The sequence below is a fragment of the Porites lutea genome, chromosome 3 (genome assembly GCF_958299795.1).
Source record: "Porites lutea chromosome 3, jaPorLute2.1, whole genome shotgun sequence".
Classification (NCBI taxonomy): Eukaryota; Metazoa; Cnidaria; class Anthozoa; order Scleractinia; family Poritidae; genus Porites; species Porites lutea.
In genome coordinates, this window is record NC_133203.1 from 10,193,582 (window position 1) to 10,319,690 (window position 126,109).

The 126,109-nt window shown below is 38.3% G+C and overlaps 12 protein-coding genes across 16 annotated transcripts in view; 7 read left to right on the forward strand and 5 right to left on the reverse strand.

Annotated features, from left to right (window-relative positions):
* The window catches only part of LOC140930428 (coiled-coil domain-containing protein 148-like), a 14,622-nt gene extending 10,328 nt beyond the window's left edge, over window positions 1–4,294 (forward strand). The window contains exons 9-12 of the mRNA XM_073380116.1: window positions 1–37; window positions 781–870; window positions 1,715–1,854; window positions 2,448–4,294. The exon at window positions 1–37 is cut by the window's left edge and continues 14 nt beyond it. Of these exons, the coding sequence (XP_073236217.1) occupies window positions 1–37; window positions 781–870; window positions 1,715–1,854; window positions 2,448–2,457 (277 nt within the window). The 3' untranslated portion in view covers window positions 2,458–4,294. The remainder of the gene's footprint in view (window positions 38–780; window positions 871–1,714; window positions 1,855–2,447) is intronic.
* A 37-nt stretch (window positions 4,295–4,331) lies between these two features.
* LOC140930429 (protein downstream neighbor of son homolog) lies at window positions 4,332–8,089 on the reverse strand. The gene is made up of 3 exons (XM_073380117.1): window positions 7,144–8,089; window positions 6,023–6,477; window positions 4,332–4,996 (listed from the first exon to the last, which is right to left on the reverse strand). Exons 1-3 carry the CDS (start codon window positions 8,087–8,089, stop codon window positions 4,685–4,687), a joined length of 1,713 nt encoding a protein of 570 aa, XP_073236218.1. The 3' UTR covers window positions 4,332–4,684.
* A 1,801-nt stretch (window positions 8,090–9,890) lies between these two features.
* Window positions 9,891–17,935, reverse strand: LOC140929364 (schlafen-like protein 1). Of its 2 annotated transcripts, none has more exons than XM_073379162.1 (8): window positions 17,850–17,935; window positions 16,384–16,664; window positions 14,752–14,857; window positions 13,180–13,252; window positions 12,405–12,513; window positions 11,715–11,859; window positions 10,835–10,918; window positions 9,891–10,451 (listed from the first exon to the last, which is right to left on the reverse strand). In XM_073379162.1, exons 2-8 carry the CDS (start codon window positions 16,662–16,664, stop codon window positions 10,305–10,307), a joined length of 945 nt encoding a protein of 314 aa, XP_073235263.1. In that variant the 5' UTR covers window positions 17,850–17,935; the 3' UTR covers window positions 9,891–10,304. The 2 variants fall into 2 exon arrangements, with proteins under 2 accessions (XP_073235263.1, XP_073235264.1); XM_073379163.1 differs by having other exon boundaries at window positions 17,855–17,897.
* Window positions 17,936–18,031: 96 nt separating this feature from the next.
* Window positions 18,032–34,774, forward strand: LOC140930431 (uncharacterized). The gene is made up of 5 exons (XM_073380119.1): window positions 18,032–18,162; window positions 18,395–18,514; window positions 25,599–26,524; window positions 27,392–27,822; window positions 29,150–34,774. Exons 3-5 carry the CDS (start codon window positions 25,617–25,619, stop codon window positions 32,773–32,775), a joined length of 4,965 nt encoding a protein of 1,654 aa, XP_073236220.1. The 5' UTR covers window positions 18,032–18,162; window positions 18,395–18,514; window positions 25,599–25,616; the 3' UTR covers window positions 32,776–34,774.
* A 16,476-nt stretch (window positions 34,775–51,250) lies between these two features.
* Window positions 51,251–60,917, forward strand: LOC140930432 (uncharacterized). Of its 2 annotated transcripts, none has more exons than XM_073380121.1 (4): window positions 51,251–51,547; window positions 51,644–52,837; window positions 53,742–54,172; window positions 56,068–60,917. In XM_073380121.1, the coding sequence occupies exons 2-4, from the start codon at window positions 51,681–51,683 to the stop codon at window positions 59,685–59,687; spliced, it is 5,208 nt and encodes a 1,735-aa protein (XP_073236222.1). In that variant the 5' UTR covers window positions 51,251–51,547; window positions 51,644–51,680; the 3' UTR covers window positions 59,688–60,917. The 2 variants fall into 2 exon arrangements, with proteins under 2 accessions (XP_073236222.1, XP_073236221.1); XM_073380120.1 differs by having other exon boundaries at window positions 51,660–52,837; window positions 56,068–60,916.
* Window positions 60,918–61,126: 209 nt separating this feature from the next.
* Window positions 61,127–66,481, forward strand: LOC140930435 (ribulose-phosphate 3-epimerase-like). The gene is made up of 7 exons (XM_073380126.1): window positions 61,127–61,358; window positions 61,495–61,571; window positions 61,809–61,840; window positions 62,113–62,173; window positions 63,224–63,405; window positions 64,115–64,201; window positions 64,782–66,481. Exons 1-7 carry the CDS (start codon window positions 61,225–61,227, stop codon window positions 64,905–64,907), a joined length of 699 nt encoding a protein of 232 aa, XP_073236227.1. The 5' UTR covers window positions 61,127–61,224; the 3' UTR covers window positions 64,908–66,481.
* Window positions 66,482–66,636: 155 nt separating this feature from the next.
* Window positions 66,637–96,338, reverse strand: LOC140930433 (extended synaptotagmin-2-like). Of its 3 annotated transcripts, none has more exons than XM_073380124.1 (24): window positions 96,190–96,338; window positions 86,659–86,700; window positions 85,911–86,048; window positions 85,240–85,316; window positions 84,011–84,077; window positions 83,526–83,615; window positions 83,339–83,394; window positions 82,602–82,719; window positions 82,412–82,511; window positions 81,887–81,957; window positions 81,487–81,572; window positions 80,925–80,973; window positions 74,666–74,755; window positions 74,221–74,301; window positions 73,889–73,963; window positions 73,415–73,501; window positions 72,764–72,913; window positions 72,109–72,209; window positions 70,899–70,946; window positions 69,748–69,828; window positions 69,479–69,613; window positions 69,024–69,129; window positions 68,726–68,775; window positions 66,637–68,173 (listed from the first exon to the last, which is right to left on the reverse strand). In XM_073380124.1, the coding sequence occupies exons 1-24, from the start codon at window positions 96,226–96,228 to the stop codon at window positions 68,137–68,139; spliced, it is 1,974 nt and encodes a 657-aa protein (XP_073236225.1). In that variant the 5' UTR covers window positions 96,229–96,338; the 3' UTR covers window positions 66,637–68,136. The 3 variants fall into 3 exon arrangements, with proteins under 3 accessions (XP_073236225.1, XP_073236223.1, XP_073236224.1); XM_073380122.1 differs by lacking the exon at window positions 96,190–96,338 and adding an exon at window positions 90,659–91,067; XM_073380123.1 differs by lacking the exons at window positions 70,899–70,946; window positions 96,190–96,338 and adding an exon at window positions 90,659–91,068.
* Window positions 75,459–76,157, forward strand: LOC140929914 (uncharacterized). Its single transcript, XM_073379604.1, has one exon. The coding sequence runs from the start codon at window positions 75,459–75,461 to the stop codon at window positions 76,155–76,157; it is 699 nt and encodes a 232-aa protein (XP_073235705.1).
* A 1,225-nt stretch (window positions 96,339–97,563) lies between the features above and the next one.
* On the reverse strand, window positions 97,564–107,766 carry LOC140930434 (protein disulfide-isomerase A4-like). The gene is made up of 8 exons (XM_073380125.1): window positions 107,307–107,766; window positions 106,402–106,607; window positions 104,778–104,916; window positions 103,141–103,346; window positions 102,191–102,495; window positions 100,992–101,151; window positions 99,079–99,315; window positions 97,564–98,352 (listed from the first exon to the last, which is right to left on the reverse strand). Exons 1-8 carry the CDS (start codon window positions 107,600–107,602, stop codon window positions 97,940–97,942), a joined length of 1,962 nt encoding a protein of 653 aa, XP_073236226.1. The 5' UTR covers window positions 107,603–107,766; the 3' UTR covers window positions 97,564–97,939.
* A 402-nt stretch (window positions 107,767–108,168) lies between these two features.
* LOC140930436 (hypoxanthine-guanine phosphoribosyltransferase-like) lies at window positions 108,169–117,277 on the forward strand. Its single transcript, XM_073380127.1, has 11 exons — window positions 108,169–108,233; window positions 109,820–109,926; window positions 110,399–110,532; window positions 110,704–110,753; window positions 111,624–111,689; window positions 112,612–112,629; window positions 113,115–113,197; window positions 114,132–114,178; window positions 114,774–114,820; window positions 115,449–115,478; window positions 116,131–117,277. The coding sequence occupies exons 1-11, from the start codon at window positions 108,210–108,212 to the stop codon at window positions 116,176–116,178; spliced, it is 654 nt and encodes a 217-aa protein (XP_073236228.1). The 5' UTR covers window positions 108,169–108,209; the 3' UTR covers window positions 116,179–117,277.
* A 1,715-nt stretch (window positions 117,278–118,992) lies between these two features.
* Window positions 118,993–120,802, forward strand: LOC140930438 (large ribosomal subunit protein mL43-like). The gene is made up of 3 exons (XM_073380128.1): window positions 118,993–119,112; window positions 119,189–119,295; window positions 119,374–120,802. The coding sequence occupies exons 1-3, from the start codon at window positions 119,006–119,008 to the stop codon at window positions 119,604–119,606; spliced, it is 447 nt and encodes a 148-aa protein (XP_073236229.1). The 5' UTR covers window positions 118,993–119,005; the 3' UTR covers window positions 119,607–120,802.
* A 4,143-nt stretch (window positions 120,803–124,945) lies between these two features.
* LOC140931537 (uncharacterized) overlaps window positions 124,946–126,109 on the reverse strand; it is a 48,365-nt gene continuing 47,201 nt past the window's right edge. Inside the window, exon 18 of the mRNA XM_073381344.1 lies at window positions 124,946–125,824. Within this exon, the coding sequence (XP_073237445.1) occupies window positions 125,805–125,824 (20 nt within the window). The 3' untranslated portion in view covers window positions 124,946–125,804. The remainder of the gene's footprint in view (window positions 125,825–126,109) is intronic.

A 126,109-nucleotide genomic window follows, 5' to 3' on the forward strand; every position in this document is an offset into this window, starting at 1 on the left:
TGAAGATGATCCTGCAAGAATTTTTAAAGCAACTGAGGTTGGTACCAATATAACATTTGTCAGTAATGTTATCTTTGTTTAAGAGTTAACGATTTTAGTGAGATATATATATACACACATCTTATTTGTATTTTAAGATTGAAGTACCACAATATTGTAACATGCCCACAGGTAGCTATGCTAATCTGGGTGGGTCATGTTTTCAGGAAATAATACAACTAAAAGTGATAAGAGACCTAAAAAACTAAATGAAAGATTTCTTAAAGTTACATGCAGGCATTTCATTCCATATTTCTGTTCCAATTCACTTGAATTGAGAGTCTGGAACTTTGTGTGTAAAAGTTATTAGTGTCAGAGGATGAGTATTACAAGAATGAATATCAGAAATATCTTGAAAGAGATCGTGAATGTTACTAGGAGCATTTGTGTGTCTTATTTCAAACATTAGGTTAGCTAAAAGCTCATAATATGAAAATTTTAATGGTAAAACACCGTCATCAATATTAAAGTAAAGGAATTGCATGCTGATTTTGCTCAGAAAAATACATAAAGCGAAAAATTTGCTTTTGAAGCCTGAGAAGCTTTTCAAGGTAAGATTTACATGCATGGCTCCAGGCCAAAAAAGGAGTCACAAGGGATTGATAAAATAATTTATTAATAGTCAAAAGAGTGACGGTCTTGGCACCAAATTCCGCAGTTTACAGATCAATCCTACAGTTCGGTTCATTTTAATAGCTACAGGCTGAGAGCAGAATCTCACCTGAGTATGATTTCCCACAGGCATCCCAAGCACGTGTGGCCAGCATGTATGAGGAAGAACTTGATCTTCAGCATCCTCTTTTCTCTGTGCATGGATATGATGAAAAGAAGGTTAGTATAGAGAGTAATTTCTACAGCACTGTGCAATTTTTATTCGACAGGATAAGGATTATGATTCAGTTTTGATATCATGAATATTATCAGTTTAAAAAATAAATAAAAGTTTTGAATCACATGTCCATCTTGCTGCTCAGAATGCAAAATTGAAATGTTTCAAGAGATAAATTATTTTACTGTGTGTATGAAGTTTCATAATCTTGTTCATCTTCACCATCTTAGTCATTTATATTTATACATCGTAAGTGCCAATTGAAAATAATGATCTTTGAGAATATCAAATGGAATGTTTTTGTCATCATCATCTACCCCAAAACCATAATCAATAAAATACTTACCTGTGGTATTGTCATTATCATTATCAACATTATCAAGCTGGCATCAACAACGTTTTCATCCTCAACAACCTTACTGTAATCAGATCTTCTCGTCATCGTCATCATCATTATTAAATGATGACGATTACATGGTACACGAGGTACAAGATCTGATGATGGCAAGGTTGTTGAGAATGACCTGCCTGGCTAAATTACATGTTTGTAGCAGTGCCCTTTTCCCTTCTTCATAATTTTAGCTGCTGACCTACCCTCCTTTGCTATATCTAAGTAATGGTTTGGATGTTTATTAGTGTTGTGGAAACTTTATAATGATGGCTAGATTTTGTGTTGTAGTTTGGCCGGTATTGTTCAGCATCTTTTCAAACGTTTGTAGCACATCATTAACTAAAAGGTGATCACACCTATATCCACAACACCAAAATACTACCACTTTTTAAAAATGTATCAGTGGGTCAATAAAAAGCTTTAATAGCTTTCTGAGACATGTTCATTTCTTTCAGATGGCAGGAGACACCAGGATAAAAGTTGAAAGAGCCCTGAGAGAAGCAGGAATCCATAACACTGATTATGCAAGAAAAGTCATGGCCTCTATAAAGCCACCTCAAGAACCTAGGAAAGACCAACATTCAACTCTCTTTAAGTATGATTATCAACAATAATAATTTTCCTACTAGAAATCTCTGTCTCCAAGGACCTCATAAAGCTTGATGGGAAAGGGACAACAGAAGTAGAAAAAGGGAAAATAGGCCAAAAAAAGGAGCAGAGAGGGGAAAAAATTATATTTAACTGGTACTTTGCAGAACTCAGATTAGGGTAAAAAAACACTAAGCGCAAAAGCTATACTACTAGGCCACAAAAAACCTATTTACTTTTAATTACAGGTTGAAATTCGTTTAAGCACATTTACCCTTAAAAATTTTGCTGAACAACACTATTTGAAGCTATTCCAGCCATTTTTTGGTCACTGTCCAGCTGGGCTAAAATACAGGTCACTTTTCCACAGGTCACCATTATACAGATAAGCAAACAGCATTAAGTGTCTTCTAGCCCTAATCTCTTAACAAAATGCTCTATTAGATTAAGGGGAATCTGAATTCAAGTGTGAAGCAAACAATGCTGTTCATGTTTTCAACATTACTACTCATTAAAATCATTGCCCACAATATTTTTTCTCAGGGCATTTTGAAAGTAAAGTGCAAGGATTTTTATGGTGTCTCTGAATTTTTATTTCAGGTATGATTGACAAGGGATTGGCAACTGTTGGATAGCATCTGCTCACAGAAGAATTTCATTTTATTGTATAAATTATTTATTAAAACTCACAAAGTGTACAGTGTAGATTTAATATATTACTATCATCATCATTTCACAAAAATAATTAATATCCAATAGTTTTTTGACTCAACTTAATTAGCGTCCGTAGGAGACGGTTCTTTTTGTTGGGCCAAACCGAGGTCAAATGAGAAAACTCTGGGGGAGGGGGGCAAGAGAAAGAAGGCAGAGAGAGCACTGGTTATTGTCTGTCTTCTTTAGGCTAGAATCAACTGGGTCTTAGAGAAACCTCCTCCTCAGGCACTTCAGTTTTCGCACAGAGGCGAATGCAAATTGGAGTGACATGCAAGTGACTGGTGAAAAAAAGCAAGGGACCATGGGAAAGAGAAAAATGAGAGGCGAAGCCCATTTTATTCTTCCCACCCTTTTTTGCACACTAATTTTTATCGAGTGAGAGACATCTGGGTACCAGGCAGGTCTTAGAGATTTACACAGAAGTGCTGTTGTGGATGGCAATAAGAATTCTATTTTTGATGTTGTAACTGTAATACTGAAAATTGGATGGCAATGGAAGACAAATGAAGTACATTTCATTTGATGCAAACTGTTATTGTGTGAGAGTGTTGTTATATTGTGGGTCTTACCCATCATGTTTCTACCTTAATTAGTTTAAGAAATTTTGCCAAGTATGATAAATGAAGGAGTCTGTCAAAACATTGGGCAATGTGTTTTTGATATGAATGGATTAAAAAGTCTCATAAAGAGACTGTTTTTATTTTCAGTAATGGACAGCATTCATTTTTCACTTCAAGGTAATGTACAAAGTAAATTATTTGGTACATTATGTACAGAAATACATATATACAGCATTTCGTTTTAAATGTCTTTTTGCACAAATTCAAAATGCTTTTTAGTGTGTTACAGTGCAACTACTATGACCCGGCCCACTTAGACATAGTTGACCTATCTGATTACACAAAAATAACATTACATTCCAAGAAAGTTGGTTGTGGGCCAATCAGCAGCTCATAAAAAAAAAAATAAGTTACTCAAAGCACAAAATTTAAATATTGATAGCAAACGTTTTTTCAAAAAGCAAAATGTTGCGCTAGACAATGTTTTTCTCTTCAAAACTTTACTTGTAACACCCAGGATACATTTGTTTGACACAAGCTGTTATTTTGTCATCTACCAGCAATTTCTTCACTACCATTGCCACACTTTGACCTCAAGTCAGAAATATAACTAACCTTTACATTTTTCCGCTCTGTCACACTAACTGTTAGGAAACACACGCTTTCTTCAGCAGGCTCAAAACAGGTTCAAAAGTCACGTCTTTTGGTTGTAATTGGTTAACTTCAATCCATGATGTTTATTTCATTTTGTGGTAATTATGCTTGACAACTAACTTTCTCAGAATGAATTGATATATTCCTGTAACCTTTGTCTTGGTGGCCCCGGCTATATTAGTTGCACTGTAATTTACATAATAACTGGTCACCACCACTCTTGATTATACTGTTATGTAAAAACTGGGACAATGGATACATTAAAAAATGTTCTGAATAAAACAATATTATTGTAATACATAGAAATAATGTAAGTTCTTTATACACTTCTATCCTTCTGTTTTTAAAAGATTTGGTAAAATACATTCCACTTATGCAAGCTTTTGCATAGCCTGCCAATGCAGATGCATTGTGGCTACCTTGTCAGCAGTCAAGAGTCACATCCACAAATGTGTCTGCATTTGCAGGCTACCTTTGGAAAGATGCTTCAAAATAAAAGCTAAGGATACTCATACTACAGCCAGTGAGTGCATACATCTATGTAGCTCATTCCAGGGCCTTTTTCGTCTTTTTGCAGATTTAATAAATAAATAAATAAATATTATTGAACTACTGCTCCTGCATTTCTGGCATGGAAAACCATATGATCAGCAGTTTCTTTTTGCAGATGTAGTGTGGTGTTTTACCCTCAGGGTAGGCAGTCAAGGAGTGATATTGTTTTGTCAGTTCATGACACAGACTGCATCAGTGCCCACAAAAAAATACTTGTACAGTGCAAGTCCATTCCTGAAATAACTTCCCTAATATTCATCCTGTAGCATTCAGTGTACCACAGTTACAGTGTATAAATAATGCAACATGCCAGGTGTGAACAATCACAGTTACACTAGGCTCCCGTCTGCAAGGTTTCTATGTCAACCAAGTATAAAGACCTTCACTGCATGTCAGCTCTTTCAAACAGCTCCCTGACAACTGTTCAGATTCCTGGTAGTGTTTCCACTGTCCACTGGAGATACCGTTACCTTCTTCCAAATCAGATCCACAAGAAACAAACCCCTCTGACTCTGATTTTGTGTGGCTGCTTGGGACATTAAAAGCCACAGATGGTTGGTGTGTAGAGAAAGTTGCTTTGAAGGTCCCTTTTTGCGAAGTCTTCAGTAGTTGACACATTTCAAACAGGCAGCCTGGCAGTAATGGTCCAGAAATTTCCAGACTATACAACTGAAAAGAAGCAAAAATCATTTTATAGCAGGTCTTTCACTTTGTTTTCAAGTTGTTGGGTACATGCATGCTTTTGGTCCTATTTGTTTCTTTTAAAAGTAGTCAGGGGACATGCTCATGGTTAGCTGGGGAAAATCTTCAGCCGCCAGTCCTCACTGGCATCCCTGTATAGCATTCATTTGAAGGATGTCAGGTACTCTGAACTTGTTAAATCCAGGGCACCCAGCATGAGGAATTCTATGAAAAATCCAAGATTTCCTAGTTACCCAGGAGCAAAAGTGAGGCACCAGGAGTCACTGAGCCTTGTTGTAGGAGAGGATCCTGGGAACAAGGTTGACTAGGTACTGCTATCTGAGCACAGTCTTCACTCTTGCAATAGAAACATTGATGACCTATAAATTTTCCCGCAGGGGCAACACAGATTCTGCTCAAATGTGCCTTCTGTTTGAATGGACACACTTCAGGATTTTTTTTCTGTGGTCTCAAAATAAGAGCCAACTTGTTCAGAAAATGTATTACTTCACATAAATGATTCACTTGAAACTTGTTGCAGGGCTGTCACTTAGGGCTAGTGGCCAGGGATTTTCCCCATGCCAGCTATCATGTGCATGGCTTCTGGATGATTAATAAGAAGCCAACCCTCCAAGTTAAAGTTTTTTTGCTTGGTCACCATTTGGCAACCAACTCTTCTGGTTTAGGGAACTTTTTTTACAAAACATGAAGCCATGTACCATGGCAACCAAAATGGTTGCAACTTGGAGGGTTAGAAGCAAAGAAAAAATAGAACCAAAGAACCTCCTAGCTGTTCAATCCCCTGCCCACTAATTGCATATGCCCAGCTAATTAAATTGTTAGTGACAGCACTGTTACTGTACAGCACATAATGGTTTCACAGGAAAGTACCATAAATGCTCAGATCCACAGCTGTGATCTGGGTGAATAGTCACACTTAATCATTTCACCTACCAGATGAGGTTTGGCTTTACTAACAAAGAGTATACAGTGTACAGGCAGAATGTTCTTTACCTGTGTCATCCCTTTGGCTTGCTGATGCTTTAATATTCCTTGGTTGACTTTCAAACTTTTCAAGGTGGCACCATCAAATGCAACAGGAGCCAGAAGAGTTGGTGGAACATGTGCAAGTGGCCCTGTATTGGAGACTAAGCTCTTGCAGTTAAGCAGGAAGTTAAACAGAGCGTGTGTGTCAGGCCCTTTCACCAGCACTGTGGATGTTGGCTGTTGATCAATAGTTCTGAGGTCGTTTATTTGACGTGGAGTAATGGCTTTTGGGTTAAGCTGAGGAAACTGTTCTTTGTCAAGACCCATGCTTTCTAGCCACTCCCGCTTGTCACTGTATTCATCATCAGAATCACTGTCCCCAGCCTCTGCCTCCTCTTCCTCATCTGAGTCCTCAGTTTGAGATTCACTCCCAGGCTCTTTCTTCCCTTTGCTATCCAAATGTGGCATCACAAAGTCAATCCCTGTAATTTAGCAGAATAAAAGTCCAGTCATGATAATATTTTACACACTTCAAAGACAACCTTTGCTGAATCTGATTGTGGAACCAAGCAAACTGCTCCTGAAAAGAGTGAGATCAGTTTCCCGAAAATAGTTTCATTACTTCAGTCACAAGTCTCATGAATGCAATTTTCTTGGCACCTGTGTCTTTCACTGCAGGTTTTCAGGGCTGCGAATCCATTTTTTCCAACTCAGATCTGGCTAGAAGACTGCCTACTTGTTTTTCCAGCTAATCCTGTGAGACCCATTTTATTAGCTTAGCCTGTGTTGACAGGCATAATCTAACCCCAGCTTGTAAAATGTCTGCGAAGCAGCGCCAAGATGCTTGTTCTTGGCTCCCAATGGACTCAACAAATTCCCAGTGTGTTTTGAATCTCCCTTGAACCTGACTGGCCAATGAAACAATGACTTTTTTACAGGCCAACCAGGGCAAATACTGAGATCCTGGTACACAGCGGGAGGTCTAGCCTGCCCGTGTGCACAGGCTACTGAGGGTCCAGAAAAAAGATTTAGCAGGTTCGCAGAGGGACTTTACAAGAGTTGAGCATAGGCTAGTTACAGCGGTGAGGCACGTCCCTACCTCACAATGTGAACAGGGCCTAAGATGTTTACTACTGAGAAATACTTACCTTCATTCTTCAATGCATCACGAAAACCTTTACTGGTTGGGGTGATAATTACTTGCATACATTTCTCTCTGTTGATTCCCGCAGCTTGGAAGAGCATAGTGTTTTGGTTTGCTACCAGATAAAAATAAGGGCAAAACCCAACTCGCGTAAGATTAAAAATTGATCTGAAACTAGCTATCCAGTCGCTCTGAAGTGCGGAAGCCATTTCGTTTGAGATTTGAACATCCCTTTTTGAACCTACTCTCCCGTCGACAGATTTTCTTGGGAATAATTCAAGCCAAGGTAGAGAAGGATGCGTCCATAATTTTGTGAGGGAACAAAAAGACGATGGATGACAGTTTGCGGAATTGCTACGCACATCAAGATCTGAATCGACATCAAGATCTAGTTCTTTTGTTTTACAACGAACGAAGTTACTCAATCCTTGCCCTTCGTCCAGAGTTTTTAGAGCACCACACCATTGAAACGAATTGGTAGATGTAAATCTTATTTTGTATTTCAAACTCCAGTCTAAAGGAAATGCCTTTGTACCCTCCATTTCCTCCATCATAGTTTCAACATCTTCACTTTGCTCACAATTAGCGTCTAAAGCTTTCTTGTTGTTCTCGTATAAATTTTGCTCATCTTTTGTCGATTGAAGCGATTTTATAGAAGCATTTTTCACAGTTTCGTCCAAGCCATCAAGAGCTGTAAAAAGCTTACACTCAGGGGCTTTTACTTGTGAAGTAACATTCGCCTTTTTACGAGGAGAACACCGAAAAGGATTTTTTCTTTTCAGCGCCCTTTGGCCGCGTCCATCTTGAACTTGACCGTTGATAGGTTTCAGGGCATTTGAAATCCGCAAAGATGGACTATGTGTTGCTTTCTTCCTCTTAACCTTCAATTTGATAACACCAGAGGGTTTTACAAGCCGATTGAACCCAGTTTTCGGGGAGGTTTGAGCCATTTCGAGAGATTTTTCACGTTGTTTTTCCAACTAACATTATTTGTTAGCATAAGCACTTGAATATTTTAAAAATTCCGCGCCAAGGTGACTTGACGTCACCAGACTAGTACCCAAGCCTACACCAACAGCGCTAGGGCGGAATAATTGGGCGGAATAGGGGAGGGGACAAAAACGTTTTCCTGTAGCCAAAAAAACTAAAGAATCACATAAAAACCTAGAGATTCATATAATCATAGAGACACTACTTCAGGTGGTCTGAAAAGTGTTAATGGAGGAGAGAAAGACCCTAAAAGTCATACAGAGATCAAGAGAATCGACTGAATGGAAAAACAATGATTTCTTTGGTAAGTTTATTGGAACGGCAACCAGAGGATCTTTGTGAAAGGGGGAAGTAATGGTAGGGGAGGAATGCAGTGATATGGGGAGAGGAAAAAGAACTGTCTTCTATACACCATTTTAGTTGCCCTGAGAAAACAAACTTGGGAAAAAAAAGATGAACTGGTTGGCAAGGTAGCCATGCTTGTGGACAAAACGACAAAAAAAACTTGTACATTGTGTAGGAACAAAGATTTCAGTTCCTAGTAGAGGAAAATGCTTTAGTTTTTGTCCAATAGCATGCCCGGGGAGGAGGGGGGGGGGGGGGTTGGGGGTACTTAAGATTTCAAGTGACAGGGATGCTCTAATGAGGGCAAAAAACAGAACACAATAAAATCCCTAGTTACCTCCCAAGAAAACCCCCAAAAAATCCCAGGACCAAAATTAACCTCAAGGAATTTCAAAGCCTTCCAGAAAGTATTAAATGATATACAGTAGAAGAATAAAAAATCAGAAATTGAATCAATTACAGTGAAACCTGTAGTAAGCGGACACCCTCGGGGAATGCTGTAGTGTCCGCTTAATACAGGGTGTCCGCCTAATACAGGTTTCGATAGATAACATCATATGAGGTGTCAAATGCCATTGAAATGAACAATGGAAACGTTTAGAATACTCCCAGAGACTATGACGATATACGTTTGCATTAATTTCTTTATTAAAGTGGACCAATTGATCAAGGTACACAAACATGGATTCCAACTCAAATTTGAAGAAATCAGACGAGTGAAACAAGCTCTCTACAAACAAAACGAAATAGAAATTCAAAACAATACTGTACTTTGAAACTAATCAAATAAGCACACCAAGTCATGTTTTTTAATGTGAAATCGAAACATTTGTGGGTGGTAATTCGAGCAATCTTTCGCATTTCTGGTGTCTGGCATGTTGGGTGATGGAATTTAATTACAAGTGTCCTTTTAATACAGGTTGGCAACAATAGAAATGACCATTTCAGGTACTTTTTAGGTGTCTGCGTCCGCTAAATAGAGGTGTCTGTTTAATAAAGGTTTCATTTAAAGTAAATATGGGAAATAAATTTGGGGACTTCGGCTACTGTCCGCTTAATAGAGAGTGTCCGCTTAATACAGGTTTCACTGTATTGTTTAATTTGTATATTATGAAACAGATCCTATGTCATATAAAGTCCTATGTGGCCAGGACACAATGGCACTACTATTCTTCAGATTGTTTTGAATACCCCCCAAAAATTGCTAGTTAATCAAGCCACCCAAAAAAATACTTGCCAAATTTTCCTACCCCCCCCCCCCAAAAAAAAACCCTGAAATCCAAAATTTCAAACCCGTCAATTGAAATCTTGAGTACTCCCCCCTGGGCAACATGGCCTCCATCACATCTGCTTAAAACCAGAGGGCAGATCTGTACAGCAAGAGAAGTTAAACAACAAAAATACATCACTGTCTCGTTCGATTGAAACCATAACATTTTATTATATTAAATCTTTTGTGTATTTATACATATTATACAAAATATGATTCTCAAACTTTATGTTGTTGACTTTTAGGTTTAGTTGCAAGTTCATATAAGAATAATATTTTTCACCATGTTACAATCATTCAATTTGACAAACAAAATATTACATCTTAACTTCATTTGAGTCTCATTTTCTGTTATATTACTTGTGAAGGTACCCATGAAAAATAAAGCAACAGAAAGGCAGACTTGTCAGATTCTGACCAAGACTTAGACCCTGTTTACATGGATTGGGGGACCCCGGTCTAGTGGGGTAGGTTTCTTTTGTTTTGTGTCCCCCAGAGCATGAAAACAAAAGAAACCAACCTCACTAGACCAGGGTACCCCACTCCATGTAAACAGGCCCTTAGGGAGATATGACTATAACATTCAGGTTTTTTGAACTAGATCGTTTGGGTGTGTAGTTCTTGTTGGATTCCTTTGGCGTGGTTTCGGCACTACGTTCTTCCTTTTCAGCGGACATTAACTTGGCTATTCTTCTTTCTTCTATTTTCTAAATAGATTCAACACCAGGGCAAGCAAAGTTTAATATGTACGCTGATGTAATGTTGTCTTTTAAGCTTCATAATTAGTATTTATTATTAAGATCTTTCCACAGCCTCTGCCACCACATGCTGTCACTTTCATGTAGTACATTATTTGTATGAATAAAAATTATTGCTGGGTGGTCATAACGTATGATGTTGTGTGTTTTTTAGCACTTCGACTTTAACAACTGCCTGTGCAAAGTCATTAACACAAGATCTAGAATAGATTGCTGGTGTGCCCTATTATTTATTCAATTCCTATACAAAGGCACAGAATTGAATAAGTTGTGGTTATTATCGAAGGTCAGTAGAATAAATTTAGTTCTATTCAACAAAAAATTCTACTTACTGCTCTGTATTTTGACAGGACTATGTCCTTGATTTGTAAGGGGTTTAGTGGACCCTGTACACTGCTTTCACGTCTTACAAAGACCTTCAAAAAATGAAAAAAGCCTCATGTTGTTCCATAATTACATCTAAGACAGTTTAAATACAAATTGAATTTAAATTAAATTATTGAATCTACCACAAGCACTGCCAACACACTAGAGGCTATGAAAGTAAGCATTTTCCTCTAAATGAGAACTATTTCCACTAAGGATAAAATATACAGGGCACTTGAAAATCCCCTTGACAGTACGCTGCTCCAGATTGAGGGACTTTTTCAGAAGGAGGAGCTTATCAAGGGTTGCTCATAGGGCTAAAGAGAGGAATTAGTTAGTAAGTAAGTAAGTAAGTAAAGCATTTATTTAACCAACATAAAATTACAGCTATGCTGATATGGTCATGTGTAAAATTGAAAAAATTATTATTTTACATGATAAAGAATTAAATAAATAAAATTGATATGTTTTATAAATTTTATAAAAGCTAAAATTGGATTAAAAACTACCAATAGTACTAAAAAATTATGATGTATAAAATCTAGAAGACAAGATCTTAACAAAGCATTTAAAATTTTCTAAACAGGTGTTTTTTTCCTTAATCATTTGCTAAATTGTTCCACAGATAAGCACTCATATATTGAACAGACTTCTTGACTATCTGTCTTTGGGGCCAGCAAGTTGAAACATAATTGATTCTTAAAAATGTATTTGGTTTCAAGCTTAAAATTGTACGTTTTTTAGCAGGGAAGGCATGAGTTCGTGGTAACATGAGTGAGCTAATGCAATATTTACTTTTGTAAAATACATACAAAGTCATGTGATGTGGTATATCCATTTGCTCACCTCATGCTTACTGGTTTCATACAATTCTCCCTTTTCACCAGCCTTTACTGATATTTCTATAACATACGTGTCATCTAAAAAAGTTCGCCTCCCCTCTCTCCTCTCCCGATCTGTCTGTCTATAGGCCACTGGAATAAACTTTACGCTGACGAAAATGGGAATAAAAAATATATTTACACTCTAAAAAACACTAACTATTGATCTAGTGAATGTACAATCCACTTAGAGGAAACTTCGTTATCTAACATGTTATCTAATTTGAAGATGCTGCTGCTGATGAACTTGATGACAAATTTCATTGAGGTGTCACTTAACATGTCTGATTAATTTGATTTCTAGGGCAAGGGGGGGCACTTAACTAACTACAACTGCATTGACTATCATTAAGAAATGATTATGATTTTAAGTTTACAAGTTTAGATGTAAAAGTTAATTTAGAAAGAGGATTAGATTTATGACATCACTGGAGAATACACCTGTTTGGTGACCAGAAAAATAGCTACAAAACATTGATACATGCAAATTTTTAAGTAACTTGACCTGTAATATTCTCTACAGGTCTGTAATGAAAAAAATAAGGTCAAAGTATAACTAGCTGTCCTTAGTAACATCAGTTCCGATCTGACAGATACATATGGGATATTCACAATTTTTCATTTGATTTGGACGGACTGAAGTAAAGCAACATACCTGTACAGAGAAGGTGATACTCTCGGAAGGAATCCCATAAATTCTCTATCCACAATGTCAAGAATTCTTCTCCTCATTTCAAATGAGCACCGAATGCCACGGATTTTTCCTAGTTAACAAACAATACACCTTAAGTTTAAAGACATAAAACTAACAGTAGGGTTGAAGTTAAGGGTAGTCTTCAAACTAATAATTATTATGAATCTGATATAAAGTACTAATACTTTTACCAAGTCGACTTAATCTAATAATCTTCACTAAGGTTTGCATATATTCATATGAATGGAAACTACTTATGGAGCACATCCACATTCATCAAAAAATCTATTGGCCTTCTTTGCAAAGACTAAAGCCCTCTTTGACTTATTTTCATACCTAGGAAACTCAATCAGAGGCAATTGTCTCATTGACTATTATCTTGGTCTAACGCAGTTTCTCATGAAATTACTTCCCTGAAAATAAGCCACTTGAGTCAAATTGATACCGTCTCTACAGGTCTCCCTTATTTTCTCCCAACTATGTACCCCATCCCAACCACACCCTCCTCTGCCACAACTCCTAACCATAAAACCTCCCATCCTTGACACCTGTCCACAGGAAATCAAACTAGGGGCAGTCTATCCAAACCACAGAAATGGAAGGTAAGTACTACACTGTGAACATATGAAAAATATTAAGGTAGTGCTGGATTTCAACAATGTAAACTGCAGTAATTATTATTTAATTTATTTACAAAAATTTAATAATTTATAAGTATTAGCTATAGTCAACTAACCATTGTCAAGGATACCAGCTAATAAGACACCTCCATCTGAATTTAAGAATGCGCTCCCATATTTTCGTACATGCTTTAAGGAAATATTAACAGGTATAAACAGATTAAAACACACATCTTCAATACTTTTATAAGTGATTTATATCAATCTGAGATGCAAGCAGACATAATAATAATCTTGTTGGCATAGGCATAAAGAATCCAATGAACAGACAAAAACTCAGAATTGGGAAATGCTTAATAGTGATGGCAAGTGGGAGAAAAAGGTACAGAAACAGCAGCTTCCAATACTAGCGCTGGAAAAAAGTAATTTATTGAGAGACGTACTGATAGAGACCCCTGAGACCCTTGGTTTTTAAATCTGAGATTTTAAAGCAGAAACTTGTAGTTTCAGAGCCCAATAGAAAAACAGAGCACTATAAACAAGACTCTGAGACTTGTTACAAAAACTTCTAAGATTCAGAGATAAGATCAAAATATTCTTAGACCTAGTCTGAATTGCATCAGCCATTTCCTCACCCCACCCCCAATGGACAGCCAATCACAATCACAAATTTGATTCTTTCATCTTTGCATTTTTGCTTAGCTGTCAACTCTTTCATCATTTTTTCCCACAGTCTATTTGCTGCCTGGAACAAGGTTGCAATAAGTATTGTATATTGAGGCAATGTACCTTCTAAAATTAATATTGGCAGCACCAACTGGTTATGAAGAATTAGCCTTAAAAAAGTCGGTTATGTCCCTCTGTACACCTTTTACGAATTAATTGTTTGATATACAGCAACTTGGCTTAAATTGAAGTCACCTTGGATAGCTCATCAGCCAGACTAGATGGGATTTACCCTGTGCAGATTCACCTGATCGCGATTTGGAGTTCACCTGATCACTGCAGTGTCCGTAATAAAGAGGTTAAATTTATATGAATTTACTCTCTGGGGCCGAGATTTAGTGTCTGTTGTCCGTATTAGAAAGAGTCCATATTATAGAGCGTTTTTTTCAAAAGAAAATATATGAGAATTTTGTCGGGACATTGGAAACTGTCCATAACATAGAGGTGTCCATATCAGAGAGGTGTCAGTACCGAGAGGTTCGACTGTATTGGACTATGTCCCTGAAAATTATACGCATAAATGTAGCCCATTAACAAAGATAAATCACTACATTTAGCTGTCAATAAACTGTCAATTAGACCGATATCTGGCCGTGTGATTGTCATTCGTGATCAAAGTTCATCTACAAGTCTTGAACAAAGTACAGCACAGCTATTCACAATCAAATCCTTCTCTGGCTAATTTTTAACAGCATGGAACTTTATCACAGTACGGAGTAACCATTGAATGTTAATCTTTAACAAACACTAGGCAATTTTTACAAACCCCTATTAACCAGACACCCTCTTTTAGGTGGACACTTGGGAAGGTCTCAAAGGTGTCTGCTTAATAGAAGTTTCACTGTATAACAAAACACTTGATGTCAGATCCCTTACGAAATCAGTTAGTTTAGTTTGACTCTCGGGAAAACAAAACTAACTTTTTCCTTCGGGATCTGGCATTAAGTGTATAATGTATTTACCTCTGGTAATATACTGATGGGGTAATTACCCCCTCCAGTTTTGAATTCATGGTGCCGCGATTCAGTGACACTGATAATACTGTCATAAATGTAATATGAACTTTGCCTGCAAATAAGACAGTCAAGAAAAAAATATTAGACATATGAGTGAGCATGATAAATGTATAGTTACAAGTAATTTGAGCTGGTTATATGCACAGGTGCTCAGTTAAAAATATTCAGTGTTCTATATCAGGCGGTAACCGGTAAAATTTACCACCTGAAGCAACACTTCTTACCGCCTGCAACGGCCTGAAGGTTCACTAAACTTAAAGAAGTAATTTTAAAAAAATACACAAGTTGTGATCTGATTCTGACATGCCACAAGGAAATGAATGAATGAATGGAAAAGTACTTAAGTATACACAGCTTTTCGGCTTTTTATGGGCCACGCATTTTGGAAAGAGAACATTGAAGACAGAGTAAAATTATTGGAATCAATCATTTAAATTGTTGTGTAAAGGTAACGTAACAATGGCCAATTTGCGTAAAGCAGGTCTTAAAATGAGGGAATGACATTTCAACAGAACTTAGTACCTAAATTTCGCGGCAAAGGCAGGACCATATCCCCCTCCCCCACAGGAAAGTGCACCTCTGGCACATATTTTTTGCCTTACCGGCTATGAATGGTCCCTTACCTGCTGAGCTAAAATTTAGGGAGAACACTGAATATTAATAATATTATTATTTTTATTCATTATTGTTATAAAGTCGAAGTGATTGTTTTTCTTTAATCGACAAAAGGTGTTTTCTTAATTGAAATGTACTGAAAATAGTACTTTCACTGGATGTTTTTTAAAGCCAAATTTAATAATTGTAAATAGGACTTGTAATTAGCCTTTTTATCAATAAAATATTATTATCATTATGACAATAATGATGAATGAATATAATAATATTATTATCATCATCATCATTATTTCTATTTCCTTGCACTTGTCATGTACTACGTTCTAAAATGTCAATTTTTCCCCATTGTTTTTCTCACAAGGGAACAAGAAGAGAGAACAGTATATAGGAGTATAGTCAAACCCTGCTTTACAAACACCTACACAGACATCTCATTATCACACACAGTTTGGTTTGTCGCTGGGGAAAGTTAACCCTTACATTTTCTCTAAATTCAACCCTCTTAATACCGACACCTTCTATTCTACCCCCCCCCCCCCAAGTGTAGTGTCCGTATTAACCTGTAGGGTTTGACTGTATAAACAATGATTTTGTGTTTCTTTGTTGCAAGTTTCTCCTAACTTTAGCATATAAAACAAAGTCTGCATTATGGGGGGACTACTATCCTCCCTTTCCCTCTAAACAATGGTACTCCTCTATAATGAAAGAAACAACTAAAAAATATGGTGTCAGGTAAGATTCCTATACAGCTGGCAGCAACCTCAAACTATTTCACACAAACAGTTTGTTTGAAAACCTAAGCATGTATTCATAATAAATATATGGGGCTGATTGCAAGTCTTACTTTAAGGTCATTCCTTTTAGTTTTAAATACTTGCAAAGTGTGGGAGGGGGGGAAGGGAGGAAACTTCACTGTCCCTGTCACTTGCTTCTCAAATCTACCATAATTTTTCTCTGACATACCGCCACTCAAGTGATGACTTCTTCACACTAAATGGTTCCAATGGTGTCATCAGATATCTTGCAGTTCGCAGTGGTCCAGCCGGGGTGGTAAACAATGTAGACCTTACATCCTGAGTGTAGGTTCTTCTAGTAAGGGCTTGAACTGCTACCGCAATCTTATCACGTAATCCATAGCCTACTTTTTTCACCAGGGAAATTACCCGAGACTTTTTACTTGGCTGCACAAGCGATGCATCTTCCCTGTTATCCTCCTTTCGTTTCCTCTTGTTCAAAAAATTCATCTGATTATTTTTGAGAAAAAAATAATCAAAGATCTTTGAAATACACTTTCTTTGTGGTTTTTGACACAATAAATGTAAAAAATAACTATAACACTTACAGTTAGCATTGTTTAATACACATTTTCCAAAAATCATATATGCAAAACACATCCACTTTACAATATTATTGGCAACAACAAATTGCCTCTCCCCTCCCCCTGACAATGTTGTTCTTGGTTGATTGTGGTGAAATGTAATAATATTGGAAAGTGCATTTAGAACTAACATTTGACGCAATGCACATTATCAAACAAGGTACTCTACAACATGTATTCCAGAACGTTAAAACAAGGGAGGAGGGGAGGGGATACTGTGGCAAGATATTGATCAACTTACCATAATATGGGCTATATAGGTATGTGCCACTGTGAAGGGTATGGTTTTCAAGCAGCTAACTCTGGGATAGGGTATAGAAATCAGAGAGGTTGGGTCTACAGTGAAACCTCGATTTAACGAAGTGCCAAGGAACTGGGGAAATTTGTTTGTTAAATTGAGGGCAGGTTCAATATATGGAACTCCATTTAACGAATTTTCAGGAAAACTACCAAAATATTTGTTGTATCCAAGTCTAGATAATAACTAATTTACAAAACCAAGCATTTACTCCTTAGAGTAATAGACAACTCTGCTACACATCTAGATTATAAATTACACTGGCCAGGGATATTGCACACACTAAAAAATTAGCCAAATATCTTGGCGCCAGTTTTGCAAAGCACCCTTCAAATGTTTGCTTTGATTGCCATGATGACTCCGAAACATCGATCGCCCTCTCTAAGTCTTATGATCATCTAATTTAGATCAATATCCCTCGCCTAAATCTTCATGGCCGGTTGGTGCTGACCAAATTTGGAAGAAGCGGGAAAATACGATCATTGACCCCGTGCATATTAAAGTAAACGCAATTATTGATTAAAAATGGACGGAAATTCTCAGAACAAAAAGGGGTCGATGCCTGTCATCTGCTTTTTGAGGAATGCCTGCGAGGAAAAATATCCTGCTATAGCCTGTATTACCTGAGCCAAAAACAGTCAAATGTTTTGATGAACTCTGCGAGGAGGCAATGATGTTTTTGAATTTGCAAACAATAAAAATGTGTTGCTCGTTTATCTAACCGCAGTTATTAAAAAGGTCATGATCATTTACCTTAACTTTGCTTGAACCTCAACACAAGGAGCTTTTCTCCCATGATACAAAATTTGAACGCCAGTCACCACCAAAGTTTTTAACCACCAAAGCCGTATTTGCGCGAAGCTATCCTAGTTCCCAGTCCGTCCTTCTGTCTAAGGACCGCGCCCCAAATTCGACTTTCGAGACAGTTTCGACAGTTTCATTTTCCGTCCTTCACGTTGGTGTCACTGAACGTCGACTAGTAAACGAATACGAGTGAGACTATGCCAGCTCCTTAGCTTTTTGCCTTTCTTCAGGAAGATTTAAAAAGAAACAACTCGACCAAAAGGTAAAGTAATTATTGTTCGGGCGAAAAAGGTTCAAAGAGAAGCAAAGTATAATTTTGCGTGGTCATTCCAAGACCGAAAGTTATATGATTCCGGCATTATGGAAGCGAAATAAGTGCTCGAATAATCTATCTTGGTCATTGACATTTATGAAGAAAAGCATTTTACATTGCATGTATTTCTCCACTAACATTTAACCTCTGAATTGCATTTCTTTTTATTTTGCTTTTTAAGCCGCATCTTCAGGAATTTACCTGTGTACGTGAATATTGCCGGACTGTTTAGGATGCGCTGATATCAAGAGACCAGAATGGAACTGTAAACAAATTTTACAGATATGACTGATGTCGAAGGGTAAGTTTAGTGTCCAAGTTCTTATAAGTAAAGCTTATATAGTTCGATCAACACTGGTTTACGTGGCGGCACGGGCTGAAGACTGAAGTCGAATGTGGTAGCTTTAACAAATGCAAAATTTAACACAAGCGAGCGTAGTTCCCGCCGTCGCGACTTCCTGTGTTTCTTCCCCAACATTTATTTGTCAAACCTGGCCCCGGCAGTCAAGAAAAATGAGCACTTGATGCATTGTATTAATTGGGGGCCATTAATGTAAAGTGTTAACGAAGAGAAGCTTGTAAAACAACAGTTCAAGCAAAGAAAAGTTTTCGATGTGAAACGAGCAATTCTCACCACGTACTATTAAAAAAGGAGAGTATTTAGAATATAGTCGCTTCTGTTGGAAAATCTGATGTTGGGGAAATAATCTAACCAGCAAATGAAAAAAAGGAACAAAAAGGAATTACAAGCCTAAAGCGAACGACAAAGGAAAAGAAAACAACGCTGTTTCTTGAAACCTGGCCGAGTTTAACAAAATTCCGGCGTGCCGTGCAGCACATGTCCTGCACGTGCATCATGTTTTTTTGTACATTTTTTTGCCTTTACCGCACGAATACGGCGGGAAAATGCCGAATTTCACGTTTTATGGAGGACGTAAACAAGCGACGACTAAGACCCTGTTTACATGGAGTGGGGGACCCCGGTCTGGTGGGGTAAGTTTCTTTTGTTTTGTGTCCCCCAGAGCGTGAAAACAAAAGAAACTTACCCCACTAGACCGGGGTCCCCCACTCCATGTAAACAGGCCCTTAATTTTCTTTCTCTTTCTGAAACTGAATATGGTTCTTAGGAATTCGGCTCAAAAAGGGTTCGCTTGCATCTGACAAAGTAAATGAGTTGGATTAATCGCGATAGAGATTGAAAGAACACAAATTCACTTTTTAAGCGACGTTTTCGTGGCCGTCGGCGTCGTCATATCTTAAACTCCCTATTATTAAATATTTAGGAAGAAAATATTAAGAATGATCGTTTCTCTTACCACTGAGTCTAGGTACAAAATTACTGTCGGTTCCGTTTCACTTTGTAGATAAGTATTTAAGTAGCTTAACCATTTTTAGAAACCTTCTTTGAAATTTCCCGAAGCTTACCAGTATTGTCCGATTGAAACTTAGAATGATTTGCTGCGCTGTTTGAAATGTCTTCAATGGTTTTCAATGTCACGCCATTCAAAATAGATCAAAATAAAAATCAAAACCGTTCAATAGATAAAGTCCAGAATCTGGGAAATGAAAGGAGGTAAATATACAAAGACCCTCGCCAAGATTTAGGTCAGAGGAATATTTCATATACGAGATATCCGAAGAATGTTTTACCCAAATTATGGAGACGCCATGCTGGTGCTCATCCGGATGGGCTCCAACATGGCGGACGGAAACCAACAGAAACATTTGTTACCGAGTTTTGTTACAAAAGCCTAAATTTATTCTTCGAGGAACATATAAACATTAAAGTAATACTTTTTTCTAATACATAAACTGTTTAGATGGCAAAATTTCCTGAAATAAGTCATTTTTTTAATCTAAATGACAACTCTCTTGGCCGTCATTCATGTAAATGCCGCTTCACGCAAAAGCTTAGAAATTCAAGCGTACTCTATCACAAAACCAAGAACCCTTTTGAAGCGAGAATTTGTATGAAAATTAGTTTTCCGCTGCTCTAATACATCGTGAAAGTAAAACCTCGGTAGGATCGATAGATTTGTGGTTTGAATTTAAGTGACGTCGAGTGAAAACCAACAATTGCTTTTTTGACGTTCTCGTCGTCGTCGCCGTCGTCGCATCTTAAAGTCGCCATTAGACCTTTTCACCGATACGGCAGCCATTGAATTGATTGGATTTAAGGAGTATTATGGGATGCCCAGGGGGCATGAGCACGATCCGATGTACTTTAAGTTTTCCTAGAAAAAGATTGTAATGGGAAAAAAAAATCGTTGTTCCGTGTTTGGATGCAATAATGATCGCCTTTTTCCCGAGAAATATACATTAAAGGTCTCTTTTTGCCCGATAGTGAGCGGGTGCGCCCTGGGTATCCCATAATTCTCCTTAAATCTAATAAATTCAATATGGTCGCTGTATAGGTAAAAAGGTCTACTACCGATCGCTTCCTCTGCAAAGCTGATTTTATTCTTTCAAAGAAGATTCCTCTTGACACTTAAAACTTTTATATAGAAGGTTCGTAAAGCCAGAGGAGTCTGAGAACTGACTCTCTCATGCATAGCACCTTTTCAAGAAAATAAGTCTGGCGACAGGAAGGGACCAAGAAACTGTCAAATGCTGGAAAAAAGGAATTAATTCCTATGCAAAATGCGCATAATTTGCTCGTTGGTACTCCGTCGATTGGTACCGTATTTACTCGACAAAGCGTGGCGCTTAATCGAGTATTTCCATAAGATGATGAAAATACACTGTAATTGCTGTGTTAGATCTTGTGAACTTTCAGCAACAGTCAGGACATTGACATCGAGTTAAGAGTTGTTGAAAATCTGCAGAAAAGTATTGATGAGGCTGTTATGAAAGCCAAAACTTAGGTTAGCTTCAAGCCGGTAAGCCATGAAAAAATACTCATGAGGTAAGTTAAATTGAACAATCAAAACGTTTTGTCTTTGTGGTATGAGCCTTTTAAATAAGCACCGCCGTAGAATAAGCGCCACATCGGAGACACGATAACGCCGCGGCGCTTATTCGAGTAAATACGGTATACTCAGTGTCTAATATCTAATTGGAGTTATAAAAACCGGGTTGTAATTTTTCTCAACTTTCCCTGTCTAATAGCTTGTTTACTGTGTTGTTTGCTTTTTTGTTTTTTGCTTGTTTAAGTTTTGTGGTTAGGGATTTGTGTAGAAGTGGGTGTAGACAGAATTACAATCTTACCCCCTCCCCCCCCCCCCCCCTTCAACCGTTCCTCCCTATTTCTTTTTTTGTCCGTACCCACAATTCTCTCTTTAATACAAGTGACAGTTATTTGAAATCAGTGCGCGCCTAAAGCTGGTTTCGGTGCCGTTTAGCAGTTTACTTTTAGATATTGGTCACCTTGAGTAAAGTTTCCCGGAGAGCATCATGTAAGATCTGAGATGGGACAAAGTTATTACGATTCGCAGAGTCTACATCGTCCAATATCGTATTTTAGTAAAATCCAACTAGTGGTCTATCATCAATGCTGCATTCTGACTGGTTGAGCTACTACTAGGCTATATGTTATAGCCCACTAGTAGCGAAAAGCGCGGGCTTTTTGGCGGCAAAAAATTATTTAAGTCTAGCTTTAACTAGCTAAAGTTTTTTTATTCTTGGTATTTTTGACCAACTAGTTGGATTTTACTAAAACAATTATTCCTCTCGCCCTCATGGCCTCTGAGTCAATACCCAATATTCGGCCTGCGGCCTCATGGGCTATTGACTCAGAGCCCATTCGGGCCCGAAGAATGATTGTTAAATATGCTCGTTTCATTTGACTAAACGGATCAACCACCCTGATCCGGAAGAGACAGAAAGGTACGATATTGTTCGTTTTTCTAAGGTGACCACTAAGTCTTTGGCCTCGGGAACAGGCTCTTAGGAGTCAAATGAATTAGGTGAGAGCAAAATTGCAGGTGAACTTTGACCCGGGCCAAGACCAAGACCGCCGACCGTGTGACTCTACATCGGGGACCTTGAATAAGACGAAGTGTAAAAGAAAAGTCCAGAGGTGTTCATTTGCCAATAGGCTGAGTTTTTCCGAGTTATTCGATGATGTTTCGCTTGTGTTGAACGTGAGAAGATTATGCGTGGTTGTGGATAGTCTTATCAGTGCCGCGAAAGTGTGTGATTGTGTGATTTCCGCATGGTGTTGACAGGTATTTGACCGCGTGGTTAAACTGTGGTTTCGCCAAGATATTCTGTGCCAGCCATTAATATTGTTTCGTCGGCGTTTAGCTTAGCTGATTGTACCTTGGAAAAGCAACTCTCGACTCAGGAAAATTGGATCTAGGTCTAGTTTCAGCGGGCTCTAATGGCATTGAACCATAGGTCGATTTTTGCAGATAAGAAGGTGATAATTTGTGCACCATGTTTCATTCAGTTTGTTGTCTATTCCATGCGAAATCCTGTTGTTTATCTGACCGCGAAAAAAGTAGTGTTTTGCTAACTATTTTAAGTTGTTATGTAAGCCTTAACCAGGCACTCTCTCACTGCAGTTCACTCAACTTAAAAATTTCTAGACTTAAATGACACTGGTTTGAAAGCTCGCGAAGTCAGATTAGTGAATAAATGTTCTAAAATTTGCGTCATTTTAAATTTGTCTCGTTGGAATGCTTCTAGGGACCATTGACTTACTGCCCGGCGTCAGATAAAGGCTTTTAATCGGCCTTTGAACGGGTTTTATTGTTTTAAATTGTCACGTAGTAGAATGAGTTGATATTTTTGCTAACCCGGTTTTCAAAAATCCAGGTATATATAGATGTGGCCAGGGCTAAAAGCGAAGCTCCCATTGAGATAAATTTATAATTTAAATCAAACAATAAACTTGTAATCCACAAATCAGTTAACTTAAGGGCACATTCATGTGACTTTTGAGGGAAAGGCTAAGTGATTTTAGTGAAACATCTTCCATTGAGTTGATAACCTTATATTTACACCCAAAAAATAGCAATCATCTTCGATCACATTCAAGAGCCGTATTACAATGGCTTTTGATCACAGGAGACGGATTAGGCCTGGAAAACAAATCAGTTCGAATTTTTTGCTTTCGACAAGTTTACTTTACAAAATCTTGCCAAGGACCTAGTACGCAAAATTACTTTAGAATATTATCTAAACCTTTGGTTTTAAAATTCAAACTGTCGACCGAATTTTTTTTGCAACTCAAAAGAACATTTCTTGTACACCATGTACACAAAAAATTACTGGGCTTTCTTAACGCACTTAATCGCACGCATGTATCCGTGAATTCAAAATATATCCAAGTAATTTAAGGCGCCATAAAAAAGACAAAAATTACAGAACAAAATTCACCTACATTCGCGTTAACTTGATTTTCCAACCTTTCCTAGCATCAGCAAAACCTCGAATCGAGCTTAAAAAGGCAAACAGATCAATAAACACTCGGAAAGTTTCGTTTGTATTGTAACCTTATCTTCTTCCCGAAAATTTCATCACAAGGTAAAACCTGCCGGACCAGGAGCCAGACGGACAAAGGGCCACATACTGTAGACATTGACGCGTACTGCTTCGAGCGCACGCTACAATAAATAAAATTTTAAGTTAACTGCAACATTGATCGCTTTGATAATCTTGTAAAACAATCAGTTCATACCTCAGCAGTGCGTATGTCGAGAAATTGAACACGCGGGAAGTTTGGAGAGTGCTCCAGAGGCTAGAGTTGCTCTCGGCTGCGCCTCGAGCAACTCTTACGCCTCTCTGGTGCTCTCCAAACTTCCCGCGTGCTCAATATCTCGACATACGCACGCTGACGCATGAACTAATTGTTAATCCTAAAGCATCAGGCTATTAAACAAAACTAAACTAAACCAATACTCTTTATTTGAAACGGAGGTTTCTCAGATCTAGAAAAGCCGTAATTTTTCCCGGATCGGGTACAAAAATCTGAAGTAGCAAAACAATGAAAACCGTAGATTGTGATATGATTCATGATGATTGTAATCGATAGACACCTACGAGAATATTTACGAGTTTGTTCTCCATAACAACGATGGCTGTACAATGTCAGGGGCACCCAGCGATTGTTTTCTGTAAAATATCTGTTCGAAGAAGTAATCTTTGCCTAGAAGCTTATCTTATGAATTCCCGACGATTTTCTGAAGTTTAATTTTTCACATTTTACTCCCCAGATTAGGTTATTTTTCGTAGTGAAAAGGAAACCTAAACTTTTGGGATCCAAAAATGGGATCGACAGAGGAGCTAGAAAAATTCTCACTTTCGTAAAACTTTAAATTGCATCTTAAGTTTTAAGGAAAGTAATACTGAAGCCATAATAATTTCGAACAGACTCAAGTTGCCCTAGGATGACCGAATTAACAGATCCAAATTTTATAGCAACCCTCAGAATGCACTTTTTGAGATCTAAAAGTACTCTGGATAGTCTAAAAAGCGTCACGTTTTCAATGTATGTTGGAGGAAACCGTCGTTGGGTGGCTGCAATGTTATGGAGAGCTCCCATTTACTTCACTTTTCCCTTCCCTACCACTCCTCCTGTTTCCATCAAATCAGTGGTTACTCCTTTACGAGACTAAAACGAACCCATTACTTTGGTATGGAATTGCAAGAAAAAGTTGAACAAGTGTAAATAAGAGAGGATAAAGCTCCTCTCTTGGTGTAAAGTATGAGGAGCTATAACCCGTAGAAACAGAGCATCATTTAAGGTTCCTAAAGTTGGTTTAGACCTCCGGTAAAATTTATCTTCAAAAATTAGGGGTGGTCCATGGACGAGGTCCACGAAGGGGTCCATGACTAGGTCCACGGGGGTGGTCCATGGACCGGGGGCCCATGTTTTGTATACGTCCATCGGAAAAGGACCCCATCAAGTCGAGGTCTCAGTTAGCTGGTTCCCAGGACTTTGCTATTGAAGATGAAATAAGCGACACTCGGGTGATACCCCTTGTAGAAATATTTGAAGAATACTCGTTCAACGAGAAAGAAGAAGTTATCGGTAAGATTCTATTTGAGCTTATTTTATCAAAGAACATTTGGTTACGAAGAATTTCGACCCACCACAGCAGGAATTTTGATACCCGCGTTCGGGCAAGGAAGAGAAACCGGAACTGAATACTCTAAAAGCGGATGAAATATTAACTAAAAAACTGCCTTAGGGGATTTTTGCGAACTCAGTTGTTAACTATATTGTATACTTGATATAAACTGCGTTTTATCTCCGTGTTTTCTGGAGGAAAATCACTCTTCAATATCAAGTTGTGTCAGCTTTCAATGAGCTATTTGGCCACCTGCGGACGTCTTTTTCGTCGCGCGTTTTCTATCAAATCAAGCTATTAAATATTTAAGCTTATTTAGTCTGGCGATCTTTGTGCTAGTGTTCATTCATTTAGTTTTCTTTTTTTCAGGTAAGGAATCTTTTTTTAATGGAAAACTCAGAGGAAACGCAGAACACGGAAATAACACCAGAAAGTAATAATAGCGTGAGCCCTTCAGTCACTCGAGCGCCAGAAAGTCCGTGTGATGATCATGGGAGAGATTCGGCTTCTGACAAAATTATAGCAAGCGCTATGTCTGCTAAAGAAGAAGATAAAGAAGTAACACTACTGGAATGTAGTCCAACGGATAAAAAGAAGAAGAAAAAATCGCGAAAGAAAAAGAAGTCCGCTGGAAGTGGTGGTAACGCAACTTCTGTAGCTCCTGATGAAGAAGCAGATCCGAATGATCCGAGTTTATCAAACATAGGTAAGCTGACCTTAGAGAAAGAAGGGGAAAACATTGAAGAAACCTTGGAGAGCAAATCTCCAAACAAAAGGAAGAAAAAAAAGAAAGGAAAGAAAACTGAAAGTATCAGCAGTGCTAGTCCTGAGCCACCGTGCAGTGCTGATGATGTCAACGGCTTGACAGGATGTGAGCTCCAGACTGATGACAAACAAGTCAATGAAGCAGAAATGTCAGCTGGTGCTGTTGCTGATGTGACTCCCCAACCTGAGATTAAAAAAGTGAGAGATGAGGAAAATTCTGACGTATCAAATATACCACATCCGCCATCCACTGAGAAAGAGGGTGATGATGTCATGGACTCTGCAAAAGAAACTCACAAAGAATCTGATGACGGTTGTAATACTAGCGTGGCTGAAAACACAGAGACGACTGAGACAAGAAAAGGAGACCTTTGCACGTCAGGGGAGGATGAAAACGAAAGTGCTGAAGTTGCTTGTTCTGACAGAAACCCAGACACTTCCGCAGCTGTAGCTTTCTCTATACAACCCAAAGTGGAAGATCTGGAATCTGATGCTGAGGATAATTCATCTTCTATACTTAACTGTGAAGGGTAAATACCTTATTATAGGAAATTAACGATGCACTTTTTTTGACGCAATTTTAAATCGCACTTTTTTACATCATTGTTGGTTTACAGCACCTCGTCTGCTCATAGTTCCTCTATCAACGCCTCAGTCACTATCAGACAGTTCTTCTTTAATGAATTGGGTTTAAAATGTCTTTTGACTTGTTTTCGTATTGATCCATTTCCCAGAGGATGACTGAAAATGACTGGAAATGCTGTTGTTTTTTCCTTAAGATATGTACGTTGAGAAATTTGTATTACAGCAAATTCGCGTAAAACAAAGTTAGGCGCACATTGTTTTCGAAAATGTCGCGTTAATTTGATGTATCTAAACGTAACTTTTGGAAAATTCGCGTTAATTTTGTGTAACGTAAATTTTCTTCGCGTTGCTAACGTGCATCGTTAATAAGGTAATTCTGTATTATCCAAGTTGTTTTACTTCTCTATAAACTGCTAGATATGAGCTTTTTTCTCCAAGTCCACCTGATTTTTAACAACTTAAGGTCAACAATACTGGAAAGAGAACTTGAGGAGTCAAAACTATGTTCAGTTTAGGAAATGGGTAGCTGCTACATAATTATGGAGAATAGCAAGGCTAGATTCTCTTACCCCCTCTCTATTGAACAAGTAGAGGAAGCAAATCCACATAGTCCCAGGATTATTTCATAAAAGAAAGTGGAGGAAAGAGGGATACAACCAGGTTTTCATCACTCACGCAGGAATTAGTTAATGAAGAGAAGGACAAGGAGACAAGAAACCTTTTCTTTTTGTAATTTGTTTACTTAAATTTAACACATTTAAATATATTTGCAAAGGCCGAAAAGTTATCTTGCACTTCTTTCCTATTTCTAGAAGAAGCATACTCTGCATTTTCAAGCTGATTTATGGAGTGGGTCTTCAAGCACTCAGAAAACTTTTCTTGGAGATGAATCCATCATGGACAAATCAACCTTCAGATGCAGCTGCCTTTGACAGAGGAAAGATGAAGCTTAACAAAGAAGAAGAAAATGTTTTTAACAGTGGCAACATTGACAAATGGGACTTCTCGTTAATCACAACTGCACTTCTCTTCTCAAAGACTTGTGTCTTCGAAATGAGCAAGAGACCTGGCTATAATATTGCCTTGCAAGAGCTAAAGAAGATTCGAAACAAATTGCTGGGACATCCCTCTACAGATGGGATGAGTGATGATGATTTCAACATCTTCTGGCCTCAACTCTCTGCCCATTTTGTTACACTTGGCGCTGATCCCGTTGAGATTGCAGATATAAAAATTCAGTCAGGTACATTACTTCTAGCGTTCAAATAAGAACGGTCGTCGAGCCATCTAACTAATAAATAGCATTTCATTTCAGTTGAGGCTTGGTTAAAGCAAAGTTAAGGCATTTCATACCTTTGGCATACAGTGTGCGTAAGTTCCATCGAAAGAGTGATGCGTATACCAAAATTTAATCCCACAGTGAATTTAAGAATTCCCTTCTTTACCATTCGTAGCTTCAAACGTAGTGTTTTATTTTTCTGGATTGGTACTTTTAATACCTATGTTTCTTCAGAACTCAGAGCATCACCCAGCGGAATAGTGATCTGAATTTTTCTTTATTCGCATGTATCATACATTTAACAATTATTCTTTGAAATCGAGGTGAATAGTGGGTAAATATTCCCAAAGCCACTATTCACCGAGATTGAAAAGAATAATTGTTTCAGTATATACGCACGAAGCGATCTCATCAAAATCAGAGAGAAAACCATTAAAAAGTACAATTTGATTGACAGATCAAATCACGCGTAAGTTTAAAAATAGATCTTGGCAGAATTTTTAAACATGGCAATTCACAAGTTTATCATTTCGCAAACAACAGCGTACTGGCTTAAATGGAACCGCTAAAAGTTTGAACTGTTTCCTTACCTGAGAAGAAAAGTGGAGCTTTGTTGTTTTCTGTTGACTCGCCGAGTTTATAGCCAAAAGGGTTTGTTGTGTTCTTCGCATGAAGTGCTGACAAAAATGGCCGGCTCGGTTGCTCGAGGTAAGACGTCGTCTTCCTGTATCATTCGTGTTCCTGTTTACTTGAAACGTAGAATTTCTGCAAACATTTCCTTTTAAATTTTTTTGTCATAAATAAACTTCGATTTTTGAGCCAAAATGTTCTTGTTAGAAAACGCTGAGTTCACGAAACGGCTTCTTCTACGCGAATGCACGGGAGTTGTAAACAATCCATCGAGCACAAAACTCAGCTACAGTAAATTGAACAACGCCTTATTGAATCCTTCCAAGTCTTTTCTTGCCTTAAAAAAAGTCAGCCCTGGGATTTTGTCGACTTTTGAAAGATCGTTCTCTAAAAAAATGGGAAAAACACCGAGCTCACACATTATCCACTCGCTAGGAGGTGAATATTGTTGAATAGTCCGAGATAGCGAACCAATCAGATTGCTTAAATCACCAAGATCACTGAGTGTGTATATGCTAATTTTCAATGATCTACTCCGTTTAGAGGTTAAACGATCATATAGCTGTAGCAACTTTTCTTTTACGATTACAGTGAGAACAACCTTAAATCTAGTTTTAAAAGGTGACGAGTGGTGTAATGGTACTGTTTATTCTAATTTCAGACGCCGATCTCCGTGCAGGAGGATACTATAAGTCCCTATTTATTGAGGAGAAGACCAAGTTTTTTCATTATAACGAGAGGTTGGATTCCATAGAAAGAAAAGTGGATGCCATCGCCGACGCTTTAAGCAGTTGCAAAACGCCAGTAAGCCCGAAAGATCTCAGTGGCCCTAACTGGGATGCATGGTTGCGGTTTCGTGATGCAGTAGGAGATTTTGATACCCGGAATTACCAGTACATTCTTGTTACCGACGCTCTCTCGCAAGAAAATCTGGACTGTTTTTCTATTTTAAGAAGCGTTCCATGGAAGATGGTTTTGGACTTCGATCCAATGTCTGAAGAAAAAGGATTTTACCGAGAATTTACATCACATGAAGGGCAAGGCAACTTGGTAAGCATGGTTACCCCAGCAGAAATGAAGCCAAAATCAATGATTAACCTGGCGCGAGAAATTGATTGTAGCAAGATCCAGTGGTTGTTTGTCAATGGAAGATCTAGTGATGCGGGTGGAAAACAGCAAGAATTCCCCGAGTGGGAAGCAACCTCGGTAAAAGAAATCTCAAGATTTTTTGGATGCTATTGCGATCCAGATAAGTTTGACAGGCAGAAACCTGTGGTGTGCTTAATTCTTCCATTTAATCAAAGAACTGTTCCTTATTTAGAACGGACGCTGGGTCGGCTCTTTGAGAACTTTGTTGACCAGTTCAGATTAGAAGTCGTGTCGTTTAAGCAAAAGCAACAGCTTTCTGTCCTTGGACAAGTCAAGATTCGCTTAATCGATTTACCTCCAGATCTCGTGCATCTTGGCTTAAAACAGATGCTTTGCTTGTCGTCATCACAGCAGTATCGAATGCCCTCTTCTCAAGCCAAGGTTTACGCAGAACTAAGTGAGAAAGAATACCTTTACCTAAAGGAGCACCTTGAACTCCTTTATGACAGTTGTGAAGAGTTACCAGTCCCAAACAACTCGTCGGAAGAAGATGTGCATTTACAAAAGTTCCTTGAAGAACACCGGCGGTTGTTTATCTCCGGTAATCCCATTTCATTTGCGAGCCTCTACGACAATCACGATGCGAAGCGAGAAATCGAGAATGACATTCGTACCCATGTTCAGCGCCTTCTTGACAAGAGTCTAACTAAATCTGTGATTGTGGAAATTAAGCATTTACCTGGGACAGGTGGCACTACGATCGCTCGTCGGGTGATGTGGGATCTCCACAAAGCATACCCTTGTGCTTTCATAGAGATAAACCCGCATCTCTACTATGACGAAGACAACAGTTATGCTGCTAAACTGGCCGACCGGATAGCAGCTTTAGAAGAGATTTGCCATACATCCCCTGTTATTCTTATAGATGGAAAACAGTCGAGGGCAATTGAAGGCCTTTCCAACAAACTTGTTAGGATGCTTGGTAACAAAGGAAAGCGGGCTCTCTTGTTGCGCTGCTTACACGGTTCCAAGACCACACCAAAAGAAACACAAGAGCCGTCGCGTGTTCATCAGGTGTTCTACGTTGATGTTAAGTTGGAAGATTCATATGCCGATTTAAATGAGTTTGACAAAATGTACAAGGAACTCATCGAAAACTCGTTGGGAGAGACAGGGAAATCAGGGCCTGCATGTCGTGTATTTCATTTCCCACTCTTGGCAATGTTGCAGACGTTTCGGCCCAAGCTTAAGAAAATAATCGACGATACTTGGGACGAGATGGAGAGCCTTCAACAAGAAATTGCCGTTGTTGTAGCTTTTCTCCAAAAGTATGCAAACCAGCCAACACCCGCCCTTCTCCTCTACGACGCTTTTAAAAGATACATCTATCTAGGAGAGCAAAAGAACGTGACATATGACGACATCAAGCAATTGTTCACAGGACATCTGCTGAATCTAATGGTCCCTTCAAACCCGTTGCTTCGTCGAGGAAGGGACTATCGATTGCAGGAGTCATCACCAAAAAGTTATACTTTCCAGCATCGAGTAGTGGCAGAGATGTTGCTGAAGAAGGCTTTGGAAACCCAAGGTTGTGACTTGTTTCGAGTGGTAAACCAATTCCTTCAGTTTCCAATTTTCCAGCGGGAAGATTTTATGTCTTTTCTTGAAGTGTTATTTGTTCACAACAAGGATGGTGAAAAGAAGCGGAAATTTTCAGTTCTTTTCGAAGAGCTAAAAGCCATCAACCAAGAACGTGCTGCGGAAATATTTTGTGACGCGGGAGAGAAGACCGGGAATTCAGTAGTAATTTCTCACGCAGCAAGATTTTTTGCCAAGATGGTTCCCCCTTCATTCTCTCGAGCAAAGGAGCTCATTGAACGAGCTTTTCAAGCCAAAAACGCAAAACAGAGGTTCAGAATCCTTTGCAACGCGAAAGGCAATGTGCTGTATGTTGAGCTAGCTTACATGTCCAACACTGGGAGAGTTAGAGATCTGGCAAAGCTTGAAGAACTGGCTACTAAAGTACTCGAGGCTTATAAAGAAGCTCGCAATTTTCCTCCAACCTACCCCAATCCTTTAATTGGCGAAGTTAATGTTTGGCTAGCATGCATCAGCTGGATCATGAAAAACATCTGTAACCGTGATTCAGAAAAAACTTTGAAGTTCCTAGCTAACCAGTGTCCTCCATTTTTTCGTACTTGCGTTAGCGATTCCTTTTGTCTGCTTGATGTTGTTGACAGAATTGTCCAAAGTGTGCCAAGCTTGGCAGATCCTGAGGAAACACAGCAAAAGTGTCACGATGCAAGGCTCTCGCTGATGAAGACCTTTCGGACAGGTCTGCCTTCAAATGGACGTGGACGTGATGCAGAAGATGTAGTTCAAGCTTGTAAGGCACTTTGCAGTGCGAAGAACTTCCCAAGGTCTTCAGCGTTAGAGTTAAAGAGACTGCAGGCTCTGTTTCTCTTCAATTCAGGTGATGCAATCGACAACTTAAAACAAGAGCACCTTTTGTTCTTACAGAGGCTTCTAGGTGACCTTGTGTTCAAAGAAAATGAATATCGCTTTGCGTACCATTTAATGAAAGTTTGCGTTCTGGTCACTGGACCAAAGAGTTACAGTCTTGAACAGGGTTTAGCCGTGACGGAAAAGTGGTTAGAAGTGTCACGTCATGACTCTCTTCCATACTTCTACCAGATGGCGATTTGTTTTCTCAAGATTTTAGATGGAAATGCCATAGAATTCATGCCGAAATACTTGAAAGCTTTGAAGGCATGCCGTGACAAGTCACAGAGCCATTGCCGCCTTACTCAGTCCACGCTTTTTGTGGGTAAAGATGGGAAGGGAATGTCTCGCCTCGTCACCCGCAACACCTTGTTCCGCGGCGAAACTGACTACTCGACCGCCGTCCAGTCAGATACAGTACCCAGGTTCTGGCAAGTCGAGATCAGGAAAAAGTTACTAGAGTGCAAAGGAAGAATCCGCGTGGGGCCATCCTCTGATCGAGATAAAAGGCTAAAAACCTACATCGAACTGATTCAAGGACAAGTGGAGCTCTACGTGGCGAAGAGTGCAGGTATTGGACAGGTGGAGAGAGATTTCACCAAAGGTCAGTTGGCCTACTTTGTGATTAGTTTTAACCTTCAAGGCCCAGTGGCTAACGGAATAACCCTTGAACCACAGAATCCAACAGCGAGTTAGAAGGAACACAAGTTGATATTGAATCGATGATCTTTCTTACTTGTGATGATCATGAAGGGACAACAAAAAAAGGTTATCGCTTTCTTAATTCAAGATCTGACTGAATCATCCGGACTTCAAAGTTGAAAACTACCTGTCACATTTTTTCAAGGAGATGTAATAGTAACACAAAAATGATTTACTGCATGATTTAAATTCCTTAACGTTATTCAAGTAGAATAATCGCTTTTGGACAAAGACCCTAAAACGTACAGTTTGAAGGGAGTTAAAGAGTTCAGTCACTGCTAACTTGAGAGTTGACCTGTGAACAGGCTCCTTGAGCAAGCGCGTACAGAAGAGGTAAATTATTAAGCAAGTTGATAATTAGTTGACCTGGTTAATGCATGGATCAATTTTGCCTATAATTTTCCACGGGCAATCCCCGGACAAGTCCAGCTTTTTGGGTCCTGGGTTGGGGATTTCCTCAAAGTTATCCTGTTCAGGTGGCAGGGGGTGAGGCGAATTGAAAATTACATTTACTTACTCTTGAACCAACCTACCCGGGGCTTTTTTTTCTTGGAATCTGGACGGGAACCCTCCTTAGAGTAACATTTTGTGTTATCTTTACCGTATCTTGGAGTGAAGGCTGAACAGTATATTTGTAAGCTCGAGTTGCATGTCCTTAGATAAGAAACCTTGATTAAAAATTTAGCTTAATCGTGGGTAAGACTTAAGTATCTTTCGAGGAACCGGGCCCTGAACGTGTAAACGGTCTCGTACCCGTTTCGCAAGGCTCCCCAATACCGTGGTGCTGTCAATAACTCCTCCAAGGTTTTATTTTCATACGCTCGCTCGACGATCTCTTAAGAGATAATAGAAGATCAGTCTTGAAAAGTAAGTCACTTCTCGGTTGACAGGACGTCGCCAAACCGAGTGGAGATAGCCTGCTTGGCATGCGTCGAATGGGGAGGGAAAAAAGGGGTGAAAGGAAAAGTTGAGTTAATTGGCAGCTTACGTGGAGACAACAATCCATTTCTGAGAAAAACCTCTACAATATGACGTCTGCTTATTAGAGTTAATAGAGACCTTTAGATTCGAGGACGAGAACGGCTACCAGTACGAGATTTGACTCGAATTTTTTTCGCCTATTGTCAAAATATAGACTTCCCGGAAAGCTATGTTTTATCATATTTCACAAGAAAAGTTAGCACTGTTACCTTTACTGAAGGAGGTTTCGCGCTTTCCCCATCGCAAAATGATAAAACTTCTAACATTTGATAACTTGTTTTCGCCACCACGACATTCGCGTTAAAACTCGTAGTAGAATGACGACGGCTACCACATTTTCCCGCCAAAATGACGCTGGTTCACGCGCGTGCACTACTTAGTATTGAGAAAATCTCGTACTCGTAGTGGTACTCGTCTGAGAATCTAAAGCTCTCTAATTTTAACCTTACCAAATAACAAGTTTTATAGCTAAGGATGCGTTTAAGCGATGTTTTTTTGAATAAAAATTCACTGCAGCTGTGCTTAAGGCCTGCATATTTTTAAGTGCTAAAAGCGAGTTCTGCTATTAATTACATTATTTGTAAAAGTATTGTATCTGTTTAGTGGATTTGAATCTGTCTGTAAGTATTGAACCAGAGGGGGTACTTTAGGAGTTTTCATGGGTGGGGATGTGCCGCTGGGACCCTGGAACCCTTAGCCTATACCAGAGCTAGTTCAGCTGAATTTTACTACCCTATATTAGATCTAACTCCCAAAATCCCCGCTATCCTAGAGTAGCTGTTTTCCAGAAACTACTGAGGTCACTAGCACAGTCCAAAAAAACCCGACTTGATTTGTTTATAGTTTTGAGTGGCAATTCCCGGTTCCCCAGTTTAGACTAAAATCTTCTACCAACAGACCTTTTTACCGATACGGCGGCCATATTGAATTGATTTGATTTAAGGAGTATTATAGGATGCCCAGGGGGCATGAGCACATTTCTTTGTATTTACGAGCGTCTTCGGGGCATTTTTGTCTCAAAGTTTTGTTAGAATAAGGTTGTAATGGGAAAAAAGATCGTTGTGCCGTTTTTGGACGTAATAATGATCGCCTTTTTCCGAGTAATATACAGTGAAAGACCATATTTCTAATACTAAGCCAAAAAATGCGATGATTATTACATCCAAACACGGCAAAAGGATCTTTTTTCCTTTTAGAATCTTATTCTAAGAAAATTTTAAAAAAAAATGTCCCGAAGGGCGCTCGTACAAACAAAACAAATGTGCTCATGCCCCCTTGGCATCCCATAATACTCCTTAAATCAAATTAATTCAATATAGCCGCCGTATCGGTGAAAAGGTCTATTGACGAGTTGCCTGGAAAATGATACCCTATTCTAGACCCAAACTCTCATTTATATACCCTATTCCAGAGTAAGCGTCTTGAAAACCATACCCTTCACAGTGGCACATACCTATATAGCCCATATATGGCAGTACCCCCCTAGATATTAGACTACAACCAAATCTGTATCGAAATACAAAGAGCGTTCCCCCAATAGTTCTAAGGCATCGTAAAGGTGTAATCTTGCCCAGCAAGTCGTGAAACGTGTAATAAAAATGTTGACAATCATATTCTGAGGTTTTAAAAATACACCTCTACGCGCATTCATCTGTGACGCACTTGGATTTCATCCGAATCTAGTCGTAATTTGTGGTGCTCCAAGAAATCTGTTACTTGTGTTTTATGAGGTTGTTGTCCCCACTTCCCTCGCATCATAGTTTATATAATTAAAGTGGAACGGCGGAAACCCTTTCTTATATGTTATTGTTAGCTTTTTTGGACCTGACCGTGCACAACGTTCAGTTCCTATCATTTTGAACTTACAGACCAAAAGAAACATGGCATTAATTTTTTCAGTCAATTTGCGAACAAAAAACAAAGGATTGTGCACGGTCAGGGAGCTTCCAACATAACATACAGCACTATTGTTTTCAACTTTGATGTTTGCCGGTTGCGCTTTCCTAACCAGTCTCCTCTACTCACAATGCCCACATGCTATACAGCAGCTATTCTCAACTTCCAGTAAAATTCCTTCATTGGCATAATACGCATCAATGAACGCGGCTTTGTCTTCAGGGCGACCGTTCCAACTCGCTTCCTCTTTGATTTCAACCACGTGTTTATTTTATTTCATTTTTTTAGTTTATTCCTATTGGCCTATTATTCATGTTAAATTTACATTTTTACTCGTATCAAATTTCCAACTGTTCCGCTTTTAAACTATATTTATATATCTGTAACGACTTTCCGTTTCTTCTATAAATCCCTCGAAAGAAGAAAGGCTTGTCCGTTCGAAATATCGGAAATACTCGAGTCTTTATTCTTTGTTGTTTTGTTATTACAGTTTCTTGTAGTAATCCTTAGCCACAAGTTGCTCCAAAATTTCAAAAAAGGTGCCCTGAAATTCTTAAAAAATTGCCCGAAGTTGCTCGTTGCAAAAAGTTGCTCGTTTATACCCATGGCGTGGATTAAGCCTTAAGCGGTTCAATCACTTGATCTTACGCAAACGCGTGTTGAAGCTACAAACTCAGGCCACTTAAGGCATATTTTGTTAAAATTAAACAGTAAACGGATCCTTATGGCAGGAAGAGTGATGAAAAAAATATAGAAAGAAAACAAAAATAACGTGGTAAATTATGTTTGCCCGATATTAAAGTTTGCAACACAAATTCTCAGCGGGAGTAAGTGGGACTATAAAAGAAAAATGAATACAGATACAAGATGAACGTTACATATGCAAGATTTGAACACATAGCAAACAGAAAGTGATAGGCTACTAAAAAAGATAAATGTCTTTTGTTTTCATTCTATATTTCAGGATCATTGATAGAAGCAAAACTTTTTAAATAGCATTTTATCAAAATATGCATATTTAATCAAATAGAGAGAATGTAATAGGCCATTTGCACGATGGCGTCATTTTACTACCACGACCGGAATTCTTTTCGTTTTTCTTTTCATATTTAAATTTGGTAGCCCCAGTGAGATTTAAATAACAAAAGCCCTAATTTGCACAAAAAGCAAAACCCTGAAGGATCCTGGTCATAATAGTAAAATGACGCCATCATACAAATGCCTATTGACCACTTAAGAAATAATAATAATAGATAATAATAATAGAGACTTATATAGCGCAGTATCCACTAATTGCTCAAAGCGCTGTACAATAATATGGTAAGAAACTAAACTATTATAAGATAAAATAAAATTAAATAAAGCTACTAAAATCAAACATCGTAGGCTAATTTAAGTAAGTATGTCTTCAACTGCGCCCTGAACTGGTCGACAGATGTAACACTCCTGAGTTCAGGGGGCAATTGGTTCCATAACCTAGGAGCAGCTGCCGAAAAAGCCCTACTACGGCTAGAAAATTCTGGGAACTAGAACGAAGTAATCGTGGACCATTAGTGTAGCGTAAAAGTTCGGATAGGTAAGTTGGTGCCAAGCCATTTAGACATTTGTAAACTAAAAGTAAAATTTTAAAATGTATGCGATAATTTAGCGGTAGCCAATTAAATTTGAACAGGATAGGAGTGATATGGTCAAACCGCTTGGATAATGTAACAATGCGTGCAGCAGTGTTTTGTATCAATTCTAACCTGTTTAACAGGTGTTTAGGAAGACCATATAACAAAGAGTTACAGTTATCGAGTTTAGAGCTAATAAAAGCATATAGTAAAATTTGAGAGGTATCTTCACTTAAGTACTTCCTGATCTTAGCTATGTTCCTTAAATGATACTGACAGGAAACGCAGATCTTGTTAACATGGTCGGTTAAATCAAGACACTGATCTATAATCACTCCCAGATTACGGGCGGAAGGTTTGGGTTGGATCTTCTCATCAACCACTTGGATAAACTCTAGAGAAGGCCTGCAGCGAAATTTTGAGCTGATGAGAACAATTTCAGTTTTATCCTGATTGAGTTGAAGACCATTGTTCACCATCCAACAATCAATGTCATTTACACAGCATTCGACACGCCGCTTAGCCAAAGAGAGATCATAGCTACAGTCAGTTCTGAAAGATAAATACAGCTGGGTATCATCAGCGTATAAGTGATACTGTAACTTGTGAAACTCGATGATATCAGTAATGGGTGATACATAGAGGAGCTTAAGAAGAGGGCCCAGAACAGATTCCTGGGGCACACCGCGTTCTAGAGAGCGCTGTGTTGACCTACAGTCATTGACCGGAACAAACTGTGTGCGCGACGTCGGGTATGACTCAAACCATGCAACTGCAGTACCGTTTACTCCGAAGCGATCACGTAATCTTGTTAACAGTATCAAGTGATCAACCGTGTCAAGGGCAGCTGACAAATCCAATAAAATTAGTATAGCAGACACATTGTTGTCAATAGCACACAGGGTGTCATTCTGGACCCTTACTAAAGCTGTCTCGGTGGAGTGAATGTTCTTATATGCAGACTGAAACGTCTCATCTAAGTGGTGCGCCATGACGTGATCTGTGAGTTGTATGGCAACTGCCTTTTCAACAAGCTTCGATACTACTTTTAAGTTCGAGATAGGACGAAAGTTTTGGAACTGTTCAAAGTCAGCATCAGATTTTTTCAAAGTGGGCGATAGTATAGCAACCTTCAGAGCATTGGGCACAACACCAGTCGATAAGGACAGATTGATGATCCTCGTAATAGTAGGAAATAATACGGTAAGACAGCCTTTCAAAACTACCGCGGGTAGAGGATCAAGTTCACAAGATTTAGATAGTGGTTTCCTTGAAAACTTTTTTATTTCCTCCAGGGTAACCTCAGGAAAGTTACAAAACTCTGCACCACAAACTTTGACGTCAGGAGGAGAAGCCCCCACGCGTATTTTCCTTTCAACAAGCCCATGATGTATTCTATCAACCTTGCTGGTAAAGAAATTGGCAAATGAATTTGCCAAGGCAGTATCATCAGAAGAAGGAGGATAACGCTTGTTGGTTGATTTTTGCAGTAACTTTCCAACAGTCTTGAACAATATCCTCTGATCTGATGAATATTCATTAATGATGTCAGTGTAATATGTCGACTTAAGTGACTCAATCAAATTGTTGACAACGTAGCACTGATGAACGTATTGCTCACGATCACATAGTAACCTAGTCGAACGCCACTTTCGCTCCAACCGCTTTCGGATGTTTTTCTTTACAACCACTTCTGGTTTATACCTGGGAGAACGAGGTCATGATGTTACTGTTCGCCGTTTTAAAGGGGCATAGAGATCCAAAATAGCCTGTGTACAGCCGCCCCTTAGGTAAGGGGCGGCTGTACACAGGCTAGATCCAAAAGGGATCGCAATACATTGTCACATTGATCCACAAGAGCGTTGAGTTCAAAAGCTTGATCCTGTACCAAAGGAGAGGTCAAAATATCTTCACAAAAGGATTCAATATCCGAATAACGCAGTTTCCGATAGTACACCTAGGCGCGAAGTGCGGTTTTCGTACACGCAGGTTACAATGAACCGCACAGTGATCCGAGATTACAGGGTCGAAAATCTTGATTTCATTAATGAGGATCATCTTTTTTAGAAATTACAAGATACAACGTGTGTCTGTTAGCGTGAGTTGCTCCATTGACGTGTTGTTTTAGGTTGCATGATTCAAGAATTTCATTGAAGCGGTTTGCATAGATGCTACAGGGGTGATCAACATGTAAATTGAAGTCACCAGATATAAGTAAGTGACCAGTGGATTCAGCCATAATTTGTTCCAGAAGCACTGAGAATTCTTCAAGAAATAGCGCACATGAGGTGTTATCAGGAGGGCGATAAATAAGCTGAACTCTAATCGATTGAAGACTTCTAAAGTGAATATCCATGAGTTCAAATGTCGTAAAGGTATCGGTGATATGACTGTTTATTTGGAGAGTGTCCTTAAATAACAAACCAACACCTCCGCCTCAGGAGGAGCCAGTTGGACATAGGGTTCTAATCTCAACATCATCCATGTTACCAGGACGCAGCCAAGTTTCAGTGAGAGCCAAAATATCAATGTCTTGATCAACCGCAAGGTCTTTAAATGCCATTGCCTTGTTCTTAATGGATCTAACGTTAAGAACACAAAACTGAACAGAGCGACAGTTAATAACATACCATAACATTCCATAATAATACCATAATAATAATACCATAACATACCATAATGCTCTTTTTTGTCACCCCAAAATTTTACATAAGCATTGTCTTCAGTTTCTCTTGGGAGTTAAAATGGCCCCAAGAGAAACTGAAAACAATGCTTATGCAAAATTTTGGGGTGACAAAAAAAGAGCATTATGGTATGGTATGGTATTTTCTGAGAGGGATTGTTCATTTACAAGTATATTCAGCCTAGTCCCCAGGCGTTTTCGGTCCGGTCATTCCTGGACTCTACCATGAGCTGTGACGTCACCGAGATACTCACTGAGAACTCATTCGCTCGCCCGCTCTCTCCCGGACAACGGATGAAGAGAGAACGCCTAGGAACTAGGCTGAAGTATATTATCAAGGAAACTTTATCCTGGGGCCTCGCGTGGTGTCTGTTAAGTGAATATACAAGCCCGGAAATGAAAATGGATTATTTTAACATTCAAATTTATTTGCTTTTGTTATATGTCTTACCCTACCTTCAGAAACTTTTTCACTTAGCAAGCACCCTTTTCTGACGAAAATCCTCTCATGTGGACTGTTTGACCAAGTGTGACTTTCTTCTGAAGCAGATATTCATATCTTGCCAATTTTAATGTTCAGGTGGAATTGGAAAGTAAAAGTGCTACAAACAGGAAAGTCTTTGGCTAATATACTCTATATAAGCTTAATGACGAGGGGAAAATGACCGGAGCGGAATTAAGTGGCTGTATTAGCATCTTCAAAGCGAGGCCACACAGTGAAAAAGTCGTAACCTTAGTTTTTTCTCCAGTTTTTTTCATACCTAGGGCTAAACTCTCTGCTCATGTCAGAATTGTGTTATTTCGAAAGTGGGCACTAAAGTAAATCCTACTTAAACTTGGGCTATTTTCAGTTTCACTAAAAATGCCTTTAAGGTGATTCCCTAGTAAAAGAACCTAACATAGATTGTAGATGAAACTTGGTACACTGATGTAACAAGTCAAGAAGATGATAAAAAGGTAATAAAAAGTGGGGGTCACCGTGCTCGTTTTGACGTCACAATGCTGACAAATACGGCTATTTTGGACCCTTTGACAAAAACCGCCCGCAGCCCAAAACTAGACAAAAAGGAAAGATTTTTTCAATGATGCATGTGGTATCGCACAGAATTTGACTTTAATGTATTGTTTATCCACTTACGTACCAGAAAAATGCCTTTTAATGCCCTTGTTTTTACTTTACGCTCCAAAGTAGAATTAAATTGGACACGCGCTATTCGACACGTGATAGCTCAATCCGTGCAATTTAGTAAAATTGCCGAAAAACTTAACATAGATTTGTGCCAATTTTTTTCTCACTGAAAGGAACACTGTCCTTATTAAAATCATGAAATAAAAAATGGGGGTCACCGTACTCGTTTTTGCGGTAGAGCTGCAGAAAGTTAGCACCAAATGCATTTTCCTTGATTTTTGAGAGAGGACTGGGGCGAGTTTCAAAAAAGAATGTATGCGAAAGGGGGAAGAAAGTATTAAAAAATTCCTTTTTTACAGAATTTACGTCGAGATATCACATTTAGGACACAATGTGATAAAGAAAGCGTTTAAATGAAAATCAACGTGAATAAGCACAAATTAAAAATCCACTATCGCGGTTCTCTGTGAGGAAGTCGAACTCTACTTACGTTTTGCACATTCCCACCACATTGAGTCTCACCTCGGCAAGAAACAACCGCAAGCAAAAATTGCAATAGCGTTTCTCTTCGGTCAACTTCATTTTAATAATGTTACTTCACATGCTCTTTTTTACGGAGGCCATCTTGTTATGCGCAGTAAGAGATGCGCAGTTCAAAACCAGGGAATCACCTTAAGAGCATCACTTAACAATTATTCAACAAACAACAGAAATATTTCTTTGAGCCATATGTTTTGCTATAAAACCCTTAAGGACAGAACTAATAAAAAGTGAGTTTAATTTATATTTTGAAATATCCCTGACATTGTAATCAAAGTATTGAAAAGTGCACAAAATGGGCTATAAAAAAAGAATTGGGGAACGCCAAAAAGGGTAATATCTAGAACTCAGTCCATATAAGAGCAATGGAACTGAAACTTTGGCATATTGCATAAGTATTCATAGTAACTAAGTGTACCAAATTTGAGCCAAATCGGCTGACCCCTATTTCCAAGCTTTCCCTGGTCTTTCAGGCAGAAGCTCTTAAGAGGACACTTGGGAAGGTCCCGAAGATGTCCGCTTAATAGAGGTTTCACTGTATAACAAAAACACTTATGTCAGGTTCCTTGGGAAACCAGTTAGTTTAGTTTGACTCTTGGGAAAACAAAACTAACTTTTTTGCTCCAGATCTGACATTAAGTGTATAATGTATTTACCTCTGGTAATATACTGATGGGGTAATTACCCCCTCCAGTTTTGAATTCATGGCGCCGCGATTCAGTAACACTGATAACACTGTCATAAATGTAATATGAACTTTGCCTGCAAATAAGACAGTCAAGAAAAAAATATTAGACATATGAGTGAGCATGATAAATGTATAGTTACAAGTAATTTGAGCTGGTTACATGCACAGGTGCTCAGTTAATAATTCAGTGTTCCATATCAGGCAGTAACCGGTAAAATTTACTGCCTGAAATAACACTTCTTACAGCCTGCAACAGCCTGAAGGTTTACTAAAATTAAAGAAGTAATTTGAAAAAAATACTCAAGTTGTGATCCTCACGTGCCACAAGGAAATGAATGAATATATGGGAAAGTACTTAAGTATACACAGCTTTTCGGTTCTTTACGGACCACGCATTTTGGAAAGAGAACATGGAAGACAGAGTAAAATATTATTATTGGAATCAATCGTATTAAATTGTTGTGTAAAGGTAACAATAGCCGATTTGCGCAATATAGGTCTTAAAATGAGGGAATGACGTTTCAAGAGAACTTAGTGCCTAAATTTCCCAGCAAGGGCGAGCAAGGGCGGGAACATGCCCCCCTCCCCTCAGGAAAGTGTACCTCTGGCACATATTTTTTGCCTTACCGGCTATGAAGGGTCCCTTACCTGCTGGGCTAAAATTTAGGGAGAACACTGAATATTAGTAATATTTTTATTTTTATTCATTATTATTATTAAATCAAAGTTATTGTTTTTTTTAATTGAAAAAAAAGGGTTTTTTTTTAAATCGAAATGAATTGTAAATGGTACTTTCACTGGATAGTTTTTTTTAATTAGCGAAATTTAATTGCCAATAGGATTTTGTAGTTAGCTTTCTTACCAATAATATAATAATATTATTGTTATTATTATTATTATTATGATAATAATGATGATTATAATATTGTTATTATAATATTATCATCATCATTATTATTTCCTTGCACTTGTCATGTGCTACATTCTAACATGCCAATTTTTTTCCCCACTGTTTTCCTCACAAGGGAACACTTGAAGAGAGAACAGTATATAATAAGTATTCAATGATAAATCTCAGTACAGTCAAACTCCGCTTTAAAGACACCTCCTTATACAGATGCCTCATTATTACAGACAGTTTGCTTTGTCCCTGGGGAAAGTAGGCCCTTACAGTTTCTTGAAGAGAGAACAGTATATAATAAGTATTCAATGATAAATCTCAGTACAGTCAAACTCCGCTTTAAAGACACCTCCTTATACAGACGCCTCATTATTACAGACAGTTTGCTTTGTCCCTGGGGAAAGTAGGCCCTTACAGTTTCTCTAAATTCAACCTGATTAATACGGACTCCCATCTACGCTCCACCCCCCCCCCCCCCCCCCCCCCGCGTAATAACAGGGTTTGACTGTACATTAAACATTTTGTGTTTCTTTTTTGGAGTATTAAACAAAGTCTACATTATGGCGGGGGGGGGGGGGGGGGGCGGAGGACTACTAACTACTATCCTTCCTTTCCCTCTAAACAATGGTACTCTTCATATAAAGAAAGAAACAACTAAAAGATACAGCATCAGGTAAGATTTCCATACAGCTGGCCAGCAGCAACCTCAAACTATTTCACACAAACAGTTTGTATGAAAACCTAAGCATGTATTCATAATAAATATATGGGGCTGTGTGCAAGTCTTACTGTAAGGTCATTCCTTTTAGTTTTAGTTACTTGCAGTGTGTGGGGGGGAAGAAGGAAACTTCTCTGTCTCTGTCACTTGCTTATCAAATCTACCATAATTTTACTCTGACATACCGCCACTCAAGTGATGACTTCTTCACACTAAATGGTTCCAATGGCATCATTACATATCTGGCTGTTCTCAGTGGTCCAGCCGGGGTGGTGAATAATTTAGACTTTATATCTTGTGTACAGGTTCTACTTGTGAGAGCTTTTATTGCTACAACTATCTTGTCACGTAATCCTTGGCCTACTTTCTTTACAGGTGACACCATTCTGACTCTTCTTCTTCACCTTTCCTCTTCCTCTTATTAAAAAAATTCATCTTGTTCTGTAAGACTTATTTTTTTAAGGTAAACATATATCCAGTGACACAATTCGAGAAACAAAACCCTTCAAGAGGTGTTCTCGGTCAGCCTGAAATGTCAGGTGTCTTCCTGCATTACAATTTGGAAGTCTGAGAAGAATACATATCAAGCTTATGCATCAGTCATTTGAACCCCAGAGTCTACCCCTTTGGGCACAACCAGGGTTAATGGTGGGCTTTCACTTTACTCCATTTTGGCCCCAGCAGGTGGAGAATTGCCTAGAAATCACAGTTTTTTTTTCCTCCCAGACCCTGGAGTAAGTGGTACAGTAATTCTAGAGCAGTATGATAAACATGTGTACTTTTGCGATCACGAAAAGAGAAAACAAAGATTTCTATGTATTTCCATAGACACAGTACATGAGATGTTACTGCTGGATCAATAGTATGCTACTTAATATAACTCAATCACTGTTTGAGGCATCATGATGTCACACGCGACATGTGATCTCATACACCTCATGTATTTCAAAAGGCCCACCCTCGGTTTAATTCAAGTGATCAGGAGAAATGTTTCATAAAACACAGAAGTTTGCATCTTTTGATCCCAGTTAATGTAAGGTAAAAAAGATGAATAAAGACGTATAGTGAGGGATGCATGGAAGTGTAGAAAATGGGCAAATTTCAAGCTTTTAGCAGTGGTTAGCCACAAAAATTACAAGCCTTGTCGTTTTATTATGTATTTATCTGGGGTGTCAGTTTCAAGCAACTCAAAATATTATGCCACAAAAATGCAGAAGACGACACTAAAAACATATTGTAAGAAATTTTCATTCATATTACTTACATTAACATTCGGGATCAAAAGATGCAAACTTCTGTGTTTGATGAAGAATTTCTTCCAATCAATTAAATCAAGGCGAGAGCGGATCTTAAGAAATACAGTAGATGTATGAGATCACAATGTTGTGCACGACATCACGATGCCTCAAACATTCAGATGGTCTGCCTGTGGTTTAATTAGAGTATTTTGCATTTTGTGGCTAAGGTTAAAAAAATAGAGAAGGCTTTTGAAGTTTTAAGATGGCTCATTTTCCTTGCCTTTACATTTTAGCCATTTGTTAGTGTTACAATAGTTGTTCCAAAATAATGTTGTTTTTTTCTTCACATGTACAGGAGCGTAGTGTCCACAGATGCACACACGCCCATGCGTACAGTATGAAATCTAGAAAAAATATATGTTTTTGATTTCCTAAAAGCATTTTTGTCATTAATTCAGTAGGATCGATAAATCTTTTGCATTATATTTACAGTCTACTCTCTCTTAACGGACACCTCTATAAGACGGAAACCTTTGTAAAACGGACACTCAGAGTTGGTCCCTGCCTTTCTTTACTTCCTTTATTTGACCTTCTATAAGACGGACATCTCTCTAAGACGGACACATACTGCAGGTCTCCAAGGTGTCCGTCTTAGAAAGAGTTGACTGTATATCTTTGCCCGTCTAAAGGGTACACATCTCCTCATTTTCTTGTATCCTACTGTTTTACACTTTTTTTCCGTATTGTGCCTTAACGAAAACACCAGAGATGTAAAATAAACAACTAACTATTGTATTTTCCTTTGTATTTATTTATTAAAAATTTCCTGTTGAAAATGCAGGAAATGGCATTTCTAAGCCCCTAAAATTTGAAAATTTTCTGGGGGAGCATGCCCCTAGACCCTACTAGTTTGGAGTACCTTCCACAGTCTAACCTTTTCTTTCCGTGCATGCACCTTCAAATATTTTGCGTTGTTTGAGCTACTGTTAACATGGTACGTTTCCTCATAAATTCTCGTATGCCACTGTAATTTAAGCAATAATGTGGGTAAATATGAACAGTTTATGAGTTATACACATCAATCGGAATCAACAAGCATTTTTGGCACAAATGATGTCATTTGTTGTGTGATATGACGCCATCTATCATTCCTTCCCTAACAATTCTCAAAATTTGATGACGTGGGGTGTTGACAGCCCTGTTCATAGACCTGAAGCTCAGTCAAACAATCTAAGATAAACATTAGCGAATTCCTCTCTTTTGTTTGGCCTTTAATATATAAGCTTATCTTGTCTGACTTTTGACAAAAATGACAAAATTCAGACAAACAGCAAGTAAGTCACTCTGACATGACATGACTGTCGGAATCAGTACAGTCGTGCAAGTGACCTCTATCAAGGCAAATCAGATTACTGTAATTCTTGTATAACAAAAGATTAGTGGAACATGTAAAAAAGCAGATGAATTAGTCTCTGGCTCATCAAACCTAATATATAAACTTAACTCACTGTATAATATGAAGAGCTCAAATACAAGGCCCAACAGCTCATTGACGTCGTTTCAGATCGGTGTAGATCGTGATCAGAATTTACATTTTCAAGGAAGTGAAATATCGAATTAAGATCTAAACCTTGAAAAAAGCTACATTGAAGGATGTTTTAGTTAAGAAGAATACAGAAAGAATGTAAGCCCACGTTATAGAATTTGAAAAGCCCACTGTTTTTGATCGAAGAAGAACCGCGCTCCAAATCGAGGTTGAAGTTGTTTGGATCCCAGGTTCCAGTCCTTCTGGCTGGGCAAAAGAGGAATTGCCCGGATGGTGCAGGGGTGGTGGCGTCAACACCTATGAGAACACCTTAACCTGAGATCAGGCGTTATATATTTTTTTTGCTTCTTTGCTTCTTTGGCTCGAGAGGGAAAAAAAAGCGCCTGATACATTCATTTAACAAGCCATCAACCGCCCCCTATTTACATAATCTAACGTCTACTTGACCTGTCATGTTATTAGCCAATCAGCGTTTACGACACGGGAATCAAATTTTGGCGGGAATAATGTCTCTTTCGAAATCAATTTTAGGGAAAACAAAATTTTTAAGGGAAAGTTCATTTAATATGACAAGGGGGGGGGGGATGAAGATATTGAGGGGGGGCTCCGAAAATTTTTAGACACCCGAAGGGGGGGCTCTGAAAAAATTGTTGCGCTAGGAGGGGGGGCTCCAAAAATTTGTATACTTCAAAACCAACACATGACATCATCATACAGATCGGATGGTTTTCAACTCAACAATTTAATGACCTGTGCAACTCAGCTATATCACGTGGTTTACAGATATAACAAATGTAGTCTCAGTAATTATTACACTCTTGTTCATCCCAAAAATGCTTTAGAAAATTGTATCACAACTGTATCTCAAGTTTGTCATAGTATAAACCATTGAAGACAATAACGGTAAATATATTTAATACAGTCTAGCGATCTTTTTTCAGGGGAGCAAAGGAATTGAAGGAGGAGGAGGGGGGGGGGGGCTCTGAAATTTTTTCGACTACCAAGGAGGGGGCTCCTAAAAAATTGAACCGCTAGGGAGGGGGGCTGCTAAAATTTCAAGCTTCGAGTTTCAATATCTTCATCCCCCCCCCCCCTTGTCATATTAAATGAACTTTCCCTAAGTACGTTCTTTTTTTCCTACGTTCTTTTTTGTGATGAAATACTGCCAGCTGGAGCTTCCTTACCTTTGAGTTTAAGAGCTACAAATAATAAAGGATTTACAGGTAAAAGGGTAAAAGCTCGTTGACTTTGTCCTGTGCCGAAAGCAGTGAAAAAAAAATTGGGCTGAAGCACCATATTTCACGAACTGAAAAGTGTTGTGAAAGCGAAGATCGCTCAGAATAATTCTCAGGTTTCTGAAGGAGGAATTACAGTCAAACCAGGTTAAGATTCCATTCATGAATTGATTATTTGAACAGAGAACCCGTTTGTCGCTTCTGTAACTTGTAGCCGGTATCAAATTGCATTCAAATGATCGGTGAATTCTTGACTGCAATGCTTAGCATACGATGAAATGGAAAATATTTCAACGAATGAAATTTCTGTTTAGACATTTTTTCAAGAAAATTTCATAACGAACTCGCGTGTGTATTCACTGCTCATTACGCAAGCAAAAATGCAGACTGAAATCAACAACAACTAACGGATGGCGGCGTTTTGGCCAATCGGAACAGCGCAAATCATCCGAATTGTTTCCTATCCAATCAGAAAAAAGTCCAGATTCTAGCTTTTTTGCATGTGATCCGCGAAAGAAATGTATCATGCCCTCCTCTCGAAAACAGATTACAGAGATAAAGGGAGAGGGCATGATCACAGGCTAAGAACACCTATACTATGGGGGCACTTAAGCTTTTCTCAGTAAAATCTGGTAATAAAAGGGGGCACCATAGTGGCCAACCTCAGCCTGCGTAAAAAGCGTTTCCGTGTAGTCTAGGAGCAAAGAATAACCGAGGCAAGCTAGGAAGGCAAGGAACGGGATTTTTGGTTTTGGCTACGCGAAACTAAATGGAACGTGAGCCGAGGTTCTGGTTCTTTTGCTTGGCTTCCTACCCACCAGCTACGCATGAGGATAGGCCAGCTCTTACTCTTTCTATTTCATCTCCTTTTTACTTAACTTTTTTTTTAATTTGGCCCGGTGTACCGGGTTTATTACAAGACCTTAATTTCATACTGCCACTGAAATTGCGCTTTAAGGGATGACAAAATTCGTTATAGACATGCCAGGTAGTAAGGTAGGCCCTTATCGATCCTGCTAACCAAACAGCATAATAACTTAGCACTTCATTTAATAGCAGAAATTACCAGAGACATGACTTGTTTGGCTTTTATATTGAGGTTGATAATTTTCAAATTAAGTTCTGCCCATCAACCATGGTTCAGTCTAAATTTCCTGTCGTCTGGGAAGGGAAAAGGAGGTTACCAAAGGTCTGAAACACTGGGTCCTTCGTCGTCTGGGGAGAAGCAAATATTATCTAGAATTTTATATTAATTAAGAACGGCTAAAAAAATTTCTAGATAACTGTTCCCGCCATTCTTTCGTGTACAAGACCCCGGTTTTGGTTATTCTCATCTATTTTTCCGAGTGTGTGATATGTAATAAAGTTAAAGTTAAAATTTTCCAGAAAACAACTGAAGCCGTTGTAATTTCGAAGACTCAAGTGTCCCTAGGATGACTAAACAGATACAAATCAGGCGCCTAAAAAGTGTTTTCAAAGTGTTTTAGAGGAACCTTCGTTAGACAGGCAACAGAATGTTATCGGATAACCGACTCTCGAAAGTCTGTCTCGATATAGGCGAGAACCGGGACAATCAAATCACTAGAGACTGGAGCTGGTGAAACCGAAGGCAAATGCTTGGAAAAACGTTAACTAGCGATAAGTCTTCTGGTTTGTGTGTATTTGTTTAAACACAGAAAAGGAACTCAATTTTACAAAAGCAGTCTAACTTTGAGTATAATTTGGGAAAGAAATAGAGCAATACCATAGAAGCATGATACGCTACAGTAAAAACCCGCGAGGAAGAACCTGCATTTTACCAAGTTAGCATAAACAGGTTCTTGCATAAATGGTGATTAGCACAAAATTTATGCTCAGTATGTAGGTTCTAAAATAGATTGAAGGAAAACATACATTGTGCATTCAGCTTATTGCGTTCGACGTTAGGTAGCCTGTTCCAGGCTCCGAGATAGTTGGACCCGTTGAATTGAGAAAGAGCGAAGAGGAAAGTAAAACGGGAAGAAACTGGGGAGAGAAGGGGCGGCGGCTCTCTCTCCCTTCCTTTTTCCTTTTTCCCGCCCCGCCAACTTTTCGCGTGCCTTTTTCTTTCGCGTCTTCCCTACTATCTGAGAGCCTGGAACAGGCTAGACGTTAGGAGAACGCAACACATAATCACATAATCTTGGGATTCCTCTGGTACTTAAGGGTGACCTTTTGTGGTACTCATTTCGTCGTACGTCTGCATTTTGCGTCATCTTGAATAATTTATCTAGTGGGCACAAAAACGTTAAATACAATTAATTTGCCAACGATCTTAAAAATGGTTGCGTGGCGCAATGGATTATGCGCTCCCCCTACACGTCGAAGGTCTCGGGCTTGACTCCTGCCAGGTGAGACTCTTTTCTTTTTTTTTCGTAGTCGTTTTGTTTTGTTTTGTTTCTTTTTTAAAAAAGACCATCCTCTCTTTTTGTCTGTTTAGCTTCGTCCGACCGACCCAAATTTATGGCATATTCAAAAAAAAAAGCAACGACGTAGTTAAACCATTTTTCACTTGAAATAATTCTTTTAATCTGAAAAATGAGCATGGTAACAGCATAGAGAAAAACAGGAACATTTTTTTTGCAGTATATTGTTCATTTTGTTAATCCAAATATGTGAATGTTAACTTTTAACGTCATCCTGGGGTACCAAGGCCTCCTATTCCGAGACTTCTTGTGATTTCTTTTTAGTTTTTTTTCGATTTTTTTTTTCAATCCGACCGACCGACCCAATATCAGGAAACGCATTCGACGCTAAACGAAAAAAAAGGGGATGGCCAAATACGTATGGGAAGCGTTTTGCAGCATCAATTTATTAGGAAATAACGTCACATTTGACAGTAAACCTGAAAAAGCTCGAACGCACCTTCTAATCTGAGATTACTACTAGTTCCTTATATAAAATCTGTTTACCGATATTTTGCAGGTTGGAGTGTAAGGGCATGCACCTATGTCTCCAACGAGGATCCTGAATGTTGACTTGTCTTATTTGCCTAAGTGTATAGAATTTTTTTTCATAGATTTTAGAAAATTAGAACCTGTTATCAGGAACCGATGCTGTTATACATAAACCGGTTCTTCAGTGTATAGAGGGGGCCCAACTGGCAAATTTATTTTACTCGTAGCCTCTTGCGCTTCTTCAGGAAAGCGTGACGACCGAGCACTGATCACGCTAATGACGTCTACGTGGAGGCTTACTACTTTCGTATGCGACGAAGAGACAATCACGTGATCATTGATTACTTAGTGACCGCTCGTATTTTATGATTCCGAGAAAGATTTGCTGTTTTGCCAAAAAATCCTCAGAAACCGATTCTTTCAGTATTTAAGAGATTTTCTGATTTCTGCGGTTACAACGACATTCATATAGGTCATGAGAAAACTTGACAAAAAGGTCTTCTGAATGTACGTAGTTTGAAATCGTGAGGTGAACACTGTAAACGGTCCGTAACCAATCTTATTACTCTGAAAGGGAAAGCGGAAGTACCGAACATCACTCGAAACAATTGCTTTTGGACCAGAAGAGAAGTACGTCCACCTAAAACCGGGCGAAAATGTAAGCAGCTGTGGATCCTTAAATTGTAAGTGTTTGTTCATACTTGCTTCATTTGCTTTTGTTGGTGATATTAACAAATTTCGAGGTTTTAAGTAACGTTGTTAGTTATATATAAATACAGTGGTTTACATTTGCAGAATGGTGTGATGTAAGTTAGAATGGAAGACTTATCGAGACAAGAATCGGAGAAGAGAGAATCTCAATCATCGGTTGCAGCAGATAAAAGTGAAGGCACTGAGCACCTTGTTGGCGAGCAACCATTACTCGACACGTCCAAGGAAACCATTGAATCGGCAAACGTTGATGGTGCTTATGGGTCGAACCAAAACAAGAAGAAAAAGAAGAAAAAGAAAAAGACGGCAGATGCGTCAGCAAATGTAGAAGTTGCCGAAAATACGAGTTATGAGGAGAATCGCGATGAAAGTGAAGGTCACGCTCAATCCAATCCCCAAGGCCAGTCAAACTCTTCGACGTCGATGGGAGCTGCTGTCGAACTAATTGATTGCAAACCAGTAAGCGAAGCCTCGCCAGGACTTCCATCAGCCGAAAACGAAGTTCCTCAGGAAAGCACAAAGAAAAAGAAGAAAAAGAAAAAGAAAAAGAGAACAGAAGTCGCTTCTACTTGCGATGAAGGTGCTCATGCCGGAAATGGGTCAGATTCCACTTCGATTGTTGCTGAGGCTTCTTCGCAGCCAAATAAAACGTCAGTCACCGAGGAGTCACACCAACTGAGTGGTGATGGGAATGCCATCGAAGAAAAAACCAAACATAGCGAGATGACTCGTGAAGGTGGTAATTCAAATCTCGACTCAAACCCTATTTCATGTGACCAGACTGAGGCGAATTCAAGTTGTCCGATCGAAGGGGATTTTTCTGACCTAGCAGAGGATAATAGCCTTTCTCCTGTGAAGAAAAAAAAGAAAAAGAAAAAGAAGAAAAAGCAGGAAACCGATTCACAACAACCCATCAGTGGAACTAGCTCTGGTACTGGAACTGTAACAGAAAATGAATTTGTTGCTGATGATGAAATCTTATCTGGGACATTAACACCGAGGGACGGTTCATGTAGTCAGAAGATTGTGAAAGAGCCAAAAAGTTTCCTGGAAACGGCAGCAGAATTGACAACGGCTGGATCAGATGCCTTTCCTCCTTTGATGCAAGACGAAAATCTTGGCACAGCTGAAGCCACCACCATGAAGGGCAGTGACTTTGAAGTCACCAAGGATTCAAGCAGAAAAGATAAAGCAGTCCGCAAAGACAAGGATAAACAAGATGAGAAGCCAAACTATGCTGACCCCTTGTTAGTTAAGGAAACGTAAGTAGAAATGCATCCTGTTCATAGATCGTACACTCCCGCAATCTATAGAAACTCAGTTACAAATATTTTAACCCTCGGACGTACAAGGGGGGTGGATGCCACCACCCAAAAGGTTTTTCTGAGTTTTTTCCAAGAGGATACAACATCAGTACCTGAGGTTTTCAGTAGCTGTTCATTCATCCCTCGCGCACATTTTGAGACAAGTTTAGTGATGTTCAGTTGCTATGGTTACGAGAAATGACGTCATAAAAGTAAGTGTTCAAGCCAATTTTGGTTGAAAACGCATGTTTTTTCAACTTCTTTCAACAATTAAAGTAAATCGGGTGGCTAAAATAAAGCAAAGTGCTTTTTCATGTGTTATTTTTCATGTAAAGTACGAAAAATTACCTTTTCTTGATGTGTTAACGTGATTTCTAATTCTTGGTAAAATCCAAGACGGCGACCATTGTTGGTGACGTCACAGGCTACCAGCAGCACCCCCACCCCATGAATGTACCTCATCTTGTACGAAGATCAAGGGCTTTCCACTAAAGGTAAAATCGTTTCTAAATACTGCAACATATCATAAACTCCGAGGAGAGGTTCTATCCATCCCCCTCCCCCCTTGTACCACGGTGGGGGTATGAATTTGCGTGTACTTCCGATGGTTAACATTTTCTTACAATCTTATTTGGCGCTTCAAGACAAAATGAAAACACAGAGATAATCGGGTAAATCCTAGCATTTTTGTGATTTACGTGAAAAAAAAAATCGAACTTCAACGGCTGGGGACTTTGCTAATAAGTTTTGGGGAGAAAAAGAGGGCGGGGAGGTCATGGTGATTGGGGAATTCTTTCAACCTCAAACACCAGTCCATCGCTATACAAGATCACATTCTGAAACCATACTTTTGCTTTGCTAGGAGGAATATGCTGTGCATTTTCAAGCTGATTTATGGGGTAGGCCTTCGAGCTCTCAGAAGTCTCTTTATGGATATCAATCCCTTGTGGTCCAATCAGCCTTTAGATGCAGCCTGCTTTGACAGAGGGACAATGAAGCTCAAAAAAGAACAAGAAGCCCTTTTCAACAAAGGAGACATTAACGAATGGGATTTCTCCTTAATGACAACAGTACTTCTTTACTCCAAGAGTTGTTCAGTTGAGATAAGCAAGAAACCTGATTTCGCACCTGCTTTGAGGGAACTGAGAAACTGCCGCAATAGTTTACTGGGACATCCTTCCACCGAAAGAATGTCTGAATCGCATTTCAAAACCTTTTGGCCGCTTTTATCTGAAAACTTCATTAAGCTTGGTGCAGATCCCACAGAAGTTGCAGAAATATTGCTCCAGTCAGGTATCTGTAGTAATAAAAAAGAAACCCTCTATCTAATCTATGTCTTAACGTTTCTCAAAAGATCTGGAGAAACTTACATAATTCACCAGTTTGAGATGCTTTGTGACTTTGAAAGGTATTTAAAAACACATTGGTGCTCATCAGTTCCCGGTCAGTTCGCAAGTCTTAAGGAACTCCGGACCTAAAAAATGCCAAATCAGCTATATCTATACTGAAATTTAACTGTTTCAGAGAAGCAGAAGAACGTTGTAAAAAACCTTTGCTTCAAAGCGAGTATGCGAATATAGCCTCAACTGTGGTATTTGATGAGGGAATAGACTGAGTCATGAAGGTGTTTCGATACAGTTTTTTTTTTCCTCGTCCGATCGCTATAAAATTTTCACCGGTAATTGGCTATGAATTGAAATTTGTGAAAATGTAGTTTTAAGTAAAATCAATATTACTATGACAACAATAAACAAAAAACTTTGAAATTGATAAAAGCCAAATTTTGTGCGATCTAGATCAGCTACTGAAAACCGAACACTAGGAACTTTAAGTTTGGTGTTTAGCAAACAATCTCCGTGAGAAGTAAAAAATTCTATATATTTGAATTCGAATAAAAGGAAAATATATTTCAAACCTCAAATTTTCAACAGCCGTGATAGATTATTTAATGAAAACGTTATATATGACTCAAATTATTCTTAAGTAGCGTCAGAATGCTGCTTAATATCATATTTCGATGCTAGGAAATTTTGGTGTATTTTGGTTCTTGCGATCTTGAAAACTAACCCATTTTCTCCGCACCTGTATAAGTGCAGGCTTCATTCAAAATTTGGACTTTTAGCGCTTTTTTGTATATTTCTGAAACGACTCGAACAAATTTTTTTCAAATCTCTTCACATAACCTTCATAATGTATATAATAAGATCTGAAACTTTTATTGAGATTGATTCACTGCAACATCTTAAAATTTCAAGACAAACCTATCCTACGAACTTGTCAAAAATCTGCGTTACAACATTCACTATTTTGACGTTATGCTAATTTTTCCAAAATAATGCGCACTATACATACCTCCATGACTAGTATATTTTAGGTTGAATTTATCGCACCTTTTGAATGTAAAACATGGGTTAGTTTTCAAGATCGCAAGAACGAAAATACACCAAAATTTCCTAGCATCGAAATATGATATTAAGCAGCATTCTGACGCTACTTAAGAATAATTTGAGTCATTCATAACGTTTTTATTAAACAATCTATCACGGCTATTGAAACTTTAAGGTTTGAAATATATATTTTTTTAGTCGAATTCAAACATACAGAATTTTTTACTTCTTACGGAGGTTATTTGCTAAAAACCAAACTTTAAGTTCCTAGTGTTGGATTTTCAGTAGCTGGTCTACACCGCGCAAAATTAGGCGTTTATCAGTTTCAAAGTTTTTTGTTTATTGTTGTCATAGTAATATCGATTTACTAAAACCCACATTTTGACAAATTTCAATCTATAGTCAATCACTGGTGAAAATTGTATAGCGATCAGGCAAGGATAAAACCACTTCTAAAGCGATTGAAAAATATCGGTATGGCCTCTGAAAAACTATATCGAAACACCTTAAGTGAACTAATCAACTCCATTAATAAGCGAAACAGCAAACCTTGGGCAGCTTTTGTAGTACCAATAAAATATGGCCAATTTTTTCGAAACGTACAATTACCCGTTGCGTTAGCAGGAAAGATCGCTTGACCAGCGTTAGGCGACCTCAAGAGTTGACCTTTTTCATGTATGCCTGACGAAGTAAAAATAAATAAGTTAAAAGTTCTACAGTTATAGGACTTATCAAGGAGTTGAGATTTACCTGATCATTCAAGTGTTTGCTCTTAATTTGTGGTTATTGTTGTTGAATTAGATGAAGTCCACTACTCAGGAGAATACTACAAACAGCTGTTTCTAAAAGAAAAATCCAAAGAAGACTATTGCAGGGAAAAGCTAGAAGTCATCGAAAGGAAATTGGACAATGTAATTGCAAATCAACCAACTGAAGCTGCGCCTGGCGTTTTAAGCGAAGCAGTTAGCCCAAAGGAGCTCAGCGGCCCCAACTGGGATGAGTGGATAAAGTTCTGTGATATTGTTGGTAACTTTGAGTCACACCTGAATCAGTACATCCTGGTTACAGATGCCCTTCCTAATGAAGAATTGGAGTGCTTTTCGGTTTTGAGAGCGGTGTCGTGGAAAATGGTCTTAGATTTTGATCCAATGTCAGAAGAAAAGGGTTTCTATTGTGAATTCACCTCGAAGGAGGGACAACGTAATTTAGTCAATATGCTCACACCAGCAGAGTTAAGAAAAAGCACAATGGGTAGTCTTCTACGTCAAATCGATCCCCAGAAGATTCAGTGGCTCTTTATTAATGGCAGGCAGAGCGATGCTGAGGGAAGTTCACAGTCATTTCCAGCTTGGGAGGCTACCTCAGTTAAACACGTCACCAGGCTCTTTAGCTGCTGCTCTGATCCTGACAAATTTGACAAACAGAAACCCATAGTGTGCCTTATTCTTCCATTTCGTGACGTGACTCTGCCATATTTGAATGTAACCTTGAACCGTCTCATAGAAAATTTTGATGAATTCAGAGTGAGGTTTGTCTCCTTCAAACACGAGTTTTCTCACCTAATTCCAAGAAAGTTCGAAGTCCGTCATTTGGACTTGAGTCCCAAACTTGTCCGTTTGGGTTTGTCAGACTTACTAAGTGTGTCAGCAACCCAAGAATACCGCCTGCCCTCTTCGCACGCCGGTATTCCTGCCAAACTAAGTCAGAATGAATTTCTTTACCTCAGCGAACACCTGGAAATCCTGTATCAAGGATGTGAAAGTCTGCCAGAATTTTCAGATGACCCAGCTGAAGCAGAGATTTTTTTTGAGGAACACAGAAAATCATTCATGTCAGGAAACCAAATTTCGCTCGTAAGTCTTTATGACAATCACGACGCAAGAAGAGAATTAAGTGTGGATATAAAAAACCACGTTCAACGTCTCCTTGATCAGGGTTTGACGCGATCTATGATTGTTGAAATCAGGCACTCTCCTGGGACTGGTGGTTCTACCATTGCCCGACGGGTCCTGTGGGATCTGCACAAGACATACCCTTGTGCTTTACTGAAAATATTGAGCTCTCCACACTACTTTGACGAGGACAATACACTTTCAGACAAATTTGCCGACCGCATATCTGCATTAGAAGAAATTTGCGAGACATCTCCAGTGATCTTAATAGATGGACAGCAATCGGGAATGATTGGGGGCCTGTCAAACAAGCTTGTGCGAATGCTCTGCAACAAAGGTAAACGAGCCCTTTTGTTACGTTGTCAGCATGGATCAAAAACCTCGAGAAGGGAGGAGTCATCGAATGTTCACTTCGTATTTGATGTGAATGTGAAGCTAGAAGAGTCGATTTCTGATCTCAATGAGTTCCAATCGAAGTACAAGGAATACATCAGTAAAACACTTGGTGAAAACCAACGACCTAACCTGCGCCGTGTGTTCCATTTTCCTCTTCTTTCCATGATGGAAGAGTTTCGTCCTAAACTTGAAAAGATCATCGATGACACCCTGGACGAAATGGGAGGTATTCAGCAAGAAATTGCGCTGGTTGTCGCTTTCCTGCAGAAATATGCCAATCATACCACACCGGCTCTACTCCTTTACGATGCGTTTAAGGATTACATTCGTGTTTCACCAGATGAGAAATCAGCTACCTATGAAGACATCAAATGCCTTTTCACCGAGCAGTTGCTTAACCTAATGATACCTGCAGAACCACTCCGCCGCAGAGGGAAATCAAGTGGCCCACGGAACGCGGCACCCGAAAAATACACTCTTCAACATCCGTTAGTTGCGGAGTTGGTGCTAAGGAAGGTTTTACGGGCGCAGGAATGTGATCTGTTTGGAATGGTCAGAAAGTTCCTTCAGCTTCCTATTTACCATCAAGAATGTTTCCTTCCTCTCTTTGAAGAACTGTTTCTTTACAACAAGTATGGAATGAAACTCAAATTTTCAATCCTGTTTGAAGACCTAAAGCGCATCGATTCAGAGCTAGCAGGAGAGGTCTTTTGTCAAGCAGCTGTGAAAACGAATGACGCAGCCATATTTGCTAACGCAGCAAGATTCCTAGCAAGGAAGGAGCCTCCATCTTTTGAAAAAGCCAAAGTTGTCATGCAGCAAGCTTTTCAAGCCAACAAATCAATGGTTAGATTGCGCAGCTTATACCACACGAAAGGTGTTGTCCTGTATAACGAAATGAAGCACAGTATCAATACCGGGAAAGTTAACAATCTCCAAACTCTTGAAGATCAAGCCAGTGAAGTACTCAGCGCTTACCACAAGGCACGCAACTTCCCTCCAACATATCCTCATCCCTTGATTGGCGAAGTTGAAGTTTGGCTAGCTTGCATTGACTGGATCATGAAGAACAAATGCAATCGCGATTCAGATAACACTTTGAAGTTTATTACCAAACTTTCACCTTCTTTCTTTCGCACCTGTGTCAGTGATTCTTTTTATCTTCTGGATGTTGTGGATGAAATTGTGCAAAGTGTACCAAACTTAACAGATCCTGAAGAGACCCAGCGGCTCAGTAATAATGCGCGCTTATCGCTGATGGTGACCTTTAAACAAGGTCTTTCAGCAACTGGACGGAGGAAACATACAGATGAATTAATCCAGGTCTGCGAGGCACTGTGCAGTGCTCCCAATTTTCCCAGGACGTCACAGATAGAACTAAAGAAGCTTCAGGCTTACTTCTTTCTACATGCTAGTGATCCAATCGACTTAAACTTTGAAAACCTCCAGTATCTACTGAGGCTCTTGGAAGAACTGGTTTTAGTAGAGAATGAATTTCGGCTTGCTCACCATTTGATGAAAGTGTGTGTTTTGGTAACTGGACCAAGAAGCTACAGCCTCCAGCAAGGCCTTACTCTAAGTGAGAGATGGCAGGATGCTTCCCCTAACGATTGCATGCCTTATTTTTATCAAATGGCCATTTACTTTTTGAATATCCTTGACGGGCACTCACTTGAATTTGCGGCAAAGTACGTCAAAGCTTTAAGAATGTGCCGCGAAAAGTCCCAGAACCATTTTCGAAGTACACAGTCAACGTTATTTGTGGGAAAAGAAGGGCAAGGGATGTCTCGCCTTATCAACCGCAACACTTTATTCCAAGGGGAAACTGATTACGCTACAGATAAGTCTGAGAAAGTGTCAAAATTCTGGAGGATAGACAGTCGGAGGAAACTGCTGGAATGTAAAGGTCGGATACGAGTTGAGCAGTCTTCGGGTCGTCCTGGGAAGATCCACCCTTACATTGAACTAGTACAAGGAAACCTGCAACTTTATGTTGGAAAGAATGCAGACATTGGCAAAGCAGAAAGGGACTTTGCCCCTGGTGCTCTGGTATACTTTGTCGTAAGTTTCAACCTTCACGGTCCTGTTGCTAATGGGATTACTTTCTCGTCGCAAAAGCCATCCCATGCTTAATGGCTTTTTATTACTGGAGTGTTGTTAAATGAAGAAGATGAAAAGAGACCTTAAGGAGGAATACTGGGAGGACGAGATCAATCTCGATCCAGAGCTCTTCTGCGCATGTAGAGGAGAGAGCGCGCGCATTCCGAAACCCGTAAGCACTGGGGTCGAGAATGGGACGAGATTTATTCAATACTAAGTATTGCGCGCATGAACCAAGGTGAATCTAGGTTTATGTTGAATGCACACTGAGGCTTTCTATCTTATCACCTAAGGTAGGAAAGAGCTCGGCAGGGTAGTATGGCAGTTGGAAATACTATCATAAACAGGCAAATGCAAAATTGAGAGCTGCCTTGATGAATAGGGATTTTAAAGCTTGAGTATCTTCTGTTGCTGAAGCCATGATTGAAGCTCTGCACCAAAGTATCGCTAATTCAGAGATGCAGCAGACAAGTGAGCAGTGATGATCAGCAGTTTTGAAAGCATAATAATCACCATTCCATCACAGCCCAGTAAACAAACGATAAACTAAACCCTTTATACACATTATCCACCATGATTGATATCTTTCATGACAAGAAACAGCCTTTTTTCCTGGACAACTCTGTTTTGGAGGAACAGTGAATTCAAAGATTTAAGAATAACTTAGTCCTCTGATCAGCATTTAAGATAGAATTCGCACATCGACAGGTTGTGGCCAAAGCAAACAGGATGCAAGGACTAATTAAATAACAGAACGTGCAGAAATTTACATGATCACGAGACACTGAGAACTCATTAAGATGATTTATCTCTTAGGAAGAGATATACAAGAAGGAGCATTCTTAAATACAGATTATTTCCTTTGGGTTGTTGACACATGGAACTCCCTGCCCTACATTCTTAGGGCAACATCTGTAAATTCTTTTTAAGTAGGAGTAAAGAAATTATTTATGGATTAGAATATTCTTTGTTTGTTTGTTTGTTTTTTTTTTTTGCAATGTTAATCTTTTCCTTCTATTATTATTTATTGTTATTATTCATAATTTTCGTTATCGCGCTTTTTTTATTATTTATTCATGATTTACTAAGGAATGTTTGTAACATTTTTAGAGTCAAATTGTTGTTGTATTGTTAGAGTACTTCTTTAACATTATTTTAATATCAGTGGAGATATATATGCTCTCACATCGAGTCGAGGATCAAGGTTCCTCGCTTGGCTTTTGTATTTCTCTTCCTTTAATAATTATTGTAAACCATTAATTATAATAATTGATTAATTAATTAATTAAAAATTTGTATGATAATGTATATTTAGCCTCGTCCGTTGGGAAATTTATTAAAACTGCTTTTTGGTCGGATTATAATAAATTGGTTCGACGCGTCCTAACTTCGACGTCTGACCCACCCAACAGACGATCTTAACTTAATTTAGGACGACCCAAATTGCAGCTCGTCTCATGCAATAACTTCGAGTAGGCTGTTGTGAGCCTGGTTGCCCTGTGACAAATTACATTTCCATGCGGTACACTATAATAAGCATATATGAAGTACCTACACCAGCGAGTGCAATATGGCTTCCACAAGTTGCTGCAAGTGTATGATCGGTCCTTCGATTCTCAACGCTGATCTGTCCTGCTTAGCCGAAGAATGCAACAAACTGCTTGAGTGCGGAGCAGACTACTTGCATCTGGATGTAATGGATGGGTAAGAACTAATGTAATGAGAAAAAAAAAATACATTCTCCCGCGGTCGTTTTTGATAGTTAAAAACTTATTTTTATATTATTTTTAAAAAGCGTATTTAACATTGTATAAAAGCTTATAAGGTCATATTTCTACAGCCATTTTGTACCAAATTTGACGTTTGGGGCGCCATTAGTCAAGTGCTTAAGGAAAAAAGTGCCAAATGCCTTTTTCGGTGAGTAAGGAAAATAATCTTACTTATTTTAGCCTAAGGTCGCTGGGCATGATTGTACCGGAAGTGGTGGAGGCGGGGGTGGGAAGATTAGGAGTGAAGGTGTGGGATCGGTGAAGATTCAGTTTTTTACAAGATATATATTTTTTGCTTCTTTCGCTATTTCCAATGTAAAATATTGCTAAGTATTTTTTTTGTTTTGAGAATTATTTGTATTTGTCTTGTGTTTTCCCTGTTCAGATATGCATATGATGGTGGCAAATCCTGAAAAGGTAATCAGTTTCAACTAATGAATTACTTATAAATGAACCATTCCTTTCAGAACCCAGTGATTTAAACACTAGCCTGTACACAGCCGTTATTTTATTTTTCTTTTCGTTCTTTTCAAACTTCTTCCCCTACCCCTACCCCCTTGCGCTGGCGGTCAATAAACCCCCCGCACTTTTTTTTTTAATCACGTGTGCTCAGCAACAACAGCAGTGTATAATATTGAAAGGATTAATATTGATAATAATTGTTCTTTTTGCTCCTGGTTGCTTTCAAGTGGGTTGATGACATGGCTGATGCAGGTGCAGACCAATACACTTTTCATATTGAAGCGACAGGTATAAAAAACATAATAATAAATAATGATTTAGAGGTAGCACATCCATGTTACAGTTAGTGGTTCTTCATCTACCTGATTCCTGATTGAAATGGAATTTGCAAATGTTGGTTTTTGATGAGAGGGCGGGAAACTGGAGTTCCCAGAAAAAAAAACCTGCGGACAGGGTAATGTCACTAAGATTTCAAGTTGCAGGGTAAATACAACAAGTAGGTGGGGAATCAATCAGCTTGGGTTTTCTTTTGGTTCTATTCTTCTCTTATTTTCCTTTGAAAGTAGCCAGGGGCCACGTTCATAGTAGCTGGGGGAAATCCCCAGCCTCTGCCTCTTACTGACAGCCTTGTGTGGAGCAAAGGAGAAAACCAACAACAAAATCAACCCACATATGGCGTTGACACGGGATTTCAACCTAGTGGGCCATGTTGGTAGGAGGCAAAGTGCTCTCACCACTGCACTGCCTTTGCTTAATATGTTCAACTATATAGAATCATTAATTGATTAATTAATTAATCAATTAATAGTAAATTAGGTTTATTCTTTTGTTTACTGAAATAATGTTAAGTAACAGTTTCTTGGCTTTGACAAACAAAATTTCACAGAATAATAATTAATTAATTTGATACTTATTACTCAGATCCATGTAAGGACATACATGTAAGCTTCGTCTCATGTATGATGACATGCAATGTTGATATCCAGATAATTGCAGTAATAATTTTAATGGTATAGTATATAATTTCTGTGAAGGTAAAATCTGTTTTCAGTTTAAGCCAGAATTTTGGTTGTGTTTTGTGAATAATTATTAGGGCTAGAAAACAAAGGAAATGGTAAATTAAACCAGGTTGAATTCTGGTTTAATTTGAGAATAGATTGATTAGGGTGCAAAGAAAGCCAAGGCCAAGACCTGTTTGGATAATGTAATGACTAGACTAAGCTTTGCCTATAAGTTTCACTGTCACAAAAAACCTTTGCATTTAATGTTGTAATATTATGAGCGGTGTCCAACAAAATGTACTCTTGCTTTACAGTTCATTGTTTTTACTCCAATCAGACAGGCCTCTAGAGCTGATCCACCAGATAAAGAAGGCTGGAATGAAGGTGGGTGTAGGAGTAAAACCAAACACGCCTGTGGAGTCTGTACTGCCACTTGTAGACCTAGTTGATATGGTGCTTATCATGACAGTAGAACCAGGGTTTGGAGGACAGAAGTTCATGGCAGATATGATGCCAAAGGTACTAAATATTGTATGGTATATTTCAAAGGTTATGCCTTAATGCATAATTTATTCATGTGCATGTGAAATGTGGCAGTGCAGTAATCATCTTGTCATCTTGGACTAGAAAAATTGTATCTAGTATAATCCACACAAAAATGCTGGCTACCCACAGAAAATAATATTTTTCGAGTCTGCATGATAATAACATACAAAGCATTAATGTTATTAATCCTAATGCACTATATATATAGTTTTCTAACACTTTTTGGAAAAAAATTAAAACATATCCTATAAATAAAGTGAATGTGGGCATATAAAGGTACCACCCTCATAGCTAAAATTTCTTCCTCAGGTTGCTCAAAATTTCAGTAACATTTTTCCAGATAACTGATAATATTTCTTGAATGAAATGGGGCAGCTCCCCTCCCATACATACATACCCCCCACACATACACAGTCACAACTGTGACACTGGAGAGATATGCCTTTGGAACTACTGTTATTTATTAATTGAATTACGCGCCCAACCTTGAATTAGTGTCCACCTCAAATAAGCGCCCATCTTGTGGGAGGAAAAGTTTAAAATAAGTGCCCAGCCTCAAATACGTGGATTGATAGAGTATCGTACTCACATATTTTGCAATAAGTTAATTGCTTGATATTTTACCAGCATTGCTTTGATTCATACGTTTACTAGTGTTTCTTCTGTTGCATTGTTTTTCAAGGTCAAACATCTAAGAACAAAGTACAAAATATTGGATATTGAAGTTGATGGAGGAGTAGGAATCCAAACAATAGAAACAGCAGCTCAGGTATCAATCGATATACGAGTGTGATTACATATAACTTGGTCGCCTTCAAGGAAGCTCTCCATTTGAGGGATGTTCTGAAAGGTCATGCACAAGTAGCCTGCGTTGCAGCTGGACTTTTCACTCAAGGCCCAAACAGTCTGCAAAGCAGGCTACACACAAGCAGCACAGAAAGGAAATGCACAAGTGAGGTGCTGGGAAAGCCCCTTTCTTGTGGATTCACTCATGTATCACCTTGCTCACACCTTGAAATGGATAGCTTGCTCAGTGGGGAATGAGTTAGCTAGAATTGATCATTGCACAGGCACACCAAGAATGACACGGAGCAATATCATGCGGACATGTTAACACATAGATTATTCACAAAATGAAAATGATCTACAGCAAACTGTTCAGACAACAAACTTGCAGTTCAATTCTCCTCTAGCTTTATTATTGGACAAAAAAATACTGTGAATCTTCCAAATTTGGTCAGGGTTAGCATGTTTTGATGAGTTAGCCATGAGATATACAGTCATGTATTTTTAATGAGTAAAAATGTTTGTCATATCCTAACCTACTTTAACCTTTCTTTGTTTGTTAGGCTGGAGCCAACATGATTGTATCCGGTAGTGCTGTGGTCAAAAGCGATAAACCAAAAGAAGTAATGGATACTTTGAGGGAAGTAACAGAAAAGTGGATAAAGATCAACAGTAAAGCAAGTCAATAACACAGAACAGTTATACAAAAGTAGCGCTAGTCATAACTGACATCCTAGTCTATTTTGCAATGCATGTCTGAGGACTTACACGTAAAATGGCATTCATTTTGCTTTGACAGCAAAGTTCTATTTAGTGTACATCCTTTTTGATAAGAGGATTGTCATATTTATCATATTTAAAATTGCAGCAGGAGACAATCCTGGCAGGTTACAGGGACCGTTTATTTAGGGCATTCTCACTGCTGTAACCTCTCTTCAAGATGAACACTACTGAGAGCAGTACCAAGAGTCTGTCTTAAAAAGTGTCCACCTCTAAGAGGGTCAAACAATATAACTGAACTTGTAACAACAAGCATCAACTCTAGGTTTTCCTTTAAGCTTTGTGCAAATGGACGTCTAAAAGTTTGAGCAGTTTCAAACTTTGCGCAACAACTCCCAACAACAGGCAACATGCAACAGGGTGTGCAAATGGAATCAACATCCAACAATGTTGGTAGTTGTTGGCCAACAATGGTTTGCCCATTTGCACGGGGCTTTAGAAAAATGAGTACTGCTGAAGAGTTTTCATTTGAAAGGTCACATGGTAGATTTTATTTACAGAGGCAACAGTTAGCTGATTGTACCCAATGTCTTTACATAACTTTTGGAGGAAAAGAGTGGGTAATACTTTTCATGCTTGATGGTTTCAGTCTGAACATTTGACAACCTCTCTGGCAGTACTTAAGGTAACTGTATTTTTTTACATAAAATTTAGAGACAGTTAAAAGGGATTCTCACTTTTATGATTCACTGCTGCATCATGGAACTGTAAAGTAATTTAAATAACTAGAAAGAACTCAATTAACTGCAAGAAGAACACTCCTGAAAAGATGCTGAGGGAGACAATATCATAACAATGAAAAATTACATTTTTGTAGCTGATGAGATAGAAAGTAATAATTTGTACACAATCGTGTGTTCTTACAAAATAATCATACATGCATCTTTTTGAGCTTCTTGCTTGGCCTACATGCAAGGACAATTTTGTTTGTACAGTTATTTTCTGTCGTTAAGCAAATAACGTTTTCTTTATACTTCTTGATGATAGTTTCTGTTTTGTTTCTTTTTTTAATGTAGATGAGAAATTTCTTGGATATATTTTTGGTGATAAAAAAAAGTGAAAGAAAGTCACGACATTTCGACCTCTCCAAGGTCATTTACAAGTGTGAGTTAGAAATAAAAATTGCAAATGGTTTAAAAATAGTTTAAAAGGTAAGAATGCAATGAACAATAAAATACAATAAAACACGAAAATGATAGATGATAAAATATTTATAAAATTGAAAAGAAATAATAATAAGGCTAATTGAAACCGATCTAAAGAAATAATTCAATTTACTTTTTTAAAAATAATCTTAAGGAAGTCACTGAACAATTTCACGTCCATAACAAAAGTTATTCGTTATTCTTTCACTTGTTTAAACATACAACATTAGGCTGTCTTGCATACACACACTCTGAATCAAATGTTGGAGATTTTTAACCTTGTTTTAATATGAGCACAGTGATCACTGAAAAATTTTTAATGATCATATGGAAACCATCCTTATCTCAGTGACCATCGCAATAATTGTTAAGAGTTGTTTTCTGATGTTTGCTGCGATCACCGATTCTTTTTTTTTCTGCCATGGCAATGAATGCATGGAAACCAGGTTAAAGTGTTAAATAATCAAAAATGACAGTAAGAACACACTACTACTGTGAGCAACACAATGTCTGTTTAATTTACAACATTTTACCACTACCCAACAACAAACAAATTACAGTTCCCCAAAACAACATCTAGTTCACAAAATTAAGGAATAATGTAATGTCAAACTAAACAATAAATAAACCCCTAAATGACCCTTATGCATGATTACATAATAATGGGCAAATTTCACCACCAAGCCGCGTTCGTGAGCAAATCTCTTCACATTTGCACTCTTTGGGACTGAATATTCTTTTCAACAGTTTCTACCTTGGAAATTCATTATAATGCAAAACTTGGCAGCTTTTCATCTTCAAAACGAGGCTTGGTGGTGAAATTTGCTCATCTGACATAAATGTGCACAAGGGTCATTAAAATAGAGAGACTTTTTCAGCCACTATTAACGCTTGGGAAGAGGAGGATACCATTGTTACATGTTATGTAAACTGGAATGAGTATGATGAATTCTAGCGAAAGATGTATGGTATGCGAGTCAATTCCTTGCTTGGCTTTGTTTCTTCTTCTTTTTCGTGACAAGTTTGTGAGGAAAAAAGTTGTACTGTGCAACCACTACTCAATTATTAATTTTAAATACCTAGTGAACACTGCTTTATTTAAAACCTTATAATTTAGTATTAAAATATTGTGCTCTTTTTATCTATTCCTTGTCATATCATTCTACTATTACGTCCAAACAATGTCGACTCCACAGTCAATAGCAAGTTATCTCATAACAGCTGAATTCATATTAATTATCATAATGGTAGATACATAAATCAGCTGAACACGAAGTTAAAATACAACCACAATGTTTAGAGTATTGAAATGGGATCTTCAGAAAATCACTCAAAAGAGATGTTATAGTACACTACAATCAATTAGTGTCAGGGCTGTCATTAAGACCTGGGGTCCAGAGATTTCCCCGGGCTACTATGAATATGGTCCCCAGCTACTTTCATAAGAAAATAGAAGAAAAATAAAACCAAAAGAAATATTATTCCTAGCTGTTGGACTCCCTGCCTACTTGTTGTTTTTACCCAGCAACTTGAAATCTTAGTGACAGCCCTGATGATGACTTAGAGAACACTGTCTTAAGATTTTGTAAAGGTCGAAAAATGAATACAGGAACAAACCAGTCATAAAGCCCTTGCATTTCAAATATCAACTGAAGAATTCACCTTTCTGGCCTCTATGTCTCGTTTAAACATCAAGCCATTAACTTGCAAACAGTGATTACAGAGGAAATTTTGACGCTAAGGGAAGTTTTAAAAATTAATGGTGATTTTGAGACATCACCATTTACCACTTCAGACTAAAACCTTTGTTCCAAAGGTCCAACAATAAAACTGAGCCAATCATCTTCACAGGGAGGCCATCTGCATTACCCATCAAAATCCATTTTTTATTAATTTTCTGCATTATTTAATGACATTGCGCCCTACTTGTCTATTTATTACTGTGGTTTCCTCATCATTCATTAATTTGCTTCTTCCTGTTTGGTTTGATTCCTTAGTCATCATCCTTTTTCTCATCACGCAGCATATACCTAAAAATTGACCGGTTATTATGACCTCAAGAGTTGTATCATATGAGTAAACTTTAAGGCTTGCACTAAAATATTTTCACGTGATGTGCTCAATATGAAAACCTACAAAACAAGTTGTAGAGTGTACAACACAATGACAAATCAGTGGCAGGTTACTTCTACACAGTGCAACTCATGTTGCAGGCTTGCTGTAAACAAATCACAAGTGACAAAGTTCTACTAGGCAAAGTGGCCTTAATACATGCGACATGATTACTTTGGCTCCAAATTATAGACTTTGATATGACCAAACCTAAGTATGATAAATCCCCTATTAAGCCCCCCCCCCCCCCCTCTCTCAAATAAGCCCCCCTTCAGGGAAAGAAAGCTAATAAGCCCCCGCCTTTTTTAAAGGTTTAACTGTATTAAGAAATGCTACGAATTTTAGGGAAAAAAGAGATAAACAAAACCGTGAAACAAGTAGAAGTTTGTAATAAAAGCACTTTTGGTTGTTAAAATGGAATATTTTAACATGTTTGAGTAAGATTATCAAGACTGTCAAGAGATCCTTACCAATCTGTAACCGGCTGAGACAAATCCATTTTACCAACATCAAGAAGAACCTGGGGGGTGGCAACAGAAATAAATGTTACTAAGCTTGTTAAAGAAAGCTAAAACAGACTACAGCATGAAATTGCATGTGTAAGGTGGGACCACACCTAATACTTCAACAGTTACCATAGGTTTCGATTTCCCCAAGTACAGCTGTAGTACAGTTCAGCTTACTATACACAAAAGTTCCCCATATAATCATCTTAGTGCAAAACAGTTAACAGACAATAAGGACCATTGTACATGACATTACATGTACCTGTCCCATGGATGTCTTGCTCTTTGAGAAGAATGACACATCATTCTTGACTGTAATGTCCAGTGTACGATCTTTCAGCTGGTCTTCAGGAACCATCCAATCAAACCTAAATGTTTAACAACAACAAAATAATCTTAATGAACATTTTCTGATGAGGAACTTTTCAGACTTCATGACTATAAAGTCGCCTCTCAAAAAGGGGAATTTTCTGCCCACAAAGCGCCTTTCTATGTTAATTATGTTGTCTTCAAATACAACTCTAGCCCCTGAAAAAAGCCTTTGGAAACATACATGTAATCCTTGGTTTTCTTTTCTAAGAATCTCACAGCACTAACTAAACACATACAGTAACTATTGTACTTCAGATGTCATTTGCATCAATCACTGTTCACGAAACTGTTACAAATTCTAGTGGTTGCTGATTTGAAAAAAAAAAGATAAAAAATAAGACTTACGTTTCATCAAAAGCTGGTTCCAAAGTGTTCTTCTTGACATCAGTACGTCTACGGCCACTGCGAGACTTGTCGGGAAGCAGATAAGCTCGCACATATGGGTCTGACAGACCATCAGAGTCACATGCCAGTAAGTTCCTACATGTTTGGAAGTAAATGCATTAATTATGAAGAACTTGTCTTAATATAAACATGTTCAATGGATATGAAACTAGAAACTTGTTCTTGTAAGAGAAGGTTATCTCTAGATGGTTCAATATTTTAACACCAACCTTGCTTGATGTACAATGACTTCCAGTTTGCTTCCCTGTTTGTTGTAGCGAGTTGTAAGGCGAATGTCACCGGACACACTTCTGCAATTAACAACAAAAGGGCACTCTAGTGGCAGGGGAATACAAGAGCAGTCACTCCTTTGGGAAATCCTGTGACCAATGTTTGCATTTTTTAACTAGAAGATATGTTTTTTTCTTTTTTTTTGGGGGGGGGGGGGGGGGGTGTTTATTCTAAAAATAACATTTAATCAAGGAAACAATGGAGTACCCAAAAAATCACCACATAATTAGCACCACATACTCTTGAAAAACTTAAGCATGTTTTGGTCAGGTAAAAACAAGCTGCAGTAATAATGAAGCTGTGTACAGGGAGACAATGTGAGGCAAAGTTTCTTATCTAAGGAACAAATGTATGGCACAGCCAAGTCTCAATATGTATCAGTCAGAGGTTGGATTACTGCACTACAATTTGGTGTTCAAGCAGACAGCTTGCCACTCCAGACCCTTTTTTAGTCCCAATCCTTAAAGTGCCTATCACCCGTATCCAGTTATATTAAATTTCGAACATTCATGTAGTTTAAAGAATTTTTTGCGAAGAAATAAAAGTTATTTTGCATTTCAACACACTTTTATCGAAGGACGAAATCGGCAATTTGAGGCTAATTTCCCGCCCTATTTATTCAAAAAGGAGTGATTGAGAGACCTGGCACTACATGCTTGTGACGTCAACCCGGTATCTTGTAGCCAGTTGTGTTATCGGTGAGATACCGGTTTGACGCCACAGGCTACTTGGCCCAGTCCCCCATAAGGTGCGGTTTTTACCTTGTGAACCGGGATTTTAATTGCCTGTTAAAAATCGAGACAGAGCTCAAATCCCATTCTATTGCTTGTTTTTGCAAGTTATATGTTTCTACTTTTTAAAAAGAAAGATATTGGCTATGGGTTATAGGCACTATAAGTCACAACATCGACTTTCTCCTAACACTATCATTACATGTAATCAGGGGAAATGTTACAAGAATAAATCAACTGATCACTTAAGGGAAAATAGTTTGATCTTTGATCAAATCCTTTCAATTTACTCTTTGAGAAAATGTATGGAAATCAGTCAGTCATGAAGAGCAATATTGGGGATTGAAGGGTTAACCTACCTTTGAACCTTGGGAGCTGGTTTTCTTCGTCTCACAGTGGTTTCCTCGCTAGGAGCCAAACAAAAGCAGAAAAAAGCGCAGCATTTTAGGAGACCATAATCTGATTCAAGACTGGAAGATTTATGGCATGCAGATAGAAGTCAAGGTGTTAAAGGAAAGGTTAGTACGAAATCAGCAAGTTGGAGGTTACTCTACTAAGAAAAAAAGATTTAGTCTAGTTAGTACATGCACGACCGCTTTATGTTTACATTATTTTTAAGGCTTAACCATTACTGTGCACACAAAAGATATTAAACAGGTCCATTAGTTTATGCAACAGTATTTGCTTAGGCAAGACTTAAATTACATTATTTTTGAGTTTTGAGCTTTACTGTGCATGTGCACATTAATGATGTTAAAAAGGTTTTATTATTAATAGGTTACACTTCAGTATGTGCTTAATATGCAAGACTTTTAAAAGTGACTGAGTTTTAACTTTAAATAGGAAATTGGTTTCCAATTAATTTTATTTTAATATATTTTCTCTCTTTTAATAATAAATATTATTATTCTTGATCAGGGCTGAACTTTAAATTTAGTTTTAACTTTTTTTAAATATTAACTTCACTCAAAACGTAAAGAAAAATACAAAGGCGACTTCTATGGCTGATAACTGGCTGCATAATAATTAAATTTAGAAAAAATGATTGCTTATGAAAAAAATTAACCTGAGATCTATAGTTCCTAAAAAATTAAATTTTAGGCTCAAATCATTTTACATAATTACTTTAATTTTAAAGTAATATTACATGTAAGTTAAGTTAGATACATGTATTAGTAAAACAGTTATAGCATATTTAAAATCCTTAAGGGTATTAAAGTGAAAATGTCAGGATTGTATTTAACAAGGAATACAAGGAAATTTAAGCAGAGCAAGCCTTAATATAACTACATTGTCATTACTGTCAGTATATAGTAGATACACTGCATTACTTAATCATCCTAATAGACTTCTACAAATAAATGTTTGTCTGCAGGTGATTATGTGGCAACTCCTGGGGTTTTTTCCTTATAAATGTCATATTTCAAATTTCAAATTTGAATTTGAAATTTGAAAAAACTTGGGGTTAATGTTGATTGTTGTGTGAACGAAGCCACCTATTAAATTTTTCAGTGGGTTGAAAATTCGTCCAGTGCCAGGTAGTTATAAACCACAAAAGTTATTAGTTACCTTTGCTTGCTTCCAGCAAGTTCATCAGCAGCAATCACATCTGGCTCTTCAGTGTCAGCTTCCTCCTCATCAGAGGTGTCATCATCTCTTGTAAACAATGCCTGACAAACAAACAACACTAGACCAATTACAATGTCATATTTACAAGTATAATAATGAGAACACGAGTGTAGGGCAATTATTTTATATGTGCTTACAGTCACTGCCTGCTTAGACCCCTCAGTGAAACCTAAACAAGGGCCACAGGCCACCCAGAGCGACATATTGCGATAGATGAAATGGCACTGCATCACAGGGTAACCTGGAATGCAATCCTAATAAAATATTTCCCTTCAATTTGATTGGTAACTTGACAATGGCTTTTTACCTAGCCAGTCATGCTGCGTAGTCAAGTGGAGGCCTGAACAAGGATTTCAGCACTGTTTTACGGATGACGGATGGACTTTTAATACCAGAAGTTTCTGTGGTGCAGGCTACCAGAAGCCTTGCTAACTCAATTGGTTAGAGCATTGTGCTGGTATAACAGTGGACAGGGTGTAAATCCCTGCAAGCCTGATTTTTTTAATGTATTCACCGTAAGTATCATCCACTGTAGGGTCGCCTGCTGAAAAAGAGAGTGACCAAGTGTTCTTCTCCATTTCATTGTGTTACATACCTTTAATGTGAACCTACAGGTCAGGGTGCTGTTGTGACCAGACTCTTTGAGTGGGAAAGGCTGTTCAAATGTCATATCCTCACTCTTCAGTAGTTGCATTAGTGGGAATTCTAATTTACCAATACTCTTCTCCTTCTGGCTGTCAATTATCTGTTGTAAGGGCAAAATTAAAGTTTAATATTTAGACAACTAGATGTAAATATATTGAACTTAGGCTCAATCTTATTATTATATATTGAGCCTAAGTTCAACCTGTCCATAAAAAATCAGCCAGAGATTTTAATCCTTTCATTTCACTCTTCTTACAACCCGACATGTAATCCACTCTCTAAACCAAACGTTTCTTCAAATCTGCCCAAAAAATAGTCCCCTGAGAGTGTAATGGGCTTATTAGTAATGGATACCAAGTACATGTGAATGCTTTTCAAACTTATCAAAACAAGGTGGCAGGGTGGTTTGTGAGGTCTTACTTGAGGTGTCCTTACGTACTTAATAACTTACTTACAGACATGCACAAACCAAGAGGAAGTGCTTAACTGGTAATAAGCAAGTTAACACAAAAGTCAAAGTTTCCATGAAGGATTGTTTTCCATTTTTTTAGTGCTTGACTCAACAGTAGTCAAAGGAAAAGGAAACAAAAATCCAGCTTACCTCAATATCTAACTCCTGATATTTTGGATCGTGAATCAGGAAGCGGAATGGTTCTTCCCACACTGGGCTGATGGAATCTTGTATGGTCTGTTGAGTAAATAAAAACACCTACTTAGTAAACTGACAAATAACAAACTTCAGTAGGTCTAATATAGACACCATTAGGACTGGCACCATGTGCCTATCTTAGAGAGATGGCCGTTTATAGAGCATTAACAAAAAGGAGTAAAGGAAGGAAGGAACCAACTCTGGGTGTCCATTTTAGTGTGGTGCCATTAAGAGAGATGATTGGAACACAATGTCACACAACATTACCAGTTCTAAAACAAGGGAAATTATATGGTATTTTCTGAACATAAGACAAGGACAACAAGGAAACAATATTATTATACAAAAATCTTGTATTTTATTCTTTAATAATTAACTGCAATGAGTTCCAACTCATACAGATGAATTAACTATAATGATTGATACCTTGCTCTGCAAAGTGACATTTCCAACAGTAAGCTTGCAGAATGCACTTGTTGTACCACGAGCAGCATTTGTCACCTACACAATAACAGAAAAGTATGAATCAACAAACTGACTCTATAAAAATACAAGCATACACAAAATTGAAAACTATTAAATTTTTTTCCCATATGAGACCCAACTTATGAATATTGCTCTTTCTTTCCTGTGACACAAAAAAGTACTTCAAGTTTTCCTAGAACTCTCAGGGAAAAAATGGCATCTCTTCTACATTGTACACAGATTTCAATTCAATTAATACCTTTCAAGATTCCCACTAAAAACCATTTACTTACTGGGAGATTTTTGGCAGAGTCAAGTTTTACAAACAAAGCAGCTGTTGCTAACATCTCCTCTCCCTGAACTGCCTGCTCCGGCTGTAAAATAAACAAAAATGATAAAATTAATGTTATCTATAGTGTACAAGACTTCACTCATTAAAAACTATTGCTTAGCTAGCACTTTTCAGACTCAATAATACCATTAATTTTTAACATTGAAAGCTTCAAGAAAGCATTCTACCGTAGCTCCATAATAATAATAATTGTGCAATGCAATGAAGGTCTAACTTTTTAGTCTGCACATGAAACCAAAGTGTGACAACAACAGTGAATTGTACATTTTACTCTAATATTTTGTTGTTACATGTATAATTTTTATATATTTTCCCTCTGAGTTATTAGGTATTGCTCTAAGAGCATCTTGTATCATATAATGTCACTAATATTATTGCATACTTACTGGGGACAGATCCTCAGGTTTAGGTGTCATTGTGAACCATGTACAACGTAAGTTTATCTGCCCACTTTCAACATTCTCAAGTTGAAGCCACTGTATGAGAAAAGCAGAAATATCTGGTTACCTTTCTGCTCAAGAGTAAGAATCTTTAGGGCTGGGAAAGGACAATATCCAGGAATCTCTGCTTCATTAGGATAAATTATTTAAACAAGCCTTTTTCTGCCCCCCTCCCCTCCCCCCCTCCCCTTGTCTAAGTAAGTGCTCCCACATTCCCTATGTTTTTGTTTTGATCAAAAATGTTTTCTTTCTAAGAGTAAGACATAAGACTCCTTTATGTCTTGACCTGACTTTAGAAGGATCAAATCTACTAACTGCCTTGTATATGCCATTAAAGGTGCAAATCTTGGTTCCTAACACATTGTTTCTTTTCTGTATCAGTTTTGTACTTTAAAACAGAGAATAATATTAGTGTTGTTACATGTACACTTTAAAACCTTACCAAAGTATAAAATAAGGTCATTTCTTCCCCAATACCTGAGTTTTATATAACTGCAAGTACAGAAAACTCATTCTGCAACCAAATGTTATTTCTGGCGAATGAGCCTGCGAAGAAGGCAGAAATAAATATTTTGACGGCACGAGATACAACAGGGCCTGGGTTCTAGGCCGGGTGCACCATGGGTAGCCATATCGGGGGTATATAAAGCTGCGTATATCACGTGTACGTCGTCTAGGCTTCTGAACCAACCTCTCTTTGGTTTTTTCTTTAACGTTCTTGTCGTTTGTCTTCTGCGTTATGTCCGTCAGCAAAGACGAAGTGTCCGATCTCATTCGAGAGAATAACAACCAGTTAATGGACTCGTTCAAAGATTTGTTAGCACAAACCGTTGGTCAAATCAAGCGCTCCGACGAAGATTCGGCCGAGCAGCAGATGAAAGAAATTAAGAAACTCAAGTATGACGAACCACATAAGTTCAAGAAGAAGGCCAATGAAGACCAGTTCAACTTTAACCGTAAGCTAGCGGAAAATATTGTTTCCGCCAAGTCTGCTGCGGAGAATGGTCAGCTAGAGAAAGTAAAGTCGGATCTCGCGGAAGGTGAGAAACTGCTCTGCGAGAGGCAAAAGTTTATTTTATTAGCGGACAAGTCCGAGTTCGGCTGGGCGACAGTTGAGGAATATAAACAGCATGATCGGGCCGATGATTCGGAGGACGAGAAAAGAATTCACAGTGCAGAAAGACGTGCCCGTGTAGCGCTCCAGGCCCGTAAAAAGAAGAAGACTACCTTTTCGACTTCTAATAACAGATCCTCGTCCGTTGGAATCCCGGCGTCGACCTCACGTTCGCAGTTTCAACATCAGCCTCTGATGTTCAACGTTCCTGGTTTCCCTTCTCGTCGACCCAATACCGGCACCTGTTTTGCCTGTGGAAAGCCAGGTCATTGGCCCTCCTGTTGCCCGACGATGGCCAAGCAAACATCACAAACTCCTAAATGACTAGCCGACGAAGGACAACAATCAGGTGCAATCTTTTCCAATTTTCTTTGTAGTGATATGTTTTTTGAGGCGGAAAGCCGTAATTCAGATCAGGAGTGTCTCGATGTCACATCAGTTTCTTCTGACGTCACTCCGCTAGTTTTAGGCGCGGTTAAGGACTCTGAGAGTACTGTTGATATTTCTATTCAACCTTCAGTTCGGGGAAGACTTTTCAAGTGTATCGATTTCTGGCGTACTTTGCCAGCTTCTCAGTTCATTTTGAATGTTATTAGCCAAGGTTACAAAATTCCGTTCTTCCAGCTACCCACACCCTTTTACAAAGTCAACAATGCTTCCGCACGTAGTAACAGTTCTTTTGTTACCATAGCTGTTAATGAGCTTCTTAGTCTCAACCTCATCGAAGAAATTTTTTGTGCTCCAGATATTATTAACCCGCTTTCTGTTTCGACCCAACGCTCCGGCAAACAAAGGCTTATCCTGGATCTTAGGCACGTTAACACTTTTATCTACAAACAGAAATTCAAGTGCGAGGACTTGTCTGTGGCTACTCAAGTTTTTGACAAGGGTTTTTATTTATTCAAATTTGATCTCAAGTCCGGGTACCACCACATCGAAATTTTCCCCGATCACCGGAAATTCCTTGCGTTTGCCTGGGATTTTGGCACTGGGATTTTTAGGTATTTCCAATTTTGTGTGCTTCCGTTCGGGCTCTCGTCAGCCCCCTTTATTTTCACAAAAATTCTCAAACCGCTTCAGAAATCTTGGAGAAGCCAGGGCATCCCTATTGTTATTTTTCTTGACGATGGTCTAGGAGGAGGAGCTGGTCTAGTTCAAGCCAAAATTAATAGTTTGACTGTCCATGCCGACTTGCTTAAGTCTGGATTTGTCCCTAATAAGGATAAATCCCTGTGGAAGCCCGTTCAAATTATCTCATGGCTTGGTGTTCATCTCAACACTCTCGATGGTACTATTAGAGCCACGGATGAATGCATCGCTAAATTGTCTCAAGACCTAGAGGCTTTGTCTTCATACAAGTCTTCCTCCGCGGTCCACGTTAAACGCGTCGCGAGCGTGGCCGGTCAAATTATTTCCCTCTCGAGTTGCGTGGGGTCCGTGGCGCGCATCATGACCCGGTTTCTTTTTTCAGTTGTTAATTCAGCTGTTTCCTGGGATAGCGAGGTTTTCCTGTCCAATGATTCTCTGTGTGAAATTGAATTTTGGTCGAACAATGTCCATGTTCTCAACGGCAAAATTTATTGGGGGGCTTCTTCGCTTCCGGTCAGAGTTAGCTGCTTTTCCGATGCTTCCGATTCAGCCTGCGGCGCTTTTGTGGAGTCCCAACCTGAGCTGATTTTTCATCAGAACTGGTCTTTATCGGAAAGTCTCCGTAGTTCGACTTGGAGAGAACTCAAAGCGGATTGTCTTGCCTTAGAAGCCTTCGCGAGCCGTTTATCTAATTCTAAGGTTTTTTGGTATTCCGACAACCAGAACGTTGAATCCATTCTGCGTAACGGGAGCAGGAAATGCGACCTACAGGAATTAGCCCTCGTTGTTTTTCGAATTTGCCTCCTTCATTGTATTTCTCTCGAGGTCAAGTGGATACCCAGGGACCTGAACGTCAGTGCGGACTGTATCAGCAAGCTTGTTGATTTTGACGATTACAGCCTCAATGATATTGTTTTTCAAGGACTAAACCACCTCTGGGGCCCACACACTATTGACAGGTTCTCCTGTAGCTACAACGCCAAGTTGCCAAGATTTAACTCTCGGTTTTTTCAGCCAGGCTGTGAGGCCGTCGATGCCTTTGCTCAAAATTGGGGTTACGACAACAACTGGCTTTGTCCACCGGTTTGCCTCATTGTCAGAGTCATCAAGCATATGGAGCTCTGCGGCGCCCAGGGAACCCTTGTTCTTCCCCTATGGAAGTCAGCCTTTTTCTGGAATGTCTGTGCTAGAGATGGAGTGCACTGGAATAGTTTTGTTGTCGACTGGGTTTATTTGCCTAAGTTCCAGGGGTTATTCGTTCCAGGGAAAGCCCGTAATTCCCTTTTCGGTTCCAGGCCCATAGATTTTGACGTAGTTGCGCTTCGAGTTAATTTTCGGCGCCCCAGACCTCCATCCTCCCTGACGGGCTTTTGCTCTATGCCTGACGGAAAGTGCTATTTGTGCACCTAAGCGTTTGTTGTGCTCAGATCTTCAGATATTTTCCGCTCTGGTTTCTGGCATGGTCTCCAGAATTTGCCTCCTGAGGGTTTCATCCTGAGGCCGACTGACAGTCTACAGTCAACGGTTCTCTCCTCAAAGGCCATTAGTACGACAATGGTGTACCATCGTGCCTTTCGCAAGTGGAAAGATTTCGCCGCCAGTAAGCTTCATTCCTGCGCGTGTCCTGCAAGTCCCTGCCACGTTGCCTTGTATTTGCAACACCTCATTGACGAGTCGCACTCTCCGTGCGTCGTAGACTCGGCTTTTTATGGTATTAAATGGGCTCATACCATGGCGGGTATCCCCTCCCCTACGGATAACCCAGTTGTTGAAGCGGTTAGATGTGCTTCCAAAAGGATTTTAGGTACTAGGGTCGTTAACCGTAAGGAACCAATTTCTTCCTCGGTCATCCATGACCTTATTGGCTTAGCCGACCTTCAAAACCCCGTTCATTTACGTAATATCACTATGTACGTTTTGTCATTCGCTGGCTTTTTTAGATTTGATGATGTCTCCAGAATTAGGAGGAATGATATTTTCTTTCACGAGGGTTTCATGGTCATCAAGGTTCTCAAAAGTAAGAACGACCAACTCCGTAAGGGCGATGAGGTGATTTTTTCGGAAATTTCTGGCCCTGCTTGTCCTGTCAAGCTTCTTAAGACGTACCTTGCACATTTTTCCATCCCCTCTAGCTCCAGGGATCTCATTTTTAGACCCATCTCTAGGGGGAAGAAGTCCTTTAAGTTAGTCTCCCGGGACAAGCCTATCAGCTATACTACAATTAGGGAGGCTTTTCGCAAGGACCTGAGAAGCGTCGGGGTTGACCCTTCCTCTTTTGGTTTTCATTCCCTGCGTTCGGGAGGGGCCACTTCCGCTGCTAATAATGGGGTTAGTGACAGGGTGTTTCAGAGGCACGGCCGTTGGAAGTCCGTTCAAGCCAAAGACACCTATGTGGACGATGACCTAGAAAAAAGGCTTTCAGTTTCCAAGTCTCTTGGGCTCTAGGAGCTTTCATTCGTTATTTCGCCCAATACTTTGTCACTCTACGTACTTTTAGGTTGGTTCTCGCCAAGCCGTCCCAAAATAAACTTATTTGCCTTTACATTTTGTCTGTTGATGTTGTGTAGTGGAGTCAAAATATGTTATTTCTGGCGAATGAGCCTGCGAAGAAGGCAGAAATAAATATTTTGACGGCACAAGATACAACAGGGCCTGGGTTCTAGGCCGGGTGCACCATGGGTAGCCATATCGGGGGTATATAAAGCTGCGTATATCACGTGTACGTCATCTAGGCTTCTGAACCAACCTCTCTTTGGTTTTTTCTTTTCTTTTTGTTTTTTGGCTTTTGTTTTTTGTCCTTTTTAGGAGCAGGCTATTCTCGATTACATTGTAAAGTCCCGTAGGAAGGGCTTTGAGCTTGAGCCTTGGTTCCTACCCAGATTTCCTGCCCGCATTTTTTCCCTACGGGGTTTTTTTGGGCAGGTTTTTTCTGGCCTCCGTCTTACCGCATTTGTTTCAGTTGTAAGCGGTAGCTCAGCTCTGCTAGTTTTCTTATCTTATGTACTTGTTTGGTTTTTCACAGTTGTCTAGATGTTCCTTTACTTAATATATTTACGTTAGATGTATATGTAATAAATCACTTGATTTTTTATATGTTTATTTTTTATGCTTAGTTCAGCTGTCCGGGGACCGCTCTTTAAGTGGCGAGATATGTCTAGCTTGACGCAGTTTGATTGCTTACAATGTGACAGACTTCTTGTAAGGGTTGTTAGCCATTTGTTTACCCTTGTTTTCGTACCGTAGCCTTTTCTGATAGCCTCACTGGCAATTGGCCTACATGCCTTGTTGGGTACGTTAGTGAACGATTCTAAGTTCTTTCCCGGCGCTCAGCCTCTGCGGTCCTTCAGTGTTCCCTGTCCCAGTTATTTGTTGATCAGAGTTTTATTTAGTTTCCCCAGCCTAACTGGCAGCCTAACTGGCAGCTTTACTAGCAGTCTAACTGACACTAAGCCTGCGTGCTTAAATGGGGGATTCAGGTCGATATCGACCTGATGTAGCGGTTCTTTCTTTTTGTGAAAGCTAGTTTATTTGCGAGTGTTGTACATTAGTTATTTACCTATTGCTGTATTTTGGCACTATGCCTGCGTGCTATTTGGGGGATTTAGGTCGAGATCAACCGGTTATAGCAGTTTTTCTTTTTGCTTAGCCTCTGTGCTCCTACCGTGTTCCCTGTGCCAGCTATATGTTGTCAGAGTTTTATTAATTAGTTTTCCCCAGAATAACTGGCAGCCTAACTGGCACTAAGCCTGCGTGCTTAACTGGGTGATTCAGGTCAAGAGCGACCATTTGTAGCACGAGTTTTTTCTTTTTGTGAAAGCTAGTTTACGAGTGTTGTACATTAGGTATTCACCAGTAATCACCCATTATTGTATTTACATAAGTACTTTTAGGTTGGTTCTCGCCAAGCCGTCCCAAAATAAACTTATTTGCCTTTACATTTTGTCTGTTGATGTTGTGTAGTGGAGTCAAAATTTAATATTATTTGCATCAAACAAAACTTACCAGGTCAACATTGCCTTGCTGGACAATAGTACCAATGTCAGCTTCAACCCTAAAAAGAACAAGCAAGTACAAGTAGTTAAAAAGCTGCAAATAAGATCGATAAAATTCTGGCCAGGTTGGTTCTATAAAAAAAGAGTGAAATCCCTGGAATTTGCCTATAACATGAATACTTCCAAGCCCCAGAGCTCCAACATTTCACAGCCAATAATAACAATGTTTTATGAGGAAATAAATTTCCCTAGGAGAAAAATTTCAGCAGCTTAGCTGTTCTTCCACTGTATCATAATTATGTCAGATTCCCTGCAATATGATAATTTTAATTGTAAATATTATTATAAAATTTCAGAACTCATCTAAGAGTAGGTAGAAAAAAGGGAATTTTAAAGGAGCTTTCTAGGCCTCTGAAAAAAAAGTCCTGTAAGAGTAAGGGAGTAATTTCAATCATTATAATTACTACCCACAGTCCAGTTATCATAATGCATGTTTACAAATGGTGGTTGGTATATAGACTACACTGTTCTTCTACCATGTCTTAGTGTTTTACTGAATTGAAGATACTAACGTTCCAAGACTCTCATCATCAGATGCCTTGTCCTCATCAAAGACAGCAATCTTTATCTTCTGACCATGAGAGTTGTCAACAAATGCCTGCAAAATGATGACAACAATTTGATAAGTTCTCTTTACACTAAGGAAACATGAAAAACTACTACACAGCCTGAAAGCAGGCATTTCTGCTGTCTCAATGGAACCCTGAACCCATGCTCTAACCCCAAATGATCACTTCACTCTTTCTATCTTTTCTGTTTCTTTCTTTTTCCATATTTATGCCCCAATTCCTTTTGTTTCACTGAAATGTGCCTTTCTTTCCCTTATTACTTTCTTACTGGAAAAAAAATACCCTACAGTACGCAGGATTAGAATAATACTTATAATAATAGGAGGCTCAGCATACAATGTACCTCAAACACTTCATTCCACACTGGATTCAATGTACTGTCCTTTGTTTTTGTTTTGAATGTTTTGGCTCCCACTAAAAATACAATGACACAAGCACTTCAGATTATAGGTGACTGTCAGTAAGGTTCAAGCTTGTAAAGCACGTAGTTAAACCTATACATTTAATGGACAGTGACATAATACACATAAACAATTATGAAAGAGTACTTTCTTGTTAAAAAAATCTTAGATTTGCAAGCAGAGCTGGTGAAATGACTCTGGCTTGGTTGTGCTTTAGTAGTACCCATTTTTTTGGCCTCTTGGGTCGGATTCCAAAAATTTAAGAATTAATGTCTGGCATGAAAATAATGAGTTAGACTGAGCTGAATGTCAGATTTACACCATTACATCTGACATAAAGATTAATACAAATGGCCCCGTGTGACCTTTGCCTTTACGCAATAAAGAAGTCTTCATTTCTGCATGCTAGACATCCCGGATTGGGCTCTTAGAATTACTGTTCAAGCCCAGATTAAATCAGACTGTACCTCGGAGAATAACATATGGGTCTGAAGAGCCCTTCTTGAACACTCCAATGTCCTTTTTGACTAAATCTTTAGCTTCTAAAACTTCAATTCGCAGAACACCCTGAAATAAATCATTAATAACTTGAGGGAGTTTTCATAAATTTCCCATTAATGTAAATACAGTGAAGACAATGAGCAAACATTCACTTACATCAGGCATGGGATATTTGAGTTCATAAGGATCAACATCAGTGAGAGGAACTGTTATCCTGTTAGGGAGCACCACAAATCCAGCAACAACATCATCAATTACTCCACGAATAATGTCACTGAAAGGAAAACAAGTACAAACAATTAAGTGACTCAAGACTCAGTACTTTTACAAGGTTTGGAAGTAGAAGTGGTAGTTTTGTAAGTAAGAGCTGCAGACAAGAAGTCCTAATTTTGAGTTTTGGGGATTTACATTTACAACCAACACTTGCAATGGAAATAGATATTGCAAATAGTCAAGATGCAGTGGCGAATGGCTTATTTTGAAACACCACAAGAGAGATCAGCATCATTTTTCTCCTTGTTACAGTCAGGAAGATCATGGGGTAATGGAAATGCCTTTTCTTTATTTCCTTGAAAGGATGTGTATGGGTACAAGGATTGAGAATTTGACTATGAATTTAGGATGGTATAAGTGTTCTGGAAGTTATATTCAATATATTTTTGGCTACTTCTCAGCTCTTGGAAACCGGAAACCGTCATCCTACATCAGACCATGTTCAGCTACATTTTAACCCTGTTCTGAACAAGAAACTACAAATCCCCAACCCAGATTTCCAATACCAGTATCTGTTTCCTAACAAATAATACATTGTTTTACATCATGCATGTTTATCACATTTCTCATAATTTTATAATAATATTCTGTTCACGTGTAAGGAATGAAAATAAACCTACCTTAGACCAGGAATGTCAAGTATGTTTGCCAGATTTGTTAAATCAAAATCTATGTCCTGATGAATCAAAACGGAAAAAATACGCTGTACTTCAACAATTCATTCTTCAAAGTAATAATGTAGATATATGCATTAAATACATTTCTGATATCAACCCAATGTATGTATCTTTCAAAAAGGAAACTTACAGGTCTGTTAAGAAAGAAGACAGAGACTCCACCCACAAGAGGAGCAGCTGGAATAAGAGGTCGCAGAATCACACGCAGGTTACCACGAATCTACAGGAGGAAACGATATAGTACTAACTTAGGACAACAGATTTCTTCTAGAGTAGGATGAAGGGTGCGAACTGCACTACTGGGACTCCAGCACCCTCACTCTGGAGGGCAAAACTAACTCAGGGAATTTCTTGAGTGCTCACGTACCCGTTCTTAACCCCCATAATATGTGCCTCTTTCCATCTTGGAGTCACCTCGGGTACAGACATCATACCTGAGCTGACCTAATGTCAAAATCCTAGACAAAGCCCACATTAATACGACCACATTAATACGACCACCTCGTTATAACAAAAAGGACAATCTAAAGCAAGGCCAATGCTACAAAACTGGGCAATTAAGGGAAAGATAGGGTTAAGTAGCAGAGATTTGTTGAATGGATAAGGACACATTACCTGGAGATCTTCAATACCAACTGAAATTCCCTTGACAGAGAGCTCAAAATCTGAGTCACCTGCATAACTATATTTAAAAGAAAACAAGAAACAGTTATTCAAAATGTTTCTACCTAATTCTGTTGTTAATACAAAACTTAAATTTTCAGGTATCCAAATACAGCCCACTCCCGATAATTTGAACCTTCTCAAGCAAATTGAAAAAAGTTAGAGCTTATCAGGAGTTTAAAGTAAATGACTAGAAATAAGCAAATAAGCAAATGGGATAGGGAAGCAATGCAATATTATTAGTATCATGCACATTTCACTTAATCCAAGGGCAGCAACAGATGTACCGATATTTTGAAAAAGGAATAATTCCTTTTATTAAACCACAAAGCTTGTATATTAAAACTATACAGGGTGGACACTTTACTTGTACTGGACTGACAAAAAAGTGAAGACAAAGAATACACGGTTGTTTTTGAAAATAAATTCAATGTTTCAGACTGCAGTTCATGCTTCTTTTTCGACCTGTCACATGCTTAAAACATGGTTCGAGTTGTTGAGAGTATAATAATATTATAAAGAAATGATCTGAAGGGGAAAATGAGTTACTTAGAGTTAGCAGGAGGTTCGAGTTATCATGGGTTCAAGTTACCGAGGGTAAAATTGCAACTTAATCTATTGTATGAAGGAAATCCAGGTTCGAGTTAATGAGGGTTTGAGTTATCGGGAGTCAACTGATACATGTATATAGTTTTTTACAAAAGTGTTTTAAAAAACAGAAATGGCAGTCCAATTTCTTAGCCTTGTAATTCACACTTATCTGGAGACACCAAGGAAAAGAACACACACTGCTTTTACTGTACTATAGTACAAAATGATTATAATGACTTTTTTGCAAGTATGACATATGTTGTCGTGTTATGTTTTAACAGAGAGATTAAGATTCACGTTTATGCCAAACTGCAAACGTCAGATTCAAGCTGAGAATTTCTCAATTAATAGAAAATAAGCAGATAAAAACTGTCCAGAACAATATTATTCTTATGTACAAAACTGGCATGAAATTACTTATTTTTTAGTTGAAGTAATAAACATTTAATGACAATTAAGGGGAAAACTTGGTCACGTGGTACAAATTCATGTTTGCCGTTTGGCGTAAACGTGAATCTTAATCTCTCTAATAAAAGACAAAAATACACCACAAAAGCAGACCAATCTAATTCAGAGTGGTGAACACTTACATTAAGTCAACATCCATGATTATCTCATTGCGGTCAACGTTATGGGTGTATGTCTTAATGCCGCCGATACGAGGAGGCTATAAATAAAAAGATAAGTAATGCTTGTCAGAGGTGTTCATTTAGCTTTGATGAAGCTAGAAAAATACAGATGCTGGCAACTGCATGGTGGCAAGCAACTACATGTTGTGTCATTTCATTTCCACTGGTCAACACCATAAACTCCCACTTACATTCATGTATGTATAAGACCGCCACCCCCATTTATAAGCCCCTTAAAAGCATATCTACTAGTAAACAACAAAAAATATTTCATTTGATTATAAGCCTCCCTCAAGCTTTTCTTTTCTTGAATTTGATTATTATGATGTTTTGAAGCTTAATTAAAAACCAGTAAATGCAAAACTTAAAGGGACGCGTTCACGGTTATGCGCGTGCGAATGCTGGAGGTGGCAAAAAACTCCATTGTAAGGATGCACTAGACAGAGCTCCTGCGTCTTTTCTGCTGTGCTTATCAACCTCCTCAGAATTTTTCCTTTCTCCATCCTGCTAAAGCAATAGTTTTAAAGTTAATCTGCTGTGGATAAAAAGTCTTGTTGTCAACTGCTGGTAACTTTTATAGTTTCAACTGTCACCACCCCTGTCAGTAATTCAACTTGTAAGAGCTGACCTACCACTTCACCAAGAGAGATTTCTTCAAAATGAATGGAGCTGAGAAAACTGGGCATATTTTTCTGAATCTCCGGCTCCACAGTTTCTTTCAAAATCTTTATCACCATATCGTTGATGTATGGCCACAGTTGAACAAGCATCTAAAGCCAAAAAAAGCAGCAAACTAATTTCAGCCACATAAAAAAAGTAGAGCAAATCACAGTAATTCTCAAGGCTTTTATTTACCCATTTACAGCGTACAAGTATGCATACATGTAGTGTTCAGAGAAAACATCAAGGAGGAACTTTGACACTTAGACACCACAGCACAGGAACAAGGAATGCCCACACAGCAGTAGCAATTCCAATCCAGCCTTAAATTATTTTAATTTAAGTCCTGAGCTCTGTGACTGCCTAGACATTTTGTGTGTAATTTGAGTAATTACTATTTTGCAATGTACTCTTACTGTAGCTTGACATTGAACAGGTGGAAACCTGAAATAAAAAATCCTAATTTATGGTAAAATAAGAAAAGAATCAAAGAGATAACTTTAAACAACATGTATGAAAGATTAACCATGATTTATGATAAAGAAGATTACCATGGATTGAATAATACTGAAAAATTTTGGCTAAATGTGTATGATGCAAAAACTGTGAGAAAGTTCCTTTAACAGTGAGCCTCATATAATCGGACTGGAATGTTATTTTATTGCATGCAATTTTGATAACAAATTGCGATGAAAACTTATAAAATGATGTACAGTTTACCTTGTTGAGCCATTCTGCTCTTTCTACATCAGGAAAGAAAACCTGCAACAAAAATCAGTAGTTTCATGAATGATTTTAACTATCTTATGGAGTCAGTAAACCTCGTAAACTTTTTCATGCCTTAAACATGATCAACCATCTGCAAATTCTTCTATCAGAGCAAAATGAGCAGTAAGCTTCTAGTCTTAAGATAAGAGCAAAATTTTGGCCACAGAAACAACGCTATGAATTGTTTACAAATGCAAAGCTGTGCTCTAAGAAAAATTAAAGGGAGCCCAGTGATCTGAACCTGTAAAATCTAGGGTGCCCAGCATAGTGATTTGTAAGAAAAACACTCCGATTTTCTAGTCACCCAAGAGCAAAATTTAGGCATCAGGGGCCACCGGGCTCTGCTAGAGCACAGCCCTGAAACGTATTGTGAGCGTAAAAAAAGCCAAGATCACAAGAGAAGTACATGCTTGTTATCCCATAATATACATGTACAGATATGTCATACATGTTCATGTATGGTGGCACATACAGTTGTGCATGAACAGGATAAAGGGTTAACTTTTATTTATAAAAAGTGATCATCATACATGTACAGTGGTACATAAAATAATAATAATCAGTTTTGCACATTTTAAACTACATGAAATGAGTAACAAAACAGTAACTAAAATAACCTGCAGAACAGGCGCTAATTATTCACCCTCAAAACAGAAGTGAAGGGCGAGACATGCATTGTTTGCATCTTGTGCTCCATCTCCACTTCATGCCCACCTGAAAAAGGCAAAAAATAGCGCCTGTTCTGCAGGCTATACTAAAAAAAATGGCTGAGGAAAATGTAAATATTATGGTTTGACATTTTCCTTTTTGTTACTAACACTTGATTAAGCTTCATTTGTAGACAAAATGGTTGCCATGGCAACCTTCATGAGGGGCAGATAACACTAATGCTCAAACAGTGTCAATCATTTAAGTCTTCATGTGCAAGCACAATATTTGCAACATTCTTATCCAAGATGAAAGAATTGTATGATCAGTATAAAATTCTAGACAAATTCTCACCTTCCCCTCCCCTACCAACATTTTGCCCTTGGTAAGAGATAATGTTAAATTCATTTTTTACGCCCAAATGTTCAAATAGAAAATTCTCCAGGATCATCTCCCACTCATCTCAAAGAGATAAGTATATGTACCAGTACCTTTATAGTGAAAACTTTGCATGAATTTGTTTTCATTTCTGTCCAGATATAAATTTACAGATGAATTATCTATGCCAGACAAACTATTTGCCTGTCAGGACATCTATCAGATACATTGTATAATGACAGACAAATCAGTAAGAGACAAAATTAGGCCATAATTTGTCTAATAATCATTCACTCTCCGATGGGCACAAGGCTAACACCTTTCAGATGAATAATTCATCTCTAGTATAAATTTCGCCATTAGGAAAACAAAATTATATTTCTGACAAAACAGGGAAGTACTTTTGTATTGTGATTCTTAATAGCCTCCCGCCTTACACGCAGGCATTGTTAGGGGAGCTTGTATTTCATCCCTCCCCACAAACGCCAGCTCAAATGAGAACTACATACCTTTCCCATTGTTTTATTTGCGAGGTAAGTGACCAATCAACAGTTTTAAATAAAGTGTTGACAGGCTAAACATGACTCATAAGCTTGTGGTAGTGTCAAAAAATGACCCTACAGTTACCGTTTTCCTTCTTTTCTTTCCTTCGCTAATGTTATGCAGTGCACAGAGTATTCTAAAATCTGACTAAATCTTACTTTTGCAGCTCCGAGTCTAACATTTATTAGAGGTCATAAAGCTTTCCCACTGTCTCATGCAGATCAAGTAATTATTGGGTTACCATGCAGTCAAGGTCAACTTTCCAGAATTTGGAAAGTACAATTTGATTGGCTAAGCTTAGGAAAGGAATGTTGTTCTCGGTTGAGCAGGTGTTTGTAGGGAGCTTCCTAAAAATGCCTGCATGGGAGGCTAGATTCTTAACAGCTTTTAAACTATTTTACATACATGTATACATCCTGGCCTCTCCAGCACAAACAATTAATAGTACCATTTTTTAGCCATTATAAGAACTACATGTAAAAGTTAAGTTCTAACAATTGATTGATGAACGCTGCCAAACTTCAGACTGTTCTGCCTAATTTGGCTACACAAAAAAGGCGGGACATCAACAAGGGATTATTATTATTATTATTATTCGAATCAACAAATTTTTCGAACGGATTTCACTTTAAAAATTAACATTAAAAAGAACGACGTTTCAACCATCTGACGATCATTATTATCATTATTGTTGTTGTTGTATCAAACACCTTAGGCTCAAAAAATGGCATCCACCTACAATAAATTTCTTTGGTAACATGCACAACACTATTCAATGTATGATTCGTGCAGGCTGTCACCAGCCCAATCTGCATGTCTACTTTGTAAAATAATGTTCACATTTAAAAGCTTTTAGCCTAGAGGATGCTTGTTGTCTCGTAAGTATAAAAGGTGCCAAGTTTCTTTGAATAAATTGTTATCCAGAAAGTATAACCTTCAAAATTTTACAAATTTGTTATGTACGAGAGCAGGATTATCATTTTCATAATATACATGGAGACTAGACCGGGGTAGCTAATTTAAAGAAAAGAGTCTTCAAATTAAAATGTTCCTTAACAGCTGCTGGTAGCAATTGAAAGAGTGATAAGCATCTGACATATCGTATGCAAAAAAGCATTTGTAACAGGAAAAATAAAACCTGCAACTCCAGTCTTATATTTGTGTAAGGGCTTGCAAAACTCATTTTTTGGAATGTGGAATGAAAAACAAATTTTTAAATGTTTCAAAAAAAAAACATAGCAGTAAAAAATTAATGTATCGTCCATCATCAACATTGTAATTCTCTTGGATTGCCTCCCAGCAATGACAATATTATTCTCAAATTATATTTTAGCGCAAAAATACAAAGAGCTCTCACCAGGGGAACTATATCATGAAGTCTTTGCCGCAATAAAAACATATACATTAATATTTACTCAACTCTGACGTACAAAACATTAAACCCATGAGCTACTTTCCTTAAAAGCCACCCTAGAGGACTTCAAAGCTTTGACTGACAACAAGCCTTGACGCTATGAAAATATAAATTTTAGGCATCTAGAACAAAATTAATATTTTCAGTCTCTATTGGGACAATCCTTCAATATTTATGATACACAAATTTGTTCAAACTAAAATGTAACTGAGAACAAATTCCAAGAAGAAACGAGCACATGCCAAACTTGCAGAATTCAGCCCGACTTGACCTCAAAATAAAATTTCGAAAGACTCCAAGGACACGAACTAAACTTATATTTCTCAAATTCTTAATAACATCGTCACTTGGATGGTTGCCACAAAATGGCTGCTAAAGTTGACGTGTTTATATTCTGTTAAGTGCAGTACTTCATTATTCCCGGTCCATCACGCTGTTTTTTGCTCAATGTCGCACGCCAAGCAAGGTTTGGAGGGGTTCTCGAATATTTCCTCCTAAATGCCAACACAAAATATATTCTGTGCGAATGTTCCAGCATGTTTAGACCACACCTAACATACAGGTATTATCTACACCAAAGCATTAACACGTTCAAGCTCCGCAAGAACGTAAAAGTTTCTTTTCTACAATATTTCAATTAATCCGAACACAAATGAATTAAGTTGCTTGTCAGGTGTATGGGCTAAATTGAAAATATATAAGCGACAAGTGTCAGGCAATGAATTTACGACATGCGATCGAGAAATTACACGTACGATTGCGAGGAAACGTGTTCGGTTCATAAAACGTTGAAGAAGAGAAAATAAGAAATTAAAGCCCTCTAAAATTGACTTGGTTATATTTTATAAGCTTCTAAAAGAATACGTTTGACGAGTAAAACGCTTCTAGAGAAAGCTCAAGTAGTAAGTTTAAATAGAAATGAAATCTGCAAATAACAGACAAGTCAACAGACGCGCGAGTCTGTCTTACCCAGGAAGGAAGATCCTCCATTCGAGCCTCAACCACTTGCTGTTCTTTCTCCGTAGCTTCTCTGAAAGCATCTCTTCTAGATTTTCTTTCATCTTGATTCATTCGCCATAAAACGTAGAAGAAAAATCCAGCAATTATCCATACATAACTCAACCCAAGCCAGCCCATGAACCAAATTAACAATGCTCCTCCGACCAATTTCAGATATTTCAACACAAAGTTCAAGATTGCCAGCTCCGTTTTCTTCGCAGGCTTTTTTTGCTCATCTTGCGGAGCGGCTGTTGCCTCTCCCTCTTTTGGGTTTGCTGGATTTTCACTGGGAGTAACTGGTTTCTGCTCCGTTGGTTTGGTCGCCATGAGCGAAACTCGACGTGCTGAGTGGATTGTGTGATTACTACTCTCTCCCTGGAGAACCCAGCTATCGCGCGGTACACTTTTGAAAAGCTAAGAGTTTGATTGACGGCTGTCAGTAGAACAATAGGATGAGCCGAGCGTGACTATATTGAATCGTAAAGGCAGCTAACAACGAGAACTAACTTCATGGTACCTGCTAAAATCGATGACTTAGTAACAATAGCATGTCTGGCTTTAAATTTTTCCCCGACAAAATCTTATAAATAAACTAGATGGTGGCACGTACACTCCTTTTAAAATGTCTTATCCAATAGGAATGTTGAATTTTTATTGTTTATATGTATCATGATGTATTTTCACAACATATTCAAGTTTAGGTCTAATATAACCTATTTGTTCAAAACAATCCTGCCAAGTACAATTGCGAATGCTGGGACGCGCAATTTTGGAAAGAAAATTGAACAAGGGTTATTTATTGAGCATGTTTTATATGTTTTATTGTGATCTGTTTTAAAAAAAAAACTGTAAAATGCATGCTGGGATTTTGGTATTTGCCCAGCTGTTTTTTTCCTTTGTTGTACGAGTCCAGCTTTCTAATAATACAGCTAAATGATAATAAATACACATTTATGAAAAAAACTATATTTTTATTTTTGCTTTTTGACAGTAAAAAGAGGCTTTTACACAAAATTTCTGGAGAGGTTAAAGGAGTCTTTTCAGGAAAGACAATCAAGAAAAACAAAAACCGCAGAAAAACAGCTTCTTGACGATTTTCCTTGTCAGAAAGTTTAAAACATTTTACCCCTGACTTTCGTTTATTGATAATTCATCTTTAATGTCCTGATCGGTAATTGCGTCGTGTTGAGTTTTAGAGACATGTCAAGAATATTACACTCTCTTTTTTTTTAAAGAATTTTGTTTTTCCGGCCCAGGCTGAATATTCTTATTTTTCTGCCGATTTTAGGCTGAAAATATTCTTGTATTATTCTTAAATTATAGCTTATGAAATTTCCGTGTTAGAATTTATTGGGGTATACGTACATGTATTACATGTACCGTTCATCGAACTGTCATTAGCGTTGAACATTTTGCTATAGCTAGTGCAGGTTTTTTCGTTTTGTTGGCTAGTTTCGCCGTTCAGAGAAAGGAATAATTTTATACGGTTAAGTTAAAAACATAAAATTGTATTGTATTTACAGATGTTTCAACACACAAAATTATATCTATCCTTTCAAAATCTCAGCCTCGGCTTTATTCTTAAAATATTCTTAAAATTTCGCAAATTTCAGCCTCGATATTCTTATAAAATATATTCTTATAAAAAAAAAGAGTGTAATTAGAATGAGTAAACAAGCTTGTGCATTTCCGATAAATAAAAAGTCTTTGAGCGGAAATTTTGATGTTTTGTTTTTCAAGGTTGAAATGTTTAAACAGTTTACGATGTCTGTTGTTTAATATGGACTGTTTAACAGTACGCAAGCAACGCGACTGCAAGAAGAAAGATTCAACGCCGAGTGTCAAAGTAGTTTTCTCTAATGACAAAGTTCTAATGGGTGCCACCTTTACCTGCCCCCCTGCCCACCTGCACCACAAGATTCATTGCTTCCGGCTCTAACATAAGGATCTAGCCGTATAAAGATTATAAACTGAGCCTTTACTGAAATTGAAAAGACAGTTAAGTAAGTAATTAGTCTCAGGGAAGAGAGAGAAAAACATTATTGTTATCAATAGAAGAAGCGCAATTTTAGCCAGAAAACTTTATATAATATAACTCCCTGAAGTTGTTTTCAAATTTTAACGTGGCAATTATCATTTTATTCTGTTAGTTAGCATTTCAAATAGGAAGCATGGGGTGTATAAAGAATTCTCCCTTGACAATTAAGCCAAGTCAATAACGAGTGGCCGGGATCTTTTATTAACCGTATTGACTGATTGATGTGTGCGATATATCTCTTAGTTTCGTTCGCTCCTCTCACGAAACAGAAATTTCGTATTCCGTGCAGATCTTAGACAAAGGCAAACATTTCAGGGAAATTCGAAACTTTTGAATCCATTTATAGCGGGTAAATGAGACGCATCTGTTCTGTTTAGAGGCGTTCCGGGGGGAAGGGGGGGGGGGGGGGGTCAGATTCAGTGTCGCATGGATGAGGCGCTTTCAGTTCTCCTTCTTGGTGAAAAACCGTCATTCTTGACCTTTGATATATGCAACACCTTCAGTCTTTATACAGTCTGACTTTTTTTCAGAAAATTTCCCTGGTAATAATGTTGCTCAAAAAGCTACGAAGGACGAAAAAAACGGAGATAGCAAAACTCCGGCAAAATTAAGATGCTCTTGTTGTGCGAACGGGCACACTAGAATAAGTTAGCTGATAACAAACTCGACGTTCAAGAGACTGCAAGCATTCTATGATCATCCAGCTTACATTAATTTATAAGACATTCCTACTTTTGCCTTCCAGCCAGGAGCAAAAATTTTTCAATAAATTTTACCAAAAAACATCCCACTTTGAATAAGTAATAGTCTATAATGAGGTTATGTGAAATGGAGAACGCAAGAAGCTTGGATCTGAAGATGATTCCAATCAATAGCAATGGTATTTGATATAGAGTTTCATCAGTTGGAATTGAAAGACAACTAGTGCCTTGTATACAATTTTTTCCTTACCGTGTACTGAGTATTCATGTCGGTGCAAATGGAAGTGAAAGTACATTTTTAAAATTAGGAATCTAAGTGAAGCCCTCATAAAATGGGTGCGTCGAGTTTTCTTGGACTTTCAGAACTCTAAATTGTAAGTGATCGAATGCAAAGCCTTAAACACCATTACTTTAAATTAATTTGCATCTACTTAAAACGCCCGTAGAGTTATTGTGGAACAACTAAGTTAAAATTATGATAAAAATTTTTAATTAGGTAATTTCAAAACCCTCGTACATAGAACATTAGATCAGACAAAAATTTTGGGGTGGTATTCTAAAAATGTTTAGCTGGGTTTTGATATACTACTTTCTCCTCCATGGTAAGGGACAAAATTATTATCTTAACTTAAAACTAACCTCGTTTTTTGGTTTAAGTGGAGAAACGCCGTTGATAAAGGATGAAGTTATTACAAAGAACAAGAAGGCAAAAGATCGAGAATATGCTCCGGTCATATTGATCACAGTGAAGAGAAAACTCATGAACTGATGTAAAGAAAATCTGCCAGCACGCTGTATTGAACTTTTGTATTAATAACAAGTAGTATGTGGGTGTAAATTGTATTATTCCGAGGTAACCTGTCATAATTTGGCGACCAGAAATTGTTGAAAACAAAAGATTATTCTTGTATAATCTGAATAAAAATAAACGAGGGAAACAATAGCACTGAAACAAGTCATCAGAGTTAGATTCGCTGAAAATCAAGATTCTGTTGAATTCCGAAACTAAGAAAGACCAATTTTGGGATAACTGGGGCATTTTCCAGAACTAATAACTTATTTTAAGGATACTTAACAGGGTAATAAAGATGGTTTTTCCTTTTCACTGGCGGCCATGATTACTTTACGAACTGCACTGAACAATAGGATATTATACAAACAATGTTATAAGTTTGTTTTAATGAAAGAAAAAAAGCCGTAGTTTGCAAAGAAATCCAACTCAGTAGCACATGCCTTTGTTATCGGAAAAAAGCTGTGTAAATATTACAAAGTGTTTTATGTAATGGTTTCGAAGCAGCAAAGAAAAGTTGGTTTTAAGTCAAACTCGAACCGCTAATTGAGAAAAAAATAAGCATTTCTTGCAGCCGTCAGCACAGTTGCCGAAGAAGGCAAATTAGTAAAAATATTAACTGCCCTTTCCCTTGCAAATGTCAGGAAAGGAGAGCGAAAAAGTTCAGCTCTTTTTCTCTTTTGCTGAAGCTCTCTAACACTTGTGATACTCAGATTCCAAATGGGAGGATGGTTTGCTTCAGTTTGGTATGGAAAAAAAATATCCAAGAGTCTTCCTCGACTGAATCGTACCTCGCAATTTTAAAAGGATGACCATGTCTTAGGGGAAAGAAATGCGAGTGTTACTAGTTACACGGAGAGAAATGGGAATGATTCCCCGCACTTAATCGATCTTAATTAATCGAGGGGTTTATTTCAGAAGCAACGAAATGGGGGGAAGGGGTCCTGAGCCATGCAGAGATTCGTGCCCACGCCCAACTACATCTCTCGGTGACGTCACAGCTAATGGTAGAGTCCAGGAATGACCGAGCCTAAAACGCCTGGGGGAACTAGGCTGACATGAAGTCAGCAGATGGATCCAGATGGAGACGAATTTTTAAAAGCGTGGAAGAGAGGGAAAATTTGAACAGCTGGATTTTGTCACGTGGTGCGTCAATCGACTGCACAAATGCCAGTTGTAAAGCCGCCAAGGACGTGCAGGTGAATACATTGGAAAATACCCAGTGCTTGAAAGGTGAGGTCAAATAAGCGAGAAAACCACCCAGGAGGGTAGGAAGTTATGTCAAGGCAAATCATACACATCGTTATGCGGCTGTTCTATTTCAAATTATGAAGTTTGATATCTTATTTTTAAACCTTTATTCAATACTTGAATGGCCTTTTAAGTTTTGATCATAAGAGACCGCCGATTGTTCATATTATGAAAAGGGACCCTTACCTTTGTATTTGCATTTAGATTAATAGACGAAAAATTTTCACAGAAATATTGGATGGTGGACGATTCATTGCTTTAAAACCTAACACAAAGGTTCATTCGCGAACATGTTTAGTCTTTTTATCCTTTTTTATTTTTCTATGCTGCCTCATTTTTTTTCCAGCGACAATGCTAAAGTTAATCTTGCAGACATGTTCAACATAAAAAATGGAGCGAATGTGTTTTATACTTGACGCCATCACCAAGTACGTTTTTCACGATTTCTTAAAATCGTGTTGAGCTACTGAGAAAGGATTTACACATGCAGTAGGTCCTCAAAACGGAAATGTGTAGTAGTCATGAATTGTATTGCAAACTATTCTATTGCGCTGTTGTGCATGAAGCCAAAATGGCCAATTGCTGCAACTCAAGCACTTTGGCTTTTTCTCTCCGAAGAAAAGAAAATTATAGCTACGGCAAATTGCGCACGATCATCGCAAAAAAACTTTTGCGCGACCGTAAAGGCGAAATACTAATTTTTAAAATATTGGAAATTTACCAGTGGGTCTTTTGTGCGCTCAATCTTCCACGACGCCATTTCCTAAATGTTTTGTTCCTATTTGAAGATGTCTAGGAAACACGGGTTCTTCGACTGCAACTCGACTGTTCTCGGAGGATGATAGAAATTGTTTTGATTCCAGATATGCAAAACCGAGACCAAAAAGCCTCTTGGTAATACCATATGCAAAACACCTTTCAAAAGCAAATTGATAACTAGGTTCCATCCAATAAAAACGATCGATGGTCTGTTATCGAGACAGGTGACTTCCCAAAACAAAACTAACTCGCAACGAATTTTCTTTTGCATGCATCCAGCTTTTCAAATCTGCAATTTTTCTTTAAATTATTTGATTTTTTTCCTGAATATTGTCTTCTTATTTTAAATGTGATCGGGCAAGGACAGTATGTTCACTAAAATTTTCATTCTGGGAAATTAATTCCCAGACAAGACCAGACGAGATATTGGTAGAGGTGTTTATTTCACAGAACACTATTTACGCCACGAAGAAAAAGACAAAATAGCCAGACAAAAAATCTGCATAAAAAAGGCTTGAACGCCTTTCTTCAAATTCAAGAAATTCTTTCTTGACAGAAAGTCTCTAGCTATCACCGATCATCGTGTTTAATATAAATGCAGATGAAGAAAGATCTCAAAAAGTATTTGTCGAGTGTTCAAAATTAAACGGAAGTTGTATGGGATCAAGTAACGCAGATAAAATAAAAATTAGAAAACTGGGGCCCGTTTCTCGAAATTCGGGCCCGAAATCAAATATTCAAATCGAAATGTAAAGATTAAAAGCGAGGGTCCTGGCTAGCAAACTACTCCATTTTGTTTCATTAACTTATAGTTTTATCATGTAAGATGCAAAACTATTGAAACCTCTATCTTGCATGTAAACCATAACAGCTTTACGGGCCCGTTAATTATCGGAACTTTCGAAAAACGAGCCTCTGGATATAAAAAAAAAAAAACTCGAAATACTGATCAGGAAATGTAAAACAAACATCGAGGCACCGTCTTTAACTTGATAACATGTTTTAAAAGTGAATCCCGCCTTCAGTGGCCTTAGTGCTTAACCAAATGTAAAAACAATATTTCTCCCATTGTGGCTACACTAGGAAACGTTGGTTGGAGGAGCATATGCATTTTGCATTTGTGAAGCAAGAATGATTCTGGCTTTATTCAGTAGCATCTTGTGAATAACAAACTGGAACATTGTAGATTCCGGGAATCGTGGAGGGCAATGCAAGGACTAAACTGGAAGATTTAAAAATTAGCCGATGTTAACGTCCCATTGGAATTTAATTATCAAAGCTTTGAAAAGTAACCATCGGTTATATAATTTCCATCGAGCTTATTTCCAGACACAAATTAAATAAAGAATATTCATCCTTTTATTAAGCAATTCTTCTTTAAGTGAAACGCGTCTAGGTTCTTGATGTGTAGAAAAGACACAAGACACTGAAACTAAGTTTTTTCTTTTGCAGTCCCGAAAGAGTATCTATGTGCAAGACACTGGGACTGGACTATTTCTTTGATATCTAGCTTGGGTTACATTGCAAATATTTCTTTGTCCTTAATAACCAGGAAGAGAACAGAGAGAAGCGACACACAAAGACACAAACAGAGTGAATAAAAACGGCGCACGTCCTTCTGGCGTTCTAACACACCCGGGCTATCCATGGAGCCCTGTTTCACTCTCTTTTGTAAAATAGTCAACATGTTTCAACTAGTTCCTAAAATAATTTTATAGTTCTTCCTTGGCCTTTTTCAGCGAGACCGTCGCTTTTTCCTTTATAAATTTAATTAGGTCATCAAGTCCTCTCTCGCCTTCGTGTTTGATGGGATTCTTCTTATCGTTTGCCGGAGCAAAATAGATGGTTGGATAACCCTCCGCGCTATATCCCGGAGGAATGTCGTTGGCAGTAGCGTCCATTTTAGCGATGACCAAGTTGGTTTCATCTTTAAAGTGTTTCCCTAGTTTCTTGTAGGTGGGTTCCAGGGCCTTACAGTGACCGCACCATGGCGCATACAGCTCAATTAGCACGTCTTTTTTGGGATCCATCACGATTTCTTCGAATGTTTTTCCTACCACAACTGTGACGGGACCTGTATTTTTCTTTGGTAATGGCTGAGATTTCACTTGGGGTTTGAGGTTTCCTGTTACGAAAAATGTTAACGTTTATAAGTTATCTGCGTAAAGGAGATATTGCCAATTAAACAGGCCAGGGCTCGAAAAAACCCCGTCCGCTCGTTCGTGACAAGTACATTTTCTTGCTAGGCAAGCAACTCTTTAAGCTCACTTTCCTCATGGGCAAAGGTCCAGGCAAGTTATCTTGTAAATAAATCAATGATTTTATTTAAAAAAGTTGTCAATCGAACGACTTCAATTGTTTTTCAGGCCCTGTAGGGGCAAAGCAAGGGGAGGATGTGCGGACTCCCATTCCTTCTCTTTGTGTAAAGACTTACTTACATTCACTACAATCAGGATAAATTATTAAACTTGAAGCGGTCGTTCATAGTTTTTTGTTGCTCCCAAACACCTGCGATGCACGTGTTTCGCCCACCTTCTACTGTGAAAGCGAAAACTAAGACGCCAAGGTAAAAAACGTGAAGATATTGTTCTACTACACGAGATGTGCGAATGCCCCCTGAATTGCTTTGTAGATGATTTTCTTAGTGACCAATTTCAGAGGATTTGGAACCTCCCTCTTCTGCCCGCACCCTTCCCTGGCAGCCTCCCACCCAACTTTGCAAAAAGGCTTGGCACTTTTGACACTTTGGAGCGAAAGGCTGCTTGTGCATCTAGTCCTGGAAAAATAGTAAACAGCGGCAGCTATGCAACAACAACAGCAACTACAAAAAATACATGAAGCACGGGTTTACCTTCTTTAAATTGTTCCACAAAGTCACGCAAGCTGTCTTCGCTAAATTCTTCATCAGGTTCCATTCTGTATCTCCTGTTCAACTCGTCAAAGCAACCCACGCTAATTTCCTCTCCAGAATCGTCCAGTCCAAATTCCTTGAGGTCGTTCTCAAACTCTGCTTCATCAGCAATAGCAAACGTGATGTCACGATGCTCATTGGCCACTTTCAGAACCTTTTGGCGCCAAAACTCTGTGGCTAGAAAGAGATGCAAGGAAATAAACTAGTCAATACAGGCGCAGTCTAATGACACGATCACGCTGACAAAGCCAACTGATAAGTGAAAATAAATTGATCACAACACAGGAAAAGCAGCAGAAAATGTCCTGTCTTTTTGGGAGCGCTTTGGGCGCGCACTTCCCAGGTCCTAAAAGCGATAGGGGTTCAAATTTTTTTTATAAAGGTTAAATTTTCCTTTATTTAATAAATTGACGACTTTTCGTATGGTAGAATAATTATGGTTTACATCTGGTTTAGAAGGTACAGTCATTCCTGGCAGCGAAAAAACACCTTTATAAAAATAACAGCAACACTAAGCTGAAAAAAGTCAATCTTTCATTCAAACACACTGCGGTTTCTATCACAAAAAAAAAACCAGTTTTTTTAAAGAAGTACTTTTTATTACCAAAAAAGCTAAAGAACATCGACTGCCAGTCGGAAAGGATACTTCAGTGACATACATTGCAGTGGCCTGAGATAACAGCCGACATTTCTCGACGCTAATACTGCAAAATGACGTCAGAAGAACGAGCCCAGAAATTCCATACTGATGACGTGTCACTACCCAGAACTAGGAAGTGCTTCTGATTGGTTGAAGAAAATTTCCCTCGCACGATCAATCAGAATTACTACCCAGATATGGGACCAGGCAACGAAGTGGGGGCGGGGGGAGGGGGGGGGGAAGGCAAAGAATGGAGTGAAACAGCAAAAACAAATTACTCCCGCCGGTTCGCTTCACGTGTCGATTGTTTTTTCCGCCTTTTTCGTCCACTGCGGAGCCTTGTCCCAGGCTAGGGAACTTGTGGTGGCGTCGCGAGACATCGGTTGTTTTTTTCAGGCTTATATTAGAGAACTTAAGATTTAAGGATGAGGGCGACTACGAGTACGAGATTTAACTTAACGTTTTTTCGGGTACCGTCGAAAAGAATTCAACCCCCGAAAGCTTCATTGTACTATTTTTCACCCGAAAAATTAGTAGGGTTACTTTTATTGGAGAAGGTTTAGCCCTTTCCCGGTGGCAAAATGATTTTCTAAAAAACTGATAACTTGTTGCCGCCACTAGGACATTAGGGACCTTACAATCCGACAACGGCGACGTCCAGGAAAACCTTGCTGAAAAATAGACTCCGCATCCTTTCAAACCATTTGGCGATTATCCCGAGTCGCACAGTTACTTAAAAGAAGGAAATTTATGTTGGAGCTGAAGAGAGGGGGCCGCACCTTAGTTCAGACAGAGATAGTAGAATTTTTAACGCCTTGCCGTTCCCGTCCTCAAAAAAGCTTAAATTTTTTGGTCATTTCACGTCGTAGTCGCGCAGGGACGGCAAAGAAATGTACAAAAAAACCGTGATGCACGTGCAGAGCTATTGTTTTGCTAACTAGACCCATTGCTTTTTGACGTTGCCGTCGCCGTCGCCATCGTAGTTTCTTAAGGTCCCTTCTCTCGCTAAAACTCGTAGAAGAATAATGACGGCTATCACCTTTTCCCGCCAAAGTGACGATTGGTTCACGCAAGAGCACTAGAATTAGTACTGAGACAATCTCGTGCCCGTAGTCGTCCTCTTCTCAGAATCTACAGCTCTCTATTATAGCCTTTCAAACCTGGTTTTCACTGATAGTGTAAGCAAAAGAACAAGAGTCAAAATTTAGCCCACCTTGCCGACCGTCAAAGCTGAAGTCGACACCATAGTAGACAACACACAGAGGCCGCTTAGTGTACACTTTTTCTTTGCTATGTAGGCTCATCTGCCCCACAAGTGGAATCTGGTTGTCTTTATAAAACTTTTGAAGATCTTCTGGTTTGGGGTCCTTTCCCTGATGTTAAAGGAAACAATACAAAATTAAATGCAAATTTATTAAATGCTTTCAAATTGCCAAGATGAAAAAACGTGAAAGGCAGCTAAAACGACCACCTCTCATATTAAAAGCGACTGCGACCACTTTTTTGGACGACAGTTTTCTTTTGTTTAAACCTGTTGTAAGCGACCACTTAATGGTTTGATCCCTATGTTTGCTGTTACTACACTCCTCAGATTATGTAATGAATTTTAGAGATGACATGAAACTACACATATCGGAAATTTTTATATGAATTGCCTGCTATGAATTTTCTTCCAAAACACAGATGTGTCCAGACCTATACTAGGAAGAGACCTACTGTGGTTTGATTCTTGCAAGCAGCCACCTCCCCTTGTTAGCAACCACTTAATCTTCACATTCTGGGTGATCAGTTACGAGTAGTTTGACAGTATTTGAAGATCAGGGAAAATGCCTCCCCCAACAAAATTATTATAGGTTGTTGTGATATGTAGAGATTTAGAACATTGTAAATTTGTTCTCAACATTTCTTTTGTTCAACAATTATAGGAATTGAGGCACGAGGGTGTTACCCTCGCTCCTCAATCTGTTCAAATCATAGGAAAGCTGAATCCAGTAATTGTTAAATTATTCAACCATTCAAAATAATTTTACTTTAAGAACATGCTAGCCTAAATGGATGTTTAGTTCACAAATTCAATTACCTGTTTCTTGCCAAATTCAGGACACAAAGAAATGTTTAGTCCACATGTAGCAGATATTCTTCAAAGAGCAGTCTCACCCATCAAGTATTTGTATCTTCGCTGTTTTTGCTATGTTTTTAAAACGTCTGAAATTTCCCGCCATTTTCCCCCACTGTATTAAAACAACAGGGCCTTTAGGGGTGTTAAACTGAACTATTGACGTGACTCCATCAGATATCAATCACAAACATCTTTCAAATTTTGAGGACTTAGCTGGGGGATTTCAGCCAGTCAGAGAAAGAGAAATGTTTTGAATGAATCATAATCTTTGACCTTGACATGTTTTTGTTTACCTTAAACACAATGTGTTTGTCCTCATACTTTGACCTGAACTTCTCTGGTTGAAACATCACAACGGAACTCTCTGTAATACCAAAATGCTTCTTGGCTGTAGCATCAAAGGTATGTGCAAAGTTATAGTCATCCCTGATGTCATTATTGGCTTCCAAATACTGCTCCAAAAGTGAGTCACTTTCATCTTTAAAGAAGCCTATTATAACAACATCATCTCTTTCTTTCATAAAGTCAGTGACTGCTTTGAGTGATGACTTGATCTTAGAGCTTGGACCAACCTGAGAACGCATGTAGTCTTCAATGGCTAAAACAGAAAAGAAGTTGTAAGTCACTTTTGCTGTAATCTCCTTTTTGTGTTTTCATGTACAGTTGTACAGTAACACTATACAGTCATTTTGGGTCACTAATATCTGTTAGTAAGAACAGCGATAAATCTGAAGGCCAGATACAAAATCACATACAATGAAAGTCTATTACATCCTGGTTGTTGCTTGTCATTTTATCACATTTTTTTCTAGTCAAAGTATAGTTTACTAAAAAGGGTTAATTGTGGTCATCTGCATGCAACATAACATACAGGTGAAGTGCGACCTGTTGCGTCAAAAAAATTACTTTTCTTGACGCAAGATGATCATATTATGATAAAGTATTTTGCTGGACAAGACTAGCCCCCATTGTTTGTGGGTGCACAAGATGCCATACAACTGACAAGTGACAATACTAGTAAGTGTGCGTCTGCTCACTATCTTGAATAAGGTGAATAGCAAAAACAATGGCTAAAATTTAGACGTCGGGAAAGGAGTAGGACAGTGATGTTGCAAACGTTGCTCAAACATTGATGTTCCTATCTTGGAATACGGCAGTTAACTGATGAATCAGTGTATTGTTACAGCCCCTATTCTACAGCTTTTTACTGGTACATTTTGTATAAAAGAATTTTGGTACGTACCATACTGGTCCCTCTGTCCCTTGTACTCTGAAGCCTTGCCTTTGCGGAACACTTTCAGAGTTGGGTATCCTGTTACCTCATACTTCTGTGCCAGTTCTGATTCTAAGGTGGCATCAACTTTAGCCAATTTGATGGGTGGGTCATTTTCCTTTAAGGATTTGGCAGCTTTCTCATATACTGGGGCAAGATGCTTGCAATGTCCACACCTACGGTGTATCAAAAGAAAAATCGAAATCTGATAAGTTAATGTGCAAGATAAAGACAACAAATTAGATAGGTAGCTGGGATATGATCGTTTGGGTGAGAGTAGTCCTGAAAAAGAAAGTTGTTGACAATAACTAACATTTCGAGAACCTGTGCAGCAGTCGTCTTCAGAGTCAAAGTGAGTTACATCACGTCAGTTGATGGTATTATTAGATTATTTGAATATGAAAAATCACGACGTGAAGATAGAACTTTGCTCAGATGCATGTATACCATATTTACATGTATGTTGAGATCAGGGATCCATATTCATTTTTAATCAGAGTCGTCGGCCGGGCAAGTAAGCTTGACAGCATACTTGCCCAGTTACAATTTAAGTTGCCTGGACAAATGAGCAGAATTATAGAAAGAATAGTGATAAAATTGTGTGTAACTTGAACATTTGATCTGACTTGCACTATTTCCATTATAGTTACTAATAAAGGGTTTTAATAAAATAGAAAGTAAAACAGGCTACAAGGTTGAGGATAAACAGAGTCTGCTTACATATTATAAGTAGCCACGGTCTGTCCTGTTCAGTTTGCCTTAAGGCAAAAGGTACGCTTACATTTTTCCTTGTATAAGGCAGCACCTGGTGCCTGCTTTTTTTTTCCGCCTAAGGTGATGAAACGCTTTCTAGAAAAACACCACATCTTGATGAGTGCTGTCACATTCTCTGCGAATGGCCCATGATGCAGTTCTTCACAGTATGAAAAATGCCAACAATTAACAACATGAAAACTGGGCATGTGATCCTTTCGTGGAAAATACCGCACCATCAAACCTACGATTTTTGGAAAAGATTTTGTGCATGGCTGACCAAAACCTCATTCGTCCAAAGGACGACTTTTGGAGTTATCTCAATCGTCCATGCAAGATTGTCTGGTCCTCTGCGAATATGGATCCCTGTTACATAATAAAGGCCTAGCAGATTTAAGGTCACTTGATTTTTAAGCAATAATTTACAACCTCTGTAAATGATTTTACAACACCCCCAATATACATTATTCGCCTGAATTTGTAAAGAAGCAAGTTAAGTTAAAAAAATATAGAGAACAGGAAATATCAATATTAAAGGTGATGATGATAATGACAATGACAACAATTGACAACAACAACAACAATCACAATACTAAAAACAACAAGACTTTCTTTATATACATGTTGTGCCATTTTCATGGAAGTCCAATGATGCTTAACAATAATATACAGCCGTTACAAGGTGCTGTGGAGTGTTCCTACTAACAATGAAATCCCAGCAGGTACTGAACAATGACTCAGATTCCTGATTGATGGCACATGGCAAACTAGGAACTGAAGGAGGTAACGAGAAGCAAGGAGGTAATGAGAAGCAACGACAAAAAGAACATTAAAAATAATATTGAGATGCTTACCAAGGAGCATAGAACTCAACTAGCATAAGGGATTCACTGTTAATGGTGTCAGTGAAGTTGTCCTTGGTTAAAGTGATGACAGCTTCTGGTGGAGGCTTCCAGTTTGGATCTGACTGCTCTTTCATGTATTCAACAATGCCTGTAGAGGCAAAAAAACACTTTAAAATAGGAAACCAATCTCACCCGATTTCTCCCAGGTCAAGTCTCAAGAGGAAACTCTTGACTCTCAAGATGAAGCCACTTTTATCTGTGAGAAGCTTACAGTACAAATAAAATTCATTTGGTATTGGGAATAGTATTGTGTTTTAGAAAAAAAAGCGTTCAAGATTGTTAGGTGTCAAATTTCCTTCCCTCCAAATATTGTTCAGTTCTTGTTATTTTCTAGTTGGATCTTAACTGTATAATTCAATCTGATGCTTCAAGAAACAAGTTTGAGGACATAATAACTGAACCCTTTCATGTTCCCAAACTGGTGATCATGTTACGTGTACAACATGAAAACCTAACCTTAGCCTACATTAAGAACATAGTTTAACTAAAATAAAGCAGCTTTTATGTTTAATCAGGTATCCAGCAATTAATTATCTTTAAAGAATGACAACTTTCAACTGCTCTGTAGAAAGAATAGGATTATCTACCTTAAATTATAAAATGTACAAAAAGGTACTCATATTTTACATAGTTAAACACACTGCACAACTACAGTGTGAAAACCTGTCAGCACATCTTGCAAGGTGTACAAACAACAGGCATTGTTATATGAATACACCAATAACGCTGGGTAAATAACTATAAAAGATCAACTGGTTTGTTGTAAAGTAGTTGAATTTTAGTGAGAGATATTGACTGTGCCAAAAACACTCTAACTACAGTATACATGTACACTCTGAGAGCTATAAATAATTATTATTTGAGACTGTTTCAGTCACAACACAGTAGCTGAATTTGCTTCTACTGTAAGTGCATTGCTGAAATATTAAGCTAAATAATTCTTATAATTATCAAAACTTTCAAACAGTACGTTAAACATTTTGTGAAGAAACAATACTCACATGGTTGTGGTTGACTGTAAATGAAACTTAATGAACAACTTCTAGAGTGAATTTATGCTTTGCTTATTAAGATTTTTAAGACTATCTGGTGAAAATAACGTGAGTATTCAAAGGTGTGCCTGAAATAAACCCTCCAAATTGCCATCTGTTTCCTTACAAAACAAAGGGTACATTTAATTTAGAATGAGCTCGCAAGTCACTTAAGGTTTTTCCCATGCACTCTTTTCTTCATTATTTATAGAACTATAAAAATGTAATTTAACTCCAGTTACAATGTAGTGATGTCTCCAAAGCAGGGCCAAGATCCTTGTACTGGGCCACAACAGACTCAACGAATTACAGGAAGTGCGTTTTGAATTTTCTCTCAACCTGATTGGCAAAACGACAATGGCTTTTTTCACAGGCCTATCATGGCATGTACTCAAATCTTGAAACATAGGTGGGGCCAGAGTAGAACAAGGACTTTAGCACTGTTTTGCAGATGGATTTTTGACCAGAGTTTAGTTTCATCTGTGGTGCAGGCAATGAAAATGTTACAAACATTTTCAAAAAAGTTGATGAGTTCACTATACCTTCTTTATGCCGAGGACCATCGTACTCGTATGCTGTTCCCTTCCGGAAGATCTTCAGCGTTGGGTAGCCACTAACATCATACTTCTGCGCAAGATCAGACTCCACAGTGGCGTCTACTTTTGCAAATGGCACAGGAGGTTTGTTATCCTTCATTTTTTTTGCAGCTTTCGAATATTCAGGAGCTAATGACTTACAATGTCCACACCTACAAAGATAGATTTAAAAGCATATTTTCCTAGTAAGCGCTTGTTGTTCTTTGCTCTAACAATGGGCAAAATTGTGGTTTTGAACAGTCTAAAATACATGTGCAATAAAATTAATGTTATTAAGGCAATAACCATGTCAAAAAATGCGTTTTCAAAATATTCATAATGTACTTGTAACATAAAACAAAGAGCCCTGTATTTCATAAACGTTAGAATACAACATTAACAGATATTTAATAGCAGGAGGGTAATTAGCAGTTATAAGAAATTGTCTCATTAAAAATATTATTCTAATATTATTATGATTACAACCAAATGTATTAAATAACCTTGTGCTTAAGTCTTTGATTTCTTTGATTTAAGCATTAAAATTTCCGAGTTCTTTAATTCTAAAATACTTTTTAAGGAAAAAATGTTTGCCAACACTGTTGATTCTCAAGAACAATTTACCCGCATGTTAACGCATTGTTGAGATCAACCAACAACTATTTCGATTTCAAAACACAATGATGTGCCTTTTCATTACTAAAAAAACTTATCAAGAGAATGTGTGGAGAACAACTGCTACAGCAGCATATAGAACTTTTTCAAAAATCAGTGTGTAAAAATTCTTTTCTAGTCATGACAAAAGCTAAATCAGAGAAAAATAAAGGTGCAAAAATTATGTGTACACAGGACAAAACACGATGATAACATACCATGGGGCGTAGAATTCTACGAGTATCACATCTTTTTCCTTTACGACGGAATCAAATGTTTTTGAAGTCAGAACCAGCACATCGTCTTCTTCTTTGGCCTCTTCGGACTCACTAGTTTCTTCAGAAGAGGAATCTTGCTCTTTCGAGTCACTTTGCTCTCCAGTGTCGGCATCCTCAGTCCCCGTTCCTTCTGCTTCTGCAACAGTCTCTGTCGCTTCACTGTCATCTCCGTGTGAAAAAGACGCTGAAAACGCCACCAAAAAGACTAAAAGAAACCCAAACTTTTTTGTGTTCATCTTGCAGGTTTTGGAGCGAGTGTGTTATGGAGATTCCCAGTCTATTTCAAAGAACATCAACAGCCAATCAAAGGCAGCCATGTTAGAATACTATTGGCCAATCAGATGGCGCTACGCGTCTTCCCGGGACAATCTATTTTTACCCGCGAAATGTCACGTTATTTACGTGACAAGCAACTTATGTCTCTCACAATATTTGTAATTTATGACCTATTTTATCACTTACGACTCGAAAACGTTTTGAGAAGAAAAACTAACAGCCAGGAATTGTCCTTGTATGTAAAAATAAAAAAAGTTACCCTTCCCCCTTTTTAATAAATTCTGTATGGGCTCCTGATTCTGTCTGAATGTCATAAGCATGGTTATAAAATTTAAAATATCTTAGATGCTTTCAACAATTAATTTCCAAAGTTAGTTGCCATAGTGTACTTTAAACAGTGAACGATGACTCTTTTCAACATTAAAATTTTCTAGATTTCGCGTCGCGCGTGGATGGGTTAGCGCGGCGGAATCTTTCATATAAAAAGGAACGGCTACCAAGCAAAAGTTAATTGGGTCAGGTTAGTTAATTTCCCGCGGGTTAAAATTGTCCATCATAATCCTGGAAATGGCAGGGCACGATTGTGTCAAGGTAAGTCTGTGTTTTGCAAAATTTGTGCTGCGAAATATTGTTCTCCTGACATTCTTTGCACAGTGCAATCCTCTACTCATTCCGTAATACGAGCCAAATCATGGCGAATGTGTGCCGAATTTCACCCATGTGCATTTCGGCTGTCACTTAGGAACGCATGGGGTAGGCGCCCGTGCGGTATGGAAAGAAGCCTTACGTAACCTCCAGAAGCTTAGCTTGTTTTCTTGAACAGATAACCTAGGCTTTAATTCGCTCAGCTCTTTGTACTCGTGAATGTAACCAACGTCCTTCCGCCAACGTTACTCGATCACTTCTGTCAGTCACTTAGGTGTCCCGTGAATGGAGGTTAAAACCGGGTTTCAGGACCCAGAAAAGTGCCCCCCTTTCCACTGAATAGAGGTGTCCTTTTAATAGAGGCAACAGATACAAAGATTATGTGAAAATTTTTCTGGGAACAATTATTGTGTCCCGTGATTGGAGGTGCCCTTGAATAGAGGTGTTCCAAGGGATAGGTGTGCACTGTACTTAATTCAATCTATTAATTAGGGTTTCGTTCATGAAAAGTTCAGCATCTGAACCATGTCCTTAGGTGTTTGCAAATAACAGTCTGTCAATCTATTTTTTTTGTTTGTTTTGTTAAAAAATGATGTCAACAGGATAAGATTTGAAATTGAGCAAATGTAAGTGTTATAGGTCTATGCCCCATCAAGATCCAAATCAGCAACAAAATAACAGTAATTCACTACTTTCACATTAACCATAATACACCTTGTTTACCCCCCCAAATTTTGCATAAATATTGTTTGCAAGTTCTCTTGGGAAGATTGTAAAATATCCTAAGAGAATTTGGAAAAAATGCAACACCTTTGAGGGTAAACAAGGTGGATCATGGGAATGTGAAAGTAATGAATACCAATAAGAAAATCAGCATTATTATCACTACACGCACCTAAATGACAAACTGCCCTCTCTAAAATGCTCCTTTTCGCAGGCCAAATGGCAAAGTGCTGGCTGTAAATGGAATTTGCAGCCTGCAACTTGATTTCATGTTAACAATCTTTCCTTATGAAATAGATTTGTACGATTTGGCCTTGTGTATAAATAATAATAATATAATCACATGACTTTTGTCAGGCATATAGTTTATTTGTGTCCCTCGTGGCATCATTTGCACCCTCACTCCGCTCGGGCGCACAATGATGCTACTTGGGCCACAAATAAACTATATGCCTGACAAAAGTCATGTGATTGTTCCTATTAACATTGTCACTGAATAAGAAATGACACTGTTTGTAAGAGTAAGGCATGAAGCGTAAGTAATTCTTCACTGACTGCTGCACCCCAGGAATGATCTCCGCCCTCTTGTTTGTGAGCATATTTTGTGTATATATGTGAATGAATAAATAAATCTTTTAATAGATCACCATATATTTGAGTGTAACAGGTATTAATATTTTGCTCCCAAGAGTGCACTGCTGCACTTTTTCTGGGGAGATACTCTTTCAAGCAAAAACAATTGATTGTCTATTACAGACTGTAAGTTACTTTTTTGATAGAATTTTTGTCTATATGTTTAATTTGATCAGATTCCAGACAACTATGAAGGTTATTCTCTGGACATGTTCTGTATACCAAAACATTATGAAAATGATGTAGAATCCATTTTGATACCAAAGGGGTTGATTACTGACAGGTAAGCAGTCTCCATGTGACTCAGTCACTCAGCTCCCTGAGGCTTGTTATGTGATATGCAGCATTGAACATCACTGCACATGGTAAACTTAATTGTATCAAAGACCTGAAAAGCTAGAAATGTATTGACCAAGGCGGCAGGACTATATCAAACTACCTTAAACTGCTGCTTATAATAATTTTTATTATTAAATTGTTAAGTCCTGGGCTTATACATCTTTGTAAGGGGTTTCAGGAGGGTAGAAAGTGGAGGGGTTTTTAATAAAGCCCCTAATTAGTAAGGGGTTATAGCTTTTATAATATTTTAGGATATAAATCATGTGATTGCTGTTTATAATTTGGGAGATTGTGTTACTTTTTTTAAAAACTTATATTTATATTGTATAATTTTCAGTAGTTTTGGTTCATTTACATAGTCTACATAATTTTAAATAATGTGATTTTTCACTGACTTTGCTTTGATAAATTGATAGAATTGAAAGGTTGGCAAGGAATATATGCTGTGATGTTGGAAAAGGCCCTCTTGTAGGGCTATGTGTATTAAAGGGTGGATATCAGTTTTTTGGAGATCTCATGGATCGTATCAGAACAATCAATGCCAGTGGAGGTGAAAAAAAGTTTTGTTTGTTTTTTTCTATGCACATGCTTCACTCAAATATTTCTTGTGCAAATTTTATGCAATTATATTTTACTGTATCACTGTACCCTTTTTATGACTTGAATAAAAAACGGAAATATTTCTTCACACGAAACTCTTTCTTTTCTTAATTTATGACAGAGAATTCAGTCCAGATGTCTGTAGACTTCATCAGATTAAAAAGCTATGAGGTAATTATCTTAAATTATGTTTACAGTCAAGCCTGTCAAGCGTACCCCCCAAAATTCCATTAATGAATTTATTATGCGAAAGTTGAGTACGTTGGCAGTTGTAGATTTCAGATTCATCTCTACATTCTTGCATGCGTAATGAGCCGTGAAATTTCTACCAGCTCAGTTTCCCTGAATAATTATTATTATTATTTGATGTAAATGCAGGATTGTCACTAAGATTTCAAGTTGCCGGGTAAATACAACAAGTAGGCGGTGAATCAAACGGCTAGGGATTTCTTTTGGTTCTATTTTTCTTCTATTTTCCAATAAAAGTAGCCGGGGGCCACTCTCTTAGTAGCCGGGGAAAATCCCCGGCCCCCGGCTCTTAATGACAACCCTGTAAATGTCTTCTAAGAATTTTAATTCAGTCAACGATTTTCAATCTGACCAAATACAGACAAGTTCTCGTAAATTATTCACTGCTCATTACGCATGCAGTAATTCCGATTTGAATTTGACACCAGTTACGGGAACGACTAACGGATTCATTTTTCAAATAATCAATTCATTAATAGAATCTTGGGGGGTACGCTTGACCTGTTTTGACTGTAAATGTTTCACTTTGGTAGGTATAATAGAAGTTAAGTCTAATGGTGGTGTTTGTGTGATGTTACAGTTCAAAATTATATTCAGGTTAAATTTTTTTAACCTACTGGTTGGTTCATTCTCAATTTCCTTTGTGTCCTAGCCCTGGTTATTCATGAGTTAGGCCTAGGAGACAAAGGGGATTGAGAATCAACCTGGATTAAAGGAAATTTAACCTGAATTTAATTTGGCTTTTAACATATAGACAGATGGACTTATTGTTTTCACTGTTTGGTTTTGTAGGATGATCATTCGTCAGGCGAAGTCAAGATTATAGGAAGTGATGATCTGTCATCATTAACTGGCAAGGTACTAAGTGAAAATCTCTTTGTAACTAGTTTATGTAAGTGGGGCATATCTATCTATGTGGACTAGAACAAGTTGAAAGGATCTACAACCAATTGCAAAAATGTTGAGACACTCTGATGAAAAAACGACCTTTCTTGCTTCAAATCGCCACTATAAAGTCACAGGTCTGTGAGATATAATACTGACCACCCCCCTCCCTTCCATTCAAAGTTGTTCCTCCAAGTTTTGAGTATGGTCTTGTATTGCTAGCAACTTTGATAAGGGGTGGAGGGGGAATCACAAGCACAAGATCATGGACAGGCCATTTAATCCAAAATACAGCATGTACAGTGTCTCAAGCACTTTGGCAACTGGTTGTAGAAGGGCACATGGCTCTTAATTGGGTTGGGGTATCAGATGTTAATGTGATCTTCCAGGTACGAACACTTACTGTGATGGGGGGTGGGGCAGAGGTGTGACTAAATGGAGTATTTCTCAGTAGTCTAGGAATCAAACTTGGCCAATTTTATAAAAAAAAGCCAGATAAATCTCTGTTGGGTTTTAAACTAAATTTGTTTAACTTTAAAATGTTTTTTCACATACCTTTAAAACCTCTAAACAAGATAGGATAATTTACGCCAGGTTTATGTTAGTTGATTTATAATTATTATCTGTGCTCACAACCTGAAAATCAATTCTTCCCATTTCTCTATGCAATTCTTCACTCTCTTTGACTTGTTTGATCCCAGTCACATATTTATTTCTAAATCTCAAAGATTGAACCCAAATTTTGTGAGAAACAAGTCTTGATCCAGTTTCATGTTTCTCTAAATATTTTTACCATACTTGACTTGAAGGTATACAGAACAGCAGGAATAAAAGTTACTTGATTGATTACTAACTCATTTTTTGGTGTGTATTTGGTTGTTTTTGTTCTCCTTAGCATGTTCTAGTTGTTGAGGTAAGCTTTTAAAGTTTTGTTTTAAGATATCAACCCTTTCAAGGGAATGTACGGTGGCATTTAATGTTGTTAAATATGTATGATGGAGATAACCAGCTATTGATACAATATAACACATTACCTTAAAGGAATCCAAGTATGTTATTTCCTTCCTAAATTTATTAGTTTGTGAAAAAATTTACATTCTTAAGATCTAAATATCTAGCTTTCTTGCAACATCTAGCCCATGAACTAGGGGTGCATCGATTGATCTTTTATATGAATACGCAAAGTTTTGTCACAAATTTCTTGTGCCGTGTCTTTTTGGCCACTTAGCTGCTACATACATTGGGACATTGATTTTAATAAGCAGATTTCTAGCTATTGCAAAGCAATGAAATATGCCAAATTGAGTGATTTTTTAGTTTATTCCTTTATTTTCATTCCGGAATATTTATGGTTAATCAAATGTGCCCTAAGTAATCCAGTACTTTATTTTTAAACAGGACATTGTGGATACAGGAGCTACTATGCAAAAACTTCTAAACACATTGACCAAATTTAAACCTGCCTCTATTAAAGTAGCGAGGTATGGTTTTGTCTATATCATTGTTATATAATAATAATATTGTTTCTTACCTTCTCTAGATGGAAGAGGTAGCATGGCCAATGTGGTTAGAGCTCTGGAATTAAAAACCAGAAGCCCCAAGTTCAACCCCTGCCCTAATTGCCATCAGGATTTTTTACCAGCTTTTCTGGACACAGGCTGGCCCAGAGGGAATGTTCACGAACGGGACTCAGGTCCCATGCGAGGTGCCATCCCTACCCAATCCCACAACCCGTAAAGGTTGGCCACACCTTTGGGGTCTACAGCCCAGGCTATTCTTTTCGAATAGTGATATGTGGGTTCTTTCTGGGTAGTCTCGAGTTCAGCTCCTCTGTCATATTTATAAATAACCAACTGGTTTGCCTTTGGCCAGTTTGGATTATGTCTATTTTCAAATGTTTGTTTCTGTCTTTATTTTGTAGGCTACAATAAAAACTACTGGGTTACCAGTAATAGTGTGTTACCCCTTTATCTTATGTATGGGGGTCATAAGTGACCACCCATCCAAATATCAAGTCAGTTTTCACCATCAAAGTATTTTAGATGGAAACTCTTGTTATAAGCAACTACTGGGTACTAAAAAGGTTTCTTTGGGAAGAGGGGGGAGGAAAACTTGTTTGTCAATGTATCGAGGAGGAAGCTATCATTTATTGTCCTTGTTGGTCTTTTGCTATTGCTTTTGCACTTGCCCTTGTTGCTGTCGCAGTTTCAACCTATCTTTGTGTTGTTTGTCGCCATTTCATCTGTCTTGTATTACTCTCTTAAGGCAATGTACGTGTAGCTTGTCGGAGTCTACCCTAACAGTGCCTCAATTTTCCTCTGTTTTTGTGGATGTAAAACAAAGGAAGGATATGAACCAGATTAAAGAATTTGTATGTCTCCAGTAATTAATCACCTTTTCATTAATGGTTGTTAGCTTGTTGGTGAAAAGAACACCCAGGAGTACTGGATATCGCCCAGACTGTAAGTCCAAGTAATTTTTTGAATTATTTGTCATTTAATTGTTTTTGTACCTTTTATGTTCTGATGCATAGTATTTGAAAGGATTGATGATGTCGGAATGATAAGTTGCAGCCATCATGTAAAAAAACCTTATTGTTAACAAACCCCAGAGTGGGAAAATAATCAAGCACTGCAGGGAAGAACCCTTTTTACTTGATTTGCAGATTCAAAAATGAAAACCACCTTGAACTGTACAGGATACAAATTATTTCACAGCACTACAGGAAAGAACTGCTCAGTAGCTTTCACTTAAATTTTCAGACTTAAGAATCTTTGTACAGTAAACAAACAACCACAGAAAGGCACTGCTCAGTAGCTTGTATTTGATTGATTTGCTATATGGCTTCCCCCACCTTGTTGCTCGTACTGCATTGTGAAAGAATATGTATTCCAGGAAAGTATAATGTACTGCTCTGTAGCATTCATATGAATGCTTTGAAACTTTGATCCTGCCTTATTGATGCTGTTTGCATGGTGAGAATATTGTGTCCTTCAGATTTTTGGCTTTGACAGTGATGACATCAAGGAAGCTTATTTTGACTCTGCTTTCTTTCAGATATTGGTTTTGAGATACCTGATAAATTTGTTGTTGGTTATGCTTTGGTGAGTTTATCTACAATTTAATGATTAAGTAGAAATATGTACAAGTTACAACCACACTATCAAAGCATCCACCTAAATTTGTTACTACAGGCAAATTATTTTGGCTATAACTTAAAGAGGGTCAATCATTTTCTTGTTATTAAAATCTTGTTAAAGAGACCAATTTTAGCAGCTTAGCATGAACAAAGTTTTTTACAGGGAGACTTTGCCCTGAGGTCCAACCCCTTACCCTCTTATATACTATTTGTGACAGAAAAGGTGCCCCTTGCTCATCCTTTCCATTGAAAAATGGTACCCATTCATATACTTACATACATTCTTGCATTGTAATTTAATTAAATTCCTAAAACAGAGAGCCTTTTTGTCATTTTCATGTAAAGTTAAATTAAGGCACTTCTTTTCAAAATATTTCAATAAAATGGCCTTTAAGTGTATTTAAATGCTAGATTTTTCTGCCTTTCCATATACTTCAACTCCTGAATTCCCTACAAACCTTTGGTATACAACTGTAGTTCCTGAAGCGTGAAAAAGGTATCCTTTTTGGGTGGAGCCTCCTCTTTGACTGTAACACAAAAATAAGTTGGTAAAAGTGTTATTGATGTCATTCTATTTAATTTTTGTTCTGCAGGATTACAATGAGTATTTCAGAGATCTCAATGTAAGTAATAAAAAAAAAATGAACGGTTATATCAATCAAGGAGACTGTGTTCAGCTGAATTCAATATATCCAGATATGTCTAGGACTGAATGCTAAAGAAATGCACTGGTGATCCATCCCAAAGTGTCTTCATGAAAAAATTGTTCCTCAAGGTTCTGTAGTTTTGTCAAATTTGAAGTAATATGCTTTGAGTGACAAAAAACACACTACAACAAAAAACAAAGCAAAACCTGCATATTTCACTCCTGGGCCTAAGTGAATATTAACTCATTTTGTGATCAGATTGCAAAAAAATGCCATAACAGGGGTGTAGCTACAATCCATAACAAAATTGTTGAGACACTTTCCTCAAATAGGGTAACTTCAAAGAACAAAACAATCCACATTTCTCCCCCCTCCCATCCATTCAAAGTTGAGGTGTTTGCTGTTTCCTACGAAGGTACTTCAACAGCAGCACAACATTGCACAGAGGGGGGGGGGAGGGCGGAAGGAAAAACTTTCTTTTCCCCTTTTTAAGATAATTTTATGGCAAAATGTCAGAAAGGCCATTTAGGGCAAAGTGTCTTCGGGAGAAATGCCGTTAATTGTGACCACAATAATTTATTATCAATCAAAGTGATTTTGATTAATGGATTATCTTTTTTATCAACAGCATATATGCATCATCAGTGAAACTGGAAAAAAGAAGTATGCCGTATAGTGAAATCAAAAGATAGTTAAAAAAACATAGTTACTGTGGATGATGTCTAAAACACTATTATTGACTGCTGAATGGTTGTGCTTGAAAGACTGTTTGACTATAATATAGGAGGTATCCTCCTCTGTTACATAATAGCACTACACATTAAACTGCCCAGGGCAAGGTCTTTCAAACCCTGCACTAGTTGTAAACAGAGCTCATGGGTTTTCATAGTAACCAAGCCCTTTAGTTACTGTGAACTGGCTCTCCTTTGGGGGGAATTATGAAGGGGGTGAAAATTAGGGAGAGACTGCATGAGAAAAAATGGAAAAGGGGGGGGGGAATGGCGGAGACAGGGGCGTAGCTACCTGTATGTACGAAACTCATGCGCATACCTAAAAAAGTTGAGGGTAAAAAATTAATATTTAAAAAAATAATAAAAATGAGAATAATTAAAAAAAGAAAGTGTAAAAATTAAAACAACAACAAAGGCAATATAAATTGCCTCAATTCTGTTTAACTCTCTTTGATTCTTTGGAGTATTTTTCGTGAAGCAATGGACTGATTTTTCCACACCTGAAAGTTGGATGATAATTACTAAAATGTGTGCAGATAGCAAGCAGGATGGTATAAAACATGAACATTCTATTTTTCACTCAGGCCTGTCTTTGCAGTAGACAAAGGAGAGCACGATTATGTCGATGTGAGTGCTTCTGAGGGTCAAATGTGGAGTTGGGGGGGGGGGAAGATTTGAAAAATTGTGCGTACCTCTGGAAAAATCCTGGCTATGCCCCTGGTAGAGCTCCTCTGTCCTGTTCCCCCCCCCCCCCCCCCACCCTCCCTAGCTAGTCTTCACCTGACTTGCTTCACTCACCAAGTTTTTCCCGTTTTCCACTCTAACGAGCCTGTCCCTGTAAAGCTAGGAATAAACCTACTTCTCTGTATCAGTCAACAGCTACTGTTTGAGTTATTATAATGTCTTCTTTCAAATGTCTGATCTGTTATCCTTCATGATGATGTAATAGAGATATTTTTGCCCACGTTTGTGAAGCATAACCTATACTGTATCATGAGGAAATTACTGGTGCTTCTAATAAAATAAAAATCTTTTGTACAAATAGCTAAGTAAATTTCACTGATTAAATTTACTGTTATGTGTTCTACCCTTCCACTCCCACGAAACCAGTAAGGTAGACTTTTTATACAGGAGCCTAGCTTGTTCACAGACCTTCTATTTTCTCTTTAGAGATCATCAAGTGCACTTATGAAAATAGAAGTGAGAGTTCACTTTGTGCTCTCCGAAGTCCTCAAAAAAGAATGACAAAATGTCTGTGGACAGGCTAACAGCAGCTGAACAGATATTGGAAGGAAATAATTACGGATTGTTAAATTATGACAAAACTCCTTAACACATACACCAAAGGGACAGGCCCAATTATTACGCCAAGTCTCTTGTTTCTGCACTTGTTCTTGTGGCATAATTGAACATTAATTTTATTTGTAGACATAACAAAGCCTGATTGCAAGGATATATTAGGATCAGTTACCTGAGATATTTTTTAGGTCTTCAAAAAACTAATTAAGGCCCTTTTGAAATGAAGTTTTTTAGGTAGATCTGTGTCTTGGGTATAAACTTAGGTCTCATTCGAAAACCCCCTCCCACTATCAGTGAAACATTGGGTGCACCCTAGCTATGGGGGCTTACTTTGCCTAAATCAAGGTAGCTTGGTTGTGGTCGTGTTGATAGGAGACATTGACTTACACAAATTTTGAATATATTACAGATATCAATTTTTCTTGGACCAAAGATCATTTGTTTTTGCTTCCTATCTTCTTGGTCGTGTCTGTGATGGACCTTACTTTGTTCCATCACAGATGAGGACCAAGAAGATAGCAAATGAGCTGAAAGTCCTTACCCTTGGAAATGAATATTTTAATCCATTTCAAAGGCAGCACAGCCTTACAGTAAAGAGAACCCACAGGGGGTACTCCTGGGAATTCTTGGTGGTGCCGCGGGTTAAGAAACTGAGTGAATCAGGGTCCATTTTGGTCATTATACTTAGCAGACTGACCTGAAAGTTGATTCACTCAGTTTCCTAACCCTAATCAATGAAGTTCAGAGTCATTTGGTAGGGGTCTAAAGTGTTTTAGGGTGTTTGTTTCAAAGACACCCCCCAAAAAGGTGTAAAAACCATACCCTTTGGGGTGGCACATACCCATATGACTTATGTGAGGGAGTACCCCCCCCCCCTCCCCCGGGAGACAACCCACCAAAAAGAAAATGATCTGGACAGGTGCTTTAACTTCTATCATCTTAGGTCCCATTAGCTTAAGCATCAGTCAATTCCAGGTGCGCCCATTCTCCCCGGGCAATTGTGGGGCATTTACCCACTGAATCAATTTATACTTTTGGGCAACTGAGCCCGGCTTCTTAAAACAGGACCCGTTTAGTAGAGAGGGTACAACAATAATGGAACAGACCCGGTCCCGGGATGGGGCATTAGCAAATTTTGCGAGGCCCAGGGATCAGGCATTTGCCAACCCTGCGGCCACTCCCACGCTTTTGGTCAACCTCGTCCCCAGGGCTTTTCCCTCATTTTTTGAGGGAAAAGCCCTGGGGACGAGGTTGGCTTTTGGTATGCACGTGCCCTCCTATCGAAACATAACTAGCCATGGAGGATTTTAGGGAAACACCAGCACATTCGCAGATTAGCTCATCTGTCACCCCATGGATAATCCATGGTCACCCCACCCCACCCACTGCGACATTCCCTTTTTAGTGTACCTTACATGACGGATTTGATGACGGATATACTTTCAAGAGGTCTGGGATCGACTACTTTTCAAAATGGCGCAGGTCGGAATCCCTAACAGAGTTTTCGGCCGATTTGTTCGCCCATTACAACGACTAGTTTTAAACTATTGCCAACGCGGTGGAAGCAGTAGAGGGATAAGGTAAGTAGCATATTTTTGAAATAACCAATTTATTTACGGTAATGATTTTAACCCATCTCCCCATGTGTTTTTTCAGGGAATATATAGACAAGAATGTCGTGGAGTTCGCAAAGAACAACCCAGAAGTTACTGTTTATGTCCGAGAAAGAAACGGAAAGCATCCTAGGATAGTCGCGAATTTTAGTAAGTGTACTTTTCGTTTGAGTAGCTGGGAAATGTAATAAGTGTTGTTTCTTTATTCTCTGCTGTCTTTTGTTTTAGTAAATGGCAACAGTAAGATAGTCGAGGTAAAGAACAAAACGCCAGAAGAGATAAAAGAGTGGGTTGAAAGACTCAGGAATGAATCAGGAGTTAAAGTACAGAAAATAAGACAATTTTGGCACACAGAAAATCCATCCATACAGGGAACTTGGACTCCCTTCTTAAACAAGCCACCATCACTTAGACGTTCAAATGTACATCACCTTGCAGCAGAAAAACAAGCAAGCAGTTGAGTCACGTGTTTGTGTCACATATTGAAGGTGTTTTTGATCAAGAGGAAAATGAAAAAAAAAATACGTACACCATAATACACAAGGCTGTGTTCCAAGACATTGTAGGGGGCCCAAAAGCCTTCCAATGCTTCATTCCAGGAGCCAGCACTGCGGTTTTGGTTTCCTTGTTACTCATAGGCTAAATCAATTTGCGAGCGCCATTGGCTCAGCTAGAGAAAAACCTTGATAGACATGTCTTTATTAGAGACACTTCTCTTCTCCAACAAGGACCAAACCAGACACCTGTGTGATGCAGACATTTGGGTTTGTCCTTTTGATGTCTAAATAGAGGAGGTTTGACTGTTGTACATGTATGTAAAGCTTCTACTGAAAGATTAACTAGTTTGAATTTATTAGTGATACATGCTTATGATCCACTTGGTTTTCCAATTGCTGGTCACATACAGCAGATCTTGTGTATTTTACGCACAGCTCAGTCGTGTATGGGTTGACACAGTAAAATGATACTTGATGGACATGGCAGCTGATATTCATGCAACATATTGGCCAACTATCAGTCAATAAGTCTACCAAATCTTGGTTGAAATATCAGTCAACATTAGATGGCATTGTGGCAGACGGTGGATACAACAATTACGTATCACCCCATTTGTTCACCAATAGTTGGCTGATAGCCACGGCCACTATTTTGACCAATAATAATTATTGGCCAACATATCAATCCATAGACCACTGACATTTAGCAGACACTTAACTTAACTAATACCTGTTCGACTCTTCGTCTGGAGTTATAATTCCTGCCCACTCAAAAATTCTTTTATCTCTGTAACCCAAGCAGCAATTTTTAAGGGACTTTAGAGGCTGTTATCCACCTCAATCGATCTGGGTAATTCTTCACATCAAACTCAGCCTTATTCAAAAGTACTGTTAAATATATGTCAACATGTCATCTAATATGTTAGTTGTGTATTGGTCGATAGTTTAGACCTATACTTGGCCAAGGGGTGCCTAAGTACACAAGATCTGTCAGAGCTACAGCAGATCAGGTTAATAAGAAGAAAATGCTACTGAAAGATATTTGAACTGTCTATTTTTTTGGAAAAAAGCAAAATACAACAACACAATGGCGAGAAACGTTTTTTACTTTTATGAGTTTGGTTAGGATGTAATAAAAACTGAATCATTGGATAATGCAATTCTAGAGCTCTGATTAGCTTAGCCATCATGGTATATGAGCCATCATACCCTGCCCTCCAAATGTGGTTACTGTACGCATCTGCTCAAAATTAAAAACGAGCTGAAAATTGGTTTCTTTTACAAATTAAGTTGAGAAGAATTTTCGATATTTTGTGGGTAATTTTAATAAAACAATATTATTGTTCCACTCGCACTTGTTGGATATGAGATTATAACCAACTTGGAGCTATGGACCCGTGTTGGCTATCTACCATCTCATATCCAACGTGCACTCGTGGAATAATATTTTTTATTGTTAAATAGTTATTGTAGTAATAACAGTACTTTTTAAGAACTCCAACCTTCTTTGTTTCATTACAATGATAACCTTGCAGTTTTCGCTTGTGTGATTTCCTATGGCCTGGATCATGTAACAAACAATATTGAAGTATTGGGTGTGAAATATATGATCCTCTGAGACTACCACTGTTAATTGCTTTCGATGTTTCTTTTTTTATCATTCAAAAAAACTGTTGCCTTTCTTGGGTAATTCCCACATAACTTCAGAGACAAAATTCTGCAGAAATGCAAAGCAAACCTGATGGCAATTGGCTTTTCAGATAATAGTTTAGTTCTTCAACACTTTTCCAATCTTTTTGGTAACTGTTGATGACATTTCAGTATTTGTGTTAACTGACTGTTAGCCAAGCGTGTTTTCAGTTTTATTGCCCTTTTTGTTACTCTCTGAACAATAACAGGAGAACTTGCTCCTCGAAAAAAAATTTTTCTTGTGGCGCAAATTCCAAAGCCTTTTTTTATGAAGGGAGGCATCACGAATTTTTATATTGTTTTAAGACTTTTCAAAATGGCACTGAAAACAACATGAAATAGTTTTTTCTCACTAATCAGGCATTTACGGTCTTGGAGATTGAGATATGCGTAATTTTTTCTGTTTCAATAACAATGGGGCTTACTTTGTCGAAAGTGCCCGTACTGTCCTAAAGTTGAATCTCTAATTGCCTTATCCAAGTCATGAAAGAGAAAGAAAATTTCGTTGTTCCTTGTTTACGTCCTGTATAAAACATGAAATGAGGCATTTTCACGTCGTACTCGTGCAAAAACGGCAAAGAAATGTACAAAAAAGTGTGATGCACGTGCAAAGTTGCTGTTTTGCGTATTACCGGTAAACCTATTGCTTTTACGACGTTCTCGCTGCCGTCGCCGTCGTCTGATCTTAAGGTCCCTATTATTAGCATAAGGAAAGCCGATTTTAAATTTTGTTTCTTCTGTTCTATTCACTTTCTTAATCGCGGTCTTTACTTTCCTGTCATAATTAATTGGAAAACCCTTCGGATGCTGTGCTGCAGACTTTACCTAGAAGTAAAACTGGGACAGGGAAAGGAGATGTAACTATTCGTGTCCAGGGCCCTCGGAACGTGAGGACGCATAGTTCAGGACTCGGGGTCGTAACAGAAACATACCGCTTCGATGAAATATGAACAACATTTTCTTCTTTGTTCAACAATGTAGGGCAAGTGGCTGTGTCTCTAAGGAGACTCGTGTTTTGCAAAATTCAATGTTGTCGTGTTCGCATTACTGAGCTGATGGAATTTCATTGTCTGTATTACGTAACTCACCTAAAGAGGGAAGACTACATACTCGAACAACGTAATTAAATATCACGTTATCTTGGAGGATATAAAATACTGCTAAGTAACTGAGTCCCATTCGTGGAATCAAAATCAGAGCTTCTTTGACCGTTTAACTGTAGACATTTAAAAAAATTTGACGGAACATGATTAAGATGAACAAAGTGACACAATCGAGCTTAGTAAAAATTTACTTAAGGTATCTGCACAGGCAAATTTTGCACATTTTTGCATCATTTTTAGTGGTTGTTTTACGGATAATATCTATATGTCACTACATTGACAGTATTCCTCAGTTCTTGAGGAACTAGAATATATCAAAATAAACTATGTTATGTCACCCAAAAGGTGTTAATTTAATTACCCCCTAGGGTGGCACGGAAAGAGAAAAATCAAAATTTCAGAAGAATCCTTAGAGTTATTGTTAAAAAAGAAATGTAACACAAATAAGGACGTAAGATAGAATAATTCTGTGTTTGACCACGACACAGCTCCAATTAATCCAGCCTCTAGGGCACAATTTGCTATTTTGTAATTTGACCCATATTTTGACATCAATAACTCAGCTGTACGGCAATTCTAACCTTTAGTCAAACACAGATCTGTTCATTAACATGCTGTTTGTGTATTTGCCAAATTTCACGAAGTAATAATGATCCATTCCTCCAAAAAACTGGTTCCCGTAAGTCAAGGTAAATCGGTCACGCGGTAATTAACGCTTTTCCGGTGTGAAAAAGCTTATTTTCTTCTCAAAATCAACTGTTTTTCCTCGATACTACCATCACAGACCTTCTTGCCCGCCGTTTTGAATCACCGCTGTGTAAAATGCTCGTGGAAGCCTAAGAAAATGCCAAATGACCTCTCTATAGCCCCCTTGGATTTTGATACGTGACCAGTTGCTAGGTGTGACGCATTTCCGGAAGATGCGTTACTCAGAGTCAGCTTTAACGCAGTGAAGCGCGCCGAAGTATGAAGATTGAAGAAGAGTTTTATTCAAAATTGAAAAGAATTGCTTCTGTAAAGTGAAAGAAATTGGCAGAAAAACAGACCAGAGGATTAGAGGCCAAGAAAACGTTTTACTCTCCCGACAAAATTGTCAGAAAATATCAGGTGAGAAGACACACCGATGTAATGTAAATTTAAAACAATAATAAGCCCTGGAAAACGGAGTGTATTTCAAGAACATAACAAATTTTGACAAGAAGCAAGTAATATTAGTCATCACAGCTTTAACAGAAGCAAGAAAAATCAAGTTGGACACACAGCGGCTGTAGTTTGTCAATGAATCCAAGCAGTGAATAGATTTTGTTCAGCGCATCAATAGAACTTGATGCTGGAAAGAGGAGTCAAATTGCGCTCCTGCCGTCCTTTTCCTTAGTAACGGAAATGAAAATTTTTCTTTAACTTCCGGTAAATCAGTCAACTTTTGAGTAGATTTTCTCTTAAATGCCAAGGTATATTCAAAAAAGAACACCAGATATGCATATTACATCATCTGAACTTACTGTAGAAAGATTTTGAGGGCAAAATAAAATGTTGAAAATTTGCCTGTGCAAATACCTTAAAGTCAAATCAATGAAGAAGTTAAGTTAGCGCAAAAGAAAAGAGGAGTTTAAGTTAACCGAGCTCGAGTAACTGATGGTAAATGACTGAACGATTGGTCTTAACCGAGGAATAATCGGATTCTGTTCGAGTTTGTGGTTAGTGAGACCGGAAATTAGAAACAAAATATGTGAAATGAATATAGAATTTGCCTTGCGGCTGTTTTAGACGCTGAAAGTTTTATGGAGCACCGTTAAGACCAAATGGAAAATCTCAATTAACACTACATAAAGTTAGTCTGAAATGTCGTCCATCTCTTCGCCTCACCCCAAACGGGCAGCAAGGCGAGAGAGACGTCCGAGTTCCCAGCGTTATAATGCCGTCCCGTGACGTCACAGAGTTTCGTGAAAATGGTAAGTCGACGCTAATTGTTGTAGAATACAAACCATTGTTACCTGCCTTTGTAACAATAGACTACTGCTTGCTATTGGCTAAAAAGACGGTTTCGATCACTAATACCGTTATAAACATCATGGTGTTGGCTGAAAAGCAATGCGATGGTGAGGAAATTTGCGAATCAACTTTAAAAAATAAGTACATGAATAATTATGAAGAATGTAAAAAAATAGCATTTTTCTTTGTCTACCTACAGAAATGCAAATTGATCTACTTGTTATAGTAGAATGAATATCAATTCACCAAACGTTGACTCGAAGTTTTCTTCGGAATTTCCTAATTTAAACTGGCTTACCAAATACTGGACGACTTTTATCATTGTAGTACCGGTATAGTTGCATCATCATAATTCACGAGGTTTTCACGTGGGATAAAGACAGGGTCAAAGGGTTCTCAAAAGGAGCTAACGGTTATCAATGTTTCGCTTGGAAAATTAAATGTCTTTATTATTTGTTTACGGAATGAATAAACTCGACCGAGATTGCTCTTAATGGCCATTATCATTATTTGTTTTCTCCCTAAAATATCACCTGGCATCTCATTAACCTTCATACACGCATGGTTTACGGCCCAGACCCAACTCTTGCCATCACTAAAATGGAAGTGGTGGGTTGTCTGAATGCAATGATAAGACCCAAGGAGACAACGATCGATAATTTTTTTTCCCTTTTATTTCCTTCAGTTTGTACGAAAGGCACACGCACGCACGCATGGTCGTTCGATATTAAATAATATTCACATTGATACAGAATTTTGGTACAAGCTTTTACTTGCCACTCAGTATTAATAATATCGTTATGAAAATGGAACATACACATACATTCAGAGGTAGGCTTATGTAAGAACGACTCAACAGAGGCCGCTGAACGGTCATCCTCGGTATCTTCGGGCACTCACTGAAATTAGGGCTCCCCGGGGTTCCAAGCATTCGGATCAAAGTGGGGACTGGGTGAATAGAGAAAGGAGCTGGAAAGAAAAAAAATAAAGGCCTGATACACGCTTGGAGTTAAAATTTAATGACGCGCATATTTCTATAAACACCATCTGCACAGCAAGGGAAGATGCAAAACAGTTTCCTTCGATCTGTGGGAGATAGTCGATTGGTGAACGATAGAGAAACTTCGTTGACTATACACCTTTTCCGATTGACGGCCTTTGACAATGAAAGACAAACTATCTGGTTTCACATTTTTCACTCCATATGTAAAAAGACGCAGTTGATCGGTGGGATGCTAGATGAAAGTAAAATTCCCAAGCTGCCCATGATAAAAACAAAATGATAAGAGTTAGTGACAAGAATATGGTGCAGTCCGATGAGTCAGATTATGGTTTTGCAATAAATATCAGTGCTGGTAAAACTCTTGGTAAACAAGTCTCATGCATCACTCTCTTTCTCTGTAGAGGCAAACAATACAAATCATCTTCAGTACTTGGCTGCAGTAAAATACAAATGTTAGAGACTTCTTTTCACAACCGAAAACACAACCATAATCACAATTAAAGAGAAAATGTGTTTTTAAAATTCTGAAAAACAAACATCACCTTAAACACGTACGGGGTAGCTTATTCCTAAGGAGGCAGGACAAATGATGGTTGAGTTTTATACTTGTTCTTTTTATGTAGGCTGCTCATTTTGGCTTAGTTCAACTGGGATGTCATAATGGCCTTTATGCTGGTATA

Excerpts from the sequence above, each read along its gene's own strand:
- LOC140930429 (XM_073380117.1), bottom strand. The coding sequence starts at position 8,089 with ATGGCTCAAACCTCCCCGAAAACTGGGTTCAATCGGCTTGTAAAACCC. Across the intron at positions 6,478-7,143 it reads TGATGCATTGAAGAATGAAG|GGATTGACTTTGTGATGCCA; the intron begins GTAAGTATTTCT and ends GCTAAATTACAG. Across the intron at positions 4,997-6,022 it reads AAGCCAAAGGGATGACACAG|TTGTATAGTCTGGAAATTTC; the intron begins GTAAAGAACATT and ends GCTTCTTTTCAG.
- LOC140929364 (XM_073379162.1), bottom strand. The coding sequence starts at position 16,664 with ATGAATTTTTTGAACAAGAGGAAACGAAAGGAGGATAACAGGGAAGAT. Across the intron at positions 13,253-14,751 it reads CCATCAGTATATTACCAGAG|CATGTACGAAAATATGGGAG; the intron begins GTAAATACATTA and ends ATTTCCTTAAAG. Across the intron at positions 10,452-10,834 it reads TCCTGTCAAAATACAGAGCA|AAAATAGAAGAAAGAAGAAT; the intron begins GTAAGTAGAATT and ends GAATCTATTTAG.
- LOC140930431 (XM_073380119.1), top strand. The coding sequence starts at position 25,617 with ATGGAAAACTCAGAGGAAACGCAGAACACGGAAATAACACCAGAAAGT. Across the intron at positions 26,525-27,391 it reads TCTATACTTAACTGTGAAGG|AAGAAGCATACTCTGCATTT; the intron begins GTAAATACCTTA and ends TCCTATTTCTAG. Across the intron at positions 27,823-29,149 it reads AGATATAAAAATTCAGTCAG|ACGCCGATCTCCGTGCAGGA; the intron begins GTACATTACTTC and ends TTCTAATTTCAG.
- LOC140930432 (XM_073380121.1), top strand. The coding sequence starts at position 51,681 with ATGGAAGACTTATCGAGACAAGAATCGGAGAAGAGAGAATCTCAATCA. Across the intron at positions 52,838-53,741 it reads CCCTTGTTAGTTAAGGAAAC|GAGGAATATGCTGTGCATTT; the intron begins GTAAGTAGAAAT and ends TTGCTTTGCTAG. Across the intron at positions 54,173-56,067 it reads AGAAATATTGCTCCAGTCAG|ATGAAGTCCACTACTCAGGA; the intron begins GTATCTGTAGTA and ends TTGTTGAATTAG.
- LOC140930435 (XM_073380126.1), top strand. The coding sequence starts at position 61,225 with ATGGCTTCCACAAGTTGCTGCAAGTGTATGATCGGTCCTTCGATTCTC. Across the intron at positions 61,841-62,112 it reads TGGTGGCAAATCCTGAAAAG|TGGGTTGATGACATGGCTGA; the intron begins GTAATCAGTTTC and ends GTTGCTTTCAAG. Across the intron at positions 63,406-64,114 it reads TGGCAGATATGATGCCAAAG|GTCAAACATCTAAGAACAAA; the intron begins GTACTAAATATT and ends TTGTTTTTCAAG.
- LOC140929914 (XM_073379604.1), top strand. The coding sequence starts at position 75,459 with ATGTCCGTCAGCAAAGACGAAGTGTCCGATCTCATTCGAGAGAATAAC.
- LOC140930433 (XM_073380122.1), bottom strand. The coding sequence starts at position 91,015 with ATGGCGACCAAACCAACGGAGCAGAAACCAGTTACTCCCAGTGAAAAT. Across the intron at positions 83,395-83,525 it reads TCTTCTTTCTTAACAGACCT|GACATAGATTTTGATTTAAC; the intron begins GTAAGTTTCCTT and ends TTGATTCATCAG. Across the intron at positions 69,614-69,747 it reads GTCATTGTACATCAAGCAAG|GAACTTACTGGCATGTGACT; the intron begins GTTGGTGTTAAA and ends CCAAACATGTAG.
- LOC140930434 (XM_073380125.1), bottom strand. The coding sequence starts at position 107,602 with ATGAACACAAAAAAGTTTGGGTTTCTTTTAGTCTTTTTGGTGGCGTTT. Across the intron at positions 104,917-106,401 it reads TGGTCCTCGGCATAAAGAAG|GCATTGTTGAATACATGAAA; the intron begins GTATAGTGAACT and ends TTGCCTCTACAG. Across the intron at positions 101,152-102,190 it reads ACAAACACATTGTGTTTAAG|GGAAAGGACCCCAAACCAGA; the intron begins GTAAACAAAAAC and ends CTTTAACATCAG.
- LOC140930436 (XM_073380127.1), top strand. The coding sequence starts at position 108,210 with ATGGCAGGGCACGATTGTGTCAAG. Across the intron at positions 108,234-109,819 it reads CAGGGCACGATTGTGTCAAG|ATTCCAGACAACTATGAAGG; the intron begins GTAAGTCTGTGT and ends TAATTTGATCAG. Across the intron at positions 115,479-116,130 it reads AGTATTTCAGAGATCTCAAT|CATATATGCATCATCAGTGA; the intron begins GTAAGTAATAAA and ends TTTTATCAACAG.
- LOC140930438 (XM_073380128.1), top strand. The coding sequence starts at position 119,006 with ATGGCGCAGGTCGGAATCCCTAACAGAGTTTTCGGCCGATTTGTTCGC. Across the intron at positions 119,113-119,188 it reads GGAAGCAGTAGAGGGATAAG|GGAATATATAGACAAGAATG; the intron begins GTAAGTAGCATA and ends GTGTTTTTTCAG. Across the intron at positions 119,296-119,373 it reads TAGGATAGTCGCGAATTTTA|TAAATGGCAACAGTAAGATA; the intron begins GTAAGTGTACTT and ends CTTTTGTTTTAG.